Source organism: Eucalyptus grandis, chromosome 6 (assembly GCF_016545825.1).
Source record: "Eucalyptus grandis isolate ANBG69807.140 chromosome 6, ASM1654582v1, whole genome shotgun sequence".
Taxonomy (NCBI): Eukaryota; Viridiplantae; Streptophyta; class Magnoliopsida; order Myrtales; family Myrtaceae; genus Eucalyptus; species Eucalyptus grandis.
The window spans coordinates 21,279,564-21,405,056 of record NC_052617.1 but is presented as its reverse complement, the minus strand read 5'-3'; the positions used below and the strand labels follow the sequence as shown (position 1 = coordinate 21,405,056).

General features: G+C 40.6%; 8 protein-coding genes and 1 long non-coding RNA gene across 12 annotated transcripts; 4 read left to right on the top strand and 5 right to left on the bottom strand.

The window, feature by feature from the left end:
- Positions 1 to 8,742: 8,742 nt before the first annotated feature.
- Positions 8,743 to 18,407, bottom strand: LOC104448884 (hippocampus abundant transcript-like protein 1). Of its 3 annotated transcripts, none has more exons than XM_010062813.3 (14): positions 17,807 to 18,407; positions 13,643 to 13,754; positions 13,358 to 13,470; positions 12,870 to 12,992; positions 12,558 to 12,769; positions 12,220 to 12,295; positions 11,897 to 11,983; positions 11,703 to 11,783; positions 11,523 to 11,555; positions 11,384 to 11,437; positions 11,176 to 11,217; positions 10,195 to 10,273; positions 10,045 to 10,115; positions 8,743 to 9,260 (listed from the first exon to the last, which is right to left on the bottom strand). In XM_010062813.3, the coding sequence occupies exons 1-14, from the start codon at positions 17,969 to 17,971 to the stop codon at positions 9,177 to 9,179; spliced, it is 1,332 nt and encodes a 443-aa protein (XP_010061115.2). In that variant the 5' UTR covers positions 17,972 to 18,407; the 3' UTR covers positions 8,743 to 9,176. The 3 variants fall into 3 exon arrangements, with proteins under 3 accessions (XP_010061115.2, XP_039171738.1, XP_010061116.2); XM_039315804.1 differs by lacking the exon at positions 17,807 to 18,407 and adding an exon at positions 16,354 to 16,548; XM_010062814.3 differs by lacking the exon at positions 17,807 to 18,407 and adding an exon at positions 15,404 to 16,299.
- A 15,188-nt stretch (positions 18,408 to 33,595) lies between these two features.
- On the top strand, positions 33,596 to 35,069 carry LOC104448882 (24-methylenesterol C-methyltransferase 2). Its single transcript, XM_010062812.3, has one exon. It carries the CDS (start codon positions 33,700 to 33,702, stop codon positions 34,786 to 34,788), a length of 1,089 nt encoding a protein of 362 aa, XP_010061114.1. The 5' UTR covers positions 33,596 to 33,699; the 3' UTR covers positions 34,789 to 35,069.
- Positions 35,070 to 38,793: 3,724 nt separating this feature from the next.
- LOC104448880 (pentatricopeptide repeat-containing protein At1g20300, mitochondrial) lies at positions 38,794 to 40,814 on the bottom strand. The gene has a single exon (XM_010062811.3). The coding sequence runs from the start codon at positions 40,685 to 40,687 to the stop codon at positions 39,053 to 39,055; it is 1,635 nt and encodes a 544-aa protein (XP_010061113.2). The 5' UTR covers positions 40,688 to 40,814; the 3' UTR covers positions 38,794 to 39,052.
- A 1,611-nt stretch (positions 40,815 to 42,425) lies between these two features.
- Positions 42,426 to 43,111, top strand: LOC104448879. The gene has a single exon (XM_010062810.3). It carries the CDS (start codon positions 42,458 to 42,460, stop codon positions 42,935 to 42,937), a length of 480 nt encoding a protein of 159 aa, XP_010061112.2. The 5' UTR covers positions 42,426 to 42,457; the 3' UTR covers positions 42,938 to 43,111.
- Positions 43,112 to 45,921: 2,810 nt separating this feature from the next.
- Positions 45,922 to 46,836, top strand: LOC120294674. Its single transcript, XM_039315055.1, has one exon. The coding sequence runs from the start codon at positions 46,024 to 46,026 to the stop codon at positions 46,510 to 46,512; it is 489 nt and encodes a 162-aa protein (XP_039170989.1). The 5' UTR covers positions 45,922 to 46,023; the 3' UTR covers positions 46,513 to 46,836.
- A 1,075-nt stretch (positions 46,837 to 47,911) lies between these two features.
- LOC104448878 (probable prolyl 4-hydroxylase 3) lies at positions 47,912 to 51,495 on the top strand. Of its 2 annotated transcripts, none has more exons than XM_010062808.3 (8): positions 47,912 to 48,305; positions 48,446 to 48,530; positions 49,251 to 49,348; positions 49,479 to 49,576; positions 49,940 to 50,069; positions 50,208 to 50,395; positions 50,582 to 50,671; positions 51,031 to 51,495. In XM_010062808.3, exons 1-7 carry the CDS (start codon positions 48,013 to 48,015, stop codon positions 50,653 to 50,655), a joined length of 966 nt encoding a protein of 321 aa, XP_010061110.1. In that variant the 5' UTR covers positions 47,912 to 48,012; the 3' UTR covers positions 50,656 to 50,671; positions 51,031 to 51,495. The 2 variants fall into 2 exon arrangements, with proteins under 2 accessions (XP_010061110.1, XP_010061109.1); XM_010062807.3 differs by having other exon boundaries at positions 47,913 to 48,305; positions 51,044 to 51,495.
- Positions 51,496 to 53,343: 1,848 nt separating this feature from the next.
- LOC104448877 (uncharacterized protein At1g76070-like) lies at positions 53,344 to 54,240 on the bottom strand. Its single transcript, XM_010062806.3, has one exon. The coding sequence runs from the start codon at positions 54,238 to 54,240 to the stop codon at positions 53,344 to 53,346; it is 897 nt and encodes a 298-aa protein (XP_010061108.2).
- Positions 54,241 to 55,842: 1,602 nt separating this feature from the next.
- On the bottom strand, positions 55,843 to 60,955 carry LOC104448875 (calcium-dependent protein kinase 29). Its single transcript, XM_010062805.3, has 8 exons — positions 60,206 to 60,955; positions 57,903 to 58,046; positions 57,534 to 57,686; positions 57,202 to 57,317; positions 56,779 to 56,946; positions 56,535 to 56,662; positions 56,169 to 56,268; positions 55,843 to 56,073 (listed from the first exon to the last, which is right to left on the bottom strand). Exons 1-8 carry the CDS (start codon positions 60,834 to 60,836, stop codon positions 55,996 to 55,998), a joined length of 1,518 nt encoding a protein of 505 aa, XP_010061107.2. The 5' UTR covers positions 60,837 to 60,955; the 3' UTR covers positions 55,843 to 55,995.
- A 12,457-nt stretch (positions 60,956 to 73,412) lies between these two features.
- Positions 73,413 to 77,074, bottom strand: LOC120294876. Its single transcript, XR_005552223.1, has 4 exons — positions 76,226 to 77,074; positions 75,102 to 75,225; positions 74,129 to 74,299; positions 73,413 to 74,002 (listed from the first exon to the last, which is right to left on the bottom strand). It is a non-coding gene; the product is annotated as an uncharacterized LOC120294876 (long non-coding RNA).
- Positions 77,075 to 125,493: the final 48,419 nt, after the last annotated feature.

Here is a 125,493-nt window from a genome sequence, read left to right as displayed (position 1 = left end):
GTTGTCCAGAGAAAATAAATAGTCAATGCTTCCCTGTCGAGAAGCCTTCACCACCGAGAATCCATGACGATTTGCCATCCAGCCGAGGTGCGACCTTCGACGATGATCACACGCCAAGGAGCCTCCGATGACGAAGGTCGAAAGCTCACGACGTTCGGACTTTGGCGGCTCTAACAAAGCTCCACTTGGCGATGCTTGGAGATCAACATGGAATGAGAGAAAATTTTCCAGGCGTCCTTGACGTGCCCGAGACCTCCACTGATCCAATTATTTTGCTCTCGTTTGAATTTTTATTATTGCAGGTCTTTCTTGACCGAATCCAGTCACCGCCCCGACGTCCATCTAGAGGCAATTAATCAAGTCATCCATTAGCAAGTCTTGAACCCGCCGCGACTGCTTTGATGATTCTCTGAACAACTCAACTTACACCAGATTCTTCGATGGGCACATGAGGGCGTTTTCAATGCAAAAGAAGCGGTGGAATTTGTCTCTTATTGCATGGTGAAATCTGGAGACTTAACCGTGAGTTCTTGAGAAAGAAGCATACGTGAGATTGAAGACAAAAAGGTATTGACTTTAGAGCTCTCGGTGGAGATTATTTGGTCCGACTAAAAGACCAAATATTAATTCGCTACGATCTCCTTTGGCGAGCCACCTTATCGTGAGCGGTTCCCTCGCAAGTGCGTCGCGTCGCAACCACCGCTCGTGAGCCATCACCTGTCTCGAATCATCGAGGCATCACCGTGAGTCCACCATCTCGGCTGCTGTCCAAGCCGAACCACCGTTTGCAGCAGATCGCCACCACAATCCACCGCTAGTTATCATCCACCACCCCGTTGCCCGCCGATTGCGATCCTGGTCCGATTGCGCAAGGTCCAAATTTGGAAATCAATATCGGAGTAGGTAAAAATTTCGTTTTATTTGATTTCCTAACATTCAGTTTCCTCATTTGAAATATCCGTTGATGCACATGATGGAAATTCCCGATATGCTATGATATCCGTAATTTCGAGTAGCCTTCTAAATTGGGAAATCTTCCTAATTTCGCAACGTACATATGATTGACGGTCCGATTTCACGCTCGAAATATGACCCGCAATCGTACGGAAAAATCACCAATCCGATCTCACGTTCGAGATATGATTCGTGATTTTGTTAAAAATTGGCCAATCCGATCTCATGCGCGAGATACGATTCGTTAATTTATTAAATGGACATGGATGATATCTTGCTTGATTTGGTGCCGTGCCTTCTTGATGCCTCTATTTGATTGTTCCCTTAAAAGAAAAACCCAAAAATATATATTTGAGTTAGATTAGGTTCATGTTAGAATATTACTTATTTTAGGATTATTTTGCATGTTTAGAATAGGAAATTTATTTATTTCGAATTCCTTAAATAAAAATCCAAAAAAAAATGCAATCATTTAGGATGTTAGCTTTAAATTTGAATTGCACATTTAATTATTTAGCAATTTTAATTTCGAATTTCATAATAAAAAATTAGAATTATGGCATTCTTTCCATGTCATTGCATATTAGGATAGACTGCATGCTTATTAAGAAAATTAAAAAAAAAAATCATGTGCACGTCATATAAAATTAGGTTCATACAATGCACGTCATTTAGTGATTTTTGTTAGGTTCATTTAATTAGAAATTACATGTCATTAGAATTAGGTCATTTAGTTAATATTGCATTGCATATTGCATGATTTTCATTAATTAAGTAAAAAAGAAATTGCGTGTTAATTAGAAATCATATCTAGGATTGTTGATGTGAATTCTGATCTAACAACGCAGATGCTTTCGTTGCTATGAGGTAAGTCTTGCAATTTATTCATTGCTTTTCTTGGATGTTAAATTGGTGGTTTGCGCACCCGTATGATCACCTTACATATTAGGGAAATAGATTTAAAATCAATTCAAGCTGCCTGCAAAACTTTTTTTTTAAAACAAAAGAAATGGTACCGAAAGGGCATTAGAGAAATCTAGCGTAATCAAGTCCCCGTACCCAAATTTCTGGTTCGTAGAAGTAAAGTAAAACTCCCGTTACTTTACTTGGGTTTCTAATTGACCCACCTAAAATAGATTAGTGGCGACTCCTAATTAAAACAATTGCATGTTAAGAACTTGAACCGAAAGTTGCGAATTGGTATGGGCTTGGGAGAGCCCGGTTAAGTCTAGGCTTAACAATCCATTAACCAAAACCCTAGGTGGTTCACACCCAGAATCTAAGGTTCATACAATGCACGTCATTTAATGATTTTTGTTAGGCCCATTTAATTAGAAATTACATGTCATTAGAATTAGGTCATTTAGTTAATATTGCATTGCATATTGCATGATTTTCATTAAATAAGTGAAAACAAAAACAATTGTTTTTCCCCAGTGGAGTCGCCAAGCTGTCGCGACCCAATTTTTTCGAGGGGTGAACCACCTAGGGTTTGGCTAATTGATTAACAAATGGACTCTTTGAGTCAAGGCAATTGAAAGAACAATTTTGTAATCATCTCCGGGTTTACAAGTCAAGAACCTTGCAAAATGAGAAAGATATAATCTTGCTCGCACTTCTTCAAGCGATGCTTATAAACATATGAACTCCTACGTTAATTCAAATGCCCTAATCTGAAGAGACTTTGTAAGGGACGTAACGTAGGCTGGGTTCATGGGTTGAGAAATGAAAGGATCATTAGGCTCAAAATGTGTGTAAAATGTGAGAGTTGATGATCATCTTGGCATTGCCACTAGTTTTCTTTTTCACCATCGGGATTGTCTTCATGAAGTGCCCCATTGATTGTAAAAACTCAGCATTTGAGTTCTTTGACTATTGCTCCATTGAGATTCAATTCTTGTAATTGACAGTCACCTTATCTTGACTCTCTTTTTCATCTATGGGCATTGGCCTTGCTTCTACTAGGCACACCGCTTTTTCATGCCCCTAGTTCTTATTCATTTTTTTTTTCATTTTTTTTCATGGGTATTGGCCTTGCTTTTACCAGGCACATTGCTTTTTTTCATGCCCCTTAGTTTTATTTTGGATTCAATTCTTATGCACAATGCATGCGTCAAGCAATTACACTTTGAATGACATTCAAACTTTCAAAGGTCTTCATCTATCTCTTGCCTTGCCCCAGTGTGGGGGATGATCATCAACTGGGTTTAAAAGAAATGAAATTGCAGGCTCAAGTGGGCTATGCAAAGGATATAAGTATGAAGGATAGAGAAAGAAATGTTGTTCGTCATCCTAAGGCACTTAAATTACCATATGAATTCAATGTAATAGCACGACTTGAAAATTGATGCAAGTGAAAGCAAGAAAATTTCAATCTATTTTCTTCACTTTATGGTGCTGTCTTACCCTCCAATTTGCCCCAATGTGGGGTAGTTCTTGACAGGGATAACTTAAAAAAAATCTTCACAAGTGTATAAGGCTCAAAGTAGTTAAGCAATGTATCACATGTAGTGTTTGGAATAGAGAAATGAACTGCCCCTCATCATTTCGGTCATCGTACCTTTTGCGAGAAAACTCTTTACTTTATAGATATGGAACTTCCTACACTCATCTCACAAGTGTATAAGTAGGGGTTTGTGTATAGGATAAGGCTTGCCTTTCATCATACTGACACGTCTCATTCAACATTCTTAAGCATTGATGTCACTCCATTAAATTGTCTATCTTGACAAATCTCCACATGAAATTGGTGAGCTAAATCAATATGAAAATTTTCTTTTCAAAAGAGTTCAGCAACTTTAAGCATAAAAAGCGTTTGTGACCTCAAAACAAACAATTTACTACACTCAAACATGATTTCAAGCATTCATTCAAGGAATTGTCCCATGAAAGGATTGCCTCGACAATGGATGTCCCTAGATTGCCTCTATCGAAAGGGAATAAACATACAAATTGATCAATCGATGATGAAAATCTGATCTTTGATTTGATGAAATCTTGCTTTTGCCCCTGCACAAAACAACGTGCATGAATAGGATACTATGCAACATTAAAATAAATTCAAATTGCACAACCATTTTGGCTCGGATCGAGATTTTGTCTCAATTATGTCACTACTAGAATATGTAGTGCCCCCCAATTCGTTATCTGCAAGGAAAAGAACAAAGCGTCATCCCAAAATTATTTATGTTCAAAGACGAGATGTATCTCTTTCACCAAAGATGGATGATCCTCTTTTAACTTGCCCCTCATTTAATGGGTGAGAATGAAAATTCCGTCAAGCATAGAAATGGAACAGACTTTGTTTGGCCCTGATGTGCCTTTTTCAGATGCTTTCTTATCGGGTCAAGAAAGTAATGCTCTGAAACATGAAGTAAATGAGTCAGAAAATTAAACAGGGCTAATCTAAGGCATGTTTTTTGGAAATGGTTTGAAAATTGATTTTTTTATTTATTCTTTTTTGGATGAGGAAGCATGAAGAAGCCCAATCCTCAGAATTTCTCCTTGGATGATATTTTCTTTTCATTGTTGGATATCGTCACCGGGCTAGTTTGGTGTACCCCATCATGTCCTCAAAATAAAACTTGTAATTCTATTGATATTCATCAATCAAATTACATTTATTGGAATGTGATGCTCAAGCACTAAAGCAAAACAGAAGAAATTTTTACCAATCCCTAAAAAGCAATAAGAATTCCCACACAGGGGAAGGTGCAATTGAACATGCCCCTAATTAAATAAGGAAAGCAAACTACTTAGGATCATGAATCATGTGTGCTTGAGTTCTTCACCCTCCTTGATCTGGTGATGCAAATCCTCTAGGTCAGAGATTATTCCTTCTAGATATATCACTAGTCTCTTCATAGTAGCATCAAATTCAACTTCCTCAGGAAAATAGGACGGTTCGAAAGTCCTCTTGGTTCTCTTCTTTGAGTCATAGTTTCCTACTGAAGATAGAGTACCTATATCATCACAGCCCTTTTGCTTGACGAAACAAGCCACAGTAGTAGACAATTCATCGACTTGACTTTGGAGGTATGCAATTCGTTTGTTTATATTGACAATGATACGGTCCAGCACCTCATTTTGATCCGCTATTTTAGCCCTCGGCCGTGTATGGATGGGTGAGCGAGATCGCCCCATAATCACCTAAAGGAAATAAACGGGAACATGTAAGCATGAGGTGTAAATGGAGAGTCAATCCATGACAATGATCTAATCGATTTTTCTATCATTTTTTTTTTTCATTTATTCATGAAAAGTCTATGCAAGAAGGGAATTTCCTAAAAATGGATATCCTAGTAAAACCAAATTTTCTAGACATGATGTAAAAACAAATTCTCCAAATTTTTTTTTTAAATGCATCATTCCCTATCAATTGCTCATTTCATTTCCAATTGACAAATGAATCAAATCAATGATAGACCTAGATTGTCATTAACCGACCCAAGAATACGACAAAATAAATTGCATGCTATAGGGAAAGAACACTTACTTCACCAAAGAGAATCAATGACAATCACATAGACATGCGCATGGTAAGTGGCTCGATTTCTAATCTATAAGGCTTATCAAGGTGGAGCCACAAGGATGATCAGACTAGCCACGAGCTTGTGGACTATGTCAGGTCCTCATGACTCCGGCTTAGTCAAAGAGCCGACCCGGGTCGCGAGCATGCGGACCGAGGTGGGTACTCTTGACACCATGAAAGAAACTTCGGGATTGAGATGGGCGACTCGTACCGCGAGCATGCGGTCGGAGTGGTATCCATCTCAATACCATCCTAAATGATCCTATGCGGCCCAGGTCCAGCGGCAGGTTGTGTGTGCAATAGTGTAGTGCTAAATGCAAAACATACACAACAATTTAAATCACACAACACTTCAATAACTTGAATTTAAAACCTTCATTCCCAACTCCAACCTGCAAGACAAGAGTTAGCAAAGACTACTCCCATTATATCTCTCAATCTGCAAAAACATTTAACGCCTTAAATGTTAGGGACGTACCTGGGATCCTCGCTGCCAAATAAAAACATTTTTTCAAAAAGAAAATTGGCCTAAGTCCACTAAGAGTTTTAACTCAAGTCCCTAGCGGAGTCGCCAAGCTGTCGCGACCAAATTTTTCGGGGGTGTGAACCACTTAGGGTTTTGGCTAATGAATTGTTAAGCCTAGACTTAACTCGGGCTCTCCTAAGCCCATACCAATTCGCGACTTTCGGTTCAAGTTCTTAACATGCAATTGTTTTAATTAGGAGTCGCCACTAATCTATTTTAGGTGGGTCGATTAGAAACCCAAGTAAAGTAACGGGAGTTTTACTTTACTTCTACGAACCAGAGATTTGGGTACAGGGACTTGATTACGCTAGATTTCTCTAACGCCCTTTCGGTACCATTTCTTTTATTTTAAAAAAAAAGTTTTGCAGATAGCTTGAATTGATTTTAAATCTATTTCCCTAATATGTAAGGTGATCATACGGGTGCGCAAACCACAAATTTAACATCCAAGAAAAGCAATGAATAAATTGCAAGACTTACCTCATAGCAACGAAAGAAATTGCGTGTTAATTAGAAATCATATCTAGGATTGTTGATGTGAATTCTGATCTAACAACGCAGATGCTTTCGTTGCTATGAGGTAAGTCTTGCAATTTATTCATTGCCTTTCTTGGATGTTAAATTGGTGGTTTGTGCACCCGTATGATCACCTTACATATTAGGGAAATAGATTTAAAATCAATTCAAGCTGCTTACAAAACTTTTTTTTTTAAATAAAAGAAATGGTACCAAAAAGGCGTTAGAGAAATCTAGCGTAATCAAGTCCCCGTACCCAAATCTCTGGTTCGTAGAAGTAAAGTAAAACTCCCGTTACTTTACTTGGGTTTCTAATCGACCCACCTAAAATAGATTAGTGGCGACTCCTAATTAAAACAATTGCATGTTAAGAACTTGAACCGAAAGTCACGAATTGGTATGGGCTTGGGAGAGCCCGAGTTAAGTCTAGGCTTAACAATCCATTAGCAAAAACCCTAGGTGGTTCACACCCTCGAAAAATTTGGTCGCGACAGACATACACGTGAGCCAGTAATCGTATTTCCAAAATCATAAGGAAATACAAAAAGAATTACAAGTGAAAATGGCACATATACCCAAAAGTACGCACATTATAAAGTTCATTATACATTTTCACATCATTACAAGTATCAAACATGCAATACGAATATACCAGAACGTAGAGCATTCCACCATGCACAAACCGGTACCAAGAACGCTCCAATCGGAGCGTCGGGCCATTTTCAGTCTTTTTTTGTCCAACGGTCAACGAGTCGGGCCGACTCGATGGGCCGAGCCAGTCAACGATCGGGTCAGTCAAGGGGCAAAACTATAATATCAGCAAAGAGTGAGAGGCAATATCGTAAAATTGCAAAAAGAGCAAAATCGTAATTCTATAGAGTATAGGCGCGTGTCATGCGCGTGTCAATGGTTACCCCGTGCGCGCAGTGGATCCACGCGCTTGCAACCGCCACACGCATGTATTTCTTGCGCCTTCCTCCTCATGCTCCATGCCCTTCCGCCACGCCTTTTCGCCGCATGAGGCTCCTCCGGCAGCCCATCTCATCCAAATTACTAATTTTAGATGCTAATAACTTTCTCATTTTAAGCCAAAAATTACATACAATATGCCGTTGGAAAGCTTATTAAGCCTACTTTCATTATGTAAAAATCATATGTTTTGAAAGTCTCTAAATTATTAGCTATTCTACCTCAACATGATCCAACGAATACAAATATGAACATAGAAATTTCTTCGATTTCATGACACGGTTTGTTCACATATATCATTTATGATCATGAAACAAATAATATAACTCTGATACAAATGTTAGATGTTTGAAACGGATCCCAAATATCATATACAAGAAACGCGAAAAATATGTCCAGAATTACTTAAATCATTGACCACAAAAAAACATCACACAACAAAACATACTTAAATTCCACAGATTAAATTGATTGCAGCATCATGAGAGAGAGTTCTTCATGAATTTTGTGAGAGAGAGTTGTCAGACTTTTTCTTTTACAAACACACCCACACTTAAAAAGCGTTCTTTGTCTTAAGAACGGTAATTCCCTATAATTGCCTTTTGGCAGTTATTTTTGTAAGTTATGGGCTGGGCATAAGTCTCTTCAGTAAACAATACAAGCAATCATTTAAAAAAAAATCAAATCATTATTTTTTCGAAACAAAAGCACCAGAGTAGCTTGATATCAATAATATTAATAAATTTTGATCACCACTGATAAGAATCAGATGTAAGTATTGTTAATAACATACAGCAGCTTGATATTTATAATACAGGTAAATAAGTCGTTGACAAAAGTCAAAAGTAAGTCGGCAACACACAAACGTTGATAAATTATCATTTAAGCTAGAGATTTCTTCCAACATTGACAGTATCTTCATATTGCCAATTTAGTCCTCCTTCCCTAAAAAAAGCAAAGCAAAGACTAATGGTGATCTAACCAATCATAGCTCTGCCTTGGTATATTTGATAACCACGGGAAGAACAAAAAGTAAAATTGATAAGTACTAGCGATGAATTTAAATGCATTGATAAATCTCAAAATAGACCAAACTATCTGCCCCTTAAACGAATACTTACCAACACGTTTAACAAATTACCGTCATAAAATGAATTTTACCAATCGAGGACAATCGGTCGGTGATTTCCCGTAGGGATGTTAAAATCGTCCTTGATGACACACTGCGCGTCATGATGTTTTGGTAAAAATGCTAAAATATGATTACAAGATACCGCCACAACATTTCATCTGTAAGTAGGAGACCAAAGCTTTCCCATATTTCATCATATATAAAGCAACAGCTTGCTTCCCCAGTAATACACATTGTCGACAATTGCCGTCGATCATGGGTGACCAGAATTACGCTGTGAGACCCATTTCTGTACCCCTTGAGGCGCAGCTATAACTCGTGATTCGAACTCACACGCCAACTAATACTAACTCTAAAGATTAAAAGCTGTGATGAGCGCTATATCGCTAACGGAATTGCAGAAAAACTTGCCCCCATTGAAAAAAAAATACATACTCTTGACCCTAGTACCACTATTTTACAGGTTTAACTTACGTGGACCGATGACTCTCCGGAATTGACCAAAGGACATTCGTTATGGCAAAACCGGGCATTAAGATCTTCAGAATCTAGGCCAGTGTATGGCAGTTGCTAACTCTGCCGTCTGATATTGGAGCCACTCTCATCATGACACTCTGGATAAAGGCTATCATCTACAACAAAAATGAGATTCAATATAAGATTTGCAGGAAAATAAAAGGTAGATAACAGTAGATCAAGCAGATTGCTCAAAGGGGTTCAACAATCTCATATTGAGTTCTGCAGCATTCTCCTCTCCCTGCTTTTTAGCGCGGCATGTTAGGCAAGTGACAGTCTACGTGTTTAAAATTTAGAAACAACTTATTATGTAGACCTCACTAAACGGAGATGCTGAAACGTAGATAAGCCGTTGGGAAGAATTAGACAGGCATCTAATTACTACTTGGTGCTAACCAACCCACATGTATGGCAGAAATAAGCATCTGGAATCAATTCAACTAGCTCATAGGGTGAAAGACAACCATTGACGGCTTATTCATATTTAACAGGACTAGCATGTGATGTGAGGGGGAAGTTTTATCAACAGACCTAATTATAATAAGCTGACTCACTACAGGTCACCCATTATCAAATGAACAACTTTCGCCTAACCACAATCTGGAGAGAACTCAAGCAGGATCCCTTTAGGTCATTTTTAGTTCATTCCAAGAAAATTGGGGAGTTGTGTGACAACTATGAAGGATATAATACATGTACACTCAAGGGAACTGAGCTTGTCATGCAAGATGTATTGCAAAACTTCTTGTGCTGTTCATGGAAGCTCAATCACTGAGTTAATCCGCATTAGACTGTGCTGCCTAGCTCATTCTTGCTCATTTTTGAGCTTATATGCTCACAAAAAACGGCAATGAGATGAATCTTTGGTGTAGATACGTAGAATCATAGTAAGAATCTTACCGATGCAAAGCCAACGCACATAATACTGAAACCAGGGAAGTGGAAGGGTGCACTATCGGAGAGGAACAAAGCTGGCAAAACAAATGAATGAAATCTAGTTAGCTTACTAGATCAGTTAGGCATTAGGATAGCCTCGAATATTCCAGTTACCTGTCAATGGAGAGAAAACCAAGGGAGAGACAACATTGGCAAGTTGGCAAATCCCTGAAATGCATCCTTGAGCCTTGCCCTATTAATTAAGCAAATGATAACTGACTTGTCAAGTAGTAGGACCAATGGACATAACAAGTGATGAGCTCTTTTCTCTTCATTCTTGAGAAGTAACTCAATAATACTCTATACATGTTCATGTATTTCACTGTTGAACTTTCTACCAGCATTCTGTGTACAAAGTTGATGTTGCATTTGGTACGTGGGATGAAGCCATCATTCTAGCTCAATTTCCCATCCCATGATAGGTCAGCTATTGGGCTGAAAAGAAAGTTCCTAATGAAATGTTCATGCAACCAACTGATGGAATACTATTCCTCCCAACTCCACAATAAACACAGAAAAATAAGATCTATATTTTATTTTTTCCTATTTGAATAACAGCTTTTGAACATTATGTGTTGGAATGTATTAGGAAATCTTCTAGAATTTCTCCCTGATTATATTACATGATTATATTACGTGATATTATGTGATTTGATTTTATTTTGTTAGCTGTAAATTAGATATTGATAGAGATTAGAGGCTACTTAGGATCTTTACCTAAATAGGTTTCTTACCTAATTTAGATTCTCTGTTCATGTATTTATACTCATTGTAATCACTCTGTGAAAAATAAGAAAACAGATTCTTTTCTTCATTATGACTGCATCTTCATTCCATTCTTCAAAGTTCCATATCAAACACAGGGAAAGAAGTATGTTGATTCAAACTCATATCCCATTTTGCAGTTCCTATGTAAAATGGCATCCTTGGCTACCAAAGGACCATAAAGAGTGTCATCTCGAGAGGAGATGTTTAACGTTCAAAGCGAGAAAAGGGATGCAGTTATTCATGTGTAAATTAAGTAACATATTGCAGTGAGCACCTACCATAATTTTGAAGAAAATTTTTGAAAGAATTATTTCCACGTAAAATTACCTGATCGCACGAGCCAACTTGTTTAGAGACAATCGTCCGCATCTGCAATCAGTAAAGGTAGATTAGAAATGACACAACACGCTCAACATCTGCTAGAGAGCTATGGAAAATTAAATAAGATACTCAACATCTGCTAGAGAGCTATGGAAATGACACTACACACTCAACATCTGTTAGAGAAGTACGGAAAATTAAATAAGATACTCACACAAGGATGTGCGAAGACGAATAGAACAGAGAACATAGCAGCAGCATAAGGAACCTATCAATTTCCCAAGTATTAGCCACATTTTGTCATTGGCGAAGTCAGAAAATGTATACGATGATTTAAGGAGGCAGAGGATTACCCAAGCAGCCCAGGCTACGCTGTAAAGAATCATCTGCATTATTGCATGCCAAACAAAATTCAGAGGAAGGAGAGTGTGCAATCATAGTACAACTCTTTCGCACATGTATCAGATGTTCACTAACTAGGCAGGACGCAGTTACACACACAAATAAAGAACGAGAGAGAGAGAGGTACGTACATGCACGCAGTTAAAAAATAGCGCTATAGAAAGCAGTCTTGTCTCTCCTATAACAGGAGCCAAAAGGGGCATGATAAGCAGCTGCAAAATTGTCACATTACCAAAATCAACCGAAGGGGGAGCATTGAGCATAAAACTGCAGAAAAATAAAAACAATGCGCACGAATTCTTTGAATGATTAGAGCCAGAAATACCTGAGAAATGGTACCCGCAATTCCAGATATCACCATCAGGTCGGCGAACTGATTCTTGTTAAAATGGAATTGTGCCTTCAAGTAGTACTGCATGACCAAAAAGAAAATCGTTCAGCTGAGTCATACGCCCATAATAAATTAAAGGTCTTACTACTAGCAGTTAAGTCAAGCATCGACTACTCATGGTACTATCATTTGTACTTGTCAGTCTTGTTCTTAGACCTTGTACTCAAGGGACGAGATGATTCGACATTAGATGGAATCTCGCGCCATTCTACTATAATTTTCACAATGGACCAAACAGACAAAAGTTCGAGAGGTACCATCATTGAAGCATGAAGACCAACATCAGCGAGATTGCCAAAAAAGGCGACAATTGCTGCTTGCAAAAACGTCAGGCTGCAAATCAATCGCACGGTTATTCAAGAGACAGACCTTATTACATTAGGACATACGCTAGCTGCAAAACAGAGATGCATCATGAAGCTCAGACAGGTGAATTCCGTGGCATTGAATCCCAAAAATCACATTACACCCGAACCATTCGCATTGAGTCTGTCGAGTACAGAGATGAATGCTTTTCTTCTTCTTTCCGCACCTCAAATCATTTCTGCTTAGGAATTCAACATGGAATTGAGAGAGTGATTTAAGCTCGACTAACCTGCTCCTCAGCAAGGCGACGGTGTCCCCCAAGGAAGGCGTCTTCTTAAACGCGTGCGCCTTGTTCGCCGAATCGTCGTCCGGGCAAGCACCGTCCGGCATCCCCTTCGAGACGATCGGGGCAGTCAGAGGATCGTCGTCGCCGACGACGACGGAGTCGGGAAGGAAGAACCTCATGTACGCCAGGGCGACCACGGCCACCGCCGTCGCGACCTGCCGGCGGACAACAAAGCGGTCGCGAAGATCGTGACTCGAAGATCGGATGGAAAAACGGCGAACGAGTTGAGGCGCAGCGAGAGAGCGAGAGACATACCTGGAAAGTGGAGGGAGTGGAGAGGAAGCGGGTGGAGAGGTTGCCGCAGACGAAGGCGGCGGATCCGATGCCGGAAAGGATCCCGAAGGCGGAGGCTCGTCTTCCCGCGGGGACGTTGTCCGCCTGGAGGACAACGGAACGCGTGATTCCGCCATGAACGAAACTCGAAGCGAGCTTCGGAAGAAAGCTCTCCGTCGCTCGATGCACGATATACAAAACGAGGGAAAATGACGCATTTGTTTTTTTCTCTTTTCATGCACTATTTTGAAATTGGGATACGAACCGCGGGACCGAATACTGGATTCAGAACATTACAGGGGTCGGGTTATAAATAACCAACTTTTCGCCTCTGAAAACGACACATGACGGATTTTGCATATAAACATAAGTGTGTATTTCGTGAAAGACATTGCTCGCGGCAATCAGACTTAAGACGAGGTACGAGATTATTCACATATGGGAAAAGAGAAAAGGGGGGAAGTTTTTACCACATAAGCGAGGGCGAGGCAGTGAACGCTTCCTTCGCAGAAAATAGCGGTCAGAGTCCGAAACACATAGTACAGGTAGAAGAAATTCCTTGACCTGCTATAAGCCAAAATGGCTGTAACCCGAAAAATGTTAAGCATAAGAAATTTCGGAAAATCGTCTTAATTAGATCGTCGATATCGATATATATATAACTTAAAATTCATAGACTGCTATACGTTTATAAGCAATGATTTTGAAGTTGCAATTTATGTGAACGAAAACTAGGGATGGAGAATATTTTTTACCCAAGGGGATGATGGTGAAAACCAAGGGAATGGTGAGCAGAGCTTTCCTCCCATACTTATCGGAGAGATTCCCTATCAATGGCATCATCACCAGCGAGCCCAATCCCACTATCTGCAAACCCCCAATAAACATTTCCATCCATAAGTGATTCTATAACCAAAATAAAATATGCTTGTTGAGCGCATGGAATAGTAAACTAAATACTAAAAGTCAAGCATACATCATCAAGCTTATTGCGTGTAAATTTGCACGGATTTAGTTCAACATGCGCATGTCATTATATTGTCACATCCGTCGATGCTGTTACAAAGAAGACTTTTTAAAAATCGGTGCCTCCCTAGATTTTACCCAAAATACCCACAGCAACAGGAGCTAGAAAACGTAATTTCACGCATTTGAAATCAACGAGTTGATTGCCACAGACTCATGGGTACACTAAGGAGCTACCGGACAACATCTAATTTAATGCCAAGCTAACAATGAAGTTTCTACACGTTTGATTCGTCGGATGTACTTTTTTTTTTTAAAATATGAACATTATGTACGAAATCTAATCATGTTGAGACTAAGAGGACAAAAGATCGAGTATCGCGTGCAATTAAAATATCTCACGGGAAGTAATAAACTTTATTATTTCCGTTCTTCCAAAAAGCAATTTGTTATTTTTCTCCAAAAAATGTTCACAAGTAAAAAAAAAAAAAAATTTGCAAAAAGTTAGTTGAGGAGATGGTGGAGTAACCACAAAAGAAAGTCAAAAGAATAGAGGACCAACCGTTAAAAGGCACGCTTGGCCCCAAAGTACGGGGTAATATCGTCATTTCTGGACTTCTAATTCTTGAATTTGCCGGCCTTTTAGCAATTTAATGAGGTTTGAAAGAAGAATAATGATACCGACCAAAAAAAAAGAAGAATAATGATGACAATCGAACGAAAAGGAAGGCCGAACGAAAAGCGCAAAGTGAGGGGAACCGTCGATGGGGTGGGCCCCACGACGGGAGAATGAATTGACACGTGGGATGTGAGCGTGGGCCCCCCCTCGGAAAATGCTGCAAGTTAGGGAGATGAAATATTCTAAACACCATCCACTTAAAATCCCAGAGGAAAGACAAGTATAACATGTCCCCGAGTTCAAGTAAGCTCGGATGGTTGATTAATCTCGACCCCTAAATCATGAGGATCTCGTGATAAATCCACGTATAGCTTTTCGGAAGCAAATTATAGCTATAAGAGGATCGGATTGGTAATGTTATAGCACTCACAAGAACAATATCAGATTATATCAAATGTATTATCGGTTACACAAATAACGAGACGGCACAATTAGAATACTGGGCAAGATGCTTTTAGAAGGATGGATTTGGTGAGATCCACGGTATCTGATGGCCGACATGCATTTTAAATAATGGAAGGAGAGGAGAGAGATTTTCACCTCTAGTAGGGTTTGAAAGTTCAATTAGAAAAGGGAAAACCCTTATAAGCTTCATGACTGAATAATCCCAATGATGCAGCAAACATCATGTATGTAATAATCTCTACCAACAGCATAAACTTGCTAAACTCATATTAGGACCAGTTGTCCAGCAATCGATTGTCGTGTTGAGAGAGAAGAAACGGGTTGACCTTTTCCAACTTTGCACGTACTTGAGGCTCGAATGCAATATCTTAAAGCGTGACGAAAAGGGAATGCGAAGATTGGGTGTTTTACAGGGAGAAAACAAGAAACTGGAGGGCAAAACGAAAGAGAAGAAGAGGGTTTTTACCGCTTGTTGGATCCCGGAGAGGTAGATAGCGAGGGAGCACCGAGCTTGGCCAGGGCAGAGAGCCGAGACCGTCACGTCGGTGACCACCGGAGCCACCATGGTCGCCGAGAACAAGAACAGGAAATACGTCATGTACAGATGGCTCAACCTCCCCGCATCCTCCATCTCTCTCTCTCTCTCTCTCACGCTCAGAAGAGCGAGAGACTGACTCTGGCGATCAAGATCAGATATAGAGCAGGAGTGGTAGGAGCTAGCTTTTGCTAAAAAGAGCGTTTGAATAAGCTGCCGGAATCAGTTAAAGCAGGCAGAAAAGGACGGGCTCGATCATCGGGTGGGATTTCTCGCGAGCAAAAGCGAGGGAGAGAGAGAGACGGAGAGAGAGAGAGAGAGAGAGAGATACGGGACGCAAAGTGGATAATGACGGTATATAATGCGAGCCATTCTGGGAGAAAAGGTAATCCAACCTACTGCTCTGACGTATCGATACTCACGAACAGGTGAAAGGGTCATAGGGCTCGGACACAACTTCGGATTCATATGCTAATAATCGCGCGAGCACATGCACTGCACGCGCTCCGTCTGATGTCACGGTCGCTGAGACAGCGCTATCGACACAGCCCCGCGAGTTCTTCGAGCAAAGAACCGAGAACGAAGCAGCGTCTTGCTCGAAGAAACCGGCCCCGTTAGGACTTTGTGCTCGGTAACCTACCTCCATGGCTCGGTCGCTCGGGTTAAAAACCAGATGGGGGAGGGCATAGATAAGCTATGGCGTGCGATTGGGTTTTCTATTTATTGCCTATCGCTTCATGTGGGGTAGTCTGAATCTGAGCCAGGGCCAACTACCTAGGAGGAACCGACGCTTCAGAAGCGAGACAGGACATGCTTGGAAGCAAGAGAAAGAATGGATCAGAAAAATACTAAAGAATGAAAGAGCAGGGTCCGGTTCGTACTCGACAGAACCGGCGACGACCGAAGGACAAAGGCCCGTATGTCTAAGCTGAGAAGTGTTTGGAAGATTGGGCCTTAGTCGTGGGCTGGAGCAGATTTCCAGACCTTTCACGGCAATTTACGAAGAGGGTACTTCATCACAGTTTTTAGATTTCGAACTGTTTGGTTTGAAGAGTCCCGATGCACGAAAAGAAGAAGAGGAAAGCACCATTGCGGGCCCTAGAAATTGGGAGAGAGCTCTAAAGCGCTCGCCACGCGAAGCTAAGAGGAAGTTTCGCTACGTGACATGTAGCATAAGATCGAAAGCACGTCAAAGTGCAATAGCTGGAAAAGAAAAAGGCACGTCGTCCCATCGACCACGAGCTTTTTTAGGTCCGAAAAAGGTATGCACCAGTTTTTGTCTGATAGGAAATGGGCTTGAGAAGTCGATACGCGACTGTCCCAACAGAAACTAAAGATGGTGTGATTCGAAAAGAGATGGAGCCGAGTTGGGATCATGGAAAGACGTGTGAAATTTGACGTGACCTTGTCCCGTTCTTACATGAACTTTTTGGGAAGCTCCGAAACTAAAGGTGGGTCACGATAGGATTTGCCAGGCGGTGCTTCGTTTGTACCGTACGAAGTTCAAGCTTTGTCCCCCGATCAGCGGGTGTGAGAAGTTTCGTCCAAAGGCAGGAGCAGTGCCAAAAATGTCTTCACGTGCAGCAGTGATTTCAAAGGCACGACCGCCATCCGGGAAAACAGCACGTTTGGACATGAACTTGATGCGGTTTTAGTCAAAGTTCGGGGCTAAATTAAGAGCTGATGCAACCCAAAAGGCATGCATTTGCTCCATACATCGGAGGCATTCACTCGATACATTTAATAATGGCGAGGATTTGGAGGCATTATCTTGATGCATTCAATGATAGTAGGGATTTGTCTATTTCCCGCATGAGACCCATCAAATTCAACAGCCTAAATGAATATTGACTACGTATCCATTCAATACAGACCATGGTTTTTTTCGAAAACAAATGCCAACAAAAATCAAGATATGCAAAGGTGGATATCCTAAAGGGAAAAGGAAAGAGCTAGTATCCCAAGGAGAGGAATGCATTCTACCTAGCAAATCAATTTCAAGTGCTACGAATGACATGCGTGCATTGATTACGTGTGCGAAATAGATTCTATTCCTCTCAATTTCATGATTAGATAAACTATATATTTAAGTCATTCACTCGATGAAATTAGTAGGGTATGGAAGGCGATGAACATGCTCGTTTAAGGCGAAAAGGAAAAAGTAAAAACACAACTGCATTTCTTTCTCATGTCCATATCAGCCACGACTAAGAAACCAAGAAAGGGGGGATGCTATTGCTAATCTACAGATCGCAAACACACCGTTCAACTCAAACGACAGACCGAAGCGCTAAGTTCACGCACATCGAACAAAACAAGAAGAGTTTCACGTACCGCTTGCTGGAATCCGGAGAGGTAAATGGCCAGGGAGCACTCATCCATTCCGGGGCATATCGCCGCCATCGTGACGTCGGTGATGGCGGGGATCACCATGAACGTCGAGAAGTTGTGCAGGAATATCGTCATGAACAGTTGGCTCAGCCCCCTCATCTTCTCCATCGCTGCCCTCCCTCTCTCCCTCTCTCTCCCTCTCCCCACTTAGAAAAGCAGTAGCTGAGAGATCTGGACTGGTCACCAACCTGATGATGAAGAGGAGGAGGCGCCTTGGAGCGAAGCTTCTACTAAAGCAGCGAAGCCTATTTGTACAACGAAAGGAGGACGGTAAATTTAAGGGGCTCCGTCCGCGGTGGGCGAAGCGTACACTTTTTGCCGTTCAGCCTGATTTTCGTCACCCTTTTGGCTTTTGTGTCCTTGTGCACTTTGGTTTTATTCCTCCTGCCTAGAGGCACCCGAAGGTGACCCTACTCCAATCACGGACCGATCGATCAAAGCCCCCCCGATGTAGATAAAGCCACTCAATCCATGCGCGTTGCGTTAGGTCTATCTTACACGGCGGTCAATGCGAATCTCCCGATGTAATTTTCCAGACCATCAGATCGCTTGGCTAGCCCTTCTCGTAAATATATTGAGCAATCTAATCGCTGAGGCAATTATCTCGAAGTAAGCACTAGAACATGGGGGAAAGAAAGGAGATGTTGTTGTCTTGCGGTGTCAACATTTGGAGGGTGAAAGGAACCCTGTGACGATGCGTAGCTTGTAAGTGGATGCAATACAAAAGGAAAAAGGGGTCATTCAAAGGCTAATAATTCCCGCATCCCATTCAAAAAATTACAAAGTGTGCTGAATTTGGGCCCATTTGGGGGTTGGAGTGCATTTCACACCTACGCTTTGAGACGTGCAAGCTTGAGTTTATGCCTGATGACGCTGGTGTCTTGGTCGATCAAGGATTTTGCCCTTAAGTGTGAGAAGTGAGAGGTGTTTAGGTGACTTGGAATGTTACTTAGAAGAGAAATATTTCCTTGGCTTTTGGTCATTAGATTCGTTCATTCGATCCATGAATGTGGAAGGAGCATCTAATTAGCTGATCTTTTTGGTGGAGTTTTCTTCACAAGCCCCTTGTTCTTCACGATTGCTTTCACTTGTTTAAGAGCATTCTGTGCCATAGAACCATCCGTGTGGCTTTTCTTTTCTTTTTTGTTATTTTCTTTTCAATTTTTGATATCTCAATCATTTAGGAGAGTCTAAAAACTTGCTCTCTCTTTTTTAGCATAAAAACTCTTTTTTAGGGTAAAGGTTGAATACCGCGTATGATAAACTAGCATTTCCAATTTAACATATCTGTGAATTGTTTAAATTATAAGATGATAAAAGGCACATCCCGCTTGACTTTTCTGTAATTGCAAGTAGCGCGCATCGTCGTCCTCAAATGTCTACCATACTTGATTAGTCAAGTTAGTTCACAAGTTGAAGTCATTTCAAGTTTTTTCAAATCTCAGCTTTTTTCTAAAATGGAGCTAACTTTCCTGATATTAAACGAACACCTACCCGCTCTTCTTTCCTTTAAGTGAAAAAAAAGGATGACGAAAACTTTCCTCAATTTTATATATAGATCATAATTTTTTTAACATAGCATAATCCACACCTCATGATATGTTTCAACCATATTCATTCGACATGTTCCATAGAATTTATGATCCAATTCACTGTAGATTATGCTATATGAAAAATTTATAAACTAACTAATAACATAATACTATCATACAAATACAAATATACTATTTCATAATGTGTTAAGGATAATGTTATCCATAATATTCTTAACATGATTCCCGGTCACGCGATAGGGTATTACGAACGACGACAACTTAATAATTATTTTACAATAATTATATGTTACGGTTCCCGAGAGAGAACTACAAACAGGCGATGCACACCATGTTAACATGTATTTAATTGGAATATGACGAGGAAGAGATAGACGACGCATGCCACGTCGGCTGCCCGTGGCCCCCGCGCGTTCGGGGTCAAGCAGGCCCATTTGTGTGGCGAGCCGGGCTTGGTACTTCATTTCAACAAGGCCGTCAATTACTATATCGACAAGCCCGGTCCTCTTTTTCTTTTTTTTTCCTTTGAAGGATGACCGACGGCCATTGATCAAGGATGGCTATCGGCCATTGCTCATGCTCACTTCGATAACCAATAGGCACTGTGTTTTGGGCTCGGGCCAGCCCATCTTCCCAGCCGGCCTGGCACGTGCCTCAAGCCACGTCGGGTAGGAATGGACCACTTGCTGTTTCTGGGCCTGGCCCGACACTGGCCTTACTAGTAACTGGGTGAAGCATGCCGGGCTGGCCCGACACTTTCATACCTCCATGACATGTAAAATTAGATGAAACATCACATTAATTTGTGAACCATCTAGGATGCAATTTAAAGGGAGATATTACTTTTTGCATATTTCTTCTGTTATTTTATTTTTCATAATGTCCTGATGGGATGAAATCTCATGCACGCTTATACTCGTGTAACTGGTATGATCCCCCAGATGATTTTTTTTCCTTTTTTTCTATAAGGTTTATATACTACTTCTACCCATTTTAATTTCCGGGCAATATTTTCCTCCGCTCAGGAATGGCGAAATCAAGTTTTCATGTGGGTGCGTACTAATCTCTCGTAATGTTTTCTTCTACAGCCCCTCTATGGAGATATTGATGGCTTTGGAATCTACTCCCAAAGCAAAAGCGTACGCCAGTTTTTTCAGCTGAAGAACTGAAAGTAGCTTATTTTAATCCTGCTAATCACATGCAAACTCTTACGGGTCAAAATAGTCTATGCAAGGGTTAGATTTAATTGGTCCATAAGACTTGCAGCGTGTTTTATGAGTCTCTAGATAGCCAAGTCTCTACACATATATTTTGAATTATCAAAGAAGTTTGCATGTGGTCCCCGAGATCCAATCAAGACAAAAGTCTTCATTTTCCACCTCAATTATCAAAGCGGAGGATGCGCTTGGAGGCATCCTGCCCCCACATGGCAAAGACAAGCGAATGAACAGCACCAGATGGGAACGGGACGACAGAGTAGGTCGTCCATGTGACGACGGATGTGGGCGACGCATGCTCCCTCGGACCATTAACTTAACACCAACGTCACATGTCGTGTAAGGCACGTGATGGCAGCCAAATTGAACGAGATTCGAGCTGCAACAGTAAAATTATATGGCAGAAAATATCTGCAATTTAAATAAACGTAACCTATAAAGATTTGGGATTTGCCTAAGTGAAAATCAAGTCGGTTGTGGTCCCGAGCGATGTCGCAGGGGCGCGGGACTCCGAGGCCATGTAGGGTTTGCTGCGTGGTTGTATTGTTGGGCACGGATCCCGGGGGCTGCTCGTCGCTCCCTAATTCAAAAACCGATTATCTCATGCCACGCATTATTATCTTGTGTTAAGCATTATTTGAAGTATTCATATTCTTGTGAAAGAGAATACTTTATATTTTGATGCATTGTCTTGTGGTCATTCGTTCGAGGGCTTATCGACTTATTCTGAGTCCAGAAACATTAGTTGCCCGCCACCGTTTGTATCGCGACGTGGTAGCATCGTCGACTACAAAACAATACGACCAAATATGTCTTTGCTTCGAATTAATAAGAAAATGGCTTCCCCAGACGAAAAGGGCAAAAAATGAGGAAAAATTTCCGCTAGCGAAAACATGCTAACGTATAGAGGTGTCATCGGTTAAGTTCGATTTGATTTTTTTGAAAAACCGAACCGAACTGAACCGTTAAAAAAAATTTCCGAACTAAACTAAATAAGACCCAAACTAAATACAAATCAGACCGAAAATTTAGTTCGGTTCAGTTTTTCAGTTTTTTTATTTTTAGCTTTTGGGTTTTGGCTTTTTTTTTTGAAAATTCACAAAAATAATCCACAACGGGGGCATTCCACGATCTTTTGCACTCTGTTTTCGACAACAGCAGGTGCTACTTTGGACTCTTCCCAAGCCCTAATCTCGTCCTCTTCCTCTTCCTCTTCGTCTTTCTGCACGATGTACTCCTTGCTCTGCTGGTATGTACTCCTTGCTCTGCTGGTAACCGCTTCCTGCTCCTGCGTCCTCTTCTTCTTTGGACTCGAGGACCGGACCCCGAACGCCGGCCGGGCCCAAGTTCTTGGCCTGGACGCCCTCCGAGTTGCTGCTCCGGGTCGAGTCCCGCTTCGACGGGTTCCGGTTGTCGTCGAGGCTGAAGAGCGTGCAGAGCGTGCTCTGCGGCTCGAAAATGCCGGAGAAGAAACCTCGTTCTTGGACGCCGAGAACGACTTGGAACTGGGGTAGGGGCAGGGGCAGTGGCAGAGGGGGAGGCTCCGTCGTGGGATTCATAACCGGCGGTGGTGATTGGTCGCCATTCCACCACAACGCCGCAGAATCCCCATCGCAAACCGCTTCGCATCATCAAAATCCCCCCAAAAAGATCAACGACCGGGAGAAAAAAACCCTCACCGGACCCTTCTGGGGCGGCGTTCAGCAGGTTGGGGGGCAGGGGGAGGTTGCGGGAGATGAGGCCGAGGGCACACATCAGCGACTTCGTCTTCCCCACGCGAACCATTACCGTCCCGCTCGTGCTGCCGCTGCTGCTGCTGCTGCTGGGGCGGGGGCTAGGGGCTCTCGAGCTGGGCCACCATGGAGGGAGGCGCGCGAAAGCGAGCCAGAGGAGATGGGAGTCGGGGGAGAAGAAAACTGAATTTTTAATGGTCTGATTTTATTAGTTTGTGATTCGGTTCGATTCAGTTAACCGATAAAAATCAAATCAATAAGAAAAATATTGATTTTTAATGAGAACCGAACCCAAAAAACCGAATTTTTCGGTTCGGTTCGGTTCCAGACACCCCTGCTAACGTGCCCATTTTGTGCAGAATATACACATCTCGGCATAAAGCAAACGGAATCTTTGGAAAGCTCGAACTTCTACACGACGTCCCCAATGAAATCCCATGCCTAAAGCAGTGCTACTCGAGAAGACCCGATCGACAAGAGTAGACAATGATTGCCAAGGTCAGATGACCAGGACAAAGAACGGCTCTTGCTAGGCTTCTTACGAAAAGGCAGGAATGAGCCGAATTACACGTCAAACAGAGGCAGAGCGTGCCCAAGACATATATGTGAAAGCTAGAGTTTACTCATAGAGATGTCTTTTAATGTAATGATAAGTTTAACTTTTAAGTTTCAGATTAGAGCACAGATAAAATGAGTGATCTTCTAAAAAAGTGTCTACATTTATACTTAAGAATAAAACCGTGAGAATCAATATAGAATGGGCCAAAGTGGATAATATTTTGAGTAAGTTATTCTAGAGATGACACACTATACATATTCAACTACGGGTAAACATCATGATTGATAAGGTCTATGTAAATCTTATAACATTACTCAAATATTTTGTTGGACTAACCAGTAATTGGTTACGATGGTATGAGAGCTCATTCCTCTTCTTGTGATCATGATTTCAAACCTCATTTGAAATGCCTGAGGAGTAAATATTGAATACACCGGATCAAGCGCGTGAAAGCTAGCTTGAACATTACTTGTTACGCAAGAAGTATCTCTCGCCCACATCAATTTAAGTTCCTTTCTAGAAATTACACCTACTAAACCAAGTTTTTTCCTTTTATTCACGACACTTTTTAATAATTTAATGGAAAATAGTTGGTCCTCAAAGGTGCTGACTAAAATATGTCAAAATATTAAAATACTAATCACTAATCTTCTCCCTCCACGTGCGATCCCATGGATGTGGACCTACAGTCACGTGGATAAAGGTCATTTATTCCTAGTGGGAAAGGGAAAAAAATGGAAGGCCTTCCCCATGCCACCTTTTACAATATTTGTATATAGGCGCTATGCTAAAGATACAATTTGGCTTGCGTGCCATTAGATCCGATCTCGGGGCTTGGCCCTTATAGGGGTTTGGGGTGAGCATTAATTTAGAATGGTCTAAAGTTGATCCTAGACAAACCCTATTTGGACCTAACCCGGCCAATTCTAATCCGATTTCCGAGGGGACTTGGCCAATCTCTGGTCTTGGGGCCATTGAACTTGTACTAGGCAAGTTGGTCATTAGTACTAAGGTTTTAGAGTTGGTTCAGTCCAAATCAACTTTGTAAGTTTTTTTTTCCACACCCTATTTATAACTTAAATTGCCTTGTCCATTCTCTTCGTTCACCATTTTTCCTCTCCTTCTCTCTTTGAGTCTCCCTATCACTCTCTCCCTCAATTTCAAGTTCTCTCTCTCTCTCTCTCTCTCTCTCTCTCTCTCTCTCCCTGCTTGTTTATTCTTTTCCGATGCCAATCATTAGCAATGAAGACTCCAGGATCTTAGCAAGTTAGATTGATCATCATTTGCAGTCAAAATTTGCATCTTGAAGGTAAGTATGTCCATACTCAGTTCTTGGAGAAATAGAGGCCAAGAATCTTAACTTGAATGGCCACGATAGTTTTGCATCTTCACCAACAATCATAGTATCAATTCCTTTTTATTAATGCTTGATATTTCAACATGAATACAATTAACTTTGAGCATACATCTTAACATTTGAAAAAACAATAAGAAAATAGGATTTGTAATTACGGTCCCTATATGTTGACAACCAAAAGTGCTCAGTATTTAGTTATTATCGATATGCGATGATCGTTTGGAATCAACGAAAGTGGACTCGACAATCTCATATGCAACTATTAAAATTAATGAAGAAAAAGGGAAAAGAGTGGAGAAAACTATTTGGGCATATTTGATTATCCATGGAGGAAGCCAATTTAATGGATTGAAGATTAGTTGATATTATATGCAGATGATCGATTCGGAAGATTGCATCTAAGGCTTAGGCACATGTAAATCCATTGAGGAGACCGTGGAGAATAGTTAGGTGAAAATGGAGAATGAAGTTGTTATTTTAAAAGGAATCGACGATGTGGGAAATAAACAACTCATCGGAGATAAGGCTACTATTTTGAAGGGAGTTGACAACGTGGAAATATGGAATCATTATTTTCCGAAGCGTCAAACTATAATTCAACGACGAAGGGACTGCTACGAGACGGTTATGATAGAAAGTCTATAAATGCCAAATTCTATCAATTAGAATGGGCCTCCCTCGACAATCAAAATGTAATATTTTATTATCTTTACTTTTCTACACTTTATTTTTCCTTAATTATAGTTTCCGATTCGTCTCATCATTAAATTTCGACAAATATCTTTATCTCGATGTTTCGTCGTTGATTCAATTCCAACATGCATCTCTATCATAGGTGTCACGTCGTCGATTAAATTCCAACATTACATCTTTGCACATTCTCAAGCTTTGTTGTCAATTAAATTCCAACATAGTTTGTATACGTGTATTGCTGTGGAAATGGTTGTATTTTCAAACCTTGTTGTTAATTAAATTCCAACACGGTTTATATGTACAATTTGGTTCGAAGTTTGAAATAAAGGTTTGTAGTTATTTTTGTCCACCAAGATATTTCTTGTCCGGAGTCACCACAGAACCCGTCTCCTCTCATCAAAAGCCGAAGTACAACTTTCAAAAAAGATGTATCCTCGTCGATTAGATTCCACTAAAACACTAATTGGAATCTATAATATCAAAATCTCCCTTCTCATGCTCAAAACAAAAATCATAAATTGGTGGATCTAGTCGTATGGCGTTATGGTTTATAATTCAACTCACATATATCAATATAAGTGGTGAGATATTCTATCAATTGCACTAATAGTAATTTCAATTTAAAAATATTGTTACGTATCAACTATGTTGTTTGTTCTGTTTTCAAGTTTTAGAATTTGAAGCAATCTTTTAAAACTAAAGAATAAATTAAGTTGTATAATCCATGGAACTTTTTTATTATTTAATTTTATTTCACGTGTTTGCCTTCAATGGTTTATTACTTTTGGCAAGTGGATATTTTTGTCAACTTCATTTCTTAATATCCTATCCTGTACTTATATTGAGATATTGTCAGATTCTCAAATATTGATTAGTGTGAGCTTATCCATGCAATTATGCACTCTTCAAATAGGAATCCATTTGCATTATCATTGTATATATAATTTTAAAGAGTACGTTTGTCCTTTTGACAAATACAAAAAATGAAAAAAAAAATAGATTGGTCTCAAATTAACCCTAGAATTAAACTAGATCCACAGGGTCATCTAGGACGTGTGATACATATTTTTTTTTATATGTATCTAATAATTGTAATTACGCATGTGGAAACACAATAAAATTTCACAACATCCCTTATAAGAATGTCACACAAGTTCAGTAATATACATACCATTTTTTATATCGACACTACTAGTTACACAAGCAAAACAAAATCTATAGTCTAGGGAAAGGTTAGGGTCACCTAACACCATTACACCCATTCTAACTAAACCACTATCCAATTCAAAGATGAATGACATTTGACATTAACTCGTCCCTTTATCACCATGTCTAGGGGAATCATCCTACAAATCTAGAAAAGGAAAAAAAATAAATAAAAAAAGGATGATTCGAAACTTAGTAAATGAAATCTCTAAGTCTAAAGTAGGAGATTACCATGCAAAGCACAATGCCTAAGTGCATACAAAATAACTATGATAGACAACAAAATAAATGGATGCATTAATTTACCTATCATGTTATGTCAATGGAAATCATAAATAACATCACATAAAATTATTCACTCAAATACAAGTGGATGACATAACACATTGTTATGCATAATCATATTATTTATTTCGTCTCATTTCATCCTGATTCCTAGGACATCTCGTTAAACAAGTCATTTCCACTCTTAGGTATCTCAAACACTCTCAGGCAATCCTGACTTTACGGGGCATCGTCGTCATTAATATGTGAGCATCAGACGTAACTTTTTATAATACTTTCTATATTTACTTACATAGCAACAATGTACAAGGTCGCATTATAATCATATGATCTCCCTTGTATCAACAATGAAATCAACGTTCATTTCAAGAATTGACATCTAATACACATCTTTTCAAGCAATTTACTTTCAAAATAGAATTACATTGTCCTTTCAATTATTACATACATAAATAATGATAATTAGATGCTTACCTCTTTTTCAGTTCTCATGCAAGCAAATGATAACATTATTGGAGAATCGGCCACATACACACTAATAATCCAGCAAAACATCAATAACCCAAATGTCAACAACATAATACAAACAATCTAAATAATAGACAACAAAACGTCTACAACCCAATAATCAACAATACTAACTAGTAAATTGGTAACTTAATCAAATCACGAAAATATCACTTTTCGGATAATTCTATTTTCGAATATCATGAAAGTTGATTAGTCACAACTTCAATATATGGAAACTCATTGATCCAAGTCAAATGAACATAACGATTCATTATGCAATCGTTCCAATCTTCTCACTCTTAATATCCAAGTTTAAACTAAATTAACAACCATCAAAACCAAATCAAGAGCACAAGGTAAATCAATTTTATTTAGCCACTAGAGTTTTTATTTACCTTGAAAATGACTTGACCAGATCAAAGCTTTAAACACCTCGAAAGCAAATAATCAAGAACACTAATTAATAACATTTAATCTTTGTAAGCAACACAACTAGTTTGTTAATATGAAGAGGAAATACAATAATTGTGATCACTTGAAAAGATGAAAGTAGAAGTTTCAACAACACAAAAGCAAGGCCTTTGCTTTTCTCAAGGGAATTGAAAATGAAAGTTGAAGAAATGAGTTTATGAGTGAACGATAATGAAATGAGGGCTTGTGTTCTTTTACAAGTCTCCCTCGGTGGTCCCCAAGCCTTTGCTTTTCCTCATGGGAATTGAAAACGAAAGTTGAAGAAATGAGTTGATAAGTGAACGTTAATGAAATGAGGGCTTGTGTTCTTTTAAAAGTCTCCCTCAGTGGTCCCCTCCCCCCCTCCCCCATCAACTAAAACAAGGAAGAAAAGAGTAGAATTAATTTAATCATGGTTAATGCATTAATTGTCTTAGGGTTAAGATAATAAGTGTAGGGGATAAGTGTTTCAATGAAATTGATTCATGTGCCCCCCTATGCTAATTGCTTGAGTGCAAATGGCTTAATATTATAAGTCAAGAGAAGGGATATTATATTTGAAAGATAGAATGCTTCATTTCATTTGGCCAAGTATGAGCAATAATCATTCCGAGCTTAATGAACTAAGGCCAAATTTCATAAGGCAATACATGACCTCATCACTACCAAGCTCTATATTTTTAAGGGGTTAATAAAAAGACACAAATGTGGGCCTTCACCTTTGCTTTAAAAGAATGGGACAAGAAAGGGAAGGAAATGTGGCATAGAACTCTTTTTTTTTTTGATGACCCAGGGAACCCACGCACCGTACCAACACCTGGCCACTCGATTGCGCCGGGATAACGAGGGCAAACCCTGGGCAATGCTAATGGCAGACACCCACCACCCCGACGTCGCACTTAAGATCCCGTGCAGCTAGTGGGATTCGAACTCCTCTCCTTTGGCAAAGGATCGTGGGAGCATTTATCCAACTAGGCTACCGCAGGCGGTGGTGAACTCTTTTTTTATTTGCAAGAATGAGTTAAAACTCTTATTTAAAGCTTGAATACTTGTAGTAGCTTCATAGGATCAATAGAGGGATGTATTTGGAAGCCTTCAGAAGATATAAAATGATAAAAACAATTAACCATTGGTTAAATGCAATGATAACTATGAGTTAAAAATATGTGGTGAAAACTAAATGAGATATGGTCAAATTAAAATGTTACAAATGACTTAATCTTATGGTTCTAAAGTAGATATTTTGATTCAAAATGAGATAGCTTCTCTTTGGTCAAGTAAATGGAATGAGTTATCCATGGTATTAATGGGCTAAGGTTAACATTGATGATGTGATGCACGATGTCAAGGCTAGGCTTAGTTTTGTGTCATCAAGAGCATACAAGAAAAGAAAAATGGTAGAATGAAGAGAGGTGGCATAAATTAAATATTACCAAGTGAATCATCTATAGTTTTCCAACATAGATGTTTTGTCAAGTTACCCAAAATATCTAGTAAACAATATGTAAACATGGAAACCGGTGTCCATTCTACATAATCGGTAAATTCAAAAAATATTTTGAACCCACTAAAATTATTAATGAATGATACCGAAGTAGCATATTAGTTCCCTTCTACAATTAATATAGTGGTTAATCCATTGCCATCATTTTATATCATTACATACATGTCATTATTAATGAACGATATCGAAGGTGCATAACAACTGTGGGATCAAGTGAGGGCGAGAAAAAGAGTGAAGAGGAATTCGTGTGAGTCTAAATAAGTTGTAAACCCATCGAATACTCATTATTTTGAATTTCGTCATTTTAAACTCATTTATACCTAATTTACTGAATATAATTAACCCATATAACAACTCAATTTGTCCATATAAATTTAGAAACGGTACTCATTTTGATATGTCTACATGCCATCATTGGAATTTTTCGAAGTACCTTTTCTGGATGGAGTGAGCAATTTTCTTCCACATTTCAAGATATTTTACGACGGAAAATGACAACCCCAACCAACAAGAATAATAGGAAAAAAAAAACAAAAGACATAGGAGAGAAAAAATCCCCACACAAACCCGTCCACATTCGTGACCCACTCCTGGAAAAAGGAGGAGGAAGAAAAAAAACCCAACTCACTCCGCCCCCATGAAACTGAACACTCCAGCCCCACTATAAATCCCCAAATACGCCCCATAGTCTCCGTCCCACCCTCTCTCCAAAACCTCAACAAACCGCTCTCTCTTTTCTTTCTCTAGATCTTCTTTCTCATTGATCCAAGTCAAATGAACACAACGATTCGTTATGCAATCGTTCCAATCTTCTCACACTTAATATCCAAGTTTAAACTGAATTTAACAACCATCAAACAACCAAGTTAAGAGCATTAAGTAAATCAATTTTATTTTGCCACTATAGTTTTTATTTACCTTGAAAATGACTTGAAAAAATCAAAGCTTTAAACACCTTGAAAGAAAATAATCAAGAACATAATATGAAGAGGAAATACAATAATTGTGATCACTTGAAAAGATAAAAGTAGAAGTTTCAACAACATAAAAGCAAGGCCTTTGCTTTTTGTCACGGTAATTGAAAACGAAAGTTGAAGAAATGAGGGCTTGTGTTCTTTCACAAGTCCCCCTTGGTGGTCCCTCCCCTCCCCTCCCCCCCCACTGACTAAAACAAGGAAGAAAAGAGTATAATTAATTTAATCATGGTTAAGGCATTACTTGTCTTAGGGTTAAAATAATAAGTGTAAGGGGTAAGTGTTTCAATGAAATTGATTGATGTGCCCCCTATGCTAATAGCTAGGGTGCAAGTGGCTTGATACTATAAATCAAGAGAAAAGATATTTATTTGAAAGATAGAATGATTCATTTCATTTGGCTGAGTATGAGCAACAATCATTCCAAGCTTAATGAACTAAGGTCAAATTTCATGAGGTAATACATGACCTCATCACTACCAAGCTCTATATTTTTAAGAGGAAAACATGTGAGGGATTAATAAAAAGACACAACCGTAGGACCTTCGCCTTTGCTTTAAAAGAATGGGACAAGAAAGGGAAGGAAATGTGGCATGGAACTCTCTTTTTCTTTGCAAGAATGAGTTAAAACTTCCTATTTAGAGCTTGAATACTTGTAGTAGCTTCTTAGGATCAATAGGGGGATGTATTTGAAAGCCTTCAAAAGATATAAAATGATAAAAACAATTAACCAATGGTTAAATGTAATGATAACTATGAGTTAAAAATATGTGGTGAAAACTAAAGGAGATGTGGTCAAATTAAAATGTTACAAATGACTTAATCTTATGGTTTTAAAGTAGATATTTTGATTCAAATGAGAGATGGCTTCTCTTTGGTCAAATAAATGGAATGAGTTATCCATAGTATTAATGGGCTAAGGTTAACATTGATGATGTAATGCATGATGTCAAAGCTAGGCTTAGTTTGGTGTTATCAAGAACATGTGGGAAAAGATAAATGGTAAAATGAAGAGATGTCACAAATTAAATAGTACCAAGTGATTTATCTATAGTTTTCCAACATAGATGTTTTGTCAAGTTACCCAAAATATCTAGTAAACACTAAGTAAGCATGGAAACTAGTTTCCATTCTAAATAATTGGCAAATTTAAAAAATATTTTGAACCCACTAAAATTATTAATGAACAATACCGAAGGAGCATGTTAGTTCTCTTCTACAACTAATATGGTGGTTAATCCATTACCATCATTTTATATCATCACATACATGTCAACATTTATCAATTTTCTTTTAACAAATCAAATTCCGAGCAATCACTGTTGCAGACTCCACAAAATTGATATCCATCCATATCCAAAATTCCAAATTAAATAATACTTAACTTTATATTCTAAATATTATCAATAAAGATGAAAATTTTGGATATCACAAGGTCGATCCTCGATCCCAAAAATTAGGGATTCACCCTATGCGGGTTGGTCCTTGGGTTGGGTGCTAGACTAGTTTACCATGCTCACACCTAATAAGGGCACTAAGACATTTTGAGCTGATCCTGAAAGTGTATTAGTAGGAAAGCCCGACCCCATCTTAAATGTGCAAAATGTTTATGAAGGGGGGTTTGACCAAAAAAATCAGACCGGCCCCCGCCCAAGCCCTCCTCATGATCACCTCCGCATGCATATTAGCCATCAATATTACTATAAATAATTTCTCAAATTTGGAAGGTGTTAAGAGTATTTTCGATAGATCAAAACGTTATATACTTTTTGGGAAGGAAATCCATGCGCATATTGATTAACGAATTGGTCATCGAATCCAATGATATAAATGATACTAAAGCATCATATAGGCCATCGAGAGGTTCTTTTTGAACATTTTCTTTAAAAAAAAAAGGGGGAGGGGGGATGCCAATAGGTGTAAAGGACATTTATGGACATTCTCTAGTACATATGATTTTGATAGATAAATTAAATTTCTCGACGATCTTATAGCACCAATAAATCATAGCATTCAAAATGCTATATTATAACAAAAGGAAAAAAAAACAAAGGTTGTATATTGGATCCACTTCCATCATACCATAAATTCATAGTTCAATAACCAAATTTTTAGTGCGAGACTAACTAATATCAAAAGGATGTCTACTAAATATTTTTCCCTTATATAATAAATGTCCTGGGAGAGAGCACCAACAATATAATGCAAACCTTCCCCCACCCCAGGTTCCCAAGCTCGAGTTCGAATCTCCATTTTACGCTCCTTTCAATTTTCATAAGAAAACAAGAATTATTTATCTTGTTGGTATTTCGATATAAATCTCTATATTCACATCTTATTAGATCAGTCAAACATGTGGATTGTGTCGGGTTAAAAATAGTCCAGCCAAATTAATCTATTTAATTTGTCTTGACCCGTTTCCATGCAACACAGATTTCATAACCCATACACACCGCATATTCAATTCGACTGGCTGCGTTTGACAATGGGAAAAAATTCATGATAAATTTTATTATGTCTAACGTTTGGTGCCTGCAATATAAGGAGGATATAGGCCAAATAAAATTATCCCATAAGAAAAGTTGGATAAATGTGGATAGGATTTCTAACATTCATAATAATAAAATTATTTTCCTCAAATGACAATATTCTTAAATTGACAAAATTAAAATTGTATTTCACTATAAATAATAATTGAATTATAATAAAAGAAATTCAAAATAACAAAAAATAACAATTTAGTTATTTTAATTTAATCTTATTTTTATTTATATATTCTAAAATAATCATGTTTTATAAAACAAATTTAATATATAAATATAACTATATATTTATATTTATTACATATTTTTGGTATTTTAGTATTTTAGGTATCTTAGTACAGTTTACTATTTAATAAAATTTTATAAGAGAATGATGGAAGGGGAAGAAAGAAATAAAAAAGAAATTAATTTAGAAAGAGAGGAAAATAAAATTAAAAAAAAAGAATAAAAAAAGTAGGCAAAAGTGTAGGAGAAATTTTTACCATTTCCATTTGTAAAATTTTCAATTCATTTATATTAATATGTTGTTTATACAAATAATATACATGATACTATATAAATATATTCAATCACTAAATAGTATAATCATTGAATTTTATATCTTATCATATCCAATTTAATCCTAATTAAAAATTTAAACAACTAAATATAATCATAGAATATAGAACAAACAATTGTGAGATCAATTGAGGGCAAGAAAGAGAGTGATGAGGAAGTCATGTGAGTCTAAATAAGTTGTAAACTCATCGAATACTCATATTATTTTGAATTTCGTCATTTTAAACTCATTTATAATTAATTTACTAAATATAATCAACCTATATAACAACTCAGTTCATCCATATAAATTTAGAAACGGTACTCTACATGCCATCATTGGAATTTTCCGAAGTACCCGTTTTGGATGGAGCGAGCAATTTTCTTTCAAATTTCAAGATATTTTACGATGGAAAATGACAACTCCCACCAACAAGAATAATAGGAAAACAAAAACAAAAAGACCGAGGAGAGAAAAAATCCCCACACAACAACCTGTTCGCGTCCGTGACAAAAAGAAGGCAGAGGAAGAAAAAAAAAAGCCCGACTCACTCCGCTCCGAAACTGAACACACCAGCCCCACTATAAATCCCCAAATACGTCCCACAGCCTCCTTCCTCCCACCCACCCTCTCTCTCTCTCTCTCCAAAACCCCAACAAACCTCTCTCTCTCCACTCTCTCCAGATCTTCTTTCTCTCTCTAGGGGGGAAAACCATGGACTCGGTGGCTCTGTGGTGCACCGGAGCCCTCATCGCCGGCGGCATCTACTGGTTCGTCTGCGTGCTGGGGCCGGCGGAGCAGAAGGGGAAGCGGGCCACGGACATCTCCGGCGGCTCCATCTCCGCCGAGAAGGTCCAGGACAACTACGACAGCTACTGGTCCTTCTTCCGCCGCCCCAAGGAGATCGAGACCAAGGAGAAGGTCCCCGACTTCGTCGACACCTTCTACAACCTCGTCACCGACATCTACGAGTGGGGCTGGGGCCAGTCCTTCCACTTCTCCCCCGCCCTCCCCGGCCGGTCCCACGCCGACGCCACCCGCCTCCACGAGGAGATGGCCGTCGACCTCATCCGCGTCTCCCCTAACGACCGCGTCCTCGACGTCGGATGCGGCGTCGGCGGGCCCATGCGCGCCATCGCCGCCCACTCCCGCGCCCGCGTCGTCGGCATCACCATCAACGAGTACCAGGTGGCCCGCGCCCGCGCCCACAACAAGAAGGCCGGCCTCGACGGCCTCTGCGAGGTCGTCTGCGGCAACTTCCTCGAGATGCCCTTCCCCGACTCCTCCTTCGACGGCGCCTACTCCATCGAGGCCACCTGCCACGCCCCGCGCCTCGACGAGGTCTACGCCGAGGTCCTCCGCGTCCTCAAGCCCGGCACCCTCTACGTCTCCTACGAGTGGGTCACCACTGACAAGTACCGCGGCGACGACTCCGACCACGTCGACATCATCCAGGGGATCGAGCGCGGCGACGCCCTCCCGGGGCTCCGCAGCTACGCCGACATCGCCGCCACCGCGAGGCGGGTGGGGTTCGAGGTGCTGGAGGAGCGGGACCTGGCGGCGCCTCCCGCCGGCCCCTGGTGGACGAGGCTGAAGATGGGCCGGATCGCCTACTGGAGGAACCACATGCTGATCAAGGTCGCGGCGGCGCTCGGGGTCGCGCCCAAGGGGACGGTGGACGTCCACGACATGCTGTTCAAGACGGCCGACTACTTGACCCGCGGCGGGGAGACCGGGATCTTCACCCCGATGCACATGATCCTCTGCAGAAAGCCCAAGGACTCGCCCCCCGCCGATTCTTAGGTTAAAATCCGCGACCCATGGTAACGACACCCCAATTTCAATGGTTCCCTTTTCGTTCTTCTTTTTCTCGTTTTCTTTTCTTTCGTTGCTGAACTGAGTTATGATGATCACTGAAGATTATTCACTGGGGGAGAGAAAAAAAAAAAAAAAAAAAAAAGAAGAGAAGTTATTCTGGGTTTATTCTGGGTTTTCTTCCTTTTCTTCTTTTGCTTCGATTTTGGGGTATAGCTTCTTCCTTGTTACCCTTTGGGTTTCGCAATTTGAATACTGGTTCAGAAAAATCCCATGGCTGGATCGCAGGCGTTTCCTTACTTTTTTAGCTGGCGCCAGTGCCAGTTCGTGCTTTATCCCTTGCTCGCGATGAATATTGAATTTGGGGATCTCATTTGATGACGCGATTACGCTGAAAAATCTGGACTGAGATACGAGGGCCGGACTCAAACGAGTCAAAGAGGAGGAAACTGAAATAAAAATAATCAAGAATTGACAGCTACGGGAAAAAGATTCCCTTAGGGAAGGTTTTCGCCTTTCCTTTCCTGGATCGCACTGCGCCGAGAGACGACGATCGCCATCGGCCGGATTCGTCGCCGCCCCGCCCGCCGCGATCCGCGGCCCGATCTATTTTAGGTTTCTCCATTTTCTCGTCCCTTCCGGTGAATCGAGGGGCGAGCGCGTACGTGGGTGAGCGTGCGCGCGAGTGAAGGCGAAACTTCCTCTCTAGAGAGAGAGAGAGAGAGAGTGGTGGGGACAGAGCACGAGGCGCGCACATGGAGGGGAGGAGAGAGAGGGACACGAGCTGAAACGGCTAGGTTGGCTCGTCCTGCGTCTTCTTCCTCCTCTGTTTCCTTTTCGAAACCTTTTGAATTCTTTGTCGCGATCGCTTTGCTTTGCTTTGCTTTGATATTTTATTTTATTTACGTTTTTCTCTTTTTCGCAAGTCGATTTGAATGAGCTGGTTGAGAGTGCGAGGGGCGTGAATCGGGAGGCCACGTGGGGTCCGCCCACCCCCGCTTTGGATCTTTCAAACTTTTCGGTTCGCTCCTTTTGTCCTTTCGCTCGTTGTTTTATGCCCCTCGCATCGGAAGGGATTTTCTTATCGTAAAAGCGGATCTCATTTTTGCCGATGGATCTAAATGGATAACCCCAAAATACGTATAAATTTCGAAAATTCAGAAGGAGAAGGAGAGAGAGAGAGAGAAGAAAAGGAGGAGGGGGTGAATTTTTCTATGGCGTGACGACATTCTTCGGAAAAGCTGAGCTGCCGATGTAGTAGTTGGCAACCACGTCCGATGCGAGTCGTCCAAAAGAGTGCGTGCGACCACATCAGAACAGCTACCGCTCGTTCGCATCTTAATATTTGTAAAAGCGGTTCTTGATTTGCTGCCGACGATTTTCAAGCCTGGTCAATAGGACAAGTCAGTATAGTAAGTGGGTGTCCATCATCCGCCAGCACAGGTGAGTTAGGAATGAGACTTACAGCTTTATCGCCCTTCAGTGTCCATCGCTTTCCTCTTACGTTGCGGCCAACGCTGATTGAGCAACGAGTAGCGTATGATTTTTCGAGTGCCGAGCAAAGAAAGACGAAAAAGATCAGTGTATCGAATGACTCGAACCAGATAACTTGTTAAGACTTCTTTCGAGGGGAGTGTTCACAGAAGCGTTAGCGTATACGGCCCTCTCAACGAACCAACGCAGGCCTCTTTGCTCGAGAACTGAATTCGAAGATGTGCACAGGAGGACAAGAAAGCTTAAACCCCAGTGGAATCTAAGTGAACATCCCACTTTTGTCATTTTAGCAAATGAACAGCCTGCATGTTAAAAGAGGAAGATGGTGGGTCACCCTGGGTTGGCTTTGGCATATCCCCTGACAGGGCCAGGGACAGCCTTGCGGCTTACCTGTTACCAGCACATTCAGGCAAGCGATGCTCACGCAGAAAGACAAAAGAACATGCCAAACCTTCGATCCCCCCCACATGTGGGGACGACCGGGAGCTAGAGTGCTGCTTCTTTGCAGACCTCTGAAGCTTCAACGTCAGCTCACGGGGCTCGCGGATCTGAGATCCGAACTGGCAGGGAGCTGAACAAGTACCTAGAAAAACTTTTAAACAATGGTCTCAAACTGGACCACTGTAAATGGATTTCGATTGGTGACTCACCAATACGTTGATGCATAACAGATCAGCAGCGCACGTCTTCCAAGCAGAGCAGCGACATGGATTCATCTAACATCACGCTTGGTCAAAATAAAGAGTTTTGAGGCAAATAATTTGCCCACTAAGTCACGATACGCCAGTGCTAATGGAGGGCCTGGCTATCGCAATGCTGACTCCAAAGGTTCATAGTCATTGGTGCGGTCAGGAGCTTTGTAAATAATTATACTAACTAATCTATGAAGAAGGTTACAATTTGATCCTCAAGCCGTATGAAAATGGCTCGTGCTCCGTAATCTCAATACGCAAGTAGATCCCAACAACAGGGGAGTGAAGTTTGCAGAAATGAAAGTTAGATCCAGCAGAGAAAACTAATAAAAGGAGTTTCTCAATAACCAACACGATCAAGCAAATGAACTATAATCTGAATTGCAAGCTACATGACAGGGGACAGCTCTATCATATGAACCACAAACAATAGTGTGTTCATTAGGCTCCACTGCAAATTTATGTACAACTGCATTCAGGTGTGCCGAACTAAGATGTATATCCAACATCATGCTATGCTGCAGCACCATAGTAGTGGTGGAAATGCCATATATCTCAGATGGATCATTATCCAAATAGGTCTAACGTTTAAATTGTATCCCAAATGCATGAAAACATATGTGGCACGTTACCATCTATAGTACTATGCTGAATGCAATTAGAGTCGAAAGGAGTTCAAAGACCAACGAAACTAAAATATCAACTTCTTCATAACCGAAAAGGCGAGAGAAATAAAACTTATGCACATTCCCTGGCATCATTTTATAGGGTCTTATAATGGAAGAACTTGGTTACAAGTTCTACAAAGACAGGCATATCTCAGATACACCAAGCATCACAAGGCAGAAGATCACACTTGGTTGGGAATAAGTTCTTAATTGGAAGATGAAATTCTACAGAGACAGGCACATCTCACATACACCAAGCATCACAAGGCAGAAGATCTTACTTGATTGGAAGATAATACTCCATTTTTCCATAGTTTGAGTGCTTAAGGCACACATATTCAAGCAGAATCCTTATTCTGAGAATGCTGGAACGCATTAGCTCCATAGATATCCATCACTTGACGTATATCGGGATGAAGTCTTTCAAGCAATCATATATTATCTAAGAATGAGGTATTAAACTCTAAAGTTGCTCTAGAAGTGCCAGTGGTGACCGGCAGCTGCCAAAACAAAACTTTGTAGTGTTTCCAGAAATCATGACTAGCTAGGCAAAACTATCTATTTTATAAGAGGAAGCGACAAGGCAACCAGCCAATAGAGGACCAAAAATTCTATAAGTTGGCTCAAATTGTCAATCTTATTTCTTTAAATTTTCAGCTGAATATATCTTTTTTAAAGAAAAAAAAAGTGATCAGGAGGGGGCAGGAGCCAACATCAGCCCCCTACTTCACCAGCCACAATCAAGAAAAAGCATTTGGATATAAGGAGCAAAATGTTAATGCTTGGTTTGAGTTAGCACATTGAGAACAGATAGCAATTTGCAAGGACTGGAGTAAAATAGAGCTACGGCATGGAAATGCGTTAACATGAACAGGTTTTACAAGAATAAAGGTTTCACGATGAAAGCAATGACAGTTTTAATTTGACTATATGATCACTAGATGTTACACCACATATTATGGATACATAGTTGTTCAGTCAAAATATTGACTTCGTACAAACAAAGGGAAAACACAGTGGTCTCAAGTTTGGAATTGATGAAATTATTCACTATTTTCTGGACCTGAACAGAGGAGATGATCCGTAAGAGGATTTTTCCTCATACAATTAAGTAGAAAAGGGAATTCCAGAGCAAGAGAGATCACCAATAAATATGTTTCATACCAAAATTTGCTTTGAGTTACAAACAAGCAACAAAGTATAGTTCCACATTGAAGAAATGTAGGGAAAACCTACAGTACCAAAATGAACCGATGTATTGTTGCACCGAATAAAAGTCAAATGCTAAACTCTAATCAAATGCATTTCAAGATGATGAAAAACAAAAAAGATTGTCAGGGAACTAATGCTAGGGCATTGTGTAACTTACTTGACCTGCATATGCAGGTGAGCACATTCCTACAAAGGTCGAGTAACGAATCCCCTATCCACCATTTTCTCCACTAACTCCTCATGCTTCTTCAGCTGCCCTGCCTTCCTAAGCTGCTCTAGAACCATCTGATAAACAGGCAAACCAGGTTTCAAGCACTTGGCTTGGATCATTTCTAGAAAATACTTGTAGGCATTGTTCCAATGCCCCATCCCACAGTACATGGAGATCAAAATCCGGTATGTGTTCACATTGGGCTCCACATTATTCTCATCCATTTCCTTCTTCAACTTGATGACCATATCAGTTGACTTTGAGTCGGAGAACATCCGCATCAGTATATTGTACGTCACTGTATTAGGCAGACATTTCAAGTCCTTCATCCTAGCATACAACCTGTGAGCACCGTTTACATCTCTCAATTTCGCAATGCATCTAAATATCGGATTGAAAGTGGATGCATTGGGGCTGCAGCCTTTCTTAACCATCGAATTAAGCACCTTCATAGCTTCCTCATGACTTTCGTCTTTACAATGAGTCTCAATGAGAAAATTATACGTTATTGTATCCGCAGGACACCCGAGCCTCTTCATCTGATTATACACCTGCAACACCTTCTCGGTCCTGCCGGCTTTCACATGAACTCGCATCAAATTGTTAAAGGTTATCGAATTCGGTGTGCACCCAACATCAAGCATCTCCGCAAAAACATCATGGGCACGGGTAATTTGCCCACACCTACACAGAGCATCAATCACAATGCTATAAGTATACACATTGGGCTTTATCCCCAGCTTCTTCATGTCCCCAAACACCCTCTCCGCCTCAGAGATATTACCAGCTCGGCACCACCCGTGAATCAAGCTAGTGTACACAACGACATCAGGCTCAAACCTATCCTTCAGACTATCAAAAAAGGATTGAGCTTCGACTGCCCTCCTCTTCTTACTCAACATACTGATAACAATCGAGAAGGCGACCTTATCAGGCCGGCAATCATACTCCTCCATCCGGTTAAAGGCGTGGACAGCCTCGGCGGCCAATCCCGCCCTAACATAACGACGAATCAAAATCGCGAAAGTCCCGATCTTAATCTCGATACCTCGCGACTTCATGGCGTCTATCAAGTGCCACGCCACGTCGAACTGGCGCACCTTCCCGGCGAGGTCGATCATCTCGTTGTAAGGAGCGGGGGACGCGAGCTCCGCCTGCGCCGCGGCCCAGTTGAAGAACGCGAGCGCCTGGAGGAAGGGGATGCCGTGGCGGAGGTCCCCGCATTTCTCGACGACGCGGCGGACGACGGCGGGGGAGAGGGAGCGGGAGCCGGAGCCGGGGGGATAGGCCCGGGCGAGGTCGAGGGAGAGGGCGGGGATGGCGAGGCGAGGGTCCGGCGGGGCGAGGCCGAGGGTTCCGACGGGGCTGGGGTTCCGGCGGTGGTGCTCCCTGATCAGGGCGTGGAGGTTGTCGGCCACTAGGGTTTCTTCGGGGGAAAGAGGAGGAGAGGGGGCGAGCTCGGGAGGCTCGCGGCTTCCGGGCCCTCCTCCTCCTCCTCCTCCTTCTTCTTCTCCTTCTTCGCGTTCTTGAAGGTGGCTGGTGGAGTAAGAGAGAGGACTGCCGGAGAGAGGGGTGAGGCGGAGGCGCGCGCCTCGCTTGAGCAGCGCCATCGTCGATGGCGGCTTCTGAAGAAAGCTCGCTGTCGGTCGGGTGTTGCAACGGCGGGGGCGAAGACGAGGCTGAGCAGAAATGGTTACCTACTGGAAACGACGACGTTGGTCGTGTATCTCAATCTCCCCCTTGCCTTCTCTGGCGATTGGCGACTTTTGTTTGTTTTTAAAGTGCATGATAACGCTTCTTCGCGGGGATAATTTCTTTTCAAAAGTAGTTATTAGTTTCTTTTTAGAAGTAGTTATTTTTTATTTTTACTCGGGAAATAATTTCTGAGTAAAATAAAGTTAAAGTGGCTGCCGCTCATTGCCACTATCTTGCATTTGCCCGTCGCCTACCACTACGGGATCGCCGCCGACTGTCGCCACCGATTCCGCCGACCGCCGCCACACAATCACTGCCCATAGCCCATTAGCCGTTACCTCCCGTGGCCGCTCGTCCGCCTCTAGCGGCAATCGTGCGGTGACAGTTGGCGACAATGGTCAATGGTCGGTGGAAACGAGTGATGGCAATGGCGGCGGCCGTGACGGCAGTCGAGGGGCGACGATGACGACGGCTGGAGGTTGGCAGCAGCAACAGCGATTAGTGGCAATCATTGGAGGTTGGGGTGGCCGATGGATTGTGGACAGTAGCAATGACGATCAGACGACAATGGTGACGGCTGGCCGGAGGTGGCCGGTAGTTGGCAAGCGGCCACCCAAGGCCGCGACAAGCAAGAAAAAGAAAAGAAAAAAATTGACTTATTTTTAGAAATTGTTTCAAGAAAAAAACTATTTTTTTCTTTTCTTTATTGTTTTTATTCCAAATATGTTATCGAGAACAAAAGTTTTACTAAATGGATTTCTATTTATTTTTTGTTCTATGAAATCATGATAGGTAACCAAAAAAGGTGTGAATTTTGAAAATCAATAAGAGAAACAACAAATTTCGATATATTTGTTTCAACTGTTCTTTCGAAATTTTGGAAATGGAAGATATTTAAATAAATTGGTGAAGGGAATAACTTAAATAAGTATACATATATGTAATTCATACAATTTGGAATGTTGCAGGCTTTCGATGTTAAAGGATTTTGACCGAAAAACCCGCTAAAGGTCAAATTTCAAATGTTTCAAAGGAAAAATAGAGATTAAAAGTAAAAAGTGACAACTAACATAATGCGTGATAAGTTTCACCATGCAAAAAAGAATTCAATGATTCTTATCGAAAAAAAAAAGGACTGCACCATCAATTAATTCAAACAAAAAAAAAATCAACCTATTCATGTTAAGGAACGCTTGTTTCATAAAAATTAAATGATTTGGAAAATATTTACAAATATAATTTTTCTTGTACAAAGATGAACGGATAATATAATTTTTATTGTCCATGAAAATGCTTAAATAAAAATTATTGTTTAATAATTGAACTTTTTTTATCTATTAATTATTCTAAAGGATCTCTTTCGTGAAAATATTTTTATATTATTTATTTTATGCCAAATAAACGGAATATAAAAATGAATGAACAAATTTTTTTATAATATTCATGAAGATATTTAATAAAAGTTATTATCGATAATGAAAATATTATCTTTTTATTAATAATTATTGGAGGAAAGGAGTGCGCCACTATTCGACCAGGTCGAGCTCAGGATGGATCAACAGGCCCATTAATGCTCTGCTACAGGCCCAAGGCCCAAGGCCCAATTGGCTTTGTCCCAATCCCAATTCCAATTTCACATCCGCAGTTCAGCTCGTCAACAACAAACCGATCGCAGACACGGAGCGATGAACGCGAAGCTCCAGAAATGGCGGAATCTCTCGATCCTTTGGAGCGCTGCGAAGCAAAGCGACGCCGCCTCCGCCTCCGCCTCCGTCTCCCGCGCCCTGCACCACGGGCCGGACACAGTTGAAGAGCTCCTGGACAGGCACGTCGTCAAGAAGGAGAAGAAGTCCCTGGACGAGGAGGAGGAGGAACTCCTCGCGGCGCGGCGGCTCACCAGCACGCGGCGGGAGGCGCTGGCCCTGTACCGGGACATCCTCCGGGCGACGCGGTTCTTCCCGTGGCCCGACCAGCGCGGCGTGCCGTGGCGGGATGTGCTGAGGGAGAACGCGCGGAGGGAGTTCGAGGAGGCGCGGTTCGAGCGGGACCCCGAGGTGGTGACGCGGCTGCTGATCGGGGGGAGGGACGCCGTGGAGGCGGCTCTCGAGAAGCTCGCCGAGAAGCAACGGCAGCAGGTCGAGAAGGATCGCGGAGATGGGCGGTGATCGAGCGGATCGAACGATGTACGAATTGTGATGCCGTCTCTTACTTTTTCTCTCTCTCTTTCTCTTTCTCTTTCGCCCCTTAATTGAATAATAAGAATGATGAATCCCGATCGGATTCTGTGCGTCTCTCTGCTTGAATGGCTGGACCTCGTGATCTGGTCAGAAAATTTAGGTGGTTCGGGGAAGAGAAGGGGCGGGGGGTTGGTGTGGTTTGGAAACGAGTGGATGGAGAAGGAGATCGAAGCTAAGGTGTTTGTGAAAATTACTGAGCGAGCTTCTGAATTAAGATTCCATGCGGTTCAGACGACATCGGATGGTTTAAAACCCGTATTACATCGTTTGTTCTTCGTCACTGAATTAGATCTAATGATAGATTTACGGAACAAGAGATTATCTTATGGACCCTTTCAAAAGTACCATTCCATGCGCTATTTTAACGTGTGTAGTTAACATCTATATAAATCTGTCGTTACAAGCTCTTCTCCAAAAGTTTGCGTGGAAATTTGATAATCCTGGATGCATTATCTTTGTTGCGAAAATCATTTTTGCTTCATTCTCCATAAAGTGGATTGCCGCCTACATGTCACCTGAGCAATCGAAGACGTCTTTGATTAGATATTTTCAAATAAGAATCAATTACATAACTCTTACCATCTCTTAATTATGTCTCTCCATAGTGAATCTAAACTATTTCTCTCCATAGTGAATCATAACATTCATGAAATTTCTAAATACCATGAATCCTACCTGTTTTCATCATTTTTTCATGTTTGGATTGTTTAAAAATTTGACTCAACGGAAAACATACATTTAAATTCAAGAAAATGATTCATTCCTTAAAAATCGAAACTAAATTTTCAAAATATGACTAAATATCGATACTTTGATTTAAAACTTTGCGCTCATGTCCGTATCCATCGAGACTAGGCCTAAGACCCTAGTGCCTATGCCTATTGTTGTGGCGCCCAAGCCCGAAACCCAGGTGCTCGAGCTTAAGTCCTTGATATTAAGGCTTGGGTCTGCAATATTTGTGCCCAAATCTCTTGGGCCCAAGTCCATTGAGATTTAGGCTCGAGGACCCCAGCACCCACATCCAAGTCCATCAAGGTTGAGCCCGAGAGTCCAATGCCTATGATTGTATACTTGGCGCTCAAGCCTAGGTCCATCGAGGCTAAGCACAAGATTTTAGTTCTTGCGCTCAAGCCCAAGCCCATTAAGGCTGAGGTTTGGATCCTTAGCACTTGAGCTCAGATCTACCGAGGTCCCAAATCTATTGAGATCAGACTCAATAACTTGGCACCCATGCTTGAATCCCTCACGCTTAAACTCGAGTCCAATAAGGCCATGACTTGGAACCTTGATGCTCATGCTCGGGTTCATCAAGGCTTTGGGCATTAGGGATCTAACGCAAGCAATAGGTATGGTCTTAATGGATCCAAGTTTGGCCCTTGTGAATCTAGGCTTAGGAATTGAGGACTAGGGCTCGATTACTGGGGACCCAAGAACAAGCACTAGCATCTTGGGCCTAGCAATGGACCGAGGCTCGAGTGTTGGGGACCCAAGCTTGAGCACTAGGTGCCGAGCCCAGTCTCTATGGACTCGAGGCCAAGCTTGAGCATTGAGGCCTCACGCTCAGCCTTTATGTATTAGGAACTTGGGTGCTAGGATCCGAGCATGAGCACTAAGGCCTTAGGCCTGATCTCTATGGACTTAGGACTAGTTCCTCTCCTCTCGCTTGGGACCTAAGTGCCCGTGCATGGGTCCTCACCAACAGAGTTGGGATCTTGGTGCTAACGCTTGGTTCCTCGATTGCCCGTACACAAGTTATTAGAGTCTGAGTAGTACATGTGTATTTAGGAAAATCAAATTAGATTTTTTCTTTCCAAATGGTGGAAAATATTTCCAATTATTTTTCAAGTTTCAGCTAAACACTAAAATATTGTTGTTTTCTTAAAAAAAATATATTTTTCTTGGAAAATATCTTTCGTAAAAGGAAATGAGCCTAGTATATAGTTAAAAAAAAAAGTAAATGCAATCAATATGCCACGTTGAGTGATTTATTTACCGTAAAATCAAAAACTTATTCTCTACCTTTACATTAATTCAAATATGCATAAAAAAATCTAGACCGACTTCGTTTCGAGTACAACTTGGCGAGTTATTCAACAAATACATTTAAAACATAATGTTGAAATACAATATCAGTAAGAGCTACCTCGCATGATGCGCGGGCTGGCATCTAAATGATGAGTAATCGACTATGTTTTCATTGGATTTATTCGGTAATTTTAGGGACATAACAGTTTTTTTTTTTTTTTTTTTGGTCAGGAGGGACATAACAGATTATATTAGGGGCTGCATGGTAATGTTTCATTTCCTTTTGCATTAAGGGAAACGAAAAAAAAAAGTGTTTACGTTAGAACAATTTTTAACAAAAGAACGCGTTGGTAACGTTTATTCCGAGAATAAAAAATGAATAGAAACATGTTTGGTAAATTTTATTCTTTTTTTTTTTGTTTATTTTAATTTTAAACATTTTATTTTATTTTCAGTTTTTCTTTTCTTTTTATTTTTTATTTTTTTGGCGGCGGCCTCGCCCGACCATGGCGAGGCTCGGCGTCGCCCAGCGCGGGCGAGGCCGAGCCTCGCCGGATCTGGGCGAGGTCGAGCTCGCCGACCCTCGACGGCGTCGCCGGCCAAAGAAAAAAGAAGAAAAAAAGAAGAAAAAAAAGAAGAAAAGAAGAAGAAAGGAAGAGAGAGAAAATGTGTTTCTTCAAAATTGTTTAAGAGCAGTAACTTTTTGTGTTTCTTTTTTTGCTCCAATTGTGTTAACAAAAAAACAAAAAAAATAAAAACGCAACCAAACGTGTTTCTATCTTTTTGTTCCCAAAAAAAAGTACAAAAGTGTTTCAGAAACACTTTTTGAGTGTTATCAGGCCCTTATAGAATTTCTGTCGTTTTTTTGCTAAGGAAAAATGAAAAGTCCGTACATGCCTAAATTGATGAAGAAGCCCTAGTTCCCCCAACTTCCCATCACATTCGCGATTTCCCCCATTCACCAAGCCGATCAGAGCGGCAAAGCAGCGATGAACCCCAACGCCAGCCTCCTGATACGGCGGAGCTCCTCGATCCTCTGGAACGCGGCGGCGCAGCGGAACGCCGCCGCCTCCTCCATCTCTCGCGCCCTTCACTACGACAAGCCCTTCGACGACGCCAAGCCCTTCGACTTCGCCGAGGAGGAGGAGGAGGAGGAGGACCGGCTCCCGGCCAGGCGGCCGGAGCCGAAGACCCTCTACCGGTCCATCCTCCGCATGACCCGGTTCTTCCAGTGGCCCGACCCGCGCGGCGTCCCGATGAGGGACGTGCTGCGGGCGAAGGCGCGGAGGGAGTTCGAGGCGGCGCGGCTCGAGACGGACCCCGAGGTCGTGGGCCGGTTGCTGGACGGCGCCGGCGAGGCGGTGCACGCTGCGCTCGAGGAGGTCGCCCAGGGGCAGAGGGAGAAGATCGAGAGGCTCGCGGCGGAGAAGAAGCAGGCCGAGCAGCAGATGGAGGGGCAGCGTGCAGAGGGACAGTGATCGCGTGGGTTTTTGCTGATCGGAGGATGAATGCGGTGCAAATCATGAAGCCTTCAAGTTTTTTTCTTTTCTCTTGCTTTCTTTTCTTTATCCTCGCCCTTTAGCCTTAACATGAAGAGGGTGATCAAATACCTTGCTGTCTTTCTATTGAACGACATGATCGTGCTATTAGATTGCAGCTCAGGTGTTTGTGGAATTTACTGAACGAGCTTCTGAATTAGATTGCAGGCGCTTCTGACTTGGGGTGCTGTAAATAACTAAATTCCCCGTGAATGAATCGTTGCACTCTGGTGTTTATGCATTTTGTTAGCATTTTGACTGATATTATTAGGTCTGATCTTTCGATGAATCGCTGATATGTCATTGATGTGAGATTTCATGATGCGTAGAAAATCCAACCTTGTAAATTTTCACGGGTGTTGGAGGGCGCACCCATTTCTATGCACGCCAGCCATCTTGGAAAAAACCGTGGTTCGATTAATTACCTCGATTATGGATTATGGAGACTACAGGCTGTTGCGGCGCGATTGCACTTGAAACTGCAAGTGAGATTTTGAGCAATGAATACCTCGATAACTTGCAATGGTTGGTCTAAGAACCATTCAAAATCTCGATCTAATAGCCATTCAAAATCTTGATCTGACATGGATAAAACTTACAATTTGATTGTATGAAGATGTGATTAGGTCTTTTCAAAGTATGAAACTCCATATTTTTTTTTCTCTATCCAAGTTAATCATCATCTAATAAAAATAGGAAACACCTTGAATGATCTGCTTGGATGGATAGAGGATTTGCTTTTCAAGAGTATCTAAAAGGTTTCATCGATATGTCAATCTTGAATGTTGATATCCATGAAGATGAGGATGTGGGATGGAAAACCTCTGCTTTCTGTTCTTCTGTTTAGGACAGAAGATGTACACACTAATCGTACATAACGCGAGAAAAAGTGCCTCAATTGTGATTTCCTTAATCGATTACTGAACAAGTGCCTCCCGTCCGTGCCATTAAAAAGCCCTAAAAGTTTATACTTTGAGAATAAGAACTTTACATTACGAAGCAATAGTCAATCCGAAAGGCTTCCTCCTTTTCATCAAATCGAAATGCTTCCTTCCCACCGCCTCCTAATCGTCAACGGGGCTCCTCATCCCAAAAGGTCAAAACCTGGTGCCGCCGCATCCCACCACCGCCGAAACCAGGGGCGAGCGATTTGACGAATACGCCCTCACATCCATTCCACCCTAACCGTGCTAACGTCCTCGATTCCCAGGGACAGTATCGGAATTTCGCGAGCGTCGGTCCACCTGACGAATCCCCGGAGGCCCGGAACGACGCCTATTTCAACAGTCACTTCCCACGGTCGAATTGAATTTTTCCAAAAAAAAAAAAAAAAAAAAAAGAGAGGCAAACGACAAATAAAATAGTTCGGGAAAATTCCGTGCTTGGCGTCGCAGTAGTGCCTTTTTTTTTTCGTTCTTTTTTGGGTTGCGCCGGAGGAGTATGGAATCCGAGTTCCAGGCGCCGAAGTCGTTCACCTTCTACCTCCGATCGCTGCTGGTCTCCGTCGAGAGGAAGCTAGGGTTCCGAGCGGCCCCGAAGATGGCGAGGGCGCCGAAGCACGCCCGGCCGCACCACGGCAGGAGATCCACGCTGGCGCTCGTCCTCGGGATGCTCCTCGCGCTCTCCATCGTCCTCCTCCTGCTCCTGGCCCTCGGCATTGTCTCCCTGCCGATCGGCGACGGCGATGCCCCTGCGAACGGCTGGAGCTCCTTCAGGCGCCGGACTTTCGAGAGGTGCGCGCGGTAGTTGATGCCTGATTGGCCGTCCTGAAAGGCCAAAAAAAAAAAAAAATTGATGCGTAGCCGTTGGGAATTGAAGCTGGATCGTTTCTGTTTGGGGTGACTTGATTTCGTTTGCGGTTTGATTGTTTCAGAGGTGACGGATTGGGGCAGAGAGGTGAGCAGTGGACGGAGGTGCTGTCGTGGGAGCCCAGAGCTTTCATTTATCACGGTTTCCTGGTCAGTATTTTCGATTTCCGCGCGGGCGATGTTCGATCGCTGTTCGTTTTGGTGTTCATTTTGGTTGGTTATGGAGTTTAGAGAGCAGGAATTGAGATGTTCTTGGTCATGGGGATGCCAGGTTGTGCCATTCTCGTACGGCTCTGCTTTTCATTTTTTTGGGGTTTTATGTCGTTTTTTGTATTTGGGTAGTGTAAGGGATGCAACTGGAGGAGTCTGCTGTCGATGCAAGGTCGATCGATGGCTTAAATACGGGAAGGCTGTTGTTAGGCGTGTCGATCAGGGTTTGAGGATTCGATCTCTAATCTGGGAGGATGTTGGTGCACCCGATGGCGTAGATTATATCACAAAATCTTTGCTGCATGTTGATGAATATTTTAGTTGTGTACCGAAATCATGCTCCGGTCTCTTGGTGATGAAAAATTCGGGGATTCTGGTCTTCCTTTACCTAGATTTTGACACTAATAATAGTTCACAACATTGCATCGGTTCATCAGTTAGATCTTGAACGATGCTCCTTCAAATGACGACTGATCCTTCGAATGACGACTGAAAGTGTGCTTCTTGTCTGGGCTGTTTGAGTAGCTTTTCACATCTATCTCTGATCCATTTGTATTTTGGATTTGTTAATATGAATGGAAGAATTTTTTCGCATGATGAATGATATGCTTGGTTTATTAATCAAGTTGAATTAACGCGATACAAATCATACTTATGCAGTCCAGAGAGGAATGTGAATATCTGATAAGTCTTGCTAAACCTCGTATGGCGAAGTCAACTGTGGTTGATAGCACAACTGGGAAGAGTAAAGACAGCAGGTTTGGATTTCCAGCACCTTTTGACCTTTCAATCTGCGTGGCTAGTCACATCAGCCCTTTATTGATAATGTACAAACTCTTTCTTTGAGAAGAAATAGGATGACATGTTTGTAACATCGTGTGGTTGCAGGGTCCGCACAAGTTCTGGAACATTTCTGCAGAGGGGAGGAGATAAAATCATCAGGGACATAGAAAAAAGAATAGCAGATTTCACCTTCATTCCTGTAGGTAGGATAAATACCATGCATCATATTGTCCCAGTGGTTTCAATTATACAGCAGTGCATTGAGATGTTCAGTCCAATGACTGTGTGATCCAGAGTCCTAAATGATTCAGTCGATATTTTGCTAAAAACCTTGCAAATTGTAAAATGAGAGCATCTATCCAAGTAACTTAACCTAGGCCACAGTTGTTTACTATTTTCAACCCCCCATTTCCTTCTCTGTTCCGTCACATTGAGCTGTAAGAATTATAAGACATAATTCTTGAAAATATACTGCTTGGGTTGTTTCTTTGCCCATCAAAATATCTAGACGATTATTATTGACTATGTGGATAACATGATGTTGCTTATTTCTGAAACAAATCCAGAGCATGGAGAAGGTCTGCAGGTTCTCCATTACGAAGTTGGACAAAAGTATGATGCTCATTATGATTACTTCCTTGATGAGTTTAACACCAAGAATGGTGGTCAACGAATTGCTACGCTACTGATGTATCTGTAAGAGCTTTCCTTGACTTCATGCACTGAGCCTTTTTCTTTTTTCTCCTGCTCTTAAACCCATTGACTTTGGGTTTTGTTTAACAATGTTTTTGTTCCTGGTGCTGCAATTTGTTTGTATAATTACTACTTATCTAGGTCGGATGTTGAAGAAGGGGGTGAGACAGTTTTTCCTGATGCCAAGGGAAATATCAGTTCAGTTCCCTGGTGGGATCAATTATCTGAATGTGGTAAGCAGGGTCTGGCTGTGAAGCCAAAGATGGGTGATGCATTACTGTTTTGGAGCATGAGGCCTGAAGGCACGCTTGATCCTTCGAGTTTGCATGGTTAGTAATTGCTTGATCTCCTGCAGACTTTAGATCTCAGATAAATTCATTCCACCACTCGTCCCTAATTAAGGAAGGAGAACAAGATGGGGCTTCTTTGGTGGCTTTGGTCTTGCTATTTGTTTGTGGTTAAATGTTTCATAGTGTGGTTGTGTTCCATCATCTGATCATATCTCATTTTCTTAGGTGGTTGCCCTGTGATTAGTGGAAACAAGTGGTCATCTACAAAGTGGATGCATCTCCGTGAGTATAAGGTCTAAGTGACTGCATACTTAGGTACCTTCCGATGCTGAAACTAGTTTCTTATACTTGGTGTTGTGACTTAAATATCCATGTATTGGCTGGTAGACAGTTTCTATGTGGGGTTTCTCTGTTGCCTGTTTGAGGTTTTGTGTATGTCGATGTGCAGTTATCCTGAATGCCCTGCTTTTACCAATCTTATAGTACACAGAGATATTCTGATTATCTGAATTACTTGAAGAATGCAAAATCGACATAATGTTCTACTTCATCCAAGTGATTGTAAAAATTCCAAAAACTCATCAGGAGCTCTCATGCTTCTGATATAAGCATTAAGCAGAGCATACGTCTTTTTTTGCTTCTTATTGTTTGTCACACTTCAACCTTACCTTCAGTTTGATATGGCAGGAATAGGGAGACAAGAGCATGTTATGGGAAATATTGCTGTCCTGCGACAGTACAGATGCTGTCTTGTCCGTCCAATGATCACTTAACCCTGCTGACTAAAACACGTTGTTAAGCCCATGTTCGATTAGCTTCTTTGTTTCTCTAACGACCAGGTCTCATGAGAAATTTGTTTTTCCATCTTTTAGAAGAGTAAACCCTTGGACTCTAAAGTCCACGGGAAATGTGCATAGATAGCTGGAGAACTGGAATTTTGATTGATCTGATAATAACATGGCGAAATAGGACTAAAATACTAAGGACGACAGTGTATACTGCTTCTCTCACTATGCTTTCGTGGCCCTGTATGCTGTTTTTGGAGAGGAAGTACGAGAACATATTGGATTTGTATTCTTCGGCCCTGAGCCCGTGACTTTTACGAGATTGAAATAAGAGCTTCTCATGATTCCCCTCTCTTTACGTATCTTCTCCTCTTTTGCTTCTGTGCTGAGGAAGCTTCGTATCGAAGGTGAGGGGAGAGTTGGTGATTTTAATTGTATGAAGACCGTTTCCTTCCTAGAAAACTACACGAAAAGTCAGTAAATGAGGCCAAGACCTCCTCATATTGAACTTACCTCCTGATTCGCGTGATTGATCTTATTCTGGAGTATATAAAAGTTTATTCTCGAATCTTTTCAGGAGACCTGTGGGAGGAAAAAAATTGTCATAATAATTCCGCGACTGGCGATTCCCTGATGAATTCGGGAGAACTGAAAGCATTTCTATATGATTCTAGAGTATGAAATTGTGTAACTTTCTTGAAATCTAGAGCATTAGGCATGGATGTCTGGCGGATGGATAATCTTGTAGCAAGCTGGTTAGGTAGAGGTGACAAGTTACTACTTGGTTTATAGACAAATACTATTGGCTCCTATCAGAAATCTGCGAGTGTCTAGATTGTTCTAGATTGAGATCGATTCCATCTATCACGCTATCCAAAATAATGAGGTTCAACTTGTTTTTTCTTTTGTGTAGAGAGTTAAATCGAAATAAAAATACTATATTCTAAAAAGAAGATCGAGGGTTAAATCGAAAAGGGTTTTTTCAAACAAGTCATTTTTTTTTGTCCGAGATCCATTGCTACTGCTTTAATTACAATGGGCTGGAGGTTCAACTCGTCTTTTTCTTTCGTGCAGGGGGTTCAGTCGAAATAAAAATACTGTATCTAAAAAGAAGATCGAGAGTCAAATCGAAAAGGGATTTTGCGACCGAGTTATTTTCCTTTGTCCGAGATCCATTACTGCTGCTAACGTTACCAGGGGCTGGTGCCCAGGAAAAGACTCAGAACCGACTCCCTCCTTGCCTTGATCTTTCGAAAAATTGTCGGCTAAGCTAAGGTAAGCTGGCCTAGATAGCGACTGCTGGTTTCCATTTTCTCCCACCTAGATACATTATTGGATTTTAATAAATGGCAGAGGAGGATTATTAATCAAGGAATAGTGGACTGAAAAGGACTTTTCACCCATCCACGGACTATACCATTCATTAGAAAATTCCAGGAGGGCTGCGGCTTCCTTGTCAGGGGAAAAAATCTTGCACAAGGTCTTATCGCTCTTGCCAACCTACCTATGAGAAGGAGAAAATGTACAACACGCATCCGAGGACGGAGTTGAATTTTTAAGAATATGAACATCGATATACCACATCCCTGGAACGTGCAGAGAAATTGCAACACCCTTCAGTACACGACTTCGCTGCCTCGTTTCAAGTTTTTCGCCATTTCAGATGAGCAAATTTCCAATATCTAATAACAGAAGATCGATATCGTTCGCAGATATGTAACATGGTGATCTATGCACGTTCCTACTGGCTATATCACCACACCAGCGAAGCAATTTAACACTAGAACTACAGAGAGAATTTGGAAAGAAGAAAAGAATTTGCAGGAACAAAAAATGAATGTTCAAGAATGACGCTGCAACACGCATCCGAGGATGGAGTTGATATTCAAGAATACGAATATGGATATACCCAGATCACTGGAACACCTCTCAGTACATGACTTTGCCACCTTGTTTCGAGTTTTCACCGTTTCAGATGAGCAAATTTCCAATATGTATTAGCAGAAGATTGATATCGTTCGCAGATGGTCATCTGTGCACATTCCTACTGGCTATTTCGCCACATACAGATTCTTTTTGCATGCCAACAAAGCGATTCAACACGAGAATTACACAAAGAATTCGAAAAGAAGAAAATAATTTGCCGGAACAGAAAATTACAGAGCCAAGAGAAAGAACTCATGAGACGTGGATAATCCAATTTCAATTTGCTCTAACCGTGGCGGGTTGGTACAATTCGAGAGGTCTAGGAGGATCCATGGTCCTTCTCTTCCACAGGTTGATCTCTTTCCTCGATTGTGGATTCACCCTGACGCCACCGCCACCAACCGGAATTGGTGCAGAGAAAGGAATGATCACTTTATCATCCTCCTCTTCTTGATCACTCTCTCTCCTCTCTTCGTCCGAGTAGTAGTGATAGTAGTCCTGGCGGTCGGCGTCCAACACCGGCCCGACTTCTGCCGACCAGTCGAAGCTTGCCAGCGTGTCCCTCCCGCTCGCAAACCTTTTCATCTGACTCAAGGACGGGGCTCTGTCGGGAAGCAACGGTGGCTTCCGGCAATTATTTCCCGAAGTATCAGACGGTTTCTTCTTGTTGCCTCCTCTAGCTCTGCTGAATATTCTCTTTAACGTTGAGCTCTGCTTCTCGTGAGTATTACTCGATCTCGGAGGCTTATTGACATCCCGTTTCAACTTGGAAAATGAAGAAGAAGCAGATGAGGAGAAGGAAGAACGTTTATCAGCTTTAGCAGCTGACGACGGCCACGATTTCTTGTTCTTGTGCTTGATCTGGCCCATGCACGAGACTTTCGGCGATGTGGGTTCGTTCACGTCGAAGTCTCGGTCATTCCTGTTCTTGGCTCGAGCTTCGTCGGGAATTAGGGATATGAGTGGACCGGAAAAACCTGTGCCGACATGGGATCTGAGCCTGCGCTTTGTGCTGTTAATGAGCTCCGACGAATATGAGGACGATGACGACGGCAGTCTCTTGTCTCGATCGGGGCTAAAAGGAGGGTTTTGGAAGAAGCTGATGGATGAAACTGTTCTTGGCAAGAACTTCAGCACCTTCTTGCTCTTTGGCTTGGCCTGTGATTTCTCCATCTTCGCAAATGAGGAGCTGCTCTTCTTTGAACGTACAGCCTCTCGTTGCCGAGCCATCTATATGTATACACACACACAGAAGACAAGCAATCTCCGCAGCTCTTTATTGACTGCATCAAATGGTCAAAAGGGTCATGGTCAAAGGCGAAGGAGGCAAAAGGGCCTACCACCGCCAGCAGAATTAAATAAAAAACAGTTGGGCTGATGCATGTTCTTGTCTTCATACTTATCCACACTGCACTTCGAGTCAAAGCTTACGCAACCTCAGCATCCGATGTATGATTTGATCAACCAGTTGGAACATATTCTTGGAAGTACGTGAAGACGCGCGTACCCCGTTTCATTTTGCTTTCCCGTTTCTTGACTTTTAGAAGGTTTAAATCTTGAATGTTATGCGTGTGCAGATTAGGTTGAGTGCGCAAGAGGTTAAATGCATATGTCACGGGTCGATCAATTGGGATTGTGACCACGCAGCGACTCAAGCTATTTTGGATCACTAAGCCAAGCCTTGCTCGATCGAACGCTCACTCGCTTACACACTCGAATCATAGAGAGAGAAAGCTTCTCTACCCAGATCGTAGAGAGAGAAAACTTCTAGAGAATTGTAGAGAGAGAAAGCTTTTAAAGAGAGAAGCTCTGGAAAGAAATGAGTTTTGTATTACTGAAATGTTGGATGGATACAAATGAGGGGGATGACACCTCTTCTTATACTTGAGGCCTTCTGATTATATCAATTGATTTAGAATTCTTCTGGCGGACAAGAACACACCGCCTCAACTACCGACGTTAATGGCAACTACCATCTACCGACATAAATAAAGAAGATTTCTAGAATACGGCTCAATGACGGTTTCGCTTGCCCTTGGAAAATTCTGAAAGGAGACTTGTTGGGAATCCCATCGAGTGCAGGAGGTCCTCCGCGTCACAGCACGGTCCTTCATCTTCATCTTCGGAAACCTCTTGGCCGTGACACATATGTCACGGAGAAAGATCCAGTCAAGGAAATGACCCACGGGTCGCTCGCTGATCTTTCTTTTATCCGTCTTTGCACGTGAAAGTGCCGATGTTTGCCTAAATTAGGTGAATGATTTTCTTAGGGTTTAGCAGGAGGTTCTTCTTTCCCTCTTGACACACGTGCGCTCGACCCCTTGAGCACGAGGAGATCTTCTCCGTTCCCCTGGAAAATGTTGGGACACACGAGGAGATATTTAGCGAGATCACAAGTTCATTGCAAGTGAATCTCAGAAATGTCATAGCTGGGACATCTCTCGTGTGTGGAGAGATTTCTCGACCGCAGGTATTTTAATGGAACCGCAATGATAGGTTCACAAACTTTAGAGCTTCAAGGAATGGGTGGTGCAGAGTAATTATGGCTCAATCCAAATATTTTCTAGTGGATGTGCGGCCCCTCATGATAATGTTTAGAGTGGTCGTTATCCCTTTAACTTGTCAAAAAGAAGAAAAAAAAATAAGAATATTGCAGCTCACAAACCTGTTGTCTCTCCATGCATGTGCATGTGTGTGGGACTGAATAGAAAGATGTAGGGAAAATATATATATTTTGCATTCCAATTCTCAGATGATTGACGATTTCATGTGACATAATAATTTGGAATAATTCGTTGTGCCGGAAAGCATTGGATTGTGCGTCACGTTGCAGTATTCAGATGTCGCCATATAATAGTATTACATAGGCTTAATTATAGAGATGGATGTACAAAAGGAGAGCAAATAATCATTCATCAACCTTTCCTCCTATTTCCCGTTTCCATCATGATATTGAGTTCCTCTTCTCATCATGGCCACAAACTCCTCGTAGTTGATATTCCCATCCTGCATCACACAGGTGGGATCATAATGAACTTGAGTCAGTTGGGGGATATAAGGATCGAGAAATCAAAGTAAAAACTCAAGGAAAGATTTGGTACTTTGTTTGTGTCGACATCCTCGATGATCTCGTCTATGGTGGCATCGTCCCCCAATCCGTATTGTGCCATAGCTTGTCTCAGCTCGTCTCTCGTGATGATCCTACAGAAGGTTAAGCAAGCCGAAATGCAAGTAAAAAATTCAAGCAAAATACAAAAGCTTTGGACCCTAACAACACCGAGCATGATATGTTCTTGATTTCACAGGTTTTGGAGTTCTGAGATACAGTGGCCCCTCAATTGTGTTTGCAGACCTTAATCTCTCTTCGAACAGCAGTCGTGAAATGTGCTCCGAATAAGGTAACTCACATTATTCATGAGGCATAACACATTGGAGCCTAGCAGAATCAAGGTGAAAGCAGCACTAACCCGTTGTTGTCTTTATCGAAGTATTGGAAAGCCTTGATCAGATCTTCTTCCTTCTCAAACCTGTGGCGGTTAATCGTGGCAGTGATGAATTCGGTGTAATCGATGGTCCCACTCTTATCGACATCGGCCTGTTAAAAGAAATTCATTTTCGGAGTGACTTCCCAAAGAGAAAAGCTCCTCAACTGTACCTGGTTGTTCCACAGAGAAGAAGTGAAAGAGAGTTCAAATGATTGATTGTGCTTACAGCATCCATTAGCTGCCTTACTTCTGGTTCAGAGAGCTTTGATCCCAACCTAGACAATCCCGATTTAAATTCTTCAAATGTGATCCTACCACTGTTGTCGGTGTCCATGTTGCTGAACATTTGTCTCAAGCCCTTGATTTCTTCTTCCGTGAGGTTTTGCGCAATTACCTTCACTCAATAACAATTTCAGTAAGGAAAGTGAAACTTTGAAGCAGCTCTTCCACTGCACCTCATGAACATAGAATATCATCCTTTGTCGCCAAAAGCATAAAATAGAGACTACTGATGAGAGCTATGAAATCAAGTAAAACCGAGATGATGATTGTTCCAGAAGTGTTCAAAGCTAGACTGTCTAATCTATTTCTGGAACCTGATGTCCAATTATGCAAGGAAAGTATCCGTAGACTAGTAGAAAAACAGTACCTTCTGAGAAAGTTTCTTCAGCTTGTTCGACGCTCTAAATTGGTTCATCCTCCACAAGACAGCATTGTCCATAGGTTTATCAGATGCCACTCCATTTTCCCGGAGCCAAGGATGTTCTGTCCATACATTGTATGCAAACAATATGTCAGTGTTCTTTTAATGATTTTCAGGTTTGGTTCAGATTCGCCAATTAGATTATGATCTAATTCGTTATCCTGTTAATGCATAAATGTGGACTGACTTGATCAAAGTATGTCATTTCATGAACTCCCTAGGAATTGTTTGATTTTGATATGAAACCACAGAATTTCACTAGAAAAGGGAGCACTTACCGAGGGCATCCGTGGTGGTGATCCTTTCCTTAGGATCCCTCGTCAACATTTTTCTGATGAGATCCTTTGCTGAAGGGGAAATGGATGGCCAAGGAGGGTTTTGTAGATCTAGGTTGCCTACCAATATTTCTCCAAATATATCCTTCTCGTTCTCTGAGAGGGAGAAAAATGTTACAGATTCACAGTAAAATCAGGAGATACTAGTCCATCAAGAGCTGATCATCGTGAAATTTGGATGATGTCCAATGGAACAAACAACGCCTGTTTTCTCGAAAATGTTCTACAAGGATGTGGAAAAGTACAATTGAATCCGGAAAACACCTAACAAGATAGTTAATAGTGAAAACTGTCGTACAAGCAAAGGCTTACCTGCCCAGAAGGGAGGTGAACCAGAAAGGAGGATGTATAAGATGACGCCTGCGCTCCAGACATCGATTTCCTTCCCATAATTTTCATTGAACACCTCCGGTGCAATATAGTATGCACTTCCCATAAATTCCCTATACACCTTCCCTGCCAATGATGGCTCAAATTACTCATTATGATTTACTAATTACATCTCTAGAAGATCAATTCACAAGGAAAATAAGCGAGTCAAACACCAAGCGGCTAGTCCTTTAAAGGTTGTACTAGAATAAGAGCAACATTACGCTGCGAAACTCCTTCCTCTTCCCCAATGCAGACATGATTTTAGAATGTGCAGATGCCACTCATGGTGGTACAAAACCTATGAGATGGACTGATGTAGTTACTTAAGCATCACCACGTGATGGACATGCAGCAAATCTTTGTAGAACCTAAAACTTGCACGGCAACTTTTGGAAAACTTCCTAGAACACAGAACCTTGCTGATTCCACAATTCCAGGCAACGCATCGTACGATAAGACAGAAACAGAAGCAGAATTTATGGTATAAAATGTACATAAATTTAACAAATATAGAAGTTACTCATTGAAAATAGACAAAATTTCCTACACAAATTAATCTACAGAGAGACATGGACACAAGTAAAATTCCATTAAACTTGTTTGTAAAGCACATCATTAGCATTAGAGCGTTTCGGAGAGAGAACGAGGAGTGAGAAGCAACTCTATCCCAGTAAAAAACAGGGAGGCAGAAAGGATTATGCTGCAGAACTCATGAACTTAGGAAGCAACGGGAGTTTTTTCTGATTCAAAGTAAAGATTACAATCTAACATGTAAGATAACATCAGATATAAAATTTCATTCACGGGATTTTTTTTTTTGGTAAAATTCATTTACGGGATTTTTCACATCTGTATATAATGAAAGAAAAGGATTTCGTAAAATAGCGCCCTTAAATGCTTGTTAAGTAACCAAACAACAAAAATCTAATTGCAGCTCCTAGTGGATCGATTTCTCTGCTGGTTCCGACTTCCAATTAGTTAGCCGACCAGTTTAAACCAGTTCCAAGTTTCATAAACGGAGAACAGAATTTGTGCTCTTTCGAAACAGATCTGGAACCTAACCGATGGGTTAAGTCGGGTTCGACAAAATTCCCACAAAATTCTCAGTTCTGTCCCTGATCGATTACCCAATCGTAAACCGTGAATAATCACGGTACTCTCCAACACCAACCTTGTAATGATCCCCCGGAGCCTGTTCTCCTGTCTGCACACTTACTGAACATCCGGGACCAGGTTATGGGGTCATAGAGCAAGCTTTACGCGCACTCAAATGAATGGGGTCCACTTTCGATCTTTGGATCATGCGAGTTACACTTGAATCATCGTAGGTCCACCTAGTGGGCTCTCCTAATCAAGAAAATTTTCATGGGGTCTGCCTCTCTTTTCTCCTAACTTTTATCGATTCAATTATTAACAACGGCTGACCCCCCGTTGACCTGTCCCTCTCATCCTGGACCCGCCCGTTGACCCGACCCGAAACATCATCATCACTCACCAGGAAAAAATGAAGAAAAAACTCCATATCCAAGGCATCATCAGCTTCCAATTTCGCAATCCGCACACGGATTCCCTCGTCATCCTCCTTTTCTGCAAATTCTAATTCGCAGACAGGACCCCGTGAAGAAAACGCAACCCCGGATGCCCAAAAGGCAAGAATGCAGTCATTCTACCTCTCCTCGACATCATTTGCCTTTTACAACTCAAAAGGATTCCGGGAAAGACTCGTGGAGATTGGAGGCTTGAAGAAGACAAAAGATTAAAGCGTGTGGGGAACCGACGAAGAAAGCGGTTTCACGTGCTTTGGGGAACAAAGAGCAAGACAAGCATCGCCCGAACATCCCGTGCTGGATTACGAACAAGAAAGGAGAAAGTTTCGAACACATGACTCCAACGTCGACGAGATGCAAACTTGGACGCCAATCTAATCTCACCCCACCATAAACATAACGGCAAGCTAAGCATCAAGGACAGCAAGGACTTTCATGGCGTCTGTTCTTATACTTTTGTAGCCAACAAGATGATGGAAAGAACAAGATAGTTATTAGTTATGCCTTCCTTGTGCTGGCCTAGTTTCTTTTCTTTTCTTTTTTTCTAAATTACGACGAAGAAAGTTTACAGTAGGTGAGTAACTAGCCTCCAGACGTGGCTGGTGCGAATGGACTGATGGCTGGGATCGCGTTTCTAGCTATACAAGGAAAATTCTAATCCAAGCAACATCTAGCAAAACAACTGAACCAACCAACCTGGTTCGATGAAGACGGAGAGGCCAAAGTCAGTGATCTTGAGAGGGGCGTCTTCGCTGTTGTTGGCGAACAGGAAGTTCTCGGGCTTGATGTCGCGGTGCATCACCCCCATGAAGTGGCACACGTGCACCACGTTCACTACCTGCCGCTCGATCTTCGCCGCCTCCTGTTCCGAGTACGACCCCTTGGCGATGATCCGGTCGAAGAGCTCGCCGCCAGAGCAAAGCTCCATGACCAGGTGGACGTACTCCGGGTCCTCGTACGCGCCCTTGAACTCCACGATGTTGGGCTGCCCGGACAGGTGCTCCATCATCAGGATCTCTCGCCGGACGTCCCCGATGTCTCTGTCGATTATCAGCTTGCGCTGCGAGATGGACTTGCACGCGTACTGGATGCCGGTCGAGCGCTCCGTGCAGAGGTAGGTAACCGCGAACTCGCCACGGCCGAGTTCGCGGTCCAGGTTATACAGGGCCTTTACGTCCGCGTAGGGCTTGCCGAGGACGCGGCCGATCTGGGAGGACGGCTGGCGCTGCTTGGTTTTTGAACGTGACCGTTTCGAGGGGTGACGAGGGAAAGACACCGAGGAAGAAGAGACGGGGATGTCCTGGGATCTGAAGCAGCAGAGTCCCATTGCTGGCGATCACAGAGAGAGAGAGAGAGAGAGAGAGAGAGAGAGAGAGAGAGAGAGATGACTGATGATGCTCTCGTTGCTCTGGTGTGTTCGGGAGATTATATGGGGGTGATGATGAAGTGAAGAGAAAGAAGGTCTTCTTTATAATCATTTATGATATTCTCTCTCTCTCTCTCTCTCTCTCTTTGAGGGGTAAGGGGTTATTCCTTCTCGATTGCCAACTTTAGCTTTCCGCTTTGGGTGCTTTGCGTTCTCACTTGGGCAGTCCATAGAATATTTGTAATTATTTCTACGTTTCCTTATTACAAACTCAAATTAAGAGGCAAAAATCATGAGAGGACCCACATAATCAATTTTCTTGAATATAAAATAGAAAAATTAAATTTGATATCAAAATATAAATACTTACAAGTAAAACATATTGTCACTTATTAAAAAGAAACCGTTAATATCATTATATAGATCTATTAACTTTAAAAGATGAAAAAACACTTAAAACATCGGCTTTGCAACTAATAACAAAATCATTGTGCAATGAAATGCTTCTTAGTCATTTCGCTCAAATTAGATTGCTCTAGAAGAACTCTTGGTAACCTAAAATTAAGACCATATATTGATTATGCATAAAAAAAAAAAATAAAGTAAAGAAAAATTCAAGATAAGAATAATGACTCAATAGAGAAAAAGATTTCTCCATTGATCCAAATCTTGTAGATGATGTACAATGACCTAAAACATTATAAAATCATTCTTAGGATCACATGAGTCAAAGCTAAAGTTAAAAAAAATAAAAATTCTTCGTCGATTTTCTTTGACTACTATCTTAAAAGTCGTAATTGAGTTTTTCAGATATTTCTTATTTTTGAATATTATCACTATGATTTGTTCCTTTAAATAAGACAAGAAAATTGTTTTTTTTATATGGAAAATGCAATTTCATATAATAAAAACGAAAAAACCTGTTGGCCCAGTCTCCCACTTTGGAGATGAAAAACGCTTGGCTGATGTTTGACCATCTTTTTCTTGGCACCGCGAGCCAAGCATTTTCCATTTGTAATTCTCTCTTTTTGCTCGTGTAAGCTTTTTATTGGTCATCTTTGTATAACGTTTTAAGAGACGGGGCATGGTTTCATTCACCCCTCCCCTTACGCAATGAATTGAGCTTCCCAATACTCTACAAACTTGCTGCGTGAGAGGGTCAGGTGTAGGAAATATTCAGTGGTTTATTAGGGCGCGTTTGATATCGATTTTATTCGGGAGTAGATTCTGATAAAAAATGATTCTTTTATTCTGTTATCGGGAACAGATTCTAAGCATTTTAAACCGTTTGGTAACTTTCTAAATTTTTTTATTCCGGAATAGAATTATGTTTGGTACCGTGTTCATTGATTTTATTCCAAATCAATTTTCTTTAATTTTTAATTTTTTTTTTTTTTTACTTTTTCCTTTTATTTTTTTTTTTTTTCCTTTTCTCCTATTATTATTATTCTTCTTCTTGTAGCTGGTCGCTGGTTGGCGACCTCACCGGAGCGTCATCGGCCCTCGTCGGCTGAGCCTTGCTGATGACTAGGCGAGCCTCGCCAGGCCTGGGTGAGGCTTGCTTAGCCACTGGTGGGGTTGGGTGAGGCTCGCCTAGCCACCGGCGAGGCGGGCGTCGTGAAGCTTGCCTAGCCTAGGCAAGGCTGAGCCTTATCAATGGCCGGGCGGAGTCTCGTCAATCCGGGTGAGGCTGCCTAGCCTCGGCGAGGCTCACCTAGCCCCGCTAATGGTCAGGCGGGCCTCGCCCAGTCCTAGCGAGGTGCCACCAACGAGGCTTGCCTCTGGCGAGCTCGCTTGACTAGTTGCAGGCGATTGATGACGGCGGACGGTGGCGATCGGTGGTGGTGAGCGGTGGCGGACGGTGGCGAGCGGCGGTCATGGATGGCGATTGATGAAGAAAAAGAAAAGAGAAGAAGAGTTGGTTTTGATTCTCTAATTTGTTCCCGAAATAAAAATCAACTTTTTTTTTATTCTTGATTTTACTCTAAATCTGTTCTCAGGAATAATTTTTTTAATTATATTCCAAAACTACTCTTGGAACAGAAAATCAAAATTGGATACTATTTGGCACGTTGCCATATAGCCCCTTAGTACCACATCAGCCATTGAGGTGGCATATATTATTTTCACTCATATCCAATGTATTCACATCTATCTATCAATCCATGTCAGCAACTGATATGATGTGAAGTCTAAATTAAAAATTTAAAAATCTCTTCATCTATTTCTTCTTCCTCGTCCACGGCCGCTGGACCTCCGCTCCTCCCACGCCGTCACCACCATCGGAGTTGCGGGCGCCGTGACCAAGTTGACCGCTGCTGCATCTAAGCTAGCATGGCCAGCTCCGTTCGTCTTCCCTGTCTCGAGATCTGTCTTTCCATGGCCGAAATCGTCTGCACTCGTCCATGCCCGTCGTCGGCATCGTTCATCCACGGTCGAATGTGTTTAGGCGTAATCTCCGTCGTTCATCCATGGTCGACCACGAGCTGATTGCAAGGGACGACATATCTCAATATTTGAGCTCTGTCCATACCTCTGAGATCTCGTCCTCGCCCATCGCCATGGCCAGCCAAAGCCGACTGCAAGAAGACCGCTTCTCTGTTTTTTTCCTTGATATTTGAGATCTGTCCATGGCCTTCGAGATCCCTTCCTTGCTCGTTGCCATGGAAGAGACCAAATCTGGAGACACGACTCTAGTCTAGATCCGGACGAAAACGACTACAAGCTGACATGATGATGAAGGGGTGGCTCGGCTGTCGATGGGGCCGACCACGAGCCGGCTGCAAGGGGCGACATGATGATGAAGGGGTGGCTCGGCTGTCGATGGGGCCGACCACGAGCCGGCTGCAAGGGGCGACAGAGCCGGCCATGAGTGATGACGTTGGAAGACGGAGGTGAGCAAGAGCACAATGGAGGGTTTTTTTTTTTCACTTTTATTCCGCGTTAGCGGACATGTGTCGATTTTCTCGGACATGTGTCGATTTTCTATTGGATTTGAGTGAAAACACATGCCACCTTAGCAGCTAAGGTGGTACTAACAAACCGCCGGATATTTCCTTCTATTTTGGTGAGTCAAGGTTTTTAAGATTAATGAATTATACGCTCAACTTTTCAAATACTCTAAGTAATTTTAGGTTACGTATAGGTTCATGGAATCTACAACATACGCATTGGAATAAATTCTTTATTTTTTGGAACTTGAAGCCTACCCCATATATCCAAAAACCTAGAACCTATCATATCACAATAACCAAGATCTCAAGTTCCACTTATATTATTTATCGAATGGTTGCAATAAATATCATATCTAATGATCATCACTTGCTGCTATAATCCATTGATTATAATTTATATTTAAACAGACGAAAAATATAAAATATTAATAACGTAAAAGTCTTAGTCATAAAATGAAAGGTCAAGCTAGTGCTTTACATTCATCATCGAACACCTGAAATACCTTGAGATTTTGCAAAGAAAAAAAGCAATATAATATATATAACTTATTCCAACTTTTAGGTTTCACCTATCTAGAACCTAGAATCTATCTTTCGAATTATATTTCTCAATTTTTGGAATTTGGAACTGGATAGGTTTCTACTAGTCTAGTTTATAGGTTCTCGGTTCTACTCGAGAACTATGTTCACCCATAGTCTAGATGTGGTTGTTTCGCCAGAAAGTTCGAGAGAATATCTTTTGAAGTATTGATGAATCAATGAGTGAGTTGACAAAGGTTGTGAATGTTGATTTTGGACAAAAAAGTAAATGCCAAGAAATTTAAAGGTACGAAAATTGTAGCAACTAAAGATAAAGAAAAATTTATAAAGATCGTTGAGTTCTGTAATTGATTGGAGTCTCTACAAAAAGTAATATATGGTTATTTAAAGGCCACAAGATACAAACGATTTTTTTTTTTTGAATGATTACTTTCTAATCCTATTTGCAGAACAAATAACTTTATAATCGTATTTGCAATCACAAGAAATTACAACATTTACCCATACGAAATTATGAAATCCTTAAATAATGGTGTAAAAATTTCAAATAAAGGCTTGAAATGCCATTATATTCTCAAAAGAGAGTTAAAGAGGGTCCGAAGCGACTTATTCAATCTCAAACGAGAGCCTAGCTCCCCGACCGGTTGAATTTGTAATAGCTAGCAGACACATCCATCTCATGTGTTGATTCTGGCAACATTATTAGGGGCCATTTTTATCTGAAAGCATTTCTTTTCTTTTCTTTTTTCTTTCATTTTTCATTTTACCGTTTACCATCTTCTTCCTTCTTTTTTCTTCTTCTACACCATGCTGAGCAAGCTTGAGCCATAGGTGCATGTGCGGTCGCAGGTCTTCAGGCTCACCGTCTAGGCAGTCCTAGGTCTCAAGCTCCCCTCTAGATTCGACGACGGCTGCTTGTCCAAGGCTGTAAGCCTTGGTGGGCTGCAAGCCTTGACGGTGAGGTCGAGTTTATGCCTATAGATTTGGAGCTATGATCTGGCGATGGCACCTTGTCAACTAATCTTACGGTGAGAATGGAGGAGAATGCCCTGAATAACGGATTGTGACAATGGCGTGACAACGACAACGACTGTCGAGGCTAAGTTGATGGCTCTGGCAAGATAAGTAGGGGACACGAACTCACACCGGTTTGGTCTGAATTTCTCATGGTGACTTGGATTGATGAAACGTGATGAGAGTGAGGGGATTGGTTGTGTTGGCTGTGAGTCCAGTGATGGTCCAAGCTTGAAGAAGATAAATTTCTGTCTGAAGTTTACCAAAAGAGAAAAAAAGAGTTTCTATTACAAGAGGGCATCTCTTGGTGTTGAGATGAGGTGTGTGGATAACGTGTTGTTGTTTTCTATCAGAAGAGGCCATCTCTTGGTGTTGACCGTCTTTTTCTTGGTACCGCGAGCCAAGCATTTTCCTATTGAAAACCAAATTCATGGGGTATTATTATTTTATTATGGAATGACAAGATCCAGAAATATTGAACTTCATCCCTAGTTATGGTGCGTTTGATAGTTATTCTATTTTTGGGAAACAATTTCTACTCAAAAATAGTTTTTTTTTTTTTTGAATTTGTTTCTTGGATGAACTTTTAAGCATTCGAATGCGTTTGGTAACCTTATAAAATTCTTATTCCTAGAATAGAAATTCATTTGGTATGACTCAAATTTTTCTCTGAGTTAGAATTTTTTTTAATTTTTTAAAAATTTTATTACATTTTTTTTTCTTTTCTTGTTCTTGTTCCTCTCTCTAGATATATAAACAAGGAAACCAATACTTGTTCTGAATATTGATAAATCTGGAAAATATCTTAAATCTACTAAAATTATTGGTAAACAATACTGAATATTAGGAAAGTCTCAATTTGTTTAATTCAAACTTGAAAATTTTCAAATATGAAATTCAACTTATACTAGCCCTTTCCTACAACTATTATGGGGTTAAATTTAATAACGGTCATTCTACTGACCGACGTAGTGATGATAGCTATCTATTTAATCTCAAAGCATCGTATTCTGATAATCATATTAAATAGTATTTTGAGTGTAGAAAATTGCAAATATTACATAGGATTTTGAAGCCTCTTGGAAGATGTTGATTATCGACCCATTCAAGATGTGGTTTCCATAAAAATGTACAATAACACAATTGTCTAACCCCAATTGTTGTTGAACTTCTTCGACAATATTTGCTAGGTTCGACTGTGGATTTAGTTGGCCATCTTTGCCCCTAGGTGCTAAAGTTGATATTGTCAGGTAATCTATGTTAAATGGCATGTTAAGCTTAGTAAGTATATTAGCCCCTTTAAGTGGCATAGGTACACTGATTGGTCTTATGTTTTCGACGTTTGGCATCGGTCCATTTTATCAACCATTTTGGTCTGCGAAATTGTTAATTTAAGTCCGATTATTATGATTAACATCAATAAATTGAAAGAGAGACTAGGAATGTACGCTGTTACCACTGGATTGACTTGGAATAATAGTGGCTGATTGGACCGTACGACCTTGATAAAGCATCATTCAAGCATTGATCACAATTAATTTGATTGCATTCGATATGTTACTTACGATGTAATGAACTGTTTTATTTTGCTGTTCTTCGGCCAATATTCTCATGGTAGATGCCATTCTTGATTTTGGAGTAGCATCCTTTAACTGCTTATCAGTATAATGCATTGAAAGATTAACATCTCCTTTTGGTTACCCTCTGCCACTTATTTAGTGGCAAAGGACTCCAAATGTGCGGCAGCCTCATTGCCACTTTGCGGTAATGGTTATTGTTTTCGGCAACATTGTCGAGCTCTTACTGATTCTCATTCTTGCCATTGCAGTCTCCTTGAGATCAATAAAATGCTTCTTACCAAGTGTGCTAAAAATATATTTTGTTGAAAAGTGTCAAGGAAATATCTTTCTATGTATTGATGGATTGAGGAGCGAATTGACAAAGGTTGTGAACGGTCCTTTGTTAGTTTTGGACAGAAAAGTAAATGACAAAAAATTTAAAAATGCAAAAATTAGAGGCAATCACGATCAATCATTTAAATTGGGAAAAAGTAAAAATAAAGATAAATTTGTAAAAAAAAATTAAGTTCTGTGATTGATTGGAAATCTCTACAAAGATTACAATGTGGCTATTAGCCTACAGTTGATGGTTACAAAGGACCATTAAATTTAAAAGATAGACTATTTAATCCTATCTTTAGAACAAATAACTTCCTAATCTTATTTGCGGTTACAAGAAGTTACAATAACACATATCTACAAGAAGCTAAAAAATCCTAAAATAATGGCTTTAAACATAATTGCCTAACAGTTACCTATCATCTAGTAACACTTATCTAAAAAAAGTTACATATTCGAAAATATTGTTATTTGATAGTTACATGTAGATGTTGACGACTTCATCATTGATATTTGTTGTCAATAACTTTCTTGCAAGTTGTTGATATTGTTCTTTATATCGATGGCAATTGTTGTTCATCAAACTCTGTTATTATTGACTAGTTTGTCATTTGTCGATTATAACTACAAGTTTGTTATTTTTGGGTGTCAACAACTATATTTCATGTGCTTTTGATATGACTAAAGATTCAAATTACCTCGTATTTCAATGATTCAAACCTTTACATTAATTGATCATACACTCAACTTTTGAAATTCTAATGCATTGTCTTCTTTTATCTTTGAATCCGTGTACTTTTAATGTGATAAAAATTTAAATTGTAATCTTTCACACTTTATTAATATAACATCTCTTGGCCAAAGAAGAGCTAGTGTTAGATTAATATGGAATATTGTTTTTAATTTGGGGTGCGTTTATTTAAATGAAAATTTCATAATGAAAGAATATTTTTTTAAGAAAATGGTTAATTTTCATTTGTTTGGTAATTAGGGAAAGTGATTTCATTTTTACTAGAAGGGGAAGTTATTTTCCTCCAATCTAAATTTCTTGTTTTCAATCCGTGGAAAACGTTTTATCATAACCTTTCTTGAGGTGAATCACTGAAAGGAAAGTTAATGGATTACTAAATCAAAAACTTAGTATGGACTCTTCCAAGCCTTATCAATCACAACTTTGGGGTTTTGATTTAATCAATTTAAACAAATAATTTAGTTCAGTTAAGAGTCATCACTAATCTACTATGGATCGATTAGAAACTCATGTAAAACGTGAGAACACTTTACTTATTCAAACCATTATATATACGAGGACTTGATTATGTTAGGTTAATCTAACATTCTTTCAAATATTTTGTAAGCAATTTTGGTCAAATTTAAACCTAAACCACTAATGTGGAAGGTAATTATGTGAGTGCACGATGAAGAAATTAACACTCAATAAATCAAAGCAATAAAGCATAAATAAAAAAAATAAAAATCAAACCTCAAAGCCCTAAGTAAGCCAAAACACTACCTCACCATAAGGTGGTTCCTATGAACCACTAGTGAAAATATGATACTTGAACTACTAAGCTATTGACAGTTGACATGAACTAAAATATTTGAAATACCTTAATTTTAATTTTAATGACAGGCGAAATGAATATGAAATAACCTACTATTTATTTAAATACCGCCTATATGCAATCTTAATAGATTAATCCTATTATCCAACTATATGCTATGATTATTTTTGTGCTTTCTTAAAATTTAAACTATATTGTATGCATGATCCTAAAACATATAATTATCAAATAACATGCAATATTTAATGAAGATACATGACGAGGTTATGACGACCACATAAGTATCATGACACGATAATATGATAATCTAACAATGAGGACATGGTAATGATAATGTGATGATGATGAAACTAATTCTATATGAAACATGTGTCTTTTTTTTTTTTTAATTATAATTTTCTCTAAAACTAAAACATGAAACTTCTTGAAGTATATCATATCCTAAATTAAATTAGGAAACATCGTTAACGGGTAGAACGGCGGGGGTGCTGAGTGGCGGGCCTGGGGACGTCAAGGACTTGCCAAGGGCTGTGGAAATTCGCAGGAGCTCGGGACACCAGGAAAGCAGCATGATGTCGACAGAAAGGCTTTTGGAACAAGCTGGAAGCAAAGCCTCGCGTTGAGAATTGGCGAGCGGTGACGCGAAGTACGATGCGGTGCTGGCGGTGCAATTCGCGGTTATCAAAAACGTGCAAGGCAAGCAACGACTCTTTTTCTCCATCTTGCGCGTCTCCGTTCTTTAATCAATCCCCGTAAAGGTAATGGGATCCAGAGTGGGTCAGTCTCACTTTGGAAAAAGAATTCGAACCAGAATCGGGAAATTGGACAAGAAGGATCAATTCCCCCATACACCGGTCCACTCTAGAAACCGACGGTGATATCTCTTTTTCCTTTCTTCTTATTCCTCGCAAGACTTCGTGATGTTTCGGTCATGATCAGCTAAAAGTAGAGGAGGTGGGAGTTGAGACTCAAGATGAGACTGCGAGAGGGAGGCGTCAAGCAAGACGGAGGCTAGGCGTGCGCATGAGAGGGTCAGTTTGAGGCAGTCAGGCTGTCAGGGTTGTTGGCTTCTTTCATTCTTACTCAAACTATTAAAAAATATGTTTCAATAATAAGAACTGTAAAAAAATAATTATGAGCCCAGTCTACTCCTGAAGTCAATTGGGAACCGAATTGCATCACCTACTCCATTTTTTAGGAATCGACTTATTCGTTTGTGATTTCGATTTGGTTTGATTTCAATGCTCCCTCCAACCCATACATTTTTATTTGGGGGAAAAGGTTGGGCCCTTTGAAAAAAATAAGAGAATTCGCTTTCTTTTTGTGAGTGGGTGCATAAGTATTTCTTTTTCCTTAGTTATTCCTTATTATATTTATGTCCAGATTGGCAGATTGCCTCTTCTGTCTCTTCACTTTTCCTTCTTTGGCCTCTTTTTTTGGGCATTGTGGACTTTTATATTGCGAACGTGTCCTAGAATAAACTCCACAGCACATGAAGGGTTTAGAAAGTTCCCCGCGCCATATTACTTTTCCTATCTTAAATTCAAAGGATATCCTAATAAGGGAATTGAAATTATGCTCTCTCCTCTTCTCTTCGTAGCTGAAATATGAGACGCCTTTCCAATCTTAATAATGCAATATTCCCTTGACGTGAATTTCGGCCATCATGCGCAAGGCACGCTGTTAATATAGAGAAGCTTGGCCAAATTTGTATCCCCTTGTGCGTGATCCAATTGTTAAATATTTTATTTTTTGATCGGAAAAACTTCATTCAAGTTAAAGTAACTTTACACCCCGCTTCCATAGCGCCCGAGAGAATTAGGTCTAACAAAATAGGGGGAGGGAAAAATCTCAGTATTTCTCTCATTCTTCGGTCAAATTTCCTAATTTGGCATCCATATTATGAATTTCAGCCACCATATGAGACTAAAGGACTTGGACTAATTTCCACTTCATGGGCTTAATCCAATTGATTCACTTAAGCTCCGAAACCTTCCGGCACCAGTTTAATTAGAATGCAATTATATGAACTTGTTATTACTAATGCTATTAAATGACGAATGCTCCTATTATGCAATTTAAGAATATTCTTTTATTAGGGGTCAAGACCAACTCTTGGTTTTCTGTGCCATAAATACTTAAATGAGTCATCAAAATTTAGGCAGTTAATATTTTTTTTGGCAAATCAATTAGTTTTTCATTATAAAAAATGGCAAAAAACCGAAAAACACTTCCTTAGAAATAAGTTTTCTTCAAAGAACCGGACCCATAACGTCGTATACCTATAGAACAAATATGTATGTGCAGATTAAACATTTGACACATCATCCAATTTATATGTGTAGATTAGACGTTGGACGCGTCATCATGAGCATCACCTATTGCCATGTAGTAGTCGATACATTTCAATTGATGCTAAATCACAATCGAGGGACTAAGGGAGGCATTAAGGCGTGCACGTGAGAAGCTCAGGCCTAGGCAATCGGGCTATAAGGGTTGTCCGCTTCTTTCAATTTTATTCAACTTTTAAAAAATATGTTTTAATAATAAGAATTGTAAAAACCAATAATGGATCCGGTCTACTCTTGAAATCAATTGGGAACCGAATTGTATCACCAGTTCCAAGTTTTAAGAATCGGCCTGTTCCTTCTTGATTCCTATTTGGTCCCATTTCAATGCTCACCCCCAACCCAGTCCCTTGTGGATGTATCCTCTCTTTTACGAGTGGGAAAAAGTTGGGCCTTCAAGAAAAATAAGAGAATTCCCTTTCTTTTTGGGGTTAATACCTTAAAAAATCCCAAACTGGTACACTTGTGACAAATTTACCAAAAACTATTTTTTTGACCATGAAAAACCTCAAACTGGTACACCTGTGACAAATTTACCCCGACTAACTATAAAAAAAAAATCATAAACTGGTACATTTATGACAAATTTACCTCAAACTAATTTATTCAACCACAAAAAACCCAAAAATGGTAAATTTGTGACTAATATACCCTCCAAAAAATTAGATTAATATCACAAAAAAATCATAAAAATTATAAATTGTGACTAACAGAGTGTAAAATCCCAAATTGATATACCGGTCGATTGTCATGTGTTATTTAATTTTATAATTTAACAATAAAATTTAACTAAAACTAACAAATGGTAAATTTGTCACAAGTATACTTGTTTAGGGTAAATTTGTCAAAAATATATCAGTTTAGGGTTTTTGATAGTCAAAAAAATAGTTTGGGGTAAATTTGTCACAGGTGTACCAGTTTTGGGTTTTTCAAGGTATTAACCATTCTTTTTGTGAGTGCATCCATTTGTATTTCTTTTCCCTAGTTTTTCCATGGTCCTGACTCTTGATTATATATATTTCTCCAGATTTGCCTCTTTTGTCACTTCACTTTTCCTTCTTTCGCCTCTTTTTTGGGGTATCGTGGACTTCTATATTGTGAACGTGTCCTAGAATAATGTCCCCAGCGCATGTAGGTTTAGAAGTTCCATGCACCGTATTACTTTTCCTAATTTAAATCCGAAGGATATCCTAATCAGGGAATTGAAATAATTCTCTCTCCTATTCTCGTTGCAGTAGCCCCCCACCGCTTTCCAAATTTAATAATGCAATCTTCCCATGATATGAATTTTGGCCATCATGTGCAAGGCAGAGTGTAAAAATAGAAGAGCTTGGCCGAATTTTGTATCCAATCGTTAATTAGAATACATCTTTTAATCAAATCTCAATATTTCGTTCACTCTTAATCTTCTTTGGGTCGAAAACTTGATGAAATAATGCTGCCCCTTCGCTTTCAATTTCGATCAACTTTCATAATTGGGCATCCATATTATGAATTCAGCCACCATATGAGATTAAAGAGCTTGGGCGCTAATTTCCACTTGATGTGCTTAATCCAATTGATTCACTTAGGCTTGGAACCTCCATGCACCGATCCAATTAAAATGCAATTATATGGGCCAATAATTACTGCCATTATTAAATGACAGATGCTCTTATTATGCAAATTAACAATAGGATCCAGACTCACTTCTAGTTTCTATGACATGAATGCCTTAATGGATTGCTAAAATTTAGGCATCCATATTAATTTAGTAAAAAATCAAAAACTAATTCCTTGAAAACTATTTTTCCTTCAAACATGCAAACTCACTAGCGTCGTGTGCCTATTAAATCAACCTGTATTTGCAGATTAGACAGACAGCACATCTATCATTAGGATTGTCAATTGCCATGTAGGAGTCGATACATTTCAACTCACGCTAAATCACAATTAAGGCCATCCAAAGCTCACAATTTTTCTTGGTAATATCTGAGAGCGATGATTACGTTCTTCGGAGACAACAAGCTAACTTACATTCACCATCGACAAGCGTACATCAAGAAGAAGACTTTGAACCCACTTGATCATATCATTAATTCAATTCGGATAAACGGAACGGAACTCAACGACTTACTTTGCGATTTCATGCCGCGCGCCCCATTAGAAATCTGGTCAACCGAAACAAAGCAGGCCCTCACGGGCCGACGGTCGAATCCCCACCTGCGGCCCGGACACGCTTCGGGCGCACCTCGTACCCACAGTCCATGGACAGGTAAAGCCCATCCGGCCCCCTGCTCGTCGCAGTCACAACATATGAAGGGCCCGCCGCCGGTGCCGTCTGAGACCAGGGTGAGCTCATGGTGGTGGCCCCGCGTGGAGCTCCGACCTCGGGAGGCCCTTTGCCTCCTCGTCCATCTGCCTGTGCAGCGACTCCAGCCGGGCCTCCGTGAAAGGGTACGCCTGCTCCTGGTACAGGTTGATCAGGCTCCGGCCGTGCTTCGTGACGGTCTTGCCATCCGGGCCCAAGACGACCAAGAAGGGAATGTCCTGCACGTCGAAATGCCTGGCGAGCGTCCTGATCTTGGGGTCCACGAAGGGCAGCGCGAGCCAGGGCATGAGGGCGAAGTAGGAATCGAACGAGGCCCTGTTGCGGTCGCTCGACACGTAGACGATCTCGAAGTCCTCGGCGCCTGGTCGCTCGGAGATCGCGTGCTTGATCTTGTGGTAGATGGAGACCAGCTAGGGAGTGAACTTCATGCCCGAAAGGCACCATAGGGCCGAGAAGAATAGGCCCAGTGTTTTACCAACTAAAGAAGCAACCGGTACCTGCACTTTAAAAGTTACTGTAAGATAACAAACCTCCACGCAAACCAGCCATGTAGCTAGTATATACCAATTTTTTTTTTCAAATGATGCCTGTTATGTAACAAAATTAATCATTTTCTAGCTCACCCTGTCCAACATGAGGTCCATACACCCTATCAAATTCATAATCTTTCTTAGGATTGGTACTGGTCCCATCACCAGTGTCGACACAGATAGTAAGATCATCCGGGAATTCTACGGCAGAGGGACCTTCATCTTCAAATAATGGTCTCGAACGACAAAATACCTTTATGTTCCCTGAAATTAAAGGCATCTTCAAATCATCATAGGAAAGAAAATACCCATAAATTTTTGACCAAAAAACTTCGTACAGCCTCAAAAAGGGAAGACTGGAAATTGAAGAGAAGAGCTGTTGAAACAAATTATTATAGTAAGAGAAGAGAGCACACAAAGAACAAAGGAATTCCCTATCTTGATCGATTGCTGAACGAATGGAAAATAACCAATTGAACTATACTCCCTCAGCAACTAACTAACAAATAGCCCAACTTCTAAACCAAACAGTTAATTAACATGTGTGCACCTCCTGCACTCATAGCCAACTAAATGACCTAGCGCCTAGAAGGAGCTTCACAAAAAGGATAATCTGAAAGTTTCCAGGGACAAAGAAAGACCAAATATTTAGACTAAATGCACTAGACATGGAATAAAACAAAATCCTCAACCAATTATCATTCTTGAGGATACATTCTATGGAAGTATTCCCTATTTTCACCTCTCCTTACATATGCAAAAATATGAAATTTCAATTACCTTATTGACTTTTAAAATGAAAACACCTTGGTTCACTTGTGGTAGGCTTGTTAATTATAATTATTTTCCTAGAGCAGGATCTTCAAACACCAATGAAGTTAATCACTCACAAGACATGATGTCCCAACTTTATCACTTATGCATATGATATCATGGAACCTAGCAGACTGGAATTCTTTCAACCAGGATGAACTTCCATGAAGAGAAGGCAATAAAAGTGAAGAAAAAAACACGGAGAAAACCTTGGCTTTGGTGTCTTGTGTATCAACAAGTAACAGCAACCTACCTGATTTCTCCAGTGACAGCTCCACCTTTCCCAGTCCAAGAGTTTTGAGAAGCTATCTCAATCCGTGGCGTTAATGAGTTCTTAACCTGGTCAATGTATACAAAGGGAGGTGCCACAGCGACATCTGCACAGGCCACAAAAGGAATATCAGGCAAAATGAACAGCGCATAATTAAGGCGAACATATGTTAGTTTCAGTTTAGCAGAGTGCGTGCGCACACGCGTGTGGCAATGCCCTTGATTATCAGCTTCTTACCCATCCACTTGCTACAAGTTACTAGCAGGCAATAAGCCGCCAACTACAGCCATAAAAGAGAAGCAAAAGATGCTTCCCAATAACTCCATCTAATGCATTTAACATTATACTAGTGATAGTCAATCTCGTAAAGGATGGACACATAAGCATCATTTATCAACTCCATGGGAGAGATAGTCAAATCTTGCTGTATAGGTAGATATAATTACTGAGACAATAGTCTCTAACTCCAATTTTTAGATTTAAGAATTACCGAGACAATAGTCTCGAACTCCAATTTTTAGACAATAAATTTTGCTGTATAGGTAGATATATATGCATATATATTTCCTGATAAAAGAAAAGGCCAACAACAACAGCTACTCGGACTAGCCTCAGTACCTTATGGGTAGCGGCAACTGGCGAACTCTACAATCTGCACAGATCATTTGTTTTTTAACAAATTGAACTAAACAATGAAAGACAAGAAGCTCTACCGCATTCCTGCCTTCTTTCTGATAACTAATCTACTATGAAAGATGTCTTCACAACATGTAACAAGCAACTGCACAACACGCGCTCAAGGGTATCCAAGGACAAGCACTGCACACCTTAGCTGCAAAAAAAAAAATTTAAACAAACAAACCACTTCCCGCGACCTCAATCCCTCGTCCGACAACACAGCCCGACCCCACAAGACGACAAAAATTAGATTGCGACCAAACTGTTCACGCTCCATCATCTCCCTCGGATCAAACAACCCCCCCACGGGAACGCCCGGAATCATTGCGATCGAGACGCATCCACTCAAACGATCGAAATTTCCACGGCTCGCGAAGCTCCAAAGCAAAAGACATCAAACACGAGAGGAGACGGGGAAGGCGAGGAACCTGAGGAGGAGCCAAGAGGCCTGGGTGGTAGAGCGACTGCTGCTGGAGAAGGGCTCGCTGCATCAACGCCGGCTGCTGCTGCTGCTTCTTCTTATAGAACTGTTGGTTCCACCTCCCCAATGCTTTGAAAACCAATCCTCAATCCTTGCTGGACGCGCCCGGTGAGCTTTTGGGTGTCGGCGATCACCGAGGAGGCACACGCGGAGAAGGTTAGAGCTTGGGACGCAGCCACGACCGGCGGGGCTCTTCGGACCGAGTAGCACCTGGTGGTGACAGCGGAGGCGATCGAGCTTAGAGGCAAGCAGCGGGCTTTTGGGTGTCCACGCTCGCCGAAGAGGCCAAGGCAGAGATGGTCGGGACCCAACCACGATCGGCGGGGTTCTTGGGAGTGAATGGCTCTTGACGGCAACGGCAGAGGTGGCCAAGCTAGGAGGCGACCGGCAGAGGTGGCCAAGCTCGAAGGCGACCGGCTGGATTTTGAGCGTACGCGATCGTCGAAGAGGCCGAGGCAGAAATGGTCAAAGCTTGGGACCCAAACACGACCGGCGAGGCTCTTCGGAGCGAGTGGCTCCTGGCGACGATGGCGGAGGCGGCCGAGCTCGGAGGCGACCAGCGGGCTTTTTGGGTGTCCGCGCTCACCTTAGAGGCCGAGGCGAAGATGGTTAGAGTTCGGGACCCAGCCACGACCGGAAGAGTTCTTCGGAGCGAGTGGTTCCCGACGGCGACGGTAGAGGCGGCCAACCTTGGAGGCAACTGGCGAGCTTTTGGTCGAGAGAGATGAGGTTGCAGGTTTCATGGAGAAAAATGCAGAACAAAAATTTTTGAAAGAGAACACGAGGGGAAGGGGAAGGGACGGCTTGCGTGCAAATAGGAGAAAAGGACGCAGTCATTAATGAAGAGAGAGAAGGACGCGGCAAAAATTTGGCTAATAGAAAAAGCGGGACCCGGCTCCACGTGGCGACACGTGTCGACTCCTGATTGGGCGGGGCGCACGGTGACGTGGAGCGCCGGGCGCACCTAATATCAACCTACCTGATATTTTAAGACGGGTCCCATGCACGACGTGGACCGTTGGATTAAAAGGGGAAGAGGTGATTAGTCGATTTTGCCTTCCAAAACCGGTTTGTTTTCGTAACTTAGCCCACGTTAAATGAAAACTACGGATGCAAAGATAATCACACTTATGTTTGATTAAGAAAAGCTGCGATGCATGAAGAAAATTCCAGACACATAGGTTGTAAAACTTTACAAAATCAATTAGATATCGTACTAACAATAATACAAAAGAAGCTTGCTTATTAACTAAGATTGATTACTATTTTTTGAACTGTTACGAACCATGGGACTTAAGAGAATTTGCGACCTCCAAGAAAAAGTTGCGGAAGGATAGTTTACAATTAAAAAACTATTAGTGATGACAATTATGTACGCCAAAGGAAAGTTAAGATCCCTTAAGTAATTTACTAATAAGAGGAAGAGATATATACAGTAAATTTAGGCAAATCACAATTTTTTTATGGAACTTTATAGACTGTAGTAACCGACGACAAAAGAGGAATTGCGTCCTATTTAGAAAAGTTACGAATCGCATGTAACAAGTAAATTAATTAGAGAGGAGCATTATGAAAGCCAAAGAAAAATCCACGATTCATCAAGCGAGATCAGTCCCCTTTTTCTCCACGGGACAATAGGAGGACTTGAAACATGACTTTTGGACCTCATTGATTATTTAAGTAGTAGACTCATATTTCTGTCCAACTTATAAGTGTAAGACGTGAAAGTGCAACCTAAATCTTCATAATCAGAACCAAGAGCACATATGTAATTATGTAAAGAGATTTACGCACCTGATTTGGACCATTGTTCTTGATGCAGAATAACGATGATCTAATCTCAAGAACTTCTTTTTTATTGCCTTTTGTATCACTAGCTCAATAAGATGGTCTCTTACCCTTAATGCTTAGTAAACGCTCATTTCTGAGGATAATTATATATGTTAGGGTTAGAAGAGAGACTTAAACACTATTTATAGAGTTTCTAGTCAAGTTTTCTCATTAGGGGCCGGGCTCAACTAGGCCCACACTAGTCAGTCCTATATTAGATTAATTAAGAAACATTCTATTTCACCTTATATCACCATCGTAAAATGGGAAATTACAAAATCAATTAATTGTTGACGCCTCAATTTTAATTAGGTTTATTTTATTTTATTAATTAAGTTTTTATTTATTTTGTCTTTTTCAGAATAAAAAACAAAACAAAAACATAAAAAAAAAGTAGCCCCTCCCCTCTTTTCTTTCTCGCACAAGCCCCATGGCCCAGCTCGTGCAAGCCAGCCTAGCCCCTTCTCTTCTTCTTTTTCTTCCTTCCATCTTACCCTACGCCTCTGCAGCTCACGCGCACAAAGGACATCGACGCGCGAAGGACGGCCTACGGCCGAGGGGAGTAGGCCGACGTCGGCCGGAGAGGATAAGATCTCAGGCGCCTTCAATGCCGAGCACGCTTCGCTGGATAAGCTCGGATGGGACGTCGATTTAGCCAAGGAGGACCGTTCGGTGCGTGAAGACCGGCGGTCGAAGCTTCGTCGATCGGCCGCCCCCTCGCCTATAAATAGCAGGCCACAAGCTCCGTCGGGAAAGCAGCGAGCTTCGAGATCTTCCCAGTGAGAGACTTCGGGGGAGGAATCGAAGAGTAAGCGATAGAGAAATCGGGTCGCGAGCTCAGCCGACCTCCCACTGAGAGACTTTGGGGGTGGCCGTCGGCGAGCGAGTCTGAGGAGGTCAGATCTGGCCAGAGTGAGAGAGAACCAAGGTCGAGGAAGGTCCGGCCGAGAGCTGCGTCACAGATCTGCGGGACCAAGCCCCTCCACGGCGCTGACACCACCCCTCGACGCCGCTATTGTGCCAAATCCTGCCGTGCCATTGTTTCGTTGTCACCATAGCTAAGTCTTGGGGCGCCGTCTTGAGTGTCGCCGTCGTTGTTCGCCGTAGTCTTCACTGTCGCAGATCAAACCCTCCAGCTTCGTCGTTGCTCGCCGTGGCCGCCGCCGTCATAAATCGACCCGTACCGTCGCCGTCCCTGTTCGAGAGAAGGTAAAACAAATGTCGCCGTTACTGTTGCCGTTCATCGTAGCCGTTTCCCATTGACCTAGCCGTGGTCACCGTCGCCGTTGTCGCCTTCGTCGTCGCCATCGCCGCCGTAGTCGCCGTCGCCACGGCGGATTTGCAAACCCCAGGGTTTGCGATTTTCCGGGTTGCGAAGTGGATCTGAACCCGGAAAACCAGGTAGGGTTTGCAATTTGGGCACATCAGAACCGGGTCGCGATTCGGGTAGGGTTTTCGCAGGGAGTCGGGTCGTCGAGCTGGGCTGGGTGCCTCCAAACGCTCGGCCATGACGCCGTTTCAATAAAGCAAAAGAAAAAAAAGACAAAAAAATCCGAGTCGGGCCGCAACGCGGATCCAACTTGCGGGATCCAACCCGGGTCGGCTTTTATATTATTTTATGTAATATTTTAATAAAAAAATAAAAATAATTTATTTTCGAAAAAATATTAAAAAATATTTTAATTTCCAGAAAACCGAAAAATGTTTTAAAAATGTTAAAAAATGTTTTATTTTCCAAAAAAATCAAGAAAAAAAAAAATAAAAATATTTCATATTTTCCAAAAAATTGCCAAAAATCCATAAAAAGCCAAAAATTCATGAAAAAACCAAAAAAATTCATAAAAAGCCAAAGAGACTTGTATTTTCTAAAAATACCAAAAATCCCTTTTATGTCCAAAAAATGAGAAAAAGACCTAAAAAATGTTTTTCCTCCCCAAATTGCATGGAAAATCCCTCGAACATCCAAAAAACGTCAAGGTTTAAACAAGATTAGGTACCGAAAGGGTATTAGTGATTAACTAGTGTAATCAAGTCCTCGATCCTAATTTCTCTAGTTGCGCAGGAGTGATTATTTCTCCCAATACTTCACTTGGGTTTCTAATCAACCCACCCAAAATCGATTAGTGGCGACTCCATTTAAAAATTAATTTACAAGTTAAAAACTCAGACTATTAAAGTCGTGAATTGGTGGACTTGGGAGAGTCCGAGCTTAATAAATTTAGCCGAGCCATTAGCCTCCCTTAGGTGCCGTACCCGATTGCGGGCGCCGAAAAAAAGAGAGGTCTCGACAGCTTGGCGACTCCGCTGGGGACTTTGAGGACTTAGGCCTTTTTTTTGTCTTGTTTAATATCTTTACCGACTTAGGTTTTTTTTTTTTTTTTTTTTTTTTTTTTTTTTTTTATGCAGGTCAGTGGCTTAGAAATTTATTTTAATTTTGCTTAAAATAGATTATCTTGTGATTATAAACTGTTGTGCATGCTTTACTATTTTAAATACTATACATGGCACACACAACCCGATCGCCGGAGCTGGGCCGCCATAGGATTTCTAGGATGGTGTTAAGAAAGATACGACCTCGAACTCGAGACTGCGATGTAGAGGTTGCATTTCTTTTCTCCGAATTTCTTAGCCGAGGTTAGGAGGGTATGCTGCTAATGCGAGATTGCGACGAGCGGATATCCTTTTAATCTCAACAAACCCTCTCAGTTAGGAATCGAGTCGCACGTCCCACACGCATGTCTTTGTGCTTGCCATTTTTATTTAAAAGCAAAGTGATTTCTTTACTTTTACTCAGTCTTTTTATTGGCCCATGGTAATTTAGGATAAGCTTTTCAAGTCCTAGTTTATATGCGATGGAGAAAGACGATATCCAGTTCATTCCTACTCCCAAGGCGGAGCTCTTCAGATGGTGGGGTCAATTAGATCAGTTTGCCCAAGAGCGTGTGAAGGCCAAAGTCGGTCATCTCCTATCGTTGATCCAAATCACTGTTCGCCCTGAAGTCATACAAGCCATGGCACATTTCTGGTGCCCAAAGACACTTACTTTTATGTTTGGTAGGTTTGAGCTAACCCCAACCTTGGAGAATTAGCGTGGCTTTTAAGAATTGAAGTCCATGCTATAATACAAATTCTTCAAAATAACCATAATACCTACCCACTAGAATTTATGAATGCATGTTTCCAAAATCAGCCTATGACAAAAAAAAGTGAGATTTTCCTCCTGGCCTTTTTTCGGGCTCAACATCTGCCCCCATCAAAGAAATGCCATAAGTCCTAAGATGGCATGGATAGTTGATCAGATCTTGAGAGGGGGGAATTATGTCAACATGATTTTAACTGAAACATTCTTGTCCTTTAATCGTTTTAAAGACAACACGGAGAAAACCATGCGAGCCTCTCCTGAAATTTTACAAGTCTGGTTCTTTTCTCACCTAAGCGAATTCTGAGACTTCATGCGATCGTTTGAAACAAATGCTTTCGAAAATCCATTACAAAAATTTATGGTTTTAGGATCGTATATTCTCAATCAAAGCTATTTAAATTGGATAAACTTCTTAAGAGACCCGGCTCCTGAGGCATTCCAATGGTGTGCTGGTTGGTTCCATGAAAAGAGAGTTTGCTTTGCTTACAAACGATGCCATCCAATTCCGTTACTCGGCCTCACCGGCGCCATTTCTTATTTCCCATATCGGGTAGAACGACAATATGGAGCCCTTCAGGAGATCCCACCGCCTCTCAAAAGGAAGGTCCCTCCACTCCTTTTCACCCATCAAAGTCATGAATACACATTCGAGATTGACATCATTGAGGAAGCATGGAGCAGGTGCCATCGCAAAAGAATCGTGGTACCTGAAGGGCTTTAGGGAGAAGAAAAAGCCCACCATGCCTCTACATCCTACATCCACAATTATCGTATTCCGACAAAACTGAAGCCATCGGTCCCTCGCTCAATTAGATAGAGCAGCCAACACGAGCAAGCAAAGCTTATGGAGAGGGATTCGGGAATGGACTGGATACATATCTCAAAGCCAGTTCAAGGAAGCAGGCATCCTCGCAAGAACAAGACCCCCCGTCGCATATAAAATAGCAATCATGTGCCCCTTAGTATTAATATCGTGAAAGTTTTGTCCCGTTGTTTATGGACTTTTGTTTAATATATAGTATTTCTTTCTATCGTTTCAATTTCAAGTTTTAGATGTCAGAAGTCTGTGGTCTATAAAATCCTCTTTTGATAAATAAAAAAGCAGCTAGACCATTGCCATGGGTCAATCTTTGTTTACTTTCATGCTCATTCATTGTTTTCGCAACGACCGGTAATTATGAATCGTTGGCCACCAATCGTCCGTGAATGGCCTCATGCAATAGGGGCCGATCAAAATGATGTACAAAATCGCCTCGCCAACATCGAAGACGGCGTATGACAGATGTCCATTGTCCTTCGACAACTCTCGAGACAAATGAAATCTACTCAAGTTGAGCCCAACTCCGTAGTTGCTTTAAGCACTATCATGACACCTGCGAATTTGCCGGAAAATAGCTAGCACCATAGACAGTTTGAAAAGATCATGAAAAAGTTAAACCAGCTGTAGGGGCAGAATCCATGGACTTGTCCAATTATGCCGGCATTGAGATCCCTAAAAAACTCAAAGCACCTGAATGCGAAAGGTATGCTGATACCTCCCGCCTAGAGACCTACTTGCAGGCCTACCTGGTCCGAAGGATGATTCAATCGTACCAATCGAGCTTAACTGGCCCTGCCTTGCGATGGTACATTGTCAGGAAGATTAGTCCCTTTAAAACCTGAAGGGAACTAATTCATGTTTTTCACTAAAAGTATAATATTGACATCACCCCTGACATCACCTTGCCCTACGAAGAGCCGATGATCGCAGAGCACGAGGAGCCATTAGTCGCTGAGATAGGAGAAGAGCATGTCAATGAAGCCTTGCATAATAAATGGGCGACTGAGCAGCATCTTATTACTGAGAAGTTTCCCACTAGGAAAGGCAAGGAGCCTTTGTACCAGATCAAAGACACAGAGCCTGTTCAAGATTAGGGCACGACTGGACAATTCCCCAAGCTTACTCCAAGAGTTAGGGTCCAAAGAATACCAACCCCTATCAACCTGGAAAGTGAATCAGACAGTGAAACTCTAATGTCTCTCACTTCCCTTGACAGAATCAAGCTGGCAAAACGAAGGGCCTTACTCAAAAGGTCTGGACCAGAAGCTAAGAAAAGAAAGCCTAAGCAGATCAATTTAGCATCTGCCGATGAGCCACCGCACCAAAGCTTCAAGCATTCACAAGAATACAGTTTTGAAGGCTACCATCCCCTAGAGTACAACCCTGAAGACTTCTCGTCCCTAGAATACAATCCCAATGACTTCCAGCGTTATATTGATGAAACTGACGATTCATCATATAACTGTTTCCTACTCTCACCTAGGGATGAAGGCCTGTCAGAAGAGGAAACGTACATCTTTATCCGCTACGATCCTAACGAATTACTAAGCTCGTCCTCTGACCATGAGGATAGCTTCAATACCTTATCCTCATTCATAAATTTTGACCATGAAGAAAGCAATGAGGGTATCGGAGAGTCCAACTTCCCTGAAATAGAAAAATTTACCACTACAACGAATATGCAGTGGGAAAACTAGTGGCCTAACCAGGATACATCAAGCCCTTCTTGCGCTCATAGGATCATGACCCTTGGAGAGATGTGGATACCTAATCTCCGTAAGTATAATGGCACAACTTGCCCCGTGGCTCATTTGCAATATCTCCACACTGAAATGAGTCGATATTATAGCCCGATGTCATTCGCAACTCAGGCCTTTTAAGAAAGTCTTACGGGGTCTGCATTACAATGGTTCATCACAGCAGATATCTATCTCATGAGAGATTGGAATGAGCTGTCTTCTGCATTCCTGCTTTAGTATCAAAGCCAGATTGGGACTGAAGTGCCTTGTCAGAACTTGGTTCACTTCTAAAGAAGACCAATGGAGGATTTCCGAGCATATGCGAGGAGGTGGGAGGCTTTTATGATGCAAACTTACCCTTAATTGGCCGAAGAAGAAATGATAAAATTGTTCATAGGGACTTTACCTCGCAAGCATCGTTGTTGGTTGCATGGGTCACACTTCCATAGCTTCAATGAGGTGGTCCTCTCATGCGAATACTTCGAGTCTACTGGAGGCGAGGAACTCAAAGGTGCTTGATTTCAGAACCAACACTATTAAAGCACTCCTTTATACAGGAGTTTTCATGGGTTTTACTTGTTTTTATAATTTCATGTTTCTTATCTTGTCTAGTGTGCTACTGTTGTATTTTCCATTCCAAGTACTCTATTGTATAGTTCTAATATTTTATTCTAAGAGCATGAGGCGATACTCCAAACCAGCCCGGTGATGCTATCCAACCATGAAAAGAATATCATCCAAGGAGAATACTGAGGGTTGGGCTTCCTCATGCTTTTTCTCCCCCGAATACATATTTTGAAAATAGAAAATACTTCATCACCAAAATCTTTCAAAAAAAAAAGATGATAAATTTAATCATGTTTGTCTTTCTGACTCACTCACTTCGTGTCTCAGAAGATCATTCCCATCTCCTCTAACTTAGTGTGACAGGGGGCATTTGAAACTAGCACATCATGTGAACTTGCCGAATTCAAAGGCACTCTTCTAGCAAGGAAACGAAAGATAGGACGTAATAGGTACACGCATACGGTTGAAATCAAGCCATCCCCAAGAGCTTTGTACACTCCACCTTGCTCCTGCCCAACTCCTTTTCAAGTCGGAGCAATATCTTTTCCACACAACGTGCCTGAGCAACTAGATGCGGTGGTTTCATCAATGGGATTTCTAGCTTTGACAAGCCAAGAAGCACATAAAATGATTTTCTTCTCTTGAATTGGCTATTGTCAACAGGGAGAAAATCTAGACAATGCATGCTCTCCCGTGAAATGATTTCCATAAGAGAATTGGATAATTCCACAAAAGGAAGGCGTGAAGAATCAACAACCATCAATCATGCATACATGGTCATGAGTGAGGAAGGCTAATCGAAAGAAATGTCAAATTGTGCTGAGACGAAAAAGGCTGTCATCGATATTCAAATATCCTAGGAGTCAGCAAATACAAACTTTGGAGAATTCAAGAGCCAAACTTGATGGTTAGGTTTGGCAAATCAATATTGGCCAAGCTAGTACATGGAAATGACCCACATCAAATTTACCTGGCTTCGTGTAAAAAGACATGTCATCCAGGAGCCAATTTAGAGAATAATTGACCTAACGAAGCAAGGAACATAGGACTTCATGTCCCCCTCTCACTTCAGGTTCACCCAATCATTTGCAAACCAGTGAAGGGTAAAGTTGTATCGATTCCAGTTATTCGACTCTTGAAAGAGTTCATGACTAACACATTCCCTTGTTTGTTGCGGGATCACTCGATTTGTCAAAAGCAAGGATAACAAATCAATGAGAAGCATGTCTTGTTGTAGGATCACTTGATTGTCAAAAACAAGGATAACAAATCAATGAGAGGCATGACAAACTCTCCTAAACGAAATGGCGTCCTGAGTAATCGCCAAAGCAAATGATAGAAAATCTTTAGGCCTCAACTCACATTTGATTTTGGCAAGACTAATTGATCTACTTATACGTCTTCTCTTCTACAGGGGCAAACGCAGAGATGCCCGATCAAATTCCTAATCCTTGGTTGATCATTCATGTGTCATATCCCTAATCAATAGGGACAACCATCGACACCCCTTTGTGAATACCCCTTTTGATGTTCAAAATTTAACAATACTATTCTGTTGACCCTTAAAGCTACCAATAAGGTCTTTTTGAGCCAAAACCATTCATTTGTTCTGAGAGTACAAACTCCATCATATTTAAAATGCCGCATGCCTTTTCCAAATGGATTTTGCATGATGATTTTGTCTGTCTAAATCACTGATTCCAGTGAGAATTATTAGAATAGACAGCTAAATGAAGAATATAAGATTAATCGAGCATGCTGGATGAGGCACGTCAGAATGATGAAAGGTAAGCCATATCCTACACACAATCCCCCCCATCTATACACTTGTGAGATGAGTGCAGAAGATTCCATGGCTGCAGGGTAAAGAGTTCTCTCGCGAATGGTACGATAACCAAAATAGTGAGAGGCATTCCATCGCTCACCCCCATTGAGCCCCATACACTAGTGAAGCTTCTCTCATACCCCCGTCAAGAACCACCCCACATTGGGGTAGAGCGGAGGCAAAGCAGTATCACAAGGTGAGAAGAGAGATAGAAATTTTCTTGCTCACACTTACATCAATTTTCGGGTGTCTTTATTGCATACGAACACTCGCGTTAATTTAAGTGCCCTAGAATGACGAAGAACAATTCTTTCTGCACTTGTATTCACTGTACAACCTAATTGAGTCTGTAATTTCACCATCACATGAAGGCAAAACAGAAGTTACTGCCATTTAAGCAACATAGTCTAGAGCGCTAGCTGAAGATAAAGACTCAAGAGTCTAACAACAGTGTCGTAATTGAACTTGCCTAGGCTAGTTCCTCTAACGACAAGAATGAAAAACAGAGGCATAGAAAAGCAGTGTACCTGGTAAAAGCAAGGTCAATGCCCATAAAAGAAGAACTGGAATAAAAAATAGGGGCATGAAAAAGCAGTGTGCCTGGTAAAAGTAAGGCCAATGCCCCCCAGTCAAAAATACAGCCAAGAAAAAGTTGTTGTTGTGGTCCATAGAACCTCCATCTGACAAGAAAGACTAGTGACAAATGCCAAGACAGTCATCAACTATTACCCTCTTACATGTGAGCCAAGTCTACGTTGCATCCCATTGTAATTTTCGCTCACTCTCATGGAAAAGGCTATCCTGACCATTAATGCATGATTTATAAGGACCACACTATCTCACTGTCATCACGTCAACAGGAGTCTGAGTATTCTCACAAACGGTACGACTTTACCAATGTGAGAGGCCATTGTTGAAATTAGGGCACTTCAATTAATGTAGGATTTCATCTGTCTATAAACATCACTCGAAGAAGTACGAGCAAGATTACTCTATCTCTTTTCGCAGGGTTCTTGACTTGTAAACCCGAAGATGATCGTGCAGCATTTTTGTCCATTGGCTTTGACCTTGATGGTCCCTTTTGATGAGCCATTGACCAAGACTTCATCACAGTTTCAACAATGGCCTCTCACATTGGTAAAGTCGTACCGTTTGCAAGAATACTCAGACTCCTGTTGACGTGATGACAGTGAGATAGTGTGGTCCTTATAAATCATGCATTAATGGTCAGGATAGCCTTTTCCATGAGAGTGAGCGAAAAGTCTTTTCAAACTGAAAGTCCCTCACCTGACATGCTCAAGACATCTATATTCCAAATAAAGGTTGTCTTTCAAAGTCTTCCTCAGTGGAACTTAGATGATGCAAAACTAACAAAATTGTCATGCCTAAATCACATTTAAACTCATAAATTTACAGCATAGACAATTATGTGTGCATATTGTGCAAATAACAGACATACTCTCATAGGTCAGAGATATCGCCAAGTAAGCATATCCCTGTCCCCATTTGTCTTAAAGTACCTACCACTGTCCAGGTACTCTCTTATTGACACTCAACCTATTTGAGTTGTCCCTTTATCGTTGAATACTTACTGCTGCCTAGGTATCCCCATTGTCTTTGAGTACCGGCCACTGTTCGGATACTCAATTTTCCTGACACTCGACCTATTCGAGTTGTCATTAGAGTATTGATACTTGTGATTGACCAAGTATCCCTTTATTGTTGAATACCTACTGCTGTCTAGGTATCCCTATTGTCTTTGAGTATCGGCCATCGTTCGGATACTCCCTTTTCCTGACACTCGACCTGTTCGAGTTGTCTCTAGAGTATTGATACTTGTGACTGATCAAGTATCCCTTCATCTCTTGGAATACCTACTGCTGTCTAGGTATCCCCATATCGTCAAGTACCCACCGTTGTCCAGGTACTTCCTTTTCATGACACTCAGCCAGCCTAAATGGTCCTAGATCATATCATTAAATACTTGTGTTTATCCAAGCATTCGAGTACTTTGTACACCTATGGTTACCAGGTGTTTTAGCCCTTTTTGAGTGCCTGCAGCCATCTAGGTAAGCCTTGTGCTATATTCAAGTTTATGTTGCCAGGAGGTGGGAGACCTTCACGAATATCTCAGGTACGCCCTCGATATTCCTAATTACCAAGAGGTGAGAGACCTTCATGAATATCCAAGGTACGTTCTCGATATTCTCAATTACCAGGAGGTGAGAGACCTTCACGAATATCCTAGGTACGTCCTTGATATTCCCAATTACCAGGAGGTGGGAGACCTTCATGAATATCCAAGGTACGTTCTCGATATTCTCAATTACCAGGAGGTGAGAGACCTTCACGAATATCCCAGGTATGTCCTCGATATTCCAAATTACCAAGAGGTGAGAGACCTTCATGAATATGCGAGGCACATCCTCGATATTCCCATTACCAGGAGATGAGAGACCTTCATGAATATGCGAGGTACGTCTTCGATATTCCCAATTACTAGGAGGTGAGAGACCTTCATGAATATGCGAGGTACGTCCTCGATATTCCCCTTTACCAGTAGGTGAGAGACCTTTATAAATATCCGAGGTACGTCATTGATATTCCCCTTTACCAGGAGGTGAGAGACCTTCATGAATATCCAAGGTACGTCCTCGATATTCCAACTACCAAGAGGTGAGAGACTTTCACGAATATCTCAAGTACACCCTTGATATTCCCCTTTACTAGGAGGTGAGAGACATTCATGAATATCCGAGGTATGTCCTCGATATTCCCTTTTACCAGGAGGTATGTCCTCGATATTCCCACTACCAGGAGGTGAGAGACCCTCACGAATATCCCAGGTGCGCCCTCGATATTTCCCAAATTGCCAGGAGGTGGGACACATTCACAAATATCCAAGATGCTTCGTCAACGCCTGCGAACATCCAAGCACCATCCAAGAGTTTGTATTGGTGACCATCAAAGTACTCTTTTGATACCTGCAAGTGATCAGGTATTTTCCAGCATCTAGTACTTGTGATCATACAGGTACCTCTTCGATACTTGTGAACATCCGGGTATATTCTAAGAGTTTGTACTTGTGATCATCCAAGTACCCTTTCGATACCTGCAGAGGCCCAAATATCCTCCAAGTTAGTACTTGTGAATATCCGGGTACTCTTTCAATACCTGTGAATGTCCAGGTATCTTCCAGAATCGATGCCCTGAGAAAGGTCGGCACATCCTCCGAGAAAAGTCGGGTTCCAACTGGTGTTTTCGACAGAAGTCAGACACCCCACAAATCGATGCCTTGAGAAAGGTCGACGCATCCTCCTGAGAAAGGTCGGGTTCCTACCGGTGTCTTTGACAGAAGTTAGACACCCCAACATATATGATGCCCTGAGAAAGATCGGCGCATCTCTCGAGAAAGGTCAGGTACCAACTGGTGTCCTCGATACAGATTAGGCACCCACAAATAGATGCCCCGAGAAAGGTCGGCGCATCTCTTGTCACGGTGACCGAAGAAAGGTTCAAGTTCGAGACAAACCACTTACTGCTCTGACAAGCGACCGAAGAATGGTTCGGGCCCTGGAAAAGCATTTTATCGTCACGGTGACCGAAGAAAGGTTCGAGTCCGAGGCAAATCACTTATTGCTCTAACAGGCGACCGAAGAATAATTTGGGTCCTGGGAAGGCAATTTCCCGTCAAGGCGACCGAAGAAAGGTTCAGGTCCTAGACAAATTATTGATTGTTTTAATAGGTGACCGAAGAATGGTTCGAGTCCTGGAAAGGCAACCTCCTCATATTACCAAGTAAGATGATACCTTGATACTTGCTAAACTCGGGGTTCACACCTATCTCACTCACTCTCGGTAAGTAACTACAGGTATCTTCTTATCTGCCTTAGTATATGTAAAGTTATATTGCTCTTTTTTCGCACAGAATAATAGGTCCCAAATAAAATATAATCTGCTACACATGCATGGATAAAATTAGGCATCAATCTGGTTTTGAATGCAACCTCTGCGAGCTCACCTTCAAAGAGGGGCAGCTGTTGACGCCTCAATTTTAATTATGTTTATTTTATTTTATTAATTAAGTTTTTATTTATTTTGTCTTTTTCGGAATAAAAAACAAAACAAAAACAGAAAAAAAGCAGCCCCTCCCCTCTTTTCTATCTCCCACAAGCCCCATGGCTCAGCTTGCGCAAGCCAGCCCAGCCCCTTCTCTTCTTCTTCTTCTTTCTTCTTCCATCTTCCCCTATGCCTCTGCAGCTCATGCGCATAGAGGACACCGACGTGCGAAGGACGGCCTATGGCCGAGGGGAGTAGGCCGACGTCGGCCGGAGAGGATAAGATCTCAGGCGCCTTCAATGCCGAGCACGCTTCGCTGGATAAGCTCGGATGGGACACCGGTTCAGTCGAGGAGGACCGTTTAGTGCGCGAAGACCGACGGTCGAAGTTTCATCGACCGGTTGCCCCCTCGCCTATAAATAGTAGGCCACAAGCTCCATCGAGAAAGCAGTGAGCTCTAAAATCTTCCCACTGAGAGACTTTAAGGGAGGAATCGAAGAGTAAGCGAGAGAGAAATCGGGTCATGAGCTCAATCAACCTCCCACTGAGAGACTTCGGGGGAGGATGTCGATGAGCGAGTCCGAGGAGGTTAGATCTGGCCGGTGGAGGCTCAGATCTGGCCGGAGTGAGAGAGAACCAAGGCCGAGGAAGGTTCGGTCGAGAGCTGCGTCGCAAATCTGCGGGACCGAGCTCCTCCTCGGCGCTGACACCACCCCCCAACGCCACTGCTGTGCCAAATCCCACCGTGCCATCATTTCGTTGTCACCGTAGCTGAGTCCCGAGGCGCCGTCTCAAGTGTCGCCGTCATTGTCTGCCATGGTCTTCACCGTCGCAGATCAAACCCTCCAGCTTCGTCGTTGCTCGCTGTGGCCGCCGCCGTCGTAAATCGACCCCTGCCGTCACCGTCCCCGTTCGAGAGAAGGTAAAAAAAACGTCGCCGTTACCGTTGCCGTTCATCGTAGCCATTTCTCGTTGACCTAGCCATGGTCGCTGTCGCCGTTGTCGCCTTCGTTGTCGCCGTCGCCGTCGCCGCCAACGCCTTGGTTCCCGTCCTCGGCGCCGCGGATTCGCAAACCCTAGGGTTTGCGATTTTCCGGGTCGCGAAGTGGATCCGGACCTAGAAAACCAGGTAGGGTTTGCAATTTGGGCACAACAAAAACCGGGTCGCGATTCGGGTCGGATTCGGGTAGGGTTTTCGCAGGGGAGCCGGGTCATGCAATGGGTTCTCGGAGCGGTTCGTCGGGCCGGGCCGGGCGCTCCAAACGCTCGGCCACGACGCCGTTTCAATAAAGCAAAAAAAAAAAAAAAAAAAGAAAAAAATCCGAGTCGGGCCCATAACGCTGATCCAACCCACGGGATCCGACCCGGTCGGCTTTTATATTATTTTATGTAATATTTTAATAAAAAAATAAAAAATAATTTATTTTCGAAAAATATTAAAAAAATATTTTAATTTTAAAACCGAAAAAGTTTTAAAAATGTTAAAAAATGTTTTATTTTCCAAAAAAATCAAGAAAAATAAAAAATAATTTATTTAAAAATATCAAAAATATTAAAAAAAATCAGTTTAAAAAAATCAAAAAATCAAAAAAATTTCATATTTTCCAAAAAATGCCAAAAATCCAAAAAGCCAAAAATTCATGAAAAAACCAAAAAAATTCATAAAAAGCCAAAAAGACTTGTATTTTCTAAAAATACCAAAAATCCAAAAATCCCTTATATGTCCAAAAAATGAGAAAAAGACCTAAAAAAAAAAAATGTTTTTCCTCCCCAAATTGCATGGAAAATCCCTCGAACATCCAAAAAACGTCAAGGTTTAAACAAGATTAGGTACCGAAAGGGTATTAGTGATTAACTAGTGTAATCAAGTTCCCAATCTTAATCTCTCTGGTTGCGTAGGAGTGAGTATTTCTCTTGATACTTTACTTGGGTTTCTAATCAACCCACCAAAAATCGATTAGTGGCGACTCCATTTAAAAATTAATTTACAGGTTAAAATCTCAGACTATTAAAGTCGTGAATTGGTGGACTTGGGAGAGTCCGGGCATAACAAATTTCAGCTTAGCCATTAACCTCCTTAGGCACCCGTACCCGATTGCGGGCGCCGAAAAAAAAGAGGTCGCGACATTAATGTAGTTCATATTAGGAAAATTCTTACATTTTCTAACTTGGGTTATATTAATTCAAATTGATACCTTGGTCTAGAAATAATTATTAATAATCAATCCTATTCCATAAAGTCTCAAACACCAAATCACGGTGGTAACTATATGTACACACTAAGCCTTTCATGATCACGAGTGCTTTTAACTTTATTGATATGGATTCAATATAGTAGTGTGGCAAATAAAGAACAACTTTCATAAAGAGATCCCATTTCTCAGTCACCATTCTTTTATCTTAAATGTCATAAAAACCTGTGTCACTAAAGAATGTCTTTATGGTTTTAGTGAACCTAGATATGCCTTGTCTTTATGGTTAATATTTCTTTATATGTAACAATACATATGCTCAAAACTAATAACTAGATGCCTTTAACCTTCAGTCAAGGCTTTTACAATACATTGAGACTTTTATCAATATATATTCAACATAATAACGGTACATTCATAAATATTTTATTGAGTGCAAAAGTTGATATATATCAAACCGTTACTAAGTGCAACAAATACAGATGTAAACTTAATTAGAGCAAAACTAAAAAAGGCTCCCACTAAATAACGGCATCTCATGATGCTCCCAAGCCCATGTTAACGACATGTCGTTCAAAAACATAAGGGCAAAGATTTTTAATTAATGGATCTACAAAGATATTATTTGTGAAAATATGTTCTACTGTAATGTTACTATTCCATACCATTTCTTTATAGTAAAAAACTTGACCGCCATATGTTTAGACCTCTTGAGTCCTATGTCATTGGTAATAAACAACATTGAAGAGTTATTGTCTCAATATAACGGCATGGATCTATCTATAAAGTCAAATACAATCAACTTCCTAATGAGGTTCCGAAGCTTAATAGTTTGAGTAATAGCTGAAAAGCATGTTATAAACTCCGCTTACATGGTAGAGAATGACATAGATTTCTGTTTATTGCACCTTTTGCTAATATAAAGATGTATTCCGTTGTCGACTTCATATCATCCTAATAGCCAGCAAAGTTTGTCTCCGAATTATTTACTAGCTACAGGATTTGAACATGTGTGTAAATCATTATATAGTCTTTTGTCCTCTTTAAGTATATAAAAACCTCATAGGCATTGACCTAGTGATCATGTTCTAGATTTAACTAATATCTGCCTAGAAGTCTTGTCGCAAAAGCAATATTTGGTTTAGTGCAAATTTACACAAACATGATGCTTTCAAGTGCACTAACACAAGGTACATACTTCAATTGAGTTTTCTCAATGTCCGATAAGGATAATGTGATATTGGATTCATCACCTTTAATGACATGAGCAATTCCTGATTTGCAATGATATATATTGAATATTTCCAAAATTCAATTAGCAAATGTCCTTTGGGCTAAACTCGATATATGGTGAGAATGATCCTTATGAATCTTAGTGCCAAGAACAAAAGACGCCTTATCAAGGGCTTCAATGTCAAATTTTTCGATAATATCCGCTTTGTCGCATGTAGTAATTTAAGATCACTATTTGTAAGCAAAATATTATGTACATAGAATGTGGAAAAATAAATTTCCTCCTACTAACCTTATAGTACATATACTGATTTATTTTGTTCTTAATTGAATGAAGTGACAACACTATAAAACTTTAACACTTTTCAGTCTACACAGAAGTTTATCTAAATCATCTGCTACAAAACCTTCCAGTTGCACCATATAGACTTCTTTATCAAAGTATACATTTAGAAAGATAATTTTAATATCGATATGGTGTAACTCCATATAAAAATGAGCTATTAATATCATGTTCACTTTGAAAGAATCTTTAGAAGAGATTAGAAAAAAATCTTCACTATTCATCCTCTTCTTTTTTAGTGAAACACTTGGCTACCAATTTGGCTTTAAACTCTCCAATCTTTCTTTAGAATATCTTTTCATCTTATATACCCATTTGCAACTAATGAGTTCATGACCTTGCAAGCAACTCAACAAGTTCCCAAACACAATTGTGTTTCATAAATTGCGTATCGTCTTTCATCGCATCTAATCACAAATATGATTGAGGACAATAAAACATCATTTGTATAAGTCATTAGATTAACTATGTAGTAGATATCGTAGTCATGCTCTCACAGATAGATTATATAGTCTGGTGGTATAATTGATCTTCTTTTCCTAACAGATCTCCTGAGTAAAGTTATAACCACTTCATTCTGCATTTGAGAAGCTTGAAAAATTTCATCAAGAATTGTCTCATGACCAATATCCTAAATCTCAACAAGCTTAGTTTGTGGTGTAGGAGACTCCATAATTGTCTGTATAGGCAAAGACAAAGATACAGTGATCTCCACCATATTATTATCCTTAATAGTCTTAGAGCATTTATCTTTTGCGGTTACATCGAACTTTAAAAATTTTATTGTCTGTGATTCCATAATTCTTGTACATTCATTAAATTAATACCCCTTTGAATGATCTTGGTAAGAACAAAATAATACCGAGTGGTTTCGGATTCCAACTTACCTAACATTGGATTATATAATCTCACTTTTGCAGCACACTCTAAACCTTAAGATGGTTCAAGTTAGGTTTACGTTAAATCCATCACTCAAAGAGAATTAATGGAACAATTTTGGTAGAAACACTGTTTTGTATGTGAAAATGCTACTTTCAAAGTATCATCTCATAGAAAACCGAGTAAAATAGTCCTAATAAGCATACTAATCATTACGTCCATTATGATGCGATTAGGCCATACCATTTTGTTCAGGATTTTCAGGTATAGTAAATTAAGTTACTATCTTCCGAGTATTTGACAATAGCCTTTTAAGCTATGTAGTATTGCCATACTTGCCAAAATACTCACCACCACGATCAGTCTGACAACCTTTAAGACTTATCCTAACTATTTTTCAATTTTTAGTTAGAAAAAAAATCTTAAATTTATCTAGAGATTCAGACTTTTCCTTACAAAAGAAATAGTCGTAAATGACTATATTGAAATAAAAAATTTCTACACAATATTATCATATAGGGTCCTTTAAGATTGTCGCGACCTACCCTCGGGGGAGAGAATAAGTTTAGGGGTATTGCCTAAAGGATGGGCCTAAGACCCATGATTAGGCGTGGATTCTCCCAAGCCCATACCCCGCATGACATTTGAATATTTTTTAAAATTTTGCAAAAATAAGTCGCCACTAGCCTATTGGGATTGGCTAGAAATCAAGTGAGGCATGTGAGTATACCTCACTTCCTACGCAACCAGAGAATCTAGGATCGAGGACTTGATTACACTAATTGACCAATTAGTGCCTTTTCAATACCTAATTTTGTTCATTTTAAAAGGAAATATTTTTATCAGGCAGTTTGGGTTGATTTTATACCTATCCACTAACATGTGAGATAATCATGTGGGTACGCAATCATTAACGTAAGAATCATAGCTATCAAGATCCCAATTGCAATAAAATTAACACATGCCACTAAGCAATTGCAAACATAGTTAATAAGGTAAATTAAACATGCAATATAATCAATATACGAGCAACTAAAGGCCTAATGTTGACACCTAAATTTTTGCATATAAAAATGGGTTAATTTTTACCCCAAAAAATAAATAATAAAAATTGCACGACATATAGTTTAATAACATTTATGTTATTTTGTGTTATTTTATTTTATTGGACAAACGGTAAGGGCAAGATTTTTCACATATTCAAGTAACATACAATGGAGACATATTTTGAGCAAAAATGAAATTTACGGATGGAATATTCAAAAAATACAAAAGAGAATATTGCGCGGGGTGCAACGATATATTCAGGAGATTATGCGCAAGTGAAATTGGAAATAAAATGTGCAACAAAGATTTAAATTTTTCCCCTATAAAAGGTGTGGTGCGTGTACGAAGATGAAAAATAAAATTGAAAATTGGGGAGCGGATACGTGAGGAGGTTTTTTTTTTTTAGAGTTGAAAGTCAAAGGTCAACTCTGGTTTGCCTTGGTCGAAGAAATAGTGGGCATAGACCGTACGGAGTGACGTGAGAGAGAGACCAAACTGAAAAAAAAAAGGGAGGGGGGCCGAAACCCTAGCGACGACTGTTCGCCTTCCCCAGAGGATCCCTGACCGCGCTAGCACCACTCGCGCTAGTGACCCACAAGCCTTCTTTGCTCCATCGCCGTTTTGCTTCTCCACCGGTCTTGCCCAATGCCCGTCGACCTAGCAGATCTACTCCGTCGCCTGCAACTTCCAGATCTGGTGATGATATGACGTTTCTGTTGCCTTGTCGTGCCAATCCTTGCCACCGTGACCCTCTTCTGCCACACCAAAACGCCGATCTCGCCCTTGACTCGCCTGCAACTCGCGACCCAGCGGATCCCGAGCTGGCTCACCGCCCCTGCTTCCTCGCTTGTTGCTCACGTCCCCCGATGATAGCAAGTCCAGATCGGACCCGCCAGCTCACGACCTAGTGCCTCCGTCCCTGTGCGTCTGCCCGAGCACTAGATCTGGAATCCTCATGACATTGCTTCTGCTTTGCCCCCAGCTCGAAGTTCCATCGCCAGTTTGTTGCCTCGCCGGACGTCGCGTCGAGCCCTTACTCCACCGATCACTACTGCTTGCTGCTCCACTCATCTACCGGTCCACCCTCGCCGGAGCTCCGACGCCTGCCGCGGCCCTCACCGGAAAGCCGGCGACCACTACGTTTCTGCTTTGCTTGGAAAAAGAGAAAGACAAAAAGGAAAAAAATCAATTTAGGTAGTTTTTTCTTTTATTTATCTATCTTATTTTATTATTTTTGTTATTTTACTTTATTTGTTCTTTTTTAGTATAATTAGTCCTTAATATATGATTGGAAATTCCAACATATTACCTGATTCACAACCGCACCTGGGTTTTTTTTATTTCATCTATAAGGCTTTAGATGAAATAATTAATCAAGTGGAAATAAAATTGATACTTTGATCTTTAAGGTTTAAGATCAATTTATTGATTTTACTGGCGAAATATTATCCCTTCATTTGAACAATGTTTGATATTTTTGATGATTTTGAATGGCTCGTCTTGTCTTGATTGCTTTATTTATCTTGAAATATGTTTGAGTTAGAATATTGCATGCTTTAGGATTATCTTGTATGTTTAGGGTAGGAAATTTATTACTTCGAATTTAAAAAAATATAAATTACCAAAAACATAAATTTAGGATGTTAGATTTTCGTTTCATTGAATTCAATTGCATGTTTAATTATTTGCTAATTTGATAAAAAAGAAAAAAAAAGAAAAAAATTAGAATGCGGGCATCCTTTGCACGTCATTGCATATTAGGTTAGTTTAATTCTAGATAATATTTTATAAGTTTAGGGGAATTGCATCTTAGGTTAGAGATTGCTAAGTTAAGATAATATCTTGGTTTAAATTAGGGTTTAGCCTGACCTAATCCTTAATATATGTTAGATAGAATCTTAATTTAGTTAGATAATTTTCACATTTTTCTAATTTTGAATTTCGTGAAAAATACAAAAATTGTCTTAAGATAAATTAGTTTCAATCTCTAGGATAGGTTGAATGCTTTTTAAGAAAATAGATTATGTCATGTGCATGTCATATAGAATTAGGTTCATGAAATGCATGTTACTTAGTGATTGTGGTTAGATCCATTTAGCTATAAATTGCATGTCATTAAGTTAAATTGCATTGCATTGCATGACTCTCATTAATTAAGTGAAAAAGAAAAAAAGAAATTGTGTATTAATTAGAAATCATATTTAGGGTTGATGTAAATACTGATCTAACGACGTAGATGCTTTTGTTGCTAAGAGGTAAGTTTTGTAATTTATTCATTATTTTCTTGGATGTTAAATTGGTGGATTGCGCACCTGCATGATCATCTCACATATTAAGGAAATAGATTTAAAATCAATCCAAAGCTGCATGCAAAAACATTTTTGAAAATTAAAAAGAAATGGTATCGAAATGGCATTAGAGAAATCTAGTGTAACGAAGTCCTCGTACCCTTAGTCTCTAGTTCGTAGGAATAAAATAATTCTCCAATTATTTTACTTAGGTGTTTAATCGACCCACCGTAAATCGATTAGTGGCAATTTCTAGATAATAATCATTTGCATGTTAAATATTTGAATCTTAAGTCGTGAATTTGTATGGACTTGGGAGAGCCTGAGCTAAGTTTAAAGACTTAGTAGTCCATTAGCCAAACTTTAAGTGGTGCACCCGAAATTTTGGTCGCGACAACTTGGCGACTCCACTGGGGACTTGTGTTAAAACACTCAGTGGACTTAGGCCAATTTTTATTTTTCTTTTAAAAATATTTTTGTTTAGTAGCGATGATCCCAAGTATGTCCCTAACATTTAAGGTGTTAAATGTTCTTACAGATTGGGAGGTATAAAGGGAGTAGTGATTGCTAACCTTTGTTTTGTAGGGAGGTGTAGGAATGTATGGTTTAATTTCTTGTTAAAGTGTTGGTTGATATAAACTATTGTGCATGCTTTGCATTTACACTACACTTTTGCACATACAACCTGCCGCCAAACCTGGGCCGCACTAGGACACTTAGGATGATGGTATTGAGTTGGATACAACTTCAACCGCGAGGCCGCGTAGTAGAGGTTACCCAACTCAATCCCAATTTTTTTTTTTTTTTTTTGGTGTCAAGAATGTTTACCTCTGCCCGCGAGGCTGCGTCGCATTGGGGTATTATTCTTGACTGAGTTGGAGTTAGAAGTACTTGACTTAGTATGCGAGACTGTAACTAAGTCATCCCACCCTTTTAACTCCACATTGCTTAACCTTCCTAGTTAGAAATCGAACCTCACACTTCATGTGCTTGTCTATGTGGTTGCTTTAATCGCCTGGTGAAGTAAGTTTCCTCCCCTTTACTCTTGCAATTTACTTACTTTACTATGTCTTTGGTCGGTCCATGACATTAGGTTGGTTGAGACTTGGTCTATAAACAATGGGAAGATCCAACATTCCATTCGTGCCTACACCGAAGGCTGAACTCAAATCATGGTGGGATCGTCTAGGCCACGATGGTCAAAGCTATGTGGAAAACAGACTTGGTCGCCTTGTTCCCCTCCTTGACATTGATGTTTAAAGTGGCGTCATGCAAGCACTAGCTCATTTTTTGTGCCCCCAAACATCAACGTTCATATTCGGTAAGCACAAGCTGACCCCGACCCTAAAGGAATACAGCATTGCCTTAGGAAAACCTTTGGAATTGGAACTAATAAACCCACCTCTTGGAATATAACCTGAATCAATTTTGTCTGACTTTCTTAGGATGTATAAGAATCAGATTAAAAGGGTGTTGAAAGATAATTGTCTTGCATGTCCTTTCTCCTTCCTAGATCAGAGTTTTACTAATGCTAACAATCTTTTAAAAAGTAAGATCTTCCTCCAAGCCTTTTTCAGGTTTATTGTTTTTCCTCTTCGTAAAGGCGCCATGGGTGGTCAAACAAGTGTGTGCTGGGATTAGTTTTGTCAACACTATTCTAGCTAAAACATTTTTGTCACTCACCCGATTTAAAGGAGATGAAGATAAAACCTTTCGTGCACCAATTGAACTCTTACAAATCTGGTTCTTTTCTCATATGAGTAAGATTGATATTCACATGAATAATATTAATGTCACCAATTCCCATCATCCCATCGAGGTATTCAAAAACCATCAAGATCGAACTCCAAATCTTTCTTACTCAAAATGGGTCAAATTGTTAAAAAATCCGAACACCAAGATTTTCCTATGGCATGCTAAATGGTTTCAAGTCTCCAAGGCACATCTCTCTCATGGTGATAATGAGCCGATCCCACTATTGGGGATCACAGGTGCCACTTCCTACTACCCACTCCGAGTGGCCCGTCAATATCGAGTTGTGCAGGATCTACCGCCCCCTCTCAAGCTGGGTTTGTTTCAAATCCGATTCACTGCCAAGGATGGTGATCACAAAAAGGATCTTCGCTGTATCGAACAAGCTTGGCTTGCATGTCTTGAACAAAAGTTGAGCTTGCTTGAAGATGAGCTTGAAGGAAAAGAAAAGACCTACTATGCCACGGCTCAGTACATCCGTCAACACAAGATTCCGACCGAGTATCTCCTAAAGGCCCCGGATGTGACTGAAAAGCCCACTCAGCAAGCGGAGCTTAATCGTCACAAGAGGAAGATTGAAGAACTTGAGAAGCAAGCCAAGAAGGATGCCAAAGAGAAAAGGCAATTACATCGAGCGTTGGCTTCCCATTTGTTTATGGATCGGGCCAAATAAAGTGGCTTGAATATATTTAGTCTTTTTACTTTAGCTTAATGTTTAGGAAGTTGAGTCATTTACCTTTTTTGTCTAGGGCTTTTCAAGTATTTTTACATTGTCAATGTCAAACAATTTCATTAATGAATAAAAGCGGTTAGACTTTCGTCATGGACCGGCATGTTTTACATGAAATACTTATGTGTATTCATATTTTATTATTTAGGTGGTAACGGATCCTCTACGCTCGCCCATTATCATGCAATTGAGAGCTTGAATGGCCGAACAAACCGAAATGCGTGATCATATCTTTGCTATGGAAGAACAACTCCAATAGTTAGCCACCTCTATGTAGCTTATAACAACTCAAATCCAATCCCTTCGAGTGAATCCAACTCTTGCACCCGCTCTCCTCAAGATAGTTATCCCAAAGCAGGCAAACAAGACCCAAATGGGTGATGATGACATGCCTGATTTGGAAGAGGACCCATTCCTGATCAATGTGGAAAAGGCTAAGCTTGTCAATGTCCCTAAGACGGAGCAGGATGAACGCTTCGCGAAACTGGAAGAAAAAGTGAAACAACTGCAGGAGTCACAGAGCTCACTCCCGTTCGACCTCTCGGTTTATGAAAAGGTCAAAATGCCGAAGAAGTTTAAAATGCCAGAATTTGAGAAATACGATGGTACTTTCTGCCCAAAATCTCATTTGCAGATGTACCACGTATGCATGGCCCGGTATGTCAAGAATAAGCCTCTCATGATCCAATCATTTCATGCAAGTTTGACTAGGCCCGCACTGAATTGGTATGTGATGAAAAATGTGAATCTTCTCGAGACTTGTGATGAGGTGGCTGACGCGTTTCTCAATCAGTACAAGTTCAACATGGACATTGCACCTTCCCAAGAAGATCTTGAGAGGATGCAGAAAAAAGGAGCGAATCGTTCAAGGAGTATGCCGTGAGATGGCGAAATCTAGCAGCTCAAATCACTCCTGAGCCTACTGACAAGGAGTTGATGAAATTGTTTGTCAAGACTCTCTCGTCTAAATTCCGTAACTGAATGGCCAGCAAGTACGTTGAGGCTTCAATCAGCTTATACCTATGGGAGAACAAATTGAGATGAGGATAAGGGAATGATGGTTTATTGAGTCATCAAGTAAAAGATTCTCTGCCAAGAAGAAGAAAGAAGCCACCGTTGATGTAAATGTGGCTTATAGCCAGGAAAGTGCCAATCGCACCCCAGCTATCTAGATGAATCCAAGGCAACAGCAAACTGCCGGCCGTCAATCATTTGCCCAAGCAAGAAGGCAGTTCTCTCCTCTCCCTGGATCTCCATCTCAAGTGTTGGCAGTCCTAAGAAAGAAAGGTTTGCTTACTAGCGAACCAAAGCACCCTAACCACGAAAGCATTCAGGGTTACGACTCGATGAAGAAGTGTGACTACCATAGCAGTGAATTGGGGCATTCAACTGATGAATGTTTCACCCTCAAGCACAAGATCCAAAACCTCTTGGACATGAAGGCCTTTTCGTTTCAAACTACTTGGCCGAACATCCAAAAAAATCCGCTACCGGAGCATGAGAGTACGGTTAATGCTATCCTGGAACCTGATGTCAGTCGAATCAAGAATTCGAAGGTACAAGTGGCAGATGCTTACAACGTTCTAGTAAGAGCTGGGCATTATCCAGATCATGAGGATATTCCCCTATCACTGATGAGGGAAATAGTTGCCAGAATGGTGGATGACGGCATTATCGTGTATGTTGACCATAATTGCATAGTTTCTACTATTTCCCACATCATCATCGATTGGGAGGAGGAGCAGGTGGCGCTCTTTGCTGATAAGGACAAAGTTGATCCTTCGCTCGTGGACATGTCCCCACTAGAGGGTCATCCAACGAGGAAATAGTGATTGAAATGCCTCAGCCGTATGAGTATGTGTGACACCCCGAACCCTTCGCAGGTCGTCATCAGTGCCAATGTTACTCCTTTTTACCTTTCTGCTTTGAAGAAGATGCGTCCTAATTCATAGACACATTTTTTTTTAAAAAACAAAACGGTCCCAGCGCGACTCATTAGCGGAAGCAATTTAAAACATCACCATCTCTCCCCCTACCAACCATGATACAAATACACACCACTAATCACCATAATTTATAAACAAGCCACGACACTTTATTTACATATATTTTCAAGATGGGATTTCTTTTGGGTCGGTACATCAAAAGGAAAAGCTAGGACTCAGCCATGTCCAGCCTAAAACCTCAAAAAGAACCCTCGACCCTCTACATCGCATGTGTACAACCCCCATCATAAGTGTCGGCTAACTATCCAAAAAGAAACAACCCCTACTTGTCACGCACAGGCCTCACACCCAGTTTGGTGCGTCAGGCGGCGGCGGCGACAGCATCCCTCTCATCACCCCATCGCGGCGAACGTGGACAGAAACAAACTCTTGGACAATTGGGCCCCCAGCCAGGCCTATGTCGTACGAGACAAAACAACGCACACGTATGTAGGTGAGTCCAGGTACAGAAGGACAGCTGAACTCCTCACACTCTACCTCGACGTCGGACGGTAACCCATAAAATGCCACCACGCGTGACGGCAGGAAGCGGCATATTGCTAATATGAAATGTTGGTCCCCAAAGGGCTGAGTACAACCACTCAGCAGATAAGGAATCCAATAACAACTCAATACACCATGCATTCATACATGCATTGCAAGCATTACTTACCTTGAAGCCATGCGCATACTATCATGCATCATCATATCAATTTATAACACATACATGTGTATCATCATCGTATCATACTTGTCATCATCATCATGACATCATTACATTACACATGTCATCATTATCATGGCATCATTACATTATACATGTCATCATCATCATGACATCATTACATTACACATGCCATCATCATCATGGCATAATTACATCATACATGTCATCATCATCATGACATCATCACATTACACATGTCATCGTGCCATATCATATATCATCATCATTATCATCACCATGCATATCATCATGCATATCATATCATGGATGATCATCATTATTTCACATCACATATCATTATCGTTATCATGCATATCATCATGCATATCATATCATGGGTGATCATCATTATTTCACATCACATATCAACATCATTATCATGCATATCATCATGCATATCATATCATGGTTAAATTTCCACTTTTAGCTTTCAATTTGATCACCACATCACCCATTTCTCAATTCATCAATTTCATCATCCCCTCGGGCAAAGACCTCTGAGGCTTCCGGCATTCAGCCTCCCAGGCTACCGGGCATCCGGCCCCCCACATTCCAGGCATCTCGCATCTCAACTAGCATCACGAGGCATTCCCTTCGGGCAGAAACCTCCGATAGGGCTTCCGGCATTTACACTCCCTGGCCGGGCATCCCGCACCCCAATCCTGGCATCGCGAGGCATTCCCTTCGGGCAAAAACCTCCGACAGGGCTTCCGGCCCCCTACATTCCGGGCATCCTGAATCTCCCAGGGAATCCGGCAATGCATCTCTATACATTCCGGCCTCATCCTCCACCACAACCACTTCCTCACTTATCATTATCCACATTTACCATTATTTTGATCTCAATTTAACATGGCATATGGCGTGACATCAAACAAATCATACTTGGCACACATGCATCACAATTCAATGTCATACATACACCAATATCTCATCATACATGCAACAATGTATAATTCAATGAAATTTATGGCCAATAAAATAATCCATTTTTTATTATTTATTTATTTATTTATTTATTTTTAATAAACATTAAATTCAATATCTATAAATTCCCAAAATTATAAAAATTCAAGCAATCATTAAACAAACCAATAGGATGACAATTTCATGCAAAATTCATGGCCAAATTGAATTTCACACAATTTCACAATTTCCACAAAACAGCACATAATATTCGGATAAAACCAGAATGCACAGTTTCCGAAGAAATTCGATTAAAATATCCATACGGTCTCCAAAAATTACGAAATTTTATAGAGTGATAGCCAAGACATTTTCGTACAAATTTCATGAAGAAATCCAAGCCATATTATTTTTAAATTATTTTATACAACCTCACGAAGCTTCTGGATCCATTACCGCATCGTCCAGTGTACACATCTCCGAAATATTGAGATTTCACCTACCTTTTCTCTTTCGTTTCCTCTGAAATTTAGATATGTTATATAAAAATGTGTCCTATACAAGTTTCATGAAGAGATCTAGGTCAAATAACCAGAATATAGTCATCATTTAAGTCCTTGAAGTCTCGGGTATCTCGGAATACATCACCAGAATCATCATTTTCAAGATCTAGTTGATTTACTAGGCTATACTTGTTCATTTCACTTCAAATTTGAGTATGTTGTATTTTAATATGTCTCCTACAACTTTCATGAAGAAATCGAAGTAAGATTCTCATGACAAACCAACATGTAACCACGAATCCAGCAAGAGGTCAGTAAAAACTCTCCAGATCTGAGGTCTCCGTATAATAAGACTTTAACCCCTCAAATCTCAATAATTTTCCACTACATTTCAGTATGTTGTAGTTCAAGATGTTAGCTACAACTCTCATGAAGAAATCGAAGCCGAAATCGGACTCTAAACACACATGCAAGCTCAAACAAGTTTCTGACTCACACGGTCCGAACACAAACAGCCATACCTTTCAACATACATCATCCATGCTTCGGTTTTTCTCACTTAAACACTCAAAGATTCAACATGCAAACAACATACAAGCATGCAAGAGAAGCTAGAGGACTCCCACTTGCCTCTAGACCGGTCGGTCGACGGCGTAGGGCGGCGAACATGGCGGCACACGGCGGACGGACGGCGGTTCCCTCCTCCTTTCTCTCTCGGCCGCTCCTCCCTCTCGCACGATCTCTCTCTCTCGCACAACTCTCTCTCTCTCTCTCTCTCTCTCCTTGGGTGAGCAAAATGGCCGGCCACCCTCTCTCTCTTCCTTCTTATACCCCCCCTAGAGCTCATCATTTGCAATCATGAGATTGCCTTTCAATTGGCCAATGCATGAGCTCCTCTTTGCCACTTGGCAAAGCTCATGCATGGGCTTCTATTGGGCCTCCATTTGGGCTGGCGACAGCCCCCTTTAGTGGGCCTAATTGGGCCTAGTAGCTTGGCCCATTAAGCTTAGGCCAATGGGCCTAAGGCCCATTCCAAAATTAACCCTTTTTCCCTTCTTTCTTTTTGAATTTCTTCAATAAATATTTTTTTTTTAAATTTTAATTTCCATCTTGGCCAAAGTCTTGGGACATCTTGGTTATTGAAATTTAATTTATAAAGTACATGGCCAAGCATAAATTATTAATCTATCAAATTTAAATTTTCACAATCATATGCACAAATCATCTAATTAAAAGACTAATGGCTAAAGCATAAGCCATGGAAATTTTATCACCTAATTAGAAACTTTAACACACCTTATGGCTTGGCTTTGAATTTTGGGATGCTACAGTATGTCAACAATAAGGCAGTGCCCTGGTTCTATGATCTAGTTAAAAGACTAGATCAAATTTAAATTATTAATCTATCAAATTTAAATTTTCACAATCATATGCACAAATCATCTAATTAAAAGACTAATGGCTAAAGCATAAGCCATGGAAATTTTATCACCTAATTAGAAACTTTAACACACCTTATGGCTTGGCTTTGAATTTTGGGATGCTACAGTATGTCAACAATAAGGCAGTGCCCTGGTTCTATGATCTAGATGTTAACCTCGTTACAAGGTCTAATCGAACCTATGCTCAAGCTAGCACTCAACTTGCAAAGTTTGTCACTGATGAAGAGGCTAAGAAATTTCTGGCCGTGATTAAGGCGAGTGAGTATAACGTGGTTGACCAATTGCGAAAGATGCCCGCCTAGATCTCTTTGCTTGAGCTCTTGCTGACATCCCCCCTGCATCAAAAGTCGTTGATGAAGGTACAGAGTGAAATCCGAGTGCCAGAGACGGTCGAGGTGAACAAGCTGGACGAATTTGTGGGATCAGTTCTTCTCAAGGACTTGATTGCTTTTTCTGATGAGGAATTCCCTCTTAAGGGTAGGGGGGCATAACAAGGCACTCTACATATTTGTCAAGCACAAGGCTTCTCATGTGTCCCGAGTGCTTATTGATAATGGGTCCGCCTTAAACATATGCCCGTTGGCCACTCTTCACCGCCTCAAAATAGATTCATCTAGGATACATGCTGCTAAGACTTCTATGCGAGCTTTTAATGGCACAAAGAAGAAGGTGATCGGTGAGATTCATCTTGATGTGCAAATAGAGCCGGTCATCTTCAACATTCCCTTTCAAGTGTTGGACATTCCTACCGCATTTAATTTCCTGCTAGGTCGTCCCTAGATACATACTATTGGAGCGGTGCCTTCAAGTCTGCATTAAGTTGTGAAGTTCGTGATCAAAGGCAAGCTGGTCACTATCTATGGCGAAGAAGATCACCGAATTTATCATGAGACATCCATCCCTTATGTGGAACCAGACTTTGAGTTCGAATCGAGTTACCACTCGTTTGAGTTGGTATCCACTATTCATGCTTCTCGAGACTCACCACCACCAACTCCTAAAGTTTCAAATACTGCTCTCATGGTAGGAAGGGTGATGGTTGGAAATGATTTCGTTCCCGGTAGTGGTCTTGGAAGAAATGGCCAGGGCATTCGAAACCCCATTGAAGCCCCTCAAAGGTCTTGCTCTACTGGATTAGGGTACCACGGAAGAGGCGGAGAAAGTTCTCGAGAGCCCAAGCTAAGTTTGAAGACTCAGTAGTCCATTAGCCAAACTTTAGGTGGTGCACCCGAAATTTTGGTCGCAACAGCTCAACCTTCGTCAATGGCTCTTTTTACTTGCCCCTCATTTGATTAAGTCTTTAGGAAATGTGTTCTCAAACTTGTTGAGTAACATATGGCCAATTGATCTATTATCGCAACCCGATGTGCCTTTTTTGCATGTGCTTTCTTATCAGGCCAAGAAAATAATGCTCACGAATCATGTGTGCTTGAGATGGTTCAAAAGTCTCTTGGCTTTCTTCTAGTCGCAATTTCTCACTGAAGATAGATCGCAACAATTTTGCTTGACGAGATAAGCTCTTTTTGATCCGTCATTTTCACTCTCGATCATGAACGGATGGGTGAGCGGGATCACTCCATAATCACCTAATTCAAATGAACGGGAACATGTAAGCATGAGGTGTAAATAGAGAGTCAATTCATGAAAATGATCTAATCGATTTTTTCTTTTTCTCTTTTTACATGAAAAGTCCACACATGAAGGGAATTTCCTAAAAAAGAGCAAAGACAGGAAAGGCAGAACCCGTCACCTAACCAAGGGGGATGGAGACAAAACTCACTACCTCCAAAAATTTGCGAGACATTCCTGGTTCTCCGATGATGATGCAAGAAGAAGTAGAAGTGATAGACACCCTGGGGCAACCAAGTGGAAAATTCGATTATCTGGTGAAGTATTCGGCTCCTCCCAGCTTTTACATTGACCCTCACGACATAGTCCCAAATGGATGGGGTGGCATGGATGATCTGACTCTCCCGGAGACAGAGAACCCTGATGATGCATTGCAAGGAGTTACAAGCTTGTTCAAGGACCTTTGCATAGGAGCCATCAATGAAATCTTCCAGAAGAAATGGACCATGACCCACAAGAGTAACTCATTTATTGCTTTTTCATATTCTCCCGTGTAGGAATCTTTATTGCTTCGGGATTTATTTTCGATTTCTTTTTTTTTTTTTTTTCGCTTTTCTTTTAGGGCTTGAAGATCGCATTTCCCATTCAATAAATGTAATTTGTTGATGAATTTCAATAAAATTACAAGTTTTATTTTGAGGGCATGATGAGGTACACCAAACCAGCCCGGTGATGATATTCACCTGATAAAAAAGAGAGAAAAATCTAAGGAGAATTCTGAGGCTTGGGCTTTATCATGCTTCCTCCTGTCAAAATGTTTCAAAAGTGCTTTTGCAAGTGTTTTTCAAAAATCTTTTATATAACAAAAATAAAAACAAAAGATGTAATTTACTCTGTTGGTCTTTCTAATTTATCTACTTCATGTTTCAGGAACAGTCTTACAGCATGCAAAGGTGTGAAAATGGTCCAATTCAATACAACAAATGCTGTTATTGATGATCCCGAAGATTCCATTAAGGTGTAGCGTAGCTGGGAACAACATGAAAAAGCCAATGCCCTTACGTCTGAACAAACCGTCACTATCAATTTAGGTGACACCGAAGAAGCCAAGGAGGTGAAGATTAGGGTGAATCTCTCTGAAGATGAGGCCAAACGCCTAATTCAGCTACTAAAAGAATATCAGGATGTCTTTGCATGGACCTATGCTAACATGCCTAGTTTGGACCTGTCAATTGTTGAACATTGCCTACCTACTAATTCGGACGTGACACCAAAGAAGCAGAGGTTGCGAAGAACTGAACCCGAGCTCTTCAAGAAGATAGAGGAAGAAGTGATGAAGCTTTTGAAAGTGAGATTCATTGAATTCTCACAGTACCCTGAATGGGTAGCTAACAGTGTATCGGTAATGAATAACGACGGTCAAGTTCAAGTTTGTGTTGACTATCGAAATCTAAACAAGGCTAGCCCAAAGGATGATTTCCCATTACCTCACATAGATGTTCTTGTGGATAGTATTGTCGGATTTGAGCTATTCTCATTTATGGATGGGTTTTTCGGATACAACCAGATAAGGATGAAGGAATAAGACAAGGAGAAGACTGCATTTATCACGCCGTGGGGAACCTTTCATTATATGGTCATGCCCTTTGGACTCAAGAATGCGAGGGCAACTTACCAGTGAGCCATGGTAGCACTATTTCACGATATGATGCATCAAGAGATCAAGGTCTATGGCTGCATTTGGTTCATCATTTGCAATGGGTTTTGACTCCAATGTAAATGCTGAAAGTCCAAAGCTACTTGGGGAAATGCAATCGTGTTTGGTAAAATAATTTTGCAGATGGACTTTGAGTTGAATGTGCATTTCGTAAAGAAAACTTTCGCAACAGGCTTTGATGGGTATATAATATAAATATTATTTTATTTTGAAATTGAACTAAACCCTTCCCGGTCCGGCGAAGGGCTATGACTGCCGGTGAGCCAAATCTAGTGCTATCGGCTAAGGTCACCTGAGGTTGGGCGACCTCCAGTGAGGGTCGCATGACCTAGCCAAGGGCCACCGGTGGTCGCCCGACCTCGAGCAAACCTCGGCGAGGGTCGCGCGACCTAGTCGAGGGCCGCCGGAGGTCACCCAACCCTCGCGAGACCAAGGTGAGGGCCGTCTGCGCCGCGAGACCCAAGCGGCGATTGCCGGGTCATGCGGCCCCGGGTCAAGCGACCCTCGCCGAGGGTCACTTGAGGTCGGGTGACCTTCAACGGCCCTCAGCTGGGTCATGCGACCCTCACCGAAGGTTGCCCGAGCTCGACCTTGGGCGACCTCAGCCGACGGCCGTTGGCGCTAGATCTGGCTCGCCGGACCGGCGAAGGGCTACCTCCTTTTTCAATTAAAATAAATAAATAAACCGGGGCACAATCGGAAATATGAAATATTAGTGAAGGTAGTTTTGAAAGAGAAAAAATAATTTCAGCATTTTGAAGGAAAGTTGAAAGCTGAAAGCTAGCAAAAAATTGAACCAAACGGTCCAGCATTTCCCCAAGGGGCTTTCAGGGCTAAAAGCCCCTTGGAAATGTTGAACCAAATGCAGCTTATGTCGATGATATGATTACAAAGACCCAACTCAAGAAAAGCCATGTTGAAACCTTGAAGAGGTTGTTCGATCGACTCCGTGAGTTCAAGCTTTGACTAAATCTTGCTAAATGCGTGTTCGGAACGACATTTGGTAAATTGCTCGGATTTATTGTGAGTAGTAAGGGGATTGAGATTGACCCATCCGAGGCTAAGGCCATACGCGAGTTGCAACCTCCGTCGACGGTGAAGGAAGTCCAGAGCCTTTTAAGGTGTTATGACCTTCCTGAAGGTGAATTACTTAAAGAAGGCTATTAGATTACTAAGTCCGAAGACTTGGCATGGACCCTCCCAAGTCCTACCAATGGTGACTTGATACTAAGAAATTAACTCATTTAAACATGCAATTATACTCAATTTGGAGCCGCCACTAACTAATTAGGGTTGGTTAGAAACCCAAGTAAAGTATGGGAGAATACTTTATTTTTGCAAACCAGAGATTCAATAGGTTCGGGGACATGGTTACACTAAAAAAATTTAATACCCTTTCGATACCTTGTCATTTTAATTTCAAAAATATTTTGCAGGCAGTCTTGATTAATTTTAACCTAAGCTACTAACATGCAAAGGGTGGTCATGTGGGTGCACAATCAATGAAATAACATTCAATAAACTGAAGTGATAAATTGTAAGAAATTATAAACTACAACCTTATTAAGGTCTATTCTCTAAAAAAACTTACAAAAATGCTAATAAAAATGCATGCTCTAAACATGATTTTCTAAATGACATGACACCTAATTTTTTCTTTTTAATTTTATGCAATCTTAATCTAAACTTAATAGACATGAATTTTACTTTAATGAAATGTGAGATGCAATTCATATGGCATAATTTGAACCATCACCATATATGTATAATCTAATTTACCTAATCCTAAATATGCATGTGCTACATGACATGGGATGTATGACGTAGTAGTTCTATATGCATGTTATTTTTATGTTTTTTTAATGATTTTTTTATTACACATATGCAACCTACACTAACAATGATGACATGAAATGAGATTAATTATGAACTAACTTATTAACTGACCAAATAAATGACTTTTGTGCTTTTTTTTAATGACTTAATAATTCTTATTAAGAAAAAAAAACATAATGATGCAATACTAATCTTTGGCTTTTTTTTTTATTAAAAAAACTATACGACGGGACTATTAAAACATTAACCTATGACCCACTAACTAAAGCGCAACATGCAATGTGTACATTATGAAATCTATATAACCTAAATAACATTTTTTTTGTTTTGGTTTTATTAAAGGAAAATTATCCTAATTCTATATGAATCTTAAAAATTAAAATGCGTTGATTTAAACATGAAATGTGTATGGACCTAAATACCCAAATCCTAGATATTACATATGATGCATGATATGTGATGAGCAAATAACGATAACAAACCAAAATATATTGTCCTATTGAAAATTCATCAATGTAAATCAATGACATATTATCTCAATGATGCAAAGCAATTCATGAATTTGCCATGAAAAGTTGAAATAATAAAAAATCTAACCCGACGTCTCACGGCTCAATATTTTTTATTATTATGACTTAATATGACAAATTTCATAATCGGATAATGATAAAAATAAATCAAAACAAATCAAGTTAGAATAAAATAAAATAAAAAACTATGAAACCGAATATCTAAAAATTTACCTAGTCTAACTCACGGTTGACTTGAGGAATGGTGAGGAAGCAGTGGTGGCCGAGCTGCGATGGTGGTTCGGTGATGGGTCGTCGTTCGAAATAGTGGCTATCCGTTGGAGCTCTGGCGAGGTTCGGGTAGTAATCGGACCTATAGCAAAATATGGGAGGCAGCACGCAGCTCTGTTCGAGCGTTTAGCAGCGAGCAGAGGAGCAGCAACGTCATGTGTAGGGGCGTCGGGCTAGTGGGTCTGATTCGGGTTGAGGCAGAGCGCTAGTGGAGAGCTCCTGGAGGTACGGTGATGGTCCGGCAGAGGTGGCGTCTCACAAGTGTGTGGTGGCTCGGCGTTTAGTTCCGGTGTCGTGGGTCACCAAGCAGAGCAGCAACGGCAACCGGGCAGAGGTGCTGGTGCAGTGGCGTCGGTTAAGTGGAGGCAGACCACCAGATTGCTGGGCACAAGTTGCAGGTCGTGGGCTTCGGGTGGTCAGGCACGGCAGTGCGGCGAGCGTCACGAGCGAGATCAGTAGAGTGTCGAGAAATGGCGAGGGTGTGGAGGTCGCTGAGCCGTGAGTCGCCGAGTCGTAGTGTCGGGCTTTGGTGGTGGTAGGCAAGCGGGGACGATGGCGTCGCTGGTGTGGAGGACGAGGGTAGCGAAGGGCTTGTGGTTGAGCAACGGAGACTTCGTGGGTGTCGATCTGCTTCGTGACGGAGCAGAGAGCGGCGGTGGTGCCGTGCGATGCGGTGTTGGTGAGGGGGCTTTGTTGCTGTGGCCGGCAAAGACAACCCGTGAAGGAGATGAACAACGCTTTCCTTTTTTTCTTTTCTTTTTTCTTTTGCCTTCACGTCACTCACCTATCTCTCTCACTGTCTTCATACACTCTCCTCTCCTACTTTTTCTGCTGTTCCCTTTGACTTTTCTTTTTTTCTTCAACGAAACTTCCCCGACTGCTTCTTTTCTTTTGATCCAGAGAAACCCCCCTCACGTCTCCTCACTTTTCTTCTTTCATTTCACTTTTGTATTCTTTTCTCCTTCGACGAAGATGAAGAGAAGCCCCCCCAATTTCGAAGCGTCGCATCCTTTATTTATAGAGGAAAACTCAAAGTTGTTTTTGCAAGTGAGATATTCACTCAACCACTTAACAAAAAAAAAAAAAAAAAAATGGCTCCAAAATCACACAACAACTAATTTTTTTTGAATTTTGAAATGAGGATATAGTTTCAACAACAAAGATTTTCAAAACCAAATGTTTTATTTTATTTATTACTTTCTAGAATATTAGGTGTCAACAGCTGCCCATCTTTGAAGGGAAGCTCATAGAGGTTTCCTTCAAAGATAAATGACACCAAAATTTAAACCATGCAAAATGAATATGAAATGAATATGCAAATGTTAATTGTAATGATTTTTTTTTTTAAAGAAATGGACTCAAATAAATTTAATCCCTTTTGAAATGCAAGGTCATGCAATAAAGAATGCCATGTAAATGCAATGATTTGGTCAGGAACATAGATCTCAATGTGTCTATGCCCAATGTGAATGCAAAGAAGAACACGTACTTGTCATATTTGTGAAATGATTCTTATGAGGCCTAACAAACATCTGGAACTCTCTTCAGATAATTGAAAGGTTCAATGTCTTCGGGAATCTGGAACTCTCATCAGATTCCTAGCACTTGGAAATTGCATCAAGTACTTGAAATTTCAAAAATCTAATTCTTATGTCAGACATTTGAAAACATTTACTAAACATCTGGAAATCACATTAGATGTTTGAAAAGGCAAACACTTGGAAGTCACATCAAGCGTTTAAAGGTTCAAATATCTGGAATTCACGCTAGACATTTGAAATCATTTTATAAATGGGTACTTGGAATTCTCATTAACTATTCAAAGATGACTAAACAAACTTTAGGGCTTCAAAGACAAATCCTTTGGTCTTTGAGGAAAAATTCATTTCATTTTTTTTTAAATTCAATGAAGGTCTATGCATGATGGCTTTTTCAAACTTCCACCGAGAAAAATTATCATTAAGACAATTTTCACTAAGCTGTGAATCTCTTGAATATGCTAAATGAGATACCTTTGGTGTGAAAGACTTTCTCACTCACTCTCATTTAGGAGGGATATTTGTCCCGACCATTGATGCGGGAATATATCACTCTATTTTATCATCATCTTGTCGACAAGAGTTCGAATTTTCTTGTAAGTGGTACAATCTTACCAATCTGAGAGGTCTTTGATAGGTACTGTAATGTGGGTTTGGTCAATAGCTTAACAAAGGGACTCTTTGAGTCAAGGGAATTGAAAGATTAATTTTTGTGATCATCTCCGGGTTTACAAGTCAAGAACCCTGCAAAATGAGAAAAAAATAATCTTGCTCACACTTCTTTGAACAATGCTTAAAACATGTGAACTCCCATGTTAATTCAAGTGCCATAATCTAAAGAGACTTTATAAGGGACGTAACATAGGCTGGGTTCATGGGTTGAGAAATAAAAGGATCATTAGGCTCAAAATGTGTGTAAAGGGTGAGAGTTGGTGATCATCTTGACATTACCACTAGTTTTCTTTTTCCACCTTTGAAGATTTTCTTCATATCACAACTCTATTGATTGCAACATCATTTGAGTTTTTTAGTATTGCATTGTTGGGGATACAACTAATTATATCAAGTGTTTGATTTTTCTCTTTGGGCATTGGCCTTGCTTTTACTAGGCATACTGCTTTTTTATGCCCCTTATTTTTTGCACTTACTTTCTTTGGACTCACGCAGCCTTCATCTTTTATCAGCATTGTAAACCATGCTACTTGAGTGGTTTGATTTTTCTTGCCTTGCCCTAGTGTGGGGGATGATCACCAACTGGGTTTAACATGAAACGAATTCATAGGCTCAAGGAGGCTATGTAATGGATAAAGTGTATAGGATAAAGAAAGAACTGCTCTTCGTCGTCTTAAGGCACTTAAATTACCACATGAATTCAATGTAATAGCACAACTTGAAGATTGATGCAAGTGAGAGCAAGAAAATTTCTATCCATTTCCCTCTCCTTCAATGTCGACTTACCTTCATTTGCCCCGATGTGGGGTGGTCCTTGACAGGGGTAGTATGAAAGAAATTCTTCAAGTATTTAGGCTCAAAGAAGGGTTAAACAAGGGTTCACTAATAGAGAGATGAACATCCCCTCATCATTTTATTTGTCATACTTTTTGCAAGAAAACTGTTCACTTTGAAACAAAAAACATTTCCATACTCACCTCACAATGTATAGACAAGGGACTGTGTATGAAATAAGGCTTGCCTTTCACGCCCCATTTAGCATCATTTAGCATGTTCAAGTAACTTAACATCCTTCACTGAATTATCCATTTTGATAAATTTCAAGTGGAATTGGTGAATTGCTCAATATCATGTGAAAGCATTCTATAATGATAAAAAGGCTATGCTCTAGTTTTGCACCTCGGATCATAAAGTCAAAGCTATTAGGTGTCCATGTATTGCCCTCTCTTTGTAAGGGAGCTCATAGAGGTTCCTTACAAAGGTAAAAGACACCGTTGTTCACATTCGTTCTTTGCCCCTGCAAAAATAAAACATGCATCATTATACACTAGAGATTTGACCAACTTTGAGCGAGAGAAAAGGCTTTTATGATCCCTTTTTATTCATGAATTCCCATCCATCCATTTCTGCTAAGATTAAAGCACCCGAAACATAGAGTAAATAATTAAAAGAAACAAACAGGGTTAATTAGATGCATGCTGGAAAATCATTTTATTTTGAAATTTGTTTAAAAAAAGGAACATGAAGAAGCCCAGCCTTCAGAATTAGCTCCTTGTCGTTTTCTTTTTGGTAGGATTTCATCACAAGGCTAGTTTGGTGTACTTCAACATGCCCTTAAAACATGAAAAATCTCCATGTATTTTATTGGATGAAAAGCAAATTACATTATTGAAATGAGAGAAATCCTAGAAATGAAAACCCTAACATGCAAATAAGGAAAGCAATAAAAACTCCTACGCAGAGGAATGTGCAAATAATTAGAATTCTCCTACTCTCGAGCTTCGTTGATGGCAAACACTAAATTCTCTTCGAACAATTTAGTCATTCCTTTGAGTGCGTCGTCTTTTCTAGTGGATCTAGTGGTGTCTACAACCGGCTTATCTCCCCATCCGACATGAATAACATTGACGTCAACACCTGGAGGCTTGGAGTATTGAACACAAGTATCGATCGCCTCTTCTTCCTCATGCATCATCTGAAACATGGTGGGCTCTTTTGCATCTGAATAATATCTAGCTCGAACTAAGCCATTATAAACATTGTCTACATGCACTTTCAAGCTCTTCTTTCTATCGGCATCAAAACTGAAAATGGCATTCACGACTTCTAAGTGGTTAGGGAGTGGGTTATTCTGGATGTTTGGTTGTGCATCGCAGAATGAGACCACATTGGCATCCAAAAGATTTTGGATTTTGTGTCGCAATGTATAGCAATCATCAACAGAATGCCCTACCTCCCCCATATGATAAGCACATGTCTTGGACGGATTATAGTTGGGGAAACGCTTGGGATTAGATCGCTTAGGTTCCTAAGCGAGTAATCCTTTCTTTTGAAGGGTTGGCAAGATCTTAGACAAGGGCTTAGGAAGTGGCATAAATTGACGCCTAGAAGAGTTTTTCTGCTAGCCAAACAATGGTCGTACTCCTCCATGTTGGGTGTTCGGGGTAGGGTGAGGTGGTTGTGTTGGGGTTTCATGAATCATGTATAAGAAAAATTAACATGAAGAACACAGCGGAAACAAAGATATATTTTACATATGATTCTCCTAAGGCGTTGTTCGTGTGTTTTAATCAAAAATCTAAACATAAAAGGGAGTTAAACGAATTACCTCTTGAAGCACGCTTGAAACAAGTCGGTTCGAATGTTCTACAGTTCGAGTCCCACAAGCGTCGGACCTCTAGTTCAGACACACCAACAACGAACGTCGAACGAAAGAGAGAACTTTCGGATATTCACCACGATGATCATGCTAGCAATCTCGTGGAAACAATCCGTTGTATTCTTGATGTATAATAGTCACGGCCCGAACGAGAGAATTGTTTTTCTTCCTCGTGTCTCGAAGACACAAGAACACACACACACTTTTACTCAATATTTAGCAACTAGCAAAACTTCAAGTTTTTGTTCATGGTGAAGAGCCAATCCGGAACAAAAAGACAAAAACACACGAAGTCTCCTTTTTTAATTTTTTCAGCAGCCCTTTTACTCTCGTCCCTCAATTGTTTTAATAATAAAACCGACTAGCAACGGTTGTTGATCGTCCATAGTAAACTATCATTCATTGCTCATGCACGATCTCGGCATGATGGTTGCTGACCATCCATGCTTCGTGCATAATGGTCAGCAATTGCTGACCATTACGCTTCGTGCACATGCATGAAGCTTTAATTTTTTTTAATTAGTTAATTAATTAATTAATTAAGCAAATGAATAATTAATTAATTAATCAATTCCCTTTTTAAAAATAAAAGGAACGTAATTTTATATGTACAATTGGTATACATTAACATGTATCCACTTTGAGAATGCGTGTGCATCATATGCAAGTAGGCTCGTGACTATAATACAAATTAAATTAAATCTCATTTAATTTAATTTCAAATCGACTCAATTCGATTGTAGTAATTGCAAACACATTTGCAATTATATTTCTCTCTTGTTTCACTTTATCCTAATTGTTTATGGTGTGTGACATCCCTAGGTTCATCACTAAGTGGTAGTAAGACTTGTACTAACACATTAGTACTCCCACAAGAATTAATTGTCCCGATTAATTTTTGGGTCTTACAAGCCATGATTGACATCTAGCAATATGTCATGACTACCCAGATAGTGTGAATATTTTAAGAACATAATGAACCTGTCAGCTTTGGCTACAGTGTAATTCAATCCCTTTGTTTTACTATGTCCCGATCAAACAAAGACCATGGAATATTAATCAAGTCATTAATTCGATCATATGCACAAATCTAATTGACATGCATTTTATTCGAGACATAAACAATTTATTCTCAGTTACAACCCCGGCCGAGGATTTCAATGCATTGTCATAATTAGATCGCATAGGACATCATTATCATACCTTGCATATAACAAGAAGACAGATTCCATATTGCGCACACGTGTAACTTCATATATGAACAAATTATGACCATAAGGTATAAAGACGGATCAATGACCCGACATTATGTGCACCCGTGAACCATAGTTGTTCAATACACAAGTCAACACTGTGCCTTAGGTCTAAGGATTATTTATACAAGACTAAAGCATGAACAATTATACATTGACCACGCTAAAAGCTTCTATGTCGCTAATCGTTCCATATGCGTCACGTTTAGTGAATTCGTCTAATACAAATAGATGTGTTCTAACTCAGGCATCATAATACCCAATGACATGTGACTCATCATTCCCTTAAGTATCCAATATTTAATGGCGAAGTTAAGAACACACCGGTCTCAATAGGATTATTAATATCCACTCAATAATCCATCGACCGAGAACGATTTAAAGATTCAGTCTAACTATGAACCCATTACATATATTCTTGACGTCTCAAGGATAAGTCTAGTTGCAACTGATCTTATGGAATCATTCATCAATATATAATAATTGGACAAATGAATGAATACGCCATTGCCATTAATTAAATAATAATAATAAAAGTACAACCGAAATCCCTAATATATAACCATTACATAATAGTTTTAGGGCATACATCCAACAATCTCCCACTTGCACTAAAGCCAACTTGTCTAGTACCTCAAACCCATTTTGTCAATATGTCTTTCAAAAGAAGACTGAGGTAAGGCCTCAGTGAAGGGATCTGCCACGTTTTTTGCTTAGGCAATTTTCTGCAAGGCGATATCACCTCTCCCAACAATTTCTCTGATGAGATGGAAGCGTCTCTCAATATGCTTGGACTTCTGGTGAGACCTTGGTTCCTTAGCTTGAGCTATCGCCCCATTGTTGTCACAAAACAATGTAATCGGTTGCTCAATTGAAGGAACTACTCCAAGTTCAGAAATAAACTTCTTCATCAAGTAGCTTCCTTTGCTGCTTCAGAAGCAGCTACATACTCTGCCTTAGTGGTGGAATCAGTAGTTATGCTTTGTTTGGAACTTTTCCAACTAACTGCACCACCATTGAATGTAAAGACAAACCCAAATGTAGACTTATAATCATTAGGATCTGATTGAAAATCGGAATCAGTATAAGCTACAACTTTAAATTCTCCTTCTCCATATATCAAGAATAAATCTTTAGTCATTCTCAAGTACTTAAGAATATTCTTGACTGCTATCTAGTGCTCTTCTCCTGAATCAAACTGATGTCTGCTAGTAATACTTATAGCATGTGCAATATCAGGTCTAGTACATAGCATAGCATACATTATGCTTCCAATAGCGGATGCATATGGTATCTTTGCCATCCGCTCTCTTTCTTCAGGAATGTTGAGACACGTCTCCTTAGAAAGACGGATCCCTTGCCTAAAAGGCAATAATCCTCTCTTGGAACATTGCATGTTAAACCGTGTTAACACTTTGTCTATGTACGTAGATTGTGAGAGGCCAATCAATCATCTTGATCTATCTCTATAGATCTTGATAGGTTGCCTCTCCTAAATCTTTCATGGAGAATTTCTGTGACAAGAATAGTTTTATCGATGATATCATTGGTACATCATTTCCAATCAAAAGTATATCATTGACATACAAAACCAGAAATGCAATTGCACTCCCACTGATCTTCTTATATACACAAGGTTCATCCGGATTTTTGATGAAGCCAAACGATTTGACTACCTCATCAAAATGAATATTCCAACTTCTGGAGGCTTGTTTGAGTCCATAAATGGATCTCTTAAGCTTACACACCTTCCGTTTTTCACTATTGGATTCAAAACCCTGTGGCTGTTCCATATAGATGTCCTCATCGAGAAAACCATTTAGAAAAGCCGTTTTGACATTCATCTGAAATATCTCATAATCAAGGTGTGTAGCTATAGCCAACATAATCCGAATGGATTTTAGCATGGCCACAGGTAAGAAAGTTTCGTCATAATCAATTTCTTCTTTTTGACGATATCCTTTCGCCACTAGCCGTGCTTTGTAAGTTCCAATTTGACCTTCAGCATTCATCTTCCTCTTGAAGATCCATTTATAGCTAATTGGTATAATACCATCGGGCAGGTTAGTCAAGGTCCAAACCTCATTGGAATACATTGAATCCATTTCGGATTTCATGGCTTCTAGCCATTTACCAGAATCGATGTCCAACATCGCCTCCTCATAGGTTTTAGGATCACCGGGTTGATCACTATCATTCACAATGAATAATGGTTCAATATGATCAACCGAGTGTCTATAACGAGTAGGTGGACGAGACGTTCTCGCACTTCTCCTAAGACGTTATGTATCAGAAGCTCCCACTGAATCGGAGATTGGTATATGAACTCGGTTGTTTGGCATTTCATTATTTTCTTCTTGTAAGACTATTTTCCGTCCAGCACCACTTTCTTGGACGAACTGATTCTCCAAAAAAGAAGCATGCTTGCATACCAAAATTCTTTGGTTTGAATGAAAATAGAAATGATATCCAAGAGTTTCCTTTGGATATCCAATGAAGCGACCTTGTTCAAATCTTGCCTCCAATTTTTCCATTTTTAGCTTTTTCACGAAAGCTGGACAACCTCAAATCTTAATATGATTAAGATTAGGTTTCCTACTATGCCATATCTCATAGGGCATAGTTGGAATAAATTTGGACGGCACTCTATTCAGTATATATACAGCTGTCTCAAGGGCATATCCCCAAAGGGATATTGACAAATCGATGTAACTCATCATAGATCGTACCATATCTAATAAAGTACAATTTCTTCATTCAGATACACCATTATGTTCTGGAGTTCCAGGAGGTGTCCATTGTGATAAAATGTCATTCTCTTTAAGATAGTTCAGGAATTCAGTACTAAGGTATTCACCTCCTCGATCCGATCGAAGAGCCTTAATACATTTTCCTGTTTGTTTCTCAACTTCAGCCTTGAATTCCTTGAACTTTTCAAAGGATTCGGATTTATACTTCATGATGTATAAATAACCATACCGTAACTGATCATCGGTGAAGGTAATGAAGTAATTATAACCACCTCTAGTAGTTTCATTAATTGGTCCACATACATCTATATGTATTAATTCTAATATGTTAGCAGCTCACGCACTTTGTCCCACAAAAGGCGCTTTGGTCATTTTTCCTAGAAGACATGCCTCACAAGTCGAGTATGACTCAAAATTTGAAGGATCAATATATCCATCATTACTCAACTTGTTAATTCTGTCTTCTCCAATATGACCTAATCGGAGATGCCAAACATACTTTTTATTTGGACCGTCTCTAGGGTGTTTATTAGTTATGGCATTTATATCAATTCTATTTTGCTTATTGACATTGGTAATCGCATTACCAGACATTGTAATGGTATAAAGATTATTGGTTAACAAGCTAGAACCAACGCATATTCTATTATGATAAATAGAACATACATCATCAGCAAAAGAAAATTCATAATTCTCTTTACCCAAACGAGGTATAGAGATGATGTTCCTAACATCATTCTTATAATGCAAACAGTTCTTTAAAACCAATACATGTCCAGAAGGAAAACATAAATAAAAAGTCCCTATAGCTAATGCAGCAACTCTTGCTCCATTGGCAAACGTCAGGACAATCTCATTTCGCCCTAGCATCCTGCTTATTTCCAGATTCTGCAAAGACATACAAATATGTGAAGTTGCAGCAGAATCTAGAACCCATGAGCTGGATTCAGCACTAACCATAAGATTAGTTTCAATAAGCATAGACAACATACCTTCATAAGGTTGGTTCTTGGGCTTGACCTTCAAGCTCGCGAGGTACCTCCTACAGTTCCTCCTCCAATGCCCTTTGACACCACAGTAATGACATTTCCCTTTATCAATATTGGGTTTTGGTTGCACAACAAGTTTGGCAGGCCTCTTCCATTTATTCTTCTTTAAAATAGTCTTACCCCTTGAAGAAGAAGCCTTAGCCATAGCCACTACATTTAGCCTCGTGTTATGCATTTCCTTCTCATAAACTACCAGCATGCTATGTAACTCAGCAAGAGTTTTCTCCATCTTATGCATGTGGAAGTTTTGGACAAAACCAGAGAAAGAATCGGGTAAAGATTGGAGGATCAAATCCATAGCTAACTCATTGTCCATAACGAGATTCAGCCTAGCCAATTCTTCAATGTGCCAGATCATTTTCAAAGCATGATCATTAACCGATGATCCTTTAGCCATCCTCATATGGTACAATGCCTTAGATATCTCATATCTAGAGATTCGACCATTCTCATCAAAGTATTCCTTTAAATGCAAAATGATCGACCTAGCATCTTCCATAGATTCATACTTCTTTTGTAATTCATTATTCATCGAAGCAAGCATATATGACCTAACTTTTAAGTCATCATCATGCCACTTATCATAAGTGACATGTTTCTCTTGGGTCCCACCCTCAGGAAAGGAGACTGGCATATTTTCATCAAGTACATACCCAATTTTTTTCTGAATTGAGAACAATTCTCAAATTCCTCACCCAGTCAGTGAAATTGGGTCTAGTCAAACAATTCTTATCAAGTATAGAAGTGAGTGGGTTTGTGGTCACTATTTTCAGAGTAATAATATATCTGTTGCAGAAAATAAATTGTTAGCCGTTGTATCTTTCAAAGTAACTATTTCATTTTGGCCTTTAAATGAAATAAATCCTCCCACTAAATTTATATTCGAATCCCATACTCCTTAAGATGGGAAGCGGTAATCTTTGTTGGGTAAAGATTACTAGTGGGGATTGGAGTCCCACTAGCCCAAAGTTCACCTCACCTAACAGTTATTAGTGTCCTATGAACTTAGTGAGTGAACTAGCTTGTTCAACGCATCATATGCGAGTCCCAATCATAACTTCGACCTCTAGACCATGAAAGCCTCACCTAACAGTTATTAGCATCATGATCATAGTTAAGTCTAGCCCATCGTCTCATGCAAGTATTGAAAACACAAATGATTCCCTCACCTGACAGTTATTAGAAATCATTTGGCTCCAACCCCGCAGCATCATATGCATAATGGAGTGGTCCAATATATAAATGGTAATTAACCCCTATGTATCCATAACTGGTTAGTTAACCACAATAATATTGGATCAAACCACGACGATGGAAGGCCACGAGTCCAAAACCTGTTTCGACTTAATATTCTTTGTAAGGAGATTTGGGTCGTTATTAATGGTCTCACTTTACACATTAATCGGTTTAACATGCATGATACCATAAACACAATAAATAAATAGATATCACATAAACATCTATCCTATGTGGTGATGATGGAATTATGGTTCAATGGGTCTCGAGCCAAAGAGACCCATTTAGCAATTTTAATATTTTAATAATAAGGACCTGCTCTTCACTTTTTCTTCAATCTTTGAACTCTTCAAAGACCGGGCCCGAAGAGCTCACCGGTTTAATGGCTCCTCCAATGGCTCCTCCTCTCTTGTAGTATTTACATCAACAATTGAAATACTAAACTATACTAAAATTACATATTAAAATAAAATAAAAGGAAGGACGCAGCCTCCATTTAATAATTACATCCCCAAAAAGAATACCTGTAATCATCATACATTCATCCATACAACAATCATAACAATTAGGGATTTTTCCATGATCACCACCCTTCCTTACGAGCCGTAAATTCAAAATTTAAAGCTCTGGAAGGCATGCATAAAATTCTGCATATCATTTGCAAAATATAAACATAAAGTATAATAAGTTACGGATTTTTGATTCAAAATTGATTTAGTTCTAATTTTTGCTTTGTTGATTAAATTTATCACATAAATCAATCAACTTCTATAGGCCACATTTGAGCAAGAGAACCAATTCTCTTAATAAAAATAAATTGGCCATTAAAACACAAAAACATATTTGAACTATAAATCAATTAAACGCACGAAAAACGCCTAAGGTTGGCTTTGATACCACTGTTGGAGTTTCATGAATCATGTATAAGAAAAATTAACATGAAGAACGCAGTGGAAACAAAGATATATTTTACACATGATTCTCCTAAGGCGTAGTTCGTGTGTTTTAATCAAAAATCTAAACATAAAAGGGAGTTAAACGAATTACCTTTTGAAGCACGCTTGAAACAAGTCGGTTCGGATGTTCTACGGTTCGAGTCCCACAAGCGTCGGACCTCTAGTTCAGACACACCAACAACGAACGTCGAACGGAAGAGAGAACTTTCGGATATTCACCACGATGATCGTGCTAGCAATCTCGTGGAAACAATCCGTTGTATTGATGTATAATAGTCACGGTTCGAATGAGAGAATTGTTTTTCTTCCTCGTGTCTCGAAGACACAAGAACACACGCACACTTTTACTCAATATTCAACAACTAGCAGAACTTCAAGTTTTTGTTCATGGTGAAGAGCCGATCCGGAACAAGAAGACAAAAACACACGAAGCGCCTTTTTAAATTTTTCAGCAGCCCTTTTACTCTCGTCCCTCAATTGTTTTAATAATAAAACCACCAGCAACGGTTGCTCATCGATGGACGATCAGCAACCGTTGCTGATCATCCATAGTAGACGATCGTGCATGAGCAACCGCTCATGCATGATCTTGTCATGATGGTCAGCGGTTGCTGACCATCCATGCTTCGTGCATAATGGTCAACAACCGCTGACCATTACGCTTCGTGCATGTGCACGAATTCGTGCACATGCATGAAGCTTTAATTTTTTTAATAGTTAATTAATTAATTAATTAATTAATTAATCAATTCCCTTTTTAAAAATAAAAGGAACATAATTTTATATGTACAATTGGAATACATTAACATGTATCCACTTTGAGAATGCATGTGCATCATATGCAAGTAGGCTCGTCACTATAGTACAAATTAAATTAAATCTCATTTAATTTAATTTCAAATTGACTCAATTCGATTGTAGTAATTGCAAACACATTTGCAATTATATTTCTCTCTTGTTTCATGTTATCCTAATTGTTTATGGTGTGTGACATCCCTAGGTTCATCACCAAGCTAGTAGTAAGACTTGTACTAACACATTAGTACTCCCACAAGAATTAATTGTCCCGATTAATTTTTGGATCTTACAAGTCATGATTGACATCTAGCAATATGTCATGGCTACCCAGATAGTGTGAATATTTTAAGAACATAATGAACCTGTCAGCTTT

What these genes read in the sequence shown, in the direction of transcription:
- LOC104448882 (XM_010062812.3), top strand. Translation starts at nt 33,700, where the DNA reads ATGGACTCGGTGGCTCTGTGGTGCACCGGAGCCCTCATCGCCGGCGGC.
- LOC104448875 (XM_010062805.3), bottom strand. Translation starts at nt 60,836, where the DNA reads ATGGGACTCTGCTGCTTCAGATCCCAGGACATCCCCGTCTCTTCTTCC. An exon ending in TGAAGAAACTTTCTCAGAAG is followed by an intron (nt 56,947 to 57,201) that starts GTACTGTTTTTC and finishes TATTGAGTGAAG; the next exon opens with GTAATTGCGCAAAACCTCAC. An exon ending in AGGATGTCGACACAAACAAA is followed by an intron (nt 56,074 to 56,168) that starts GTACCAAATCTT and finishes TGTGTGATGCAG; the next exon opens with GATGGGAATATCAACTACGA.
- LOC104448880 (XM_010062811.3), bottom strand. Translation starts at nt 40,687, where the DNA reads ATGGCGCTGCTCAAGCGAGGCGCGCGCCTCCGCCTCACCCCTCTCTCC.
- LOC104448879 (XM_010062810.3), top strand. Translation starts at nt 42,458, where the DNA reads ATGAACGCGAAGCTCCAGAAATGGCGGAATCTCTCGATCCTTTGGAGC.
- LOC104448884 (XM_010062813.3), bottom strand. Translation starts at nt 17,971, where the DNA reads ATGGAGAAGATGAGGGGGCTGAGCCAACTGTTCATGACGATATTCCTG. An exon ending in CCACTCCCTCCACTTTCCAG is followed by an intron (nt 12,770 to 12,869) that starts GTATGTCTCTCG and finishes GTCCGCCGGCAG; the next exon opens with GTCGCGACGGCGGTGGCCGT. An exon ending in TTGCGGGTACCATTTCTCAG is followed by an intron (nt 11,784 to 11,896) that starts GTATTTCTGGCT and finishes ACAATTTTGCAG; the next exon opens with CTGCTTATCATGCCCCTTTT.
- LOC104448878 (XM_010062808.3), top strand. Translation starts at nt 48,013, where the DNA reads ATGGAATCCGAGTTCCAGGCGCCGAAGTCGTTCACCTTCTACCTCCGA. An exon ending in TCATTTATCACGGTTTCCTG is followed by an intron (nt 48,531 to 49,250) that starts GTCAGTATTTTC and finishes ATACTTATGCAG; the next exon opens with TCCAGAGAGGAATGTGAATA. An exon ending in GGGAAGAGTAAAGACAGCAG is followed by an intron (nt 49,349 to 49,478) that starts GTTTGGATTTCC and finishes GTGTGGTTGCAG; the next exon opens with GGTCCGCACAAGTTCTGGAA.
- LOC120294674 (XM_039315055.1), top strand. Translation starts at nt 46,024, where the DNA reads ATGAACCCCAACGCCAGCCTCCTGATACGGCGGAGCTCCTCGATCCTC.
- LOC104448877 (XM_010062806.3), bottom strand. Translation starts at nt 54,240, where the DNA reads ATGGAGAAATCACAGGCCAAGCCAAAGAGCAAGAAGGTGCTGAAGTTC.